The following is a 122,761-nucleotide window of genomic DNA, read 5'->3' as shown; positions in this document are numbered from 1 at the left end:
TGCCATCAATGTCAGATAGGTGCAAGTCCCACCTGTGGTACCCACTCTTATCTCCAGAACAGGGCCCCAAAGTGAACAGAGCGCTGCCAATCATGCGTACCCACCCTCCATTAACCACTATGGGGGTTCTGGAAATAATGTAGTTCCAGCTCTGCAATTTGTTCTAGAAATTATGTGATTCCTGGGTCACCTGTGTCAGGAACAGGTGAAACAATGCTTTGGCTACAGTAGAATGTGATATGGGGCAGAAGAACTTTTGGGACCTTTAGGCTCCAGGGCCTGGGAACGATCACAGCGACTGCACTCCACTATGGGCTTGTTCATGAACAGATCCAGTCTTAAAGGGGTTCTCACACATGAGGACAAGTTACTTTACAACACTGAGGTAAGGAGCTGCCTCATCCTCCTCACTACTTGTCAGGGATTATGATCCTGAATACAGATGATAAGAACGTTAGCTGAATCTCTGGGGAATTTAGTTCATGAGGAGACATGAAGTACAAGAGGACAGACAGGACAGACTGTGGTAATGGAGACTGTAAACAAGTGCTGCTGCTCATTAGCCACACCTCACCCTCCTCTCATGCCTCCTCATCATCTCCATTCCCACAGAGATTCACCTGTATTCAGGATCATGATTCCTGACAGGCAGAGCAGAGAGGGGGATATGGCAGATTTTTTTAATTCCTGGAGAACCCCTTTAACTCTGCATTCATCATATGATATCTATATTGTTATATCATATTTATCACAATGTTGGTAAAAAAAACATCAGTAGACTTGTATTTAGTTGTATAAAAGTCTGTATTGTATAAGCAATGCAATATTCTATGTACAGTTCATGGGTATTGCTGCCTTCTTACAGAATCATCATCTTTAGTTTGGCTTTTAAAAACCAGTACAAAATGAGAGACTGCGACGAGTGTAACATAAGACATCTGACCACAGCAGGACTCTAAGGGCTGTTTCACACGAGCGGATGCCGTGCTTGACATCCGCTCCGTGAATGACAGCCAAGACCCAATGCAGACTGCAGAAGCACGGAGCATTAACATGATTGATAATGCTCTGTGCCTCTCTGTGATCTCTTTACTACGAAATCACAGTGAGATAAAGTTGTCACTGTGATTTCGTAGTAAAGAGATCACAGAGAGGCACGGAGCATTATCAATCATGTTAATGCTCCGTGCTTCTGCAGTCTGCATCGGGTCTTGGCTGTCATTCACGGAGCGGATGTCAAGCACGGCATCCGCTCGTGTGAAACAGCCCTAAAGGTGGCCATACACAGACAGACAGTAGGGCTGATGTTGAACGCTTGATTGTCTGGTGAATGATCGTTATGCAGGCACAGTCAAACATTTTAGTCTATATTAGCCGATACAGTTGTTCAAACTGGCCAAGCATGGACAATGAAACTGGTTGAAGGAGGGATGATCTTTCTGGGTAACGTCTGCCTTTCACAGAGAGATCATTCGTGGACTACTGGATGAATATTTAACACAGCTGACGATGACCGTCAATGTTCATTTATTGTTAAATTTTACCCAATGAACAATTTTTATTGAAATTGTCCATTTTCATCACCTTTTGACTACTGTATGTATGGTCACATTTAGACTGCGGTCTCCAACCTACATCTCTCCAGATATTGTAAAACTGCAACTTCTAACATGGCCTTATAGCTGCATACATACATTTTGAAAGAACTCTAGAGCAAGGGTTGAAGACCACTGTACCAAGATCTCTCTCTGACTTGTGAAAGTGGAGGGAGGGGATACAAGTTGGAGATATACATATAATGGATGCCACAGAGACAGGAAAGGCCACACAGGAACATATTCAGGAGAGAGATGGCAGAGAGGCATATCTTCATTGTATTGCTTTGGCACGGGGGCAGTGAGTGGAAAGGCACTTGTGCTTCATTACAGCACATAGGAGCATTCAGGGATCCAGCCCATGCAGGACAAGGATTTCATTATGCAAACATAGTCATCTGGAGCCACTGCAATGATAAAAATAACAAAAGACATTAGAAGCATGGAAACCCTAGCCACATGAAACAGCTATATGGACATTTGGATGGCTATGTATGTACTGCCTGCTCACAGGCGTAGATGACTTCAATGAGGCCAGTATCAAGGTGGTTGGTCAGAGATGGCTAGAATGGAATTACTTTTCTTATGTTAAAGCTGTTCCTCTGTCTCCCCAGAGATGAATCGAACTGGCTGAACGAGCTCAAGAACAGGTCTCTAGAGGAATGCAGCATGCTCTTGATCCAGGAACAGGGGATTGGGTCACCTTTAGAGTTGAGCGGACACCTGGATGTTCGGGTTCGGCAGGTTCGGCCGAACTTGAAAAAAAAGTTCGGGTTCGGGACCCGAACTTGACCCCGAACCCCATTGAGGTCAATGGGGACCCAAACTTTTGGGCACTAAAATGGCTCTAAAATAGTCCTGGAAAGGGCTAGAGGGCTGCAAAAGGCATCAAAATGTGCTTTAGAGCATGACAACTGTTCTGCAAACAAATGTGGATAGGGAAATGACTTAAAATAACATAAAATACAGAAACATTTTAAATAACATTCTGGATCTAGGAGTAGGAGGTTGAGGAGGCGGTGGATGGGGTGTATGTGGCGGTGTAGGTTGACGTGGCGGTGTAGGTGGAAGCGGCGGTGAAGGAGGAATAGGTAGCCAACACTGATTTGTGTTATTATTTTTTTTTAAATTGGGGTATCCCCCAAAATATTGGGACATATAACAAAATAAAACTAAGAATAAGTGCACTTGAGTACAAGAATGGATGGTTGAGGCTGGTATAAATGTCTATTCTGCACAAGGTACAGACAAGTCCTGTGGGATCCATGCCTGGTTCATTTTAATAAACGTAAGCTTGTCCACATTGGCTGTGGCCTGTGATAATGCTCTCTGCCGTACTAAACACAGGTTCACACTATACACTGGCTGCAGGGCAGGTCAGCACCTCCAAGGCTGACCAAGCTTTTCCACATTTTGGCCATGCTAACCCTGCCTTCTCAGGTGCTGGTGGTGCCCCAGCTGCGTTGGCGACCTCTTCCTCCTCCTCTGCCTTCGCCTTGTGCTTCCACTGTGCCCCCGTTGTCAGGTGGGAATGCTATCATCAGCGTGCGCTTGTAGTCGCGCATCTTCCGATCAGTAACAGATGTTTTCACAAAATTTTGTTCCCTGTCAGCAATGCAGAGCAGGGGTTCATTCACGGCAAAAGGGGGATCATGTCACCCAGCAATACAACAGAGGATTTTGAGAGATTTAGGTCCCTGTCAGCAATGCAGAGCAGGGGTTCATTCACGGCAAAAGGGGGATCATGTCACCCAGCAATAGAACAGAGGATTTTGAGAGATTTAGGCCCCCGTCTGCAATGCGGAGCAGGGGTTCATTCACGGCAAAAGGGGGATCATGTCACCCAGCAATAGAACAGAGGATTTTGAGAGATTTAGGTCCCTGTCAGCAATGCAGAGCAGGGGTTCATTCACAGAAAAAGGGGGTTCATGTCACCCAGCAATACAACAGAGGATTTTGAAAGATTTAGGCCCCTGTCACCCAGGCACAGCAGGGGTTTGTATACGCCAAAAATGGTAAAATGTCACCCGACAATTGAAAATAAGAATTTTTTCAATTTAGGGCACAAAAATTGGCACTTTTTTAAATTAAAAGGCTCTAAAATAGTCCTTGAAAAGGCTAGAGGGATGTAAAAGGCAGTAAAATGTGCTTAAGAGCATGGCAACTGCTCTGCAAACAAATGTGGATAGGGAAATAACTTAAAATGAAATAAAATAACTAAAAATTACAAATTATTAACCTGCAACTCAGAGAAGGAGGTGGATATGGAGTCGGAGTTGAGGAGGCGGTGAATGTGGTGTTGTAGGTGGAGGCAGCCAACAATGTTTTTTTTTATTTTTTATTGGAGTAGGTAGCCCCAAAATATTAAGACAAATAAAAAAAAAAGAAAACAAAGAATCATTGCATGTTTGATGGTGGTATAAATGTCTATTCTGCACAAGGTACAGACAAGTCTTGTGGGATCCAAGCCTGGTTCATTTTGATGAACGTGAGCTTGTCCACGTTGGCTGTGGACAGGCGGCTGCGTCTGTCTGTAATGACGCCTCCTACCGTGCTAAATACACGTTTAGAGAGTACACTGGCTGCAGGGCAGGCCAGCACCTCCAAGGCATACAGGGCAAGCTCTGGCCATGTGGACAATTTGGAGACCCAGAAGTTCAATGGGGCAGAACCATCAGTCAGTACGTGTAGTCGTGTGCACAGGTACTGTTCCACCATGTTGTTCAAATGCTGCCTCCTGCTAACACGCTCCATATCAGCAGTTAGAGCCGGTTGTTGCGGCAAGGTGACAAAGGTTTTCCACATGTCGGCCATGCTAACCCTGCCTTCTGAGGTGCTGGCGCTGACACAGCTGCGTTGGCGACCTCTTCCTCCTCCCCTGCCTTTGCCTTGTACTTCCACTTGTCCCCCGGCGTCAGTCGGGAATGCTCTCAGGAGCGCATCTACCAGTGTGCGCCTATAGTCGCGCATCTTCCGATCACGCTCCAGTGAGGGAATTAAGGACGGCACATTGTCTTTGTAACGGGGATCCAGCAGGATGGCCACCCAGTAGTCAGCACACGTTATAATGTGGGCAACTCTGCAGTCGTTGCGCAGACACTGCAGCATGTAGTCGCTCATGTGTGCCAGGCTGCCCAGAGGTAAGGACAAGCTATCCTCTGTGGGAGGCGTATCGTCTGCGTCTTCCGTATCTTCCCAGCCACGCACCAGTGATGGGCCCGAGCTGCGTTGGATGCCATCCCGCTGTGAACATGCTTCATCCCCATCCTCCTCCTCAAGTAGTGGGCCCTGGCTGGCCAAATTTGTACCTGGCCTCTGCCGTTGCAAAAATCCTCTTTCTGAGCCACTTCTAAAAGACTGGCCTGAAAGTGTTAGAGATGACCCCTCTTCCTCCTCCTCGTCCTGGGCCACATCCTCTTCCATCATCACCCTAAGTGTTTTCTCAAGGAGACATAGAAGTGGTATTGTAACGCTGATAACGGCATCATCGCCACTGGCCATGTTGGTGGAGTACTCGAAACAGCGCAACAGGGCACACAGGTCTCTCATGGAGGCCCAGTCATTGGTGGTGAAGTGGTGCTGTTCCGCAGTGCGACTCACCCGTGCGTGCTGCAGCTGAAACTCCACTATGGCCTGCTGCTGCTCGCACAGTCTCTCCAGCATGTGCAAGGTGGAGTTCCACCTGGTGGGCACGTCGCATATGAGGCTGTGAGCTGGAAGCCCGAAGTTACGCTGTAGAGCAGACAGCAGAGCGGCGGCAGGATGAGAACGCCGGAAGCGCGCACAGACGGCCCGCACTTTATGCAGCAGCTCTGACATGTCGGGGTAGTTGTGAATGAATTTCTGCACCACCAAATTCAGCACATGTGCCAGGCAAGGGATGTGCGTCAAACCGGCTAGTCCCAGAGCTGCAACGAGATTTCGCCCATTATTTCACACCACCAGGCCGGGCTTGAGGCTCACTGGCAGCAACCACTCATCGGTCTGTTGTTCTATACCCCGCCACAACTCCTGCGCGGTGTGGGGCCTGTCCCCCAAACACATGAGTTTCATAACGGCCTGCTGACGTTTACCCCTGGCTGTGCTGAAGTTAGTGGTGAAGGTTTGTCGCTGACCGGATGAGGAGGTGGTAGAAGAGGAGGAGGAAGCCGAGTAGGAAGAGGAGGCCAAGAATGATGCCCTGCGATCCTTGGCGGCGGAAGGACGTGCGCTAAACAGCTCTCCGCCTGGGGCCCAGCCGCCACTACATTTACCCAGTGTGCAGTTAGGGAGACATAGCGTCCCTGGCCGTGCTTACTGGTCCACGTATCTGTGGTTAGGTGGACCTTGCCACAGATGGCGTTGCGCAGTGCACACTTGATTTTATCCGATACTTGGTTGTGCAGGGAGGGCATGGCTTTCCTGGAGAAGTAGTGGCGGCTGGGAACGACGTACTGTGGGACAGCAAGCGACATGAGCTGTTTTAAGCTGTCCGTCTCCACCAGCCTGAATGACAGCATTTCAAAGGCCAGTAGTTTAGAAATGCTGGCATTCAGGGCCAGGGATCGAGGGTGACTAGGTGGGAATTTACGCTTTCTCTCAAAGGTTTGTGAGATGGAGAGCTGAACGCTTCCGTGTGACATGGTGGAGATGCTTGGTGATGGAAGTGGTGTTGTTGGTGGCACATTCTCTGTTTGCTGGGCAGCAGGTGCCAACATTCCTCCAGAGGCGGAGGAAAAGGGCAAGGCAGCAGCAGAAGAGGGAGCAGGAGGGGCCTGAGCCCTTTCTTGGTTTTGAATGTGCTTACTCCACTGCAGCCCGTGTCTCGCATGTAGATGCCTGGTCATGCAGGTTGTGCTAAGGTTCAGAACGTTAATGCCTCGCTTCAGGCTCTGATGGCACAGCGTGTAAACCACTCGGGTCTTGTCGTCAGCACATTGTGTGAAGAAGTGCCATGCCAGGGAACTCCTTGAAGCTACCTTTGGTGTGCTCGGTCCCTGTTGACGGTGGCCAGTAGCAGGCGAACTGTTTTGGCGATGGCTGCTCTGCTTTTGCACCCTGCTCCCGCTTTTGCTACGCTGTTGGCTCGGTCTCACCACTGCCTCTTCCTCCGAACTCAAAGTCAGTGGCACGACCTTCATTCCATGTGGGGTCTAGGACCTCATCGTCCCCTGCATCGTCTTCCACCCAGTCTTCCTCCCTGACCTCCTTTTCGGTCTGCACACTGCAGAAAGACGCAGCAGTTGGCACCTGTGTTTCATCATCATCAGAGACGTGCTGAGGTGGTATTCCCATGTCCTCATCAGGAAACATAAGTGGTTGTGCATCAGTGCATTCTATGTCTTCCACCCCTGGGGAAGGGCTAGCTGGATGCCCTTGGGAAACCCTGCCAGCAGAGTCTTCAAACAGCATAAGAGACTGCTGCATGACTTGAGGCTCAGACAGGTTCCCCGATATGCACGAGGGTGATGTGAGAGACTGATGGGCATGGGTTTCAGGCGCCACCTGTGTGCTTTCTGCAGAAGACTGGGTGGGAGATAATGTGAACGTGCTAGATCCACTGTCGGCTACCCAATTGACTAGCGCCTGTACTTGCTCAGGCCTTACCATCCTTAGAACGGCATTAGGCCCGACCAAATATCACTGTAGATTCTGGCGGCTACTGGGACCTGAGGTAGTAGGTTCAGTAGGACGTGTAGCTGTGGCAGAACGGCCACGTCCTCTCCCTGCACCAGAGGCTTTTTTTAAAACTCTATATGACAGCGGTATTTGTGGCCTAAATGTGACTCACTTATGCACGTGTAATCCCAGATGTGCAGTATATTAGAGGGTTTTTTCACCCTAACCAAAAAGCCGTATTTCTGTCCTAAATGTGACAGTGACTTATGCTTGTCTAATCCCAGATGTGCAGTATATTAGAGGGTGTTTTCACCCCAGTATGCCAAAGCTGTATTTCTGGACTTGCAGATAGCCTATGCTGGTGCACTATCGTTGCATAAAATGGCTGCCGATCATGTATTGATATTGACTAACTGAAGAAAAAAAAGTTCGTTTTCAGCAGTAGTTGGCTCAGGGCAGGCTTAATAAAATTGTGCACTGCACCCACAAAACACTTTTGCTATAGATCGCTGAGTACATAAACCAGTTCTTGATAAGATTTCTCCCTGATCTCTCCCTCACAGCAGCTGCAGCCTCTCCCTACACTAATCCGAGCAGAGTGACGGGCGGCGCTACGTGACTCCAGTTTAAATAGAGGCTGGGTCACATGCATCAGTTGGCCAATCACAGCCATGCCAATAGTAGGCATGGCTGTGATGGCCTTTTGGGGCAAGTAGTATGACGCTTGTTGATTGGCTGCTTTGCAGCCTTTCAAAAAGCGCCATAAAAATGGCAGAACACCGAACCTGAACTTTTACGTAAATGTTCGGGCTCGGGTCCGGGTGCCGAAAACCCTACAGTTCGGGTTCGCTCAACTCTAGTCACCTTTTTTTTTGTTTTTTTATTTAAAGTCATAGCGAAGTTCCAGAGGTTGTACCCCCACCTAATTTAATTTTATAATGTAATCTAAATTACCTCAAATTGATATAAAGATCGAAATAAAAGTGAAAAAGTAGTTCTGGTCTGCCCAGATCTTTAGTTAAAAGGAGATTAGACGGATCCAGGATTCGAAAAACATGGCTGCTTCTTTCCAAAAACACTGCCATAACTGTCCATGCATTGTGTCTGGTATTGCAGATCAGCTCCATTGAAATAAATGGGAATGAGCAGCAATACCACATACAGCCTGCGAACAAGTGTGGCACTGTTTTTGGAAGAAAGCATCTAAATTTTTCTAATACTGGACAACCTCCTAAAGGGAATCTGTCACCACCTATATGCTGCTGTTCCCAGTGCTGTCTCTTTTATGTCTGTACATTTAATAGTTTTTTTTAAAGAAATTTACCATTTAAGAGAAGCAGAGGAAGGTGAGCTCAGATTCATGAGCTGCAAGGAAAGCTTCACACACCCGACCCCTGCTGTCAATGATTCTTTCCTTTTTCCCTATTACTGTGCATAAGGAGCAATGTGTCAATCAATGACAGGAGGTTGGGGGTGGGCTAAGCTTTCCCTGAAGCTCATGAATACTGTATGTACAGACATAAGAGAGGCAGCACTGGGAACAGTGTGATTACAAGTACTCACTCCATTTAAGTGAATGGATTCAGTACTTGTATTGATACTTGCTTCCGAGACCATAGGCAGTGTAATACAGAAGCGTTCGCATGGAGTGCCGCCACCTCTTCAAACAGCTGATCGGTGGAGGTGCCGAGTGTCGAACCCCCACCGTTCAGATGGTGATACCTATACTGAGGATAGGTCATCCAATATAAAACCCCTGCACAACCCCTTTAAAACTGGTGACATATGCCCTTTAATGCTTAGCCACAAATGCCATGGATAGCGCCAGATGTCATAAGCAGACACTGCTACGTCTTTTTGATCTTGAGACTAAAGCCGCATTTACACTGCCTGACTGAGCAGGCGACTATCAGGAAGGAACCGTTCCCGATAACTGCCTTCTCATCAGTGGAGGTAAAGAGCTGCATTTACATGCAGTAATCCCCTCCACTGTATATCAGATTCTGTGGGGGGAATTCATCATGAAGGGGAGTCTGCGTTGGTTTACTTTATTCCACATTTATCAAATGTCACATATTGTTTGATAATTTTGCTTTATCCTTAAACCTAACACTTTTGTCTAGAGAAGCTACTCAAATTTTCCTACTCCACCCTCCTATTGGGATGAGATTGCGACTTTTTAAAAAAGTATCAATGTTAAATCTGGAGGTAAACTCATTAAGATAGCTAACCACACCTACTTTCCATCCACATTTCAAAACTGGATGGAGTTGTGTAAAAATTTAAAAAGTTGCAAAATTGTGCACACGTTAGTCCAAAAAGTCACAAAGGCCCTATTTTGTGACTTTTTGAAGACAGAATTCTGTAGTGAAGGCATGATAATTCAGGGCCATTGTTTCTAGGCAGAAGAGCGTTGTTCACAAAACTCAATCTGCTGCCCAGAAAGTATTACATACCATAATTTGACAAGGATGTATTATATTGTATTCATATGTAGTAAATAATTTTTGTCTGTGCTATTTCTATAAAATTGTAACAGACATGAAAAGGTTACACTAATTTAGCATTGTGTGACGATCCAGTGAAAGTCTAGAATTTGCTAGGTGAAAACAAAAGAAAGAAAATAAAAAAAGTGTCCCAATTAATGCATGACTTGCCAGTGAAGGGCTTACCGTGAAGAGGTTGAAGTTGATAACACCGTCTTTGTCAGTGTCCATCCCCTGGAAGAATCCTAATAGAAGAAGAAAATATAAGGTTTCCAACCAGTCCAAAGCTTGTAAAAAGATGTGAGAAAATGAAGGAGGTATCCACAAACCAATTCCGTCCAAAAGTTCATAAATCTAAATGATCTTAGTGGATGTTAATTGCTTTGCTCAGAAGGTGTACATGGATGTTTGGTGAATGGAACAAGATCATTTTATCAATCATTTACTGACATTTTTTCATACTGTAAAATATGGCTGAATTTCAGCTTTTGTATTGTGGCTGAATTGAATTTACGGTAGATCACCAAAAAATCCTATAGTGATCTAGGTTCAGGTCAGATCAGAGAAACCCAATGGACAAGGGTCGCCACATTCATCGGAGAAGGTGTTTCCTTAACGTTTCAAGAACTGCTTCTATGGAAACCAGAACTAAGATGTATTCAAAAATCACAGTCATTTATTTTTTTTTCTGACAAATATTAATTGATAACTATTGATAGATCAAAAATACCCGCAAACCTGCTCTGTGAGGCCTAGCGTTGTGTGGGTTTTTAAAAAGCTTGTGGGAAACATCAGGCCAGAGAGCACCACAACCTGAAAGGTAAAAGCCTAAAACAAGAGATTCACTTACTAAACATGGTCTCCAGCCGGATTAGACAACACACAAAGCTATCAAAATCCACTGCCAGGTCGGGCTCTGCATATCGGGTAATGATGAGCTGGTGCAGGGTATTGCTAAGTTTGAAACCTAGAGACAAAAATGTGTAAATTATTTTAGGGTAGATCTTTATTTAATGGACCAAACTGGAAATTCAAAGAGATGTGAAACCAACCTGCAAACTCCACCGCCAGACGCATCTCATAGGCATTCATGCTCCCAGACTTATCCACGTCAAACTTTCTAAAAACAGTCTAAGAACCAGAAAAACGAAGACAAAAGGTGACTAGCACTCTACAGCTCAGCTCAATGGTCCACTTTTGAGTGAGTACACAGTGAGCGGTACACAGCTGGGATTAGGCAGCCTGGCATATACATGTTATAATTCACATCAGAAAACTGACGTAAATTACGCATGAAATCTACACCAGCTACTAACTGGTGTAGATTTCACTTCTGCTGCATGGACCTCCAAAGATGTGCTACAATTAAAAGCTGTGCACCTCCTAATTGTGGTGCATCTGGCACTAGTGGGGGGAGTGATTAATGTGTATAAAATATTGGTCAATGCCTCCCCTAGTTGTCTACCATCATGAGCTGTGTCCAACAACCACCTCTGCTGCCTGAGATCTCACCAAATAATTCTTGATCTTGTTCCACAGAATATTAAATTCCACCATTCCAAGTTTTCCATTTCCATCTTTCTGTGATATTACAGTTAAAGAAAACATCTACAATTCTTCAAACTAATGATGACCCAAAACTTATACCAAGGCCAACACCCTACTGATGTTGAAGGCATATATACTGTATTTTAGGTTGTTTTACCTCTTTAATGGCAACTCTCTCATTTTTTTTTTTCTATTGTGACACGCGATTCTAGATTAAAAATGAGTTGATCCTCCACCATTAGCAACTCCAGAGCATTAGGTCCCATCGAATTCTACACAGAAGGACAGAAGGTTTGGGACCAAAGGGCAGGTAATAAGAAGGATTAGAACCAACGTCAACAGCATCACAATAAAGGATACATCCATAAGGTTCACCATACTGCGACAAGACTCCACGCTAAACCCTTTAGTGCGAAGGTCTTTATCTGCAATTAAACAAGATAATAATAAAAATATGGAAATGAAAAGTTCTTAAGTGGTACAACATGACTGAAGCCATATCCATAGTCCTGACAACATACTATCTGTTCTCTTTCTATACACTGGAGGGTATACTTACGTTTGGACATGATTTTGTTTAATATGGACTGTAGCTCCTGCACACTTATTTCCATATCCTGTATATGATAAAGAAATAGGCATCAGTAATACCCCCAATTAATAAATATTACAGGATGCGTAGTCATGTGTGTGTACAATTATATAAGAAGACGAAGGAGACAGATTAAAAAGACTCACGGCGGGAGGCCAACACTGCCTTTCCTGCTCTACATGACATGCTAACATTGTTTGCCTAAAGCTGCTACTAGAAGGGATTTTCACATCATCGAGTTCATGGCAGCCAAATAGCAGCTATATAAATCCATATACCAAGGAACAAAAGATATATGCTAGTCACCAATTCAAATTTATTGGTGAGTGCCACAATTTTGGTGCGGTCTACCTTTGCATGCCTCACGCACTCTCTGCTGTGTCTCTTTGGACCCTCTTGTTCCCCCCGGCTGCTTAGTCTCAACATCCAGCCATAAAGAGGAGACTGAGCTGGTGTCGGAGACTTGTAGGAGAGCAGGAAGACCGAACAGGCACAATGTTGACATACAAAGGACATATATGTAAAAACAATATACTCCCAAAGCAGCAGCTAGAAGAAGAGGTGGGGAGCTGCTGAACTTGCCTGAACCCATAGGTTCTCTTTAAGGACTGGTCTCACCCAATAATAATTTTAAAAAATGTGGTGGTGCTACCACAGCATGTGAATTTGGGGTTTAATGTACATAGACATGCATTTCATACTCGTTTATCACCAACCTAAGGAGCAGCTCAGCTCTCTATTGATTTACATAAATCCAAAGGCATTGAGCTCCACCTAGTGGTGGCTACAGGCAACCAGAGTTTTACTTTGTGAAGGGAAGCAGGGTATATGGAACTCTGTTTGTGAAAAACAGAGCTCCGACCCTTACAAAAGTTGTGTTAGGTAAGAACAATGGACATTTAAAAAGGAATGTATTTGTCAGAGTGGAGGCCAGTGCACATATTCTGTTGTGCAGTCCTTGATTTCCATGTATACCCCGCAGTCCTGCGGATGAGCCTCCTACTGTATATCTACAAATATAAATGAGAATGATTGCATTATAATTATACCTCTCCAGCAAGCTGTTTGAAAAGTTTCTTGAATCCTTCATCAAGTTGCGCTTCAGATAAGGTTTCCTTTAGGACAAAATAATCAAGAAATATTTAAATGATCAAACGACATCAATATTAATATTCAGTTGCAGCTAATGTAGACATCTGTGTTTACTGACTGCACATGTGTATACACAGAAGGGTAGATTCAAGTTACTTCAAAAAGGGAATTTTTGCAATATATTATAAACCCATTTTTGCCTGGAAACTAATTAAAAACATCCGCTCTCACTTTGATCCATTACAATCTGGTTTTCCCACCCTACATTCTACAGAAACTGCCCTCACCAAAGTGAACAATGACCACCTGACAGCTAAATACAGTGGTGACTACTCTTTACTAATTCTTCTTGATCTCTCTGAAGCATTTGACACCCTAGACCACCATCTCGTCCTCACCATGCTCCAATCTATCAGCTTTATGGAAACTGTTGTCTCTTAGTTTTTTTCCTATCTCTCTGCCCACTCCTTCAGTGTGTCATTCGCTGGCTCTACCTCCCCTCCTCTCCCCCTTGTCATTGGGGTTCCTCAGGGTTCAGTTCTAGGTCCTATCCTCTTTTCTCTGTAAACAACCCCTGTTGGACAGACTATCAGCAGATTTGTTTTCCAGTACCATCTCCATGCCGATGACACCCACCTATATACTTCTTCTTGTCACGCCCCTGCTGTACTACAGGACACCAGTGACTGTCTGCTGTCTTCAACATCATGTCCTCTCTATATCTGAAACTGATACTTTCAAACACCCAAACCGGATATCTTCCTCTCAATGTGTGGCACTACCATCATGCCTAGGCAGCAAGCCTGCTGTCTCTGTGTTTATGTTTGACACTGGTCTTATCTTCACCCCCTATATTCAATCTCTCGCCCGCTCATGCCACCTGCACCTCAAAAATCTCTCTAGAATTTGCACCTTTTTTTTTTACTGTGGAAACAATAAAAACTCTTATTGTTGCCCTGATCCATTCCAGTCTCCATTACTGTAACACATTATTACTTGGTCTCCTTTCACCAGACCCTCTCCTATCTATCCTGAACGCAGCAGCCAGGCTCTTCTGTCTAACCACTACTCCGATGCCTCCACCCTGTGTCAGTCATTGCACTGATTGCCCTTACAGTACAGGATTCAATTTAGACTTCCGATTCTCACCCACAAAGCTCTCCACAGTGCTGCACCCTCTTACATCTCCTCCTCATTCCTGCATACCATCCTACCCGTGCTCTCCGTTTAGCCAATGACTTACGACTGACATCCACCATGATCCTAACCTCTCACTCCTGTCTCCAAGACTTCTCCCGAGCTGCACCAGTTCTCTGGAATGCCCTACCCCAAGAATTAGGTTATTTCATAACATTCACAGTTTTAGGTGCTCTCTTTAGGTTAGCCTATCACATCCTCTAGTCTAACTCTCCTCCATTCACCATCCCCCACACCACCCTTCAAGCATCATTCTTCTGAAACTGATCCATCGCCAAATATCCACACCCCATGCACTCAGAAGCACTACAGATATCTACAGTCCTCTCGTGTTACGATGGCCGGACCATTGTACAAAAGCACTTGTTACCTTTTGTGTCACCCCTATCTCCTCATAGACTGTAAGCTCTTGTGAGCAGGGCCCTCATTTCTCGTTTTAATTGATGACTTCTTTGTTGCTATGTTATTTATGACTGTTTGTATATGAACCCCCAACTGTAAAGTGCTGTCGAATATTATATTAATAAAATTATAAACATTTTTTATTATGAAAACAGATTGCAGTTTTCCCATCCTGTCACTAGATGGCAGATACTGCAGATTGTGGCGTTTTGGATATTTTTTGATGTAGAAAACCAAAACAACAAAGCAGTGCCATAATTATATTGTAATTAATTATATCAGGCATGCTCAACCTGCGGCCCTCCAGCTGTTGTAAAACTACAACTCCCACAATGCCCTGCTGTAGGCTGTTCGGGAATGCTGGGAGTTGTAGTTTTGCAACAGCTGGAGGGCCGCAGGTTGAGCATGCCTGCATTATATCATTGCCTACACTTGAAATAAACTGCATTATCAGTGATGAGGAACTCAGATTCCTTGCAGTGTCCGTGGGGTTAAATCCCTGAATAATTTGATGGATAAAAGATCCATGTTGATGGTGCAAAGGTGTCATAGCTGACGATGGGTGGAGGATTAGGCATATCAAGGGCAGAGCTTATTTTGCACTAGTTTCTTACTTACCTCGGAAGGTAAGTTAGCAGTGATTGGATCATCCATTTCCCTGAAAAAGAAGAGTATTTATGAACATGAGGTGTGTACAGTCGTGGCCAAAAGTTTTGAGAATGATAAAAATATTCGTTTTCACAAAGTTTGCTGCTAAACTGCTTTTAGATCTTTGTTTCAGTTGTTTCTGTGATGTAGTGAAATGTAATTACACGCACTTCATACGTTTCAAAGGCTTTTATCGACAATTACATGACATTTATGCAAAGAGTCAGTATTTGCAGTGTTGGCCCTTCTTTTTCAGGACCTCTGCAATTCAACTGGGCATGCTCTCAATCAACTTCTGGGCCAATTCCTGACTGATAGCAACCCATTCTTTCATAATCACTTCTTGGAGTTTGTCAGAATTAGTGGGTTTTTGTTTGTCCACCCGCCTCTTGAGGATTGACCACAAGTTCTCAATGGGATTAAGATCTGGCGAGTTTCCAGGCCATGGACCCAAAATGTCAACGTTTTGGTCCCCGAGCCACTTCGTTATCACTTTTGCCTTATGGCACGATGCTCCATCGTCCTGGAAAATGCATTGTTCTTCACCAAACTGTTGTTGGATTGTTGGAAGAAGTTGCTGTTGGAGGGTGTTTTGGGACCATTCTTTATTCATGGCTGTGTTTTTGGGCAAAATTGTGAGTGAGCCCACTCCCTTGGATGAGAAGCAACCCCACACATGAATGGTCTCAGGATGCTTCACTGTTGGCATGACACAGGACTGATGGTAGCGCTCACCTTTTCTTCTCCGGACAAGCCTTTTTCCAGATGCCCCAAACAATCGGAAAGACACTTCATCGGAAAATATGACTTTGCCCCAGTCCTCAGCAGTCCATTCACCATACTTTCTGCAGAAGATCAATCTGTCCCTGATGTTTTTTTTGGAGACAAGTGGCTTCTTTGCTGGCCTTCTTGACACCAGGCCATCTTCCAAAAGTCTTCGCCTCACTGTGCGTGCAGATTTACTCACACCTGCCTGCTGCCATTCCTGAGCAAGCTCTGCACTGGTGGCACTCCGATCCCGCAGCTGAATCCTCTTTAGGAGACGCTTGCTGGACTTTCTTGGACGCCCTGAAGCCTTCTTAACAAGAATTGAACCTCTTTCCTTGAAGTTCTTGATGATCCTATAAATTGTTGATTGAGGTGCAATCTTAGTAGCCACAATATCCTTGCCTGTGAAGCCATTTTTATGCAACGCAATGATGGCTGCACGCGTTTCTTTGCAGGTCACCATGGTTAACAATGGAAGAACAATGATTTCAAGCATCACCCTCCTTTTAACATGTCAAGTCTGCCATTTTAACCCAATAAGCCTGACATAATGATCTCCAGCCTTATGCTCGTCAACATTCTCACCTGAGTTAACAAGACGATTACTGAAATGATCTCAGCAGGTCCTTTAATGACAGCAATGAAATGCAGTGGAAAGTTTTTTTGGGGATTAAGTAAATTTTCATGGCAAAGAAGGACTATGCAATTCATCTGATCACTCTTCATATATGCAAATTGCTATTATAAAAACTTAAGCAGCAACTTTTCCAATTTCCAATATTTATGTAATTCTCAAAACTTTTGGCCACGACTGTATAGGGTTGGTTTATAAGACAGGTGACAAATATGTCATAAGTATAAAGAGCATATTTCCCTCCAGAGAAGCTGACCTGTCCAATAATACACAGATTGATTTAATTATACACTGTGTAATGCCTAATTTCCCCAGTGGTGGCGCTGCAGGGAAACTGAACACTTGCTGCCCGGTTTCCACACAGATTACAGCTGGGGGGACACTTTGTGATCTGCCCTGGGGTGGATTGTACTCAGGGCAATCTGGCCTACAGCCTGGGGACACTAAGGGGGCCACGAAAGTTTGCCCTCATTACACTTAATCCTTGAACAAACTCTCAGCACTCACCTGAGGCCATATTTGAATTACATTGGGAAGGCAGGGGGTGCAGCAAGTGACCAGATGATTTTAATATCACTGTTATCCTGCCACCTGTCCTCCGGTATCACTGTGGCATCCAATCTTCTTTCACAATGGGCCCTGCCTCCTGACTTGTGCATTCATTACGTGTGCATGCGTCGTCACGCTGATGCACATAGTCTCGCCCCCTGCCCATACTCTGGAGTCTGGGACTTATCTGTACTCATAGGCCCCTTTCACATGAGCAAGTTTTCCGCGAGGGTGCAATGTGTGATGTGAACACATAGCACCTGCACCGAATCCTGACCCATTCATTTCAATGGGTCTGTGTACATGAGCGTTTTTTTCACACATCAGTTCTGCGTTGCGTGAAAAACGCAGCATGTTCAATATTCTGCGTTTTTCACGCAGCCCTGGCCCCATAGAAGTGAATGGGGCTTCAGTGAAAAACGCATTGTATCCGGAAGCAAGTGCAGATGCAATGCGTTTTTCACTGATGGTTGATAAGAGATGAGGTTTGTAAACCTTCAGTTTTTTATCACGTGCGTGAAAAACGAATCAAAACGCATTGCACCCGCGCGGAAAAAATTGAACAACTGAACGCAATCGCAGACAAAACTGACTGAACTTGCTTGCAAAATGGTGCAAGTGTCACTGAACGCATCTGGACCTAATCCGTCACGCTCGTGTGAAAGAGGCCATAGAGTTATCACTGTGTTATCTGTGGTGTTACATAGGACTGCAGGGAACATCTACTAAATTATCTGTAGCGTATGATGCCCCCAAAGTGCCTCCCCTCACAGTACGATGCCCTCTTCGTGGCTCCTCTCAGAATATTATGTCCCCCAAGTGCTATCCCTTACAGTATGATGTCCCTTTAGTGTCCCAATGCAGTATAATGCTACTAAGTGCCTCGCTCACAGTAGGATGTCCCTTAAGTATCGCCATACAGAATGAAGCCCCCTTAAGTGGCCCCCACACATATTGATGCCCCCTTTAGTGCCCCCCTCAGAGTGATGTCCCCTTAAGTGGCTCACACACAGTATGATCCTCTCAAGTGCCCCTCACAGTGATAGCCTCTTACGTGCCTCCTTATATGGCCCCCACACAACATGATGACCTCTTAAATACCCCCTCACAGAGAGGACCTATCAAGTGCAGAGGTCATTTCACAAGCAAGTAGTAGATAAGCTGTGATATCACCAATTGTGTATGGTGGATCTTGTGTTATCTATAGAGATGATATCTGTCATTGTAATCCTGCTGGTGATAAGCAGATAGCAGCAGTAACGTGATCTGTACAGACCAAGAAATTGCACCTAAAATTAGGCCTAGTGGCTAGTGTGAAAACTGCATGATTTTAGTTTTTTTTTTTAAATAGATATTGACATGGAAATGTAAATTAGAAATGTCAATTAAAAAATATATGTTTAACATAAGAACATGTTTTGAACAATAGGTCATTTTAGGATGACTCATTCAGTTCATGGCGTCAGTAATACAAAGCTGCAGTGCTAAACAAGGCAATCATACCCATATCAAGTTTTAGGATTTCACCTTTGTAATATTATATCCATTTTTGTCCTGTCTATGAGGCTGTCAGGTTTATTTCATCAAATGACATGTTTTCCCCACAATCACTTACTCTGTCCCATGAGAATTTTCTGAAAAGAGTCTCAGGACAAAATCTCCCTCAACATTCGGCTCAAAGGTGGAAGGCACCACTAAGTATTCGCCTGGAGGGAGCTTGTGTCGGGTGCTGACTTCTCGCAGGTTGATGAACTGCTCGGAGCGTGCACGGGATGCATTTGATAGGAAAAAGTCACGTTTAAGGTGCACAGCCGACTGTCCCAGGAACTGGTGAAGTAACAGTGAACATGTTACTACAAATATGTCAAGAACAAATATACAAAAATATATTAAGGGATATTGAAAACAGTAAAAAAAATACAATTATGTTTTTGGAAGGTAATATAGTAAATGGACAGCAATATAGCTAAGGCTCCTTTCACACTTGCATTTGGATCGGATCCGTCTGGTGTCTGCACAGACGGATCCGCTCCTATAATGCAAACGATGGTATCCGTTCAGAACGGATCCGTCTGCAAAACTGTTTTTTACAGATCAGATTTTTCTCTTCGTGAAAACTCAGATCCGACAGTATATTCTAACACAGAGGCGTTCCCATGGTGATGGGGACGCTTCAAGTTAGAATATACTAAAAGAACTGTGTACATGACTGCCCCCTGCTGTCTGGCAGCACCCGATCTCTTACAGGGGGCTGTGATCCGCAGACCCCCTCCCTCCCCTGTATTAAATGTGACCAGTGCGGCCCCCCTCCCTCTATATTCATTGGTGGCCAGTGCGGATTCCCAGTATTAAATGTGACCAGTGCGGCCTCCCCTCTTCCCCCCCCCCCCTAATTAAAATCACCCCCCCCCCCATCATTGGTGGCAGCGGAGTCTTGGCTGCCATGGTTACTTAGCAATAAATAGAAGCATTATACTTACCTGCGATGTCTGTGACCGGCCAGGAGCTCCTCCTACTGGTAAGTGAAAGGTCTGTGCAGCGCATTGCTTATAGCACAGACCTATCACTAACCAGTAGGAGGAGCGCCCGGCCGGTCACAGACATCGCAGCTCGCAGGTAAGTATAATGCTTCTAAAAATTGCTAAGTAACCATGGCAACCAGGACTGCAGTAGCGTCCTGGTTGCCATGGTTACCGATCGGAGCCCCATCGATTAAACTGGGACTCTGATCGGTACTCTCCGCTGCCACCAATGATGGGGGGGGATTTTAATTAGGGGGGGGGAGAGGGGAGGCCGCACTGGTCACATTTAATACTGGGAATCCGCACTGCCCACCAATGAATATAGAGGGAGGGGGGCCGCACTGGTCACATTTAATACTGTGGAGGGAGGGAGGGGGGGCCGCACTGGCCCCTAATGAATATAGAGGGAGGGGGGCCACACTGGTCACATTTAATACTGGGGAGGGAGGGGGGCCGCACTGGCCACCAATGAGTTAAATACAGGGGGGGGGGGGGGGAGGTCTGCCCCCTGCTGCCTGGCAGCACCTGCCAGGCAGCAGGGGGCAGTCATGTACACAGTTCTCAGTATATTCTAACTTGAAGCGTCCCCATCACCATGGGAACGCCTCTGTGTTAGAATATACAGTCGTGGCCAAAAGTTTTGAAAATGACAAAAATATTAGTTTTCACAAAGTTTGCTGCTAAACTGCTTTTAGATCTTTGTTTCAGTTGTTTCTGTGATGTAGTGAAATGTAATTACACGCACTTCATACGTTTCAAAGGCTTTTATCGACAATTACATGACATTTATGCAAAGAGTCAGTATTTGCAGTGTTGGCCCTTCTTTTTCAGGACCTCTGCAATTCGATGGGGCATGCTCTCAATCAACTTCTGGGCCAATTCCTGACTGATAGCAACCCATTCTTTCATAATCACTTCTTGGAGTTTGTCAGAATTAGTGGGTTTTTGTTTGTCCACCCGCCTCTTGAGGATTAACCACAAGTTCTCAATGGGATTAAGATCTGGCGAGTTTCCAGGCCATGGACCCAAAATGTCAACGTTTTGGTCCCCGAGCCACTTCGTTATCACTTTTGCCTTATGGCACGGTGCTCCATCGTGCTGGAAAATGCATTGTTCTTCACCAAACTGTTGTTGGATTGTTGGAAGAAGTTGCTGTTGGAGGGTGTTTTGGTACCATTCTTTATTCATGGCTGTGTTTTTGGGCAAAATTGTGAGTGAGCCCACTCCCTTGGATGAGAAGCAACCCCACACATGAATGGTCTCAGGATGCTTTACTGTTGGCATGACACAGGACTGATGGTAGCGCTCACCTTTTCTTCTCCGGACAAGCCTTTTTCCAGATGCCCCAAACAATCGGAAAGAGGCTTCATCGGAGAATATGACTTTGCCCCAGTCCTCAGCAGTCCATTCGCCATACTTTCTGCAGAAGATCAATCTGTCCCTGATGTTTTTTTTGGAGAGAAGTGGCTTCTTTGCTGCCTTTCTTGACACCAGGCCATCTTCCAAAAGTCTTTGCCTCACTGTGCGTGCAGATGCGCTCACACCTGCCTGCTGCCATTCCTGAGCAAGCTCTGCACTGGTGGCACTCCGATCCCGCAGCTGAATCCTCTTTAGGAGACGATCCTGGCGCTTGCTGGACTTTCTTGGATGCCCTGAAGCCTTCTTAACAAGAATTGAACCTCTTTCCTTGAAGTTCTTGATGATCCTATAAATTGTTGATTGAGGTGCAATCTTAGTAGCCACAATATCCTTGCCTGTGAAGCCATTTTTATGCAACGCAATGATGGCTGCACACGTTTCTTTGCAGGTCACCATGGTTAACAATGGAAGAACAATGATTTAAAGCATCACCCTCCTTTTAACATGTCAAGTCTGCCATTTTAACCCAATCAGCCTGACATAATGATCTCCAGCCTTGTGCTCGTCAACATTCTCACCTGAGTTAACAAGACGATTACTGAAATGATCTCAGCAGGTCCTTTAATGACAGCAATGAAATGCAGTGGAAAGGTTTTTTTGGGATTAAGTTAATTTTCATGCCAAAGAAGGACTATGCAATTCATCTGATCACTCTTCATAACATTCTGGAGTATATGCAAATTGCTATTATAAAAACTTAAGCAGCAACTTTTCCAATTTCCAATATTTATGTAATTCTCAAAACTTTTGGCCACGACTGTACTGTCGGATCTGAGTTTCACGATCTAACTCAAATCCAATGGTATATTCTAACATAGAGGCGTTCCCATGGTGATGGGGACGCTTCAAGTTAAAATATACCATCAGATTGGAGAAAACTCCGATCTGATGGTATATTAATAGGGGACTCCTGACTTTACATTGAAAGTCAATGGGGGACGGATCCGTTTGAAATTGCACCATATTGTGTCAACGTCAAACGGATCCATCCCCATTGACTTGCATTGTAAGTCTGGACGGATCCGTTTGGCTCCGCAGGGCCAGGCGGACACAAAAACGCTGCAAGCTGCGTTCGGGTGTCCGCCTGCTGAGCGGAACGGAGGCCAAACGGTGCCAAACTGATGCATTCTGAGCGGATCCGCATCCACTCAGAATGCATTGGGGCTGTACGGATCCGTTCGGGGCCACTTGTGAGAGCCTTTAAACGGAGCTCACAAGCGGAACCCCGAATGCAAGTGTGAAAGTAGCCTTAGATGTTGCATCAGTGAGGAGGTTTTGTGTCACGTCATTGAAAAGGGTTGGTGGTGGTGGTAGCTTCTACATGGTGAAGACTCTGTACTGAATGATCAGGTCTCACAGTTACATTGTATTAAAAAAGAAATACAACATATAGTACACTTGGTTTTAGTACTAAAAGATGTTTACCAGAAACATGTCTATAACCCCATTAATAGGAAGAATAGTAAAATGGCAAGACAGACATAAATAACTCAACGCTACTCAGACATAATACATACCTCCCTGGGTACCTGCAAAAAAGAGAAAAAGGGAAAACAGATTATTGAGATATTCAAGGCTCCACTCTAATCTAGAATAAACATGTGGCTTATAAAATAAAGTATTCACTCCCCTACATCTTTGTATTGCACCACTCATCCCTGGGATGTATATGGAATTGCAGTGGATATCCATTCAAGTGAAAGGGTCCAAACAGCAATACCAGACATGGACTATACTGCAGCTATTCCTGAAAAATGTGAAAGCTGAAGAAAGATTACAATCCACTTACTTTTGTTTTAGTCTACTTTTACACTCGCATTTTGGCTTTCCGTTTGTGAGATCCGTTCAGGGCTATCACAAGCGGTCCAAAACGGATCAGTTTGCATTCTGAATGGAAAAGGATCCGCTCAGAATGCATCAGTTCAGTCTCCATTCCGCTTTGGAGGCGGACACCAAAACGCTGCTTGCAGCGTTTTGGTGTCAGTCTGATGAAACTGAGCCAAACGGATCCGTCCTGGCATACAATGCAAGTCAATGGGGACGGATCCGTTTTCTCTCAAACAATCTGGCACAATAGAAAACGGATCCTTCCTCCATTGACTTTCAATTGTGTTCACAAAACAAGAGTGTGAAAGTAGCCTAATCTGGTATTCTCTATTGGTTGCTGTTTTACTTACAGGGGTTCCACTTTATTTGTATATAGAGCATGTAAGGACTTTTTTCTATTATTGCCAATAATACAAAAACTTTTTATCAGGTTTACAAAAAGTTGGTGGGGTGTTGGCAGGCAAAGGCAGGATGCAGCCCGAAACATTTAATATTCATGTACGGATCGTTTCCACTACATTTTAAAAACATTCAGGGCACAGGGAGAAGAGACAAACACGGGAAGAACAGTGGCTCCCTATTTGCATACGTGTGTTTCAGAGTAAACCGTATAGTAAACTGTACTTCTCTGTCATGAGGGAGCCTGTCGGAATTTCATGCTGCCTGAGGTCTGGGCAGCATGAATTGGATGGAATGTTCTCTTTAACTGTTAATTGTTTTATGATAAAAGCTGACAACATTTCTATAAACTGAAATTTGATAATTTAGTCTAATAAATCTAATAATTCAGAACTTGTCTCCAGCAGATACAACATGTATCATCCAACAAATTTGCTAAATAAATCAAGTACCTCATAAACAGCAAAGCCAATGGTCTCCATGTCCTTGCCAAATCGTCTCTCCTTCCTCCGGTTCTTCTGCATAAGGGCTAGAAGAAAGGTGCAGCCTTTTTCTGAGCCATAGTCATCATCTTCGTCTTCATCTTCCAGTTTGATTTTGAACTGAGGATTGATCCAGAAGGTTGCTGGCAACAAAAGAGATTATTCTAACAATCTTCTCAACTTGTGATCTTTTATGTCTTTCATAGAAAACAGGGTAACATTACTAATGACAAAAGATTAATGACAGCACACTGTAAGACCAGAGGGGGGAGTTCGGACTGGTTGCATCTCTACAGGTTATGAACCATATCAATTCCATAGTGTTTTCCCACTAATGACTAGACCCAGCTGAGCATACAACTTTTAATGGCTGTAACGTTTTGATAAATCTTTACTATTTTAATCTTTAAAAGCGTTCCTCTTTATGGTAAAGTCATTGTGATATATGATAGACACTTTTGGTCTGTTAGAGTGGAGCCAGCACCATGGATTGGGCTGGTGATCTTTGGTGTTTTGGTGGAGATTTTGAAAACTTTTTACTACATTTTTGAGAACGATACAAAAGATCGATTTAGCTTTCTGTTCTTCTGATCCATCAGAAGAACAGAAAAAAAAAAAAAAACATCCACTATTTTGAGCATCAGTTATGATCAGGTCACATCAGATTGTGTCACTTATGCCAGAGGTCAGGTAGTTTTGACGGGAGAAAAAGTCCTGCATGCAATACTTTTGCTCCAGTCTGGAAGAGACACAAACTGACCACAACTGAAGGTCAAAATAATGGATCTGTTTTTCTTCCTGTTCTTCTAATGAATCAGAGGAATAAAAACTTAACAGTGATGTGGACCCAGCCTTATTGTGAAGACTTTATTTTTACTGTACTTTTGTGTGTCTTTTCTATGCTGGGTCCAGCTGTGTCAATGAGATGAGAGAAGAGCATCTCTAACTCTGGAAGACCGGTTTTATCCTGGATCACACAAACAATCCATTAATATGAATGAGCACTGTGTGAGGGTCCTTCTACATGGACAGATTTCCTGCCCATAACAAGCGCCAATCAACGATACAACCTGCCAATCACCACTCATTTGAGCCGTATTTTAATGGGGCAACTATCATTTGTTCGGCTGATGATTAGCTTTAAAAGGGGTTGTCTCCTTTCAACATTTATGGCAAATTGCTAGGATATGTCACAATGATAGGTGCCAATCTCACTTCTGGGGCCTGATTCTACCTACAAAATTGGGCCCCTGAAATCAAGGGAGTTCAGCTGCACATGAGCGACCACCTTCCATTCATCGCTATAGGAGTTCTGCTTCAGCTACTTCTAACAGTCCTACAGCTTGCTTTATATTCACTACTATGGAACTTCCGGAAAAAACAGAGAACACTCATTTGGCTATTTTTGGAAGTCCCATAGCAGTGACTGGAGAGATGCCTTCTTTCACTTCAGGACCCGATTCTGCAGATAGGAGTGTGTCCCAGAGGTGAGACCTGCACCTGCCATTGTGGCATATCCTAGCAAAATATCATAAATATTGAGCTGGGACAGCCTCTTCAAGTGTACAGCCTTACCATGCAGCGGAGATGTGGCAGCCGTTTGGTTCAACCTACAGAGCCATGCCAGCTGTACTGCTATTCAATGAACGCATTAGAAACAGATTTTTTTTTTGTGCAGCAGCTTGCATGGTAGCATAGTACAAGCAGCAGAGCTACCGGGTCTTGGACACATTACAGCCGTGTTGTGTGGCCATGCCCTAATTCTTACTTTTGAATGCAGCAGTGCTGCATGGAAATTGAATACTTCACAGAACCAAAATTTACAACCTACTTAAAAAACTTAACTTTTAGTTCCAAGAAGATAGAAAAAAACTTAAACCCTTCCCTAAAATATCCCTGCCCTGAAAAGCATGACTCCACCGTCTTCAAAACTATCCCTATACCACCCTATGATATTAAGGGATCATATATAGCGAGTGTAAGCAGCGGGATCACACCAGGGGAAAAATAAACCAATTGGTTTAGAAGGCTCAACCTAGACCAGGAAATATGTAATATATGTACCACACCGATCGAGTATACAAAATTCTTGGGTGGCCAATACGAGTATCCCCAAAACGACACCCCTAGATAAGTCAGATATTCCCCCATTAGTACCTACTCATACTCAAGCATGCTGCCTCTAGATCATGGCTAAATACCTTAATTATGCATCTTGCTCTCCTATTATGTTGCCCAGCGGGTAATACCAAATCAGTGCATGTGCAGTGAAGTTCTCAGACCGGGGACAACTGCTCTGAGATCTTCCTTGCGCTGGCATAAGCATGAGATTTCAGGGCCAGGCAGCACAGCAGTGAGGGTGCCTGGCCCTGTCTATCTCACTGAGATGGAGAATAGCGACGAGGAGAGGTGGAGGTGAAGTGATGCTCCAAGGAGCTAGACTAGCCCTTCGGTTCTCCAAGCACTTCATTTACCTATAACTAAAAGGAAGAATTTCTCATTGTACAGAAAAAGGGCTAATTTTAGTCACTATGATCAAGCCTACCGGGCAGTATTCCTGGGTTAATTTGTTTAATAGGGTTGTTCATGGTGACAGATGTTTTTAATACATTCTTTAGAATGGTAACAAGGTAAAATATCACTTTAATGAACCGCACAGAAATGTGTCTCTTCACAAAACAGGTTTGGAAATTTTTGACAAACACAGTAATAACATATTGGAGAATAGAAAATGAAGAAAGGACTCAAGAACTCTTTATGGGTAAATTGCAGTATATTCCAGAACATATGATTATATTTACCTGGGAAGTTTCTGCACCCGCCGGCTGTACTCCCTTTCCTCCAACTTCCACTGTAAAGTGTTGTGTTCCACTTGCGGAATCTGCGTGCAGTTAAGGCATCAGGAGTGAGATTACAAATCTCAAGACGAGAAAATTCACGAAGGAAATCTTGGAAAGACATCCTGCAGGGAAGGAAACCAAAAATAGAGAGACAGAAAACTCATATATATTTAATATCAGTTTGAAATAACTAGTTTTGAAAATTATATATATATATATATATATATATATATATATTTTTTTTTTTTAACAAAATACAATCTTAATGTCTATAGGAAAAATGCACACACTATGTAAAGTGATGCTGTGCACTTTCCTCATACCTTACTTCTTCTCAAAAGTTTCTTTTAGTGATACATGCTTACCAGTTCCCACATTTGCACATAGCTCGCTCTTGTTATTTGCATATTATAGGATTGGAATTTAGGCTCCAGTTAAACCAAACGTAGTGCAGATGTTGAGTTTTGTAACCAATCTTATTACAGCTTAAAGGACTTTTCTACTGCTTAACTATCCTCTTGATAGATCATCAATATCTGATCAGTGGGGGTCCGATCAGCTGTTTGAAAAGGCGCCGGTGTTCGCAGTAGCACTACGGCCTTCTCTCAGCTTAGTCTAGGCCTTGTGAGGTCATGTTCATTGGTCCCATGGCCTAGGAGCAGCCCAACACAATTTAAGTGAATGAGGCTGAGCCGAGATACCAAGCACAGCCGCTATCAAATGAATGTTGCTGTGCTTGGTGAGCAGAGAGAAGGCTACGGTGCTACTGCAAGCACCGGTGCCTTCTCAAACAGCTGATCGTCAGGGATCTCGGGTGTCGGACCCCCCTATTGATCAGATATCGATGACCTATCCAGAGGATTGTCCAACAGTAGAAAAGTCTTGGAAAGCCTTTTAAGCATTAATTTAATGCGGCACCCCCTTCACTGATTTCCCCTGTACCGTGATGCCCAAGCTGTCCACTGTGCAGATAACTGCAGCACAGCACCACAGTGCCAACCTTATTGTTCAGGGCAAACTTAAAAGGAGAAGATTGGTGGTGTCCCGGAAGTTGGAGCGCCAATAGCCAGAAACTTTCTATGCCAACTACGCTAAATTAAAATTGTAGCACAATACTTAAAGAGGGTATTGCGTTTGTATATGTATTTCGCCATAGCGATGTGCACCTGCATACAGGGTTGTGCTGACTGAATCCCCCACATTTTTTCTTTGTAGTATATATTGGAGGCGTGGCGATCTCCATGCAGTCATGCACACCTGACCAGTTAGTCTGCCCTGGAGGCTGGTTTTAAAGTCAGTATAAAACTGAGTCTGTCTTTACAGCGCCTACCAGTAGCCATTTGGCTCCAGGAAAAGTATATAGTGGGCTCAGCATGCATGTTGGTACTTGCATCCCTGGATCCGATGAAAGCTGTAATGGCACCGGACGGGGTTAAAAGCAGAGTGTGCTTGGTGTGCATGCTGTACCTGCACTCCCTGGACTTTGTGTGGCTGTCATGGCCCATAACAGGTAGGAACTAGTGTTAGGGACCACTCCATAGAGGCGACCTTGACGTGGTGAGTGGCTTATTAAGCTTTGGCCAAAATGTACACCAATGCCTCATTCAACATCCAGCATAGAGGCATGGCAGAGTGCTGGTTGCAGAGTGCTATTGCATTTGTATTTTGCGAATACTTAAAGAGGACCTTTCACCGTTCTCCCGTTATGTCCTCCGGTATGTTCGGGGACTTAGTTATAGTAGGAGGAGTCTGCCCTTGTTCTGCGGGCGTCTCCTTCTCCTAGGCTGTAGCGCTGGCCAATCGCAGCGCAGCGCTCACAGCCTGGGAGAAAAAAAACTCCCAGGCTGTGAGCGCTGCGCTGCGATTGGCCAGCTCTACAGCCTAGGACTGTCCCTCCGGCCGTTTGTGCCAAGCTGCGTCCATTATCGCCAAGCCCAGCGCCGTCCCACTATTAATTATTCACTGCTGTCCTCGTCTTTTTTTTTTTCTAAGTGTGCTGTAGTCTCGCGCATGCGCTGATGTTACTCACGTGCAGGCCCACGCAGTGTCCTGGCAGCAGCCTCAAATAATGTAATCACACATGCTGCCAGGACACCGCATGGGCCTGCACGTGAGTAACATCAGCGCATGCGCAAGACTACGGCGCACTTAGAAAAAAAAAAAGACGAGGACAGCAGTGAATAATTAACAGCGGGGCGGTGGTGGGCTTGGCGATAATGGGCGCGGGTGGGCACAAACGGCCGGAGGGACAACCTCTTGGGCACGTTAGGAAGGTAATTTGCAGACAAATAAAAAAGATTAAACTTGACTGACACGCTGTTGGTCGCCGGGCCCCGAAGCAGCCCGGGCCCCGAAGCAGCCGCTTCCCCTGCTTCCCCCGTAGTTACGCCACTGGCAGTAGTACCCTGTATGAAAAGCACTCCTGCTATTAGAACTAGTGTTATTAGTGCTGTAGATTAATAAGTTCTTTTTACACTCACCAAAATTCACCATCCTCCATTTTATTTCTCAGTTCATCTCTCTGTGAAGGATCCACAGAATTCCACTCATTAGAGCTAGAACAAGACAATATATTTGAAGTTCATGTCTTCTGTGAAAAAGCCATTTTTATTTACATGAAACATAGAAATCTATTCTGTTTCTTACTTATCACTCCATGCTCCAGTCCACTCCACCTCGCCCCAAGGGTTTCTCATCCGAATTAGCTTTGTGTTCTGACCTCTATAGTTGACCTAAAAGAAGATTTATCTTACTGAGTATTTGTAACATCCCAGAGTTATGTTACTAAACTCTTTCTCCCCGCTACTATTTGTTGGTAACGTGTGCCTTGTCATCTAATGTGATTTTACATAATACTCCTCACAAATGTGCATTTTCTAAGCCTTACATGTATTTGCTGTAATTTTCATGTACACCAGCAGGTGGCAGCAATGTTTACCAGGGCCTTAGTTCAGTTTAGCATATCTAGACTGGAATAGTACATTCCAGTTTAACTCCCCCCTCTTTGAGGAGATGTGGAATGTTCCCACATCCTGCCTCATGGGGAGGAAAGTAAGTTAGAGTGAGTGTGCCAGCCACCCCGGCTAGGGGGAAGGCTGTGCTGGTAGGAGCTCCCAGTTCTAGGGATCCCAACCCAGGATCGAGTCTCGGCTGAGACCAAAGATCTTCATGCCCAGTCTGAGCCTTCAGCCGCAACTGGTTGACAAGTAAGCAGCACCTCCAGAACTCTAGGACGAACCATTCCCTGTGAGCGAACTGTCCAGAGACCAGGAGAAGCCAAATTCCTCCTCGGCTAGTCAGTCCCATACACAGCAGAAGATAGACAGAGCAGAAGACCGATTCCTGCCATATTCTCCAGGCATATGATAGATGCAGAAGAGATATTGATCCCTGCCATACATTGCCAATACCTGCTGGGACCCAAGACTATTGCTTTAACTCATATGGATTAATGCTGCCTCCAGTAAAGACAAGTTGAATTATATCCCAAGTCTGGATCTCATTAATTGCTACCAAATCCCTCAATTACTCCTACTAGCAACACACTCATTTATTGCAAGTGAGCCAGGATCCAGGAGTCCAGCCGTACCAAGGTAGGACACAGTTGAAACTAAAACTACTACCAACTATCAAAGATGCAGAAGAGATATTGATCCCTGCCATACATTGCCAATACCTGCTGGGACCCAAGACTATTGCTTTAACTCATATGGATTAATGCTGCCTCCAGTAAAGACAAGTTGAATTATATCCCAAGTCTGGATCTCATTCATTGCTACCAAATCCCTCAATTACTCCTACTAGCAACACACTCATTTATTGCAAGTGAGCCAGGATCCAGGAGTCCAGCCGTACCAAGGTAGGACACAGTTGAAACTAAAACTACTACCACACAGAGACATTATACCACTCTGGCATTCCTAACCTGGTACGTGAGTTGCAACACCTTAAAGGGCCCTGAGACTGTACCCTGCGCACGCTGCAATTGGCGTCACGAACAAAAAACATAGACTATTATACCCATTTTCGGACCCACTGCATATTTTGGCGTCCGCCTAACCGTACCACGGTCCTGCTCATTGCATATTATCTTACCAAATTAGTCCTTCAGGCCGGCCATATACATGGGATAACCATCAGCTAAACACTTGTTCGGCCAAACAGTATCTTGCCCAATCCACCCCGACACTCGGTTAGGACGAGAACACTAAGTGTTGTGAATGAGAGAAGAAAAAGCCACTGCAGGACTCCTCAGGTGGGTGGCTTATCTCACCAAGAACAATAAGATCAGACAGTTAATGTTGGGTACAGTTGGGAGGCCCCCATACACATTAGGTGCTCAGCCAAAATTGGCAGGATCGGCTGACGTACATCTGATGTGTATGACCAGTAGACTTGAAGTATGGAGTAGGTTTGGTGTCCGAGCAAATACTCCTTTTAAATAAAAGTAATGGTGATCTATATACCCTAAATAAAAGAAAGAAACGAGAGTGTCTATGAGCTACAGTACATTAAGACAATAATGGCATAGTCTATGATTTAACCGTCCACATTTTATCAGACAGTGACCCTCCAGCTTTTCCTTTAGACCAAACAGAGGTTTATTCTAACACCCTTCCAATAGTTTCTTGTAAGCAAATGAGATCAAGTCGCAGGAGATAGTAACACTAACAATATGATCAAACTCATCCAAGCCAGAAATAACTAACGGGGTAGCGGGATGCTGACATTGAGCTGCATGCCTCAGCTGCAAGTATTTATAGAAATGGAGCGTGAAAGGTTAAATTCCGACTCTCGCTGCTGGAGAGATGGAAATGTCCCATTGTCATACAACTGATAAACATACTGTATTTAACTCCTGCTTGAACCCAACTATCAAAGCCTAAACTGCACATTACTCCAAATAGGTATATATTTTGTACAACCAGTAATACCCAAGTGTTGTAAATGGGATGCAAAAAAATATGCCCATGCTTTAGGCACCGCTATTCCTCCCTTATCCTTAGCCAATTGTAGCCTATTCAACATAATACTAGGTACCGTCTTCCGCTAACTAAGATCTCCCCAAAAACTATACAAATTTAAAAGATGCACCAGCAACCATTCAGGAGAAATATGGAGAAGGTATAACACTTGCAGCATCAAGGTCATCTTTACCAAGTTTGCACGACCTAATACTGAAAGTGGAACGCTTTTTTATGACTATCAGAGGATTAATACTCAAGAGTCACATATTCCCTAGCATCCCTAGATACCCAGACGTCAAGATACTTCAATTTAGTTACACAAGGGACCCCATTCTCTCAATATTGGGTAAGACCTGGGACTCCATTAATAGCTGAATTGGTCCAATTAATGGAAAGCCCAGAAAAGATGCCAAATGTATTGATCATTCATGTCCATGGCCCTAGGAAGAGACAACTCAACATTGTGTAAGGACAATAAAATGGAGACCTGGGGGACATTTTTTAAGATGGCGTTTTCCATGCTGGTCTCAAGTCGCTGTGGGAGGAAGCACCAAAGTTATGTAGAGGCACAGGAATAAAACATGGGTGCAAAACATAGGTGGGTCCATCCCATATAATTTGCACCCCGCTACTGAGAATGGGAGAAAAGACTAAATGGAAGTAAAGTAAGCTGACCCCTCTGCCATTGATAAGCGGGCATGTGGTGTAACGTTGATGTAAACTCATTTTACAACTAGTAGTATCCTAAGGACATGTGGTTTGGTCATATACTGTATATGATTACCTCCTTTGCTCCTGTAACAGAATATGCATGACCTTTGACGAGTTTCTTGAATGTTACGGCTTCCATATCGGTTGCACTTGTTATCTATAGACAAGAAGCAAAATCAATGAAAGTCCAATGAAAATACCATCATCATACCATCAAACCATCTTAAGAGAGAAATGACAAATCAGGCTTTGTAATCATAAATACTGAAGAATTTTCTCATAGAAGGAGTGCTACTGGATGCATTGGAGATGCATAGTGAGCCTGTCTCACCAGTACATCAGATAGAATCAACGATCTCAGCAGAACCTTGTAGTGATCATCATCCTTCTTTGGAAAGTGAAGGATCATGATCATCATTTAGTTATTTTCCAATGTGTTGACAAATCTAATGTGCTGATCATTTTTGTCCAATATCATGGTCTACAATATGGGAAAGAACAACTCAAAATCAGAAAGTAAAAAAAAAAAAAAAAAGATAGCTCGGTTGCAAAGGTAGCCTATAAACCTATCAAATCAAAGCAATCATTTCTGAGATGGAAACAGAAATATAAAGCACAGTTCCAGATCCATCGCACGATGGACATCAGCAGCACCCAACAGAACCCATTGACTTCAATAAGGAACCTGTCATTTTTGGATGGGAAAAATTGCGCAGCATGCAGTGCTATTGTTCCCATCCGTATGGACGGACTCCCTGTCTGAGCCTCGGATGCAGATGTGCACAGACAGAGCCTCTCAGTCACTGCTCTGAGGGCTAGGGGGGCACTCCTCTCATAAGTATACCAGACTATGAGTCCACTGTATTCTTTCATTGCTCATAGTAGCCACAAGTCGCAACACTTTTGCACCGTTTCGTCTCTTAGAAGTATGGACCCGTAGCTATAATATACTTGCCTAATATTAGAGAGCATATATTTAGTTGCCAGATTAATTCATGAAACAATTAAAATTCAGATATTGTTGCACATTCATTGGATTGGGGAAGATCTGAGAATTGTCCGAAATATGTTCCCTTCACAAATAAATGTCAAATGGTTTCATATGGTAGGCAGGTATGCCATAAAAGTCCTGGCAAAAAGACAATGGACTAAAGTTAAAGAGGACGGGTCACTAGCTTCCAAAAAGTATACCACACACCTCTCTTCAGTTACTTCGCCCCCATGAATGCACCAGTGGCACCTATTCCCAATATTGGCACCCTGTATTTTATAGGGCTGTGGTTTGCCAAGGGGACATCTACAGTCTCTTCTCTCCTGAGGTTGATCACTTAGATGCTGTCCAATAAGCGTAGACAGCATCACAGTGGTATCTTCCCGGCCAGAGTCAGTATGGCTACCATCACCACGTTCCCTGTATACTGACTCTAGACAGGAAAACGCTGCTCTGACATAGTCTGATTATTGGACACCTACATAGGGATCACCAAGACTCCACCTCAGGACAGAGGTGACTGTAAAATGCCCTGCCAATAAAAATGGGGGCAAGTCTCCAGGGGCCCAAAAACAATTGACACTAGTGAACTCATGGGAGCAGCATGATTGAAGGGAGGTGCATGGTTTACTCTTTGTAAATTAGTGACAGGTCCTCTTTAATAATGTCCATGAGTTTTGAGGCATAACTGGTAAAAACAATCCTAGTGTTCACTTACATCAATCGAGCAACCCATGAGGGATCCCCTCTCCAAAGCCTTTAAGATAATGCCAAAAAGGTCTGCAGGAGGCTTCTTCAGCTCATACCACTCAGTAACTCCTCCTGTAAAGTCTTCAAAGCCTTCAGAAGTGCTCCCTCCAGAGAGAGCTTCATAACTCCCATTAGCCCTGTAAGAAATATGCATGATTGTAATCTATTGTATATGGGTAGAATTCTAAGGTTTTACTATCGTACAATTTTGATAGTTGTTGAGTATGAAATGTCCGATTCCAAGCACCAATATAAAAAGTATATCACGTTGTTAGGCATTTTGTATGTGCATTAGGTTAGTGAGCACTCATACTTAGCATAGGCCTTCTCCAGCAGTGCACTCCAGAATTCATTCCCTGAGGCAGAGTGTACGAAGACAAGTTTTCCATCCTTAACTGGGAGATAGTCATCAACCAACACATCTACCCACTCGCCAAACTGCCATAGCTGTGAAGAGAAAGCAGAAGAGGTGAGTGAAGTTATGGAAAATTTGATTCAGCTGGTTCGCCAAATTTCACAAAGAAATTAGCTTCGTGACATGGAACGGCGACCTGAGGCTACCATCTGGGCCTTTCAGGGGTTAATCAGGGTAAAAAATAAAAAATAAAATACTCACCTTATCCATTTGATCGCAAAGAGGTAGTCACAGCCATCTTGATTGAAGATACTGTGCGAAATCTTGTGTGGTGAAGTCATACGTCACTGCGCGGTATCTTCAATCAAGAAGGCCGCGATGGCCTATTCACATGCAAATGTGTTTTTTTGTATTTACCGCCATTTCATGGAAAATTTATTAGTTACCACGAAGCACAAGTAAATTTGGCTTCATGGTGATTAAAATTTTTCCTGAAATTCAGATCCAAGTCAATACGTTTGACTTCAATTCACTCAACACTAGAAAGAAGTCGTTATGTACAACATTGACTAATGGCACCCGAGTGCTTTTAGTATTGTCTACAGCCATGCACACAGCCATTGCCTGGTAGTGCCCATATTGCGGCCTACAAACAGCGGGTCCGCAATACACGGGCACCGGCCGTGTGCACCCCGCTCTCACTTGAACTATCTACGCTCGCAATTTGTAATGAAGGTGTAGATGGTTGTTACTAATTGAAGGCATGTCCCTGCACAGTCTGACACTGGCAACACTGACTGGATAGTGTTAGGGCTGTTCATTGCAGGAATCCCGCTCCGTGTGCAGTGTTGGACTGGGGTACTTAGGGCCCACCAGTGTAACGGATTCTGGGGGCCCACCTTAGGGCTCCTGCACACTAAGGCTACTTTCACATTGGCGTTTTGGTTCTCAGTTTGCGAGATCCGTTCAGGGCTCTCACAAGCGTCCAAAATGGATCAGTTTTGCCCTAAGGCAATCTGAATGGAAAAGGATCCGCTCAGAATGTATCAGTTTGGCTCCGTTCAGTCTCCATTCCGCTCTGGAGGCGGACACCAAAACACTGCCTGAAGCGTTTTGCTGTCCGCTGGATGAAACTGAGCCAAACGGATCCGTCCTGGCACACAATGTAAGTCAATGGGGACGGATCCGTTTTCTCTGACACAATCTGGCACATTAGAAAACTGATCTGTCTCCCATTGACTTTCAATGGAGTTCATGACTGATCCGTCTTGGCTATGTTACAGATAATACAAACGGATCCGTTCATGATGGATGCATGTGGTTGTATTATTATAACGGATCAGTTTTGCAGATCCATGACGGATCCGCCTAAAACGAAAATTTGAAAGTAAACTAACTTTTTTTTTTTTCCATGTCTGTACCGTTCACTTCAACAGGTCCGCAAAGAAAAAATGACACTGTGTGCATTCCGTGTCTGTATGTCCGCATGGCCGTTCTGCAAAATGGTAGAACATGTCCTAATATTGTCCACATCAGTGGCGGATTACAATAGGGACGTTCGGGTCGGCAGCCCCGGGCCCAGCACCGCTGGGGGGCCCAGCGCCGACCCGAACGCCCACATACTGCGGCGGGGCACGGGAGCGCATAGCTCCCTGTCCCGTCGCCTATCACCGCCATAGGCTTCAGGCCTAGTAGGCGTGAGGCCTATGTGGTAGTGAAATCCCGGCGCAGGCGTGCGTGATGACTGTGCCGGGACACAGCACATTGACGTGTGCACGCCTGCCTCATCCCGCCTTCGCCTGCGATCAAGTGCCTGGCCCTGGACGGTAAGTATTTAGCTTTTCATTTTTTTTTCCAATTTTAATTTTTTTATTTCATGTGCCTACTTTGGGGGACATGTGGGGGACGAGACACAGAGGAGGACATATTAGGGAAGGGACCTCGAGTACATGGGAGGGGGAATGTGGGGCTGTGTGGGGCTAAATTTTTATGGGAGGGACTATGTGGGGGAAAATTATTATAGGAGCAGTGTGGGGGCAAATTACTATGTGGGGGCAAATTACTATATGGGGCAGTGTGGGGGCAAATTACTATGTGGGGGCAAATTATTATGGGAGGGACAACTATGTGGGGGCAAATTACTATATGGGGGCAGTGTGGTGGAAACTATTGTGTGGGGGCAGTGTGGGGTAATTACTATGTGGGGGCAAATTACTATATGGGGCTGTGTGGGGCCAAATTATTATGTGAGGGACTACTATGTGGGGGAAACTATTGTGTGGGGACAGTGTGGGGGAAATTGCTATGTGGGGGCAGTGTGGGGTAATTTCTATGTGGGGGCAGTGTAGTGGAAATTACTATGTGGGGGCAAATTACTATGTGGGGGCAAATTACTATATGGGGCAGTGTGGGGGCAAATTACTATGTGGGGCAGTGTGGGGGCAAATTATTATGGGAGGGACAACTATGTGGGGGCAAATTACTATATGGGGCAGTGTGGTGGAAACTATTGTGTGGGGGCAGTGTGGGGCAATTACTATGTGGGGCAAATTACTATATGGGGCTGTGTGGGGCCAAATTATTATGTGAGGGACTACTATGTGGGGGAAACTATTGTGTGGGGACAGTGTGGGGGAAATTGCTATGTGAGGGCAGTGTGGGGTAATTGCTATGTGGGGACAAATTACTATGTGGGGGCAGTGTAGGGGAAACTATTGTGTGGGGGTAATTTCTATGTGGGGGCAGTGTGGTGGAAATTACTATGTGGGGGCAGTGTGGGTGCAAATTACTATGTGGGGGCAAATTACTATGTGGGGGAAATTATTATGTAGGGGCAGTGTGGGGCAAATTACTATGTAGGGGAAATTACTGTGTGGGGGCAAATTACTATGGGGGAATTACTATGTGGGGGCAGTGTGGTGGAAATTACTATATGGGGGTGTTGCTATTGTGGAGGCACTGTAGGGGCAATTCTATTATTTCTGGGGATTATTGCCTGGAGCACAATAGAGGGTGTTATTACTGGGGGTCTCTAGGGGACATTATAGCTGCTGTGGACACTATAGGGACATTTGGGGTAATTTATCAAACTGGTGTAAAGTAGAACTGGCTTAGTTGCCCGTAGCAACCAATCAGATTCCACCTTTCATATTTGACAGCTCTTTTGGAAATCCAGTTCTACTTTACACCAGTTTGATAAATGACTCCAATTATGTCTATTAGGGTCACTATTTTTTAAGCAGTATAGTTCCTTGGACATTGGGGGGCACAACGGGCACAGTATTGGGAGTGGCAGCAGGATGACACTGTGGGGACACCAGGATGAGGAGGAATTGAGAAATCTAACGTGTCTGTGTTACAAACTGTAGAGACGAGATGCGGCTGAAAGAATTTGCCATGGTGGTCTGGGTCAAATGGAGGTGAAGAGGAAAGAGAAGGTCTACATGACAGGAGATGTCACTGGATGTCTTTTTTATTATAATTATATGTATTTTAAATTTGGCGACCAAATGTTTCAGTTTAGGACCCAATTTGGGGTATTTTTTTTTTGTCTGAAGATGTCATATGGCCTAAGAAGAGACTGTGGCGCTCATGAAGCACCGCAGCCTCTTTATACAAAAAAAATAACTAAACTAAAATGGGGGGGGGGGGGGGGGGGCCCAAGTTGGTTAGACAGCCCCGGGCCTATCATGCACTTAATCCGCCCCTGGTCCACATTACTGTTCTGTTCCGCATAATGTGGAATGCACACACACGGTATCCATGTTTTTGCGGATCCACAATTTGCAGACTGCAAAACATCCGACGGTCGCTTGCATGAGCACTTACAGTGATAACAGAAATATTACAGATGAAGTATGATGGCAGACATTCACAGCAAAATGCACAAACATACATGTGGCAGAAGTTACACATATATGGATATCCAGTCAGAAACAAGACACATGTGTAGTATACGGGAGTTGTAATACCCGTTACTACCAAAGGTCACTTGGTGTGCTGTCGTCCTTCCTTAATATTGGGGAGTTGTTGTATGCCAGTTTTATAAAATGTAATGTAATGTGTGTATTTCCCTGTCACTGAAACTTGCACTTACAGGCCTGCTAGGGGTGTCATTCCTACTTCTAGTCCATAGAGGGAGCTAGGGAGCCCTAGTTTATATAAGGCCAGTCAGGGAAGTGCAAGGGAGACGGAGTCTAGTATCTGTAATCTACAGTTGGAGTTTAGACAATGTCTGAGACAAGTCCAGGCCTGAAGCCTGCTGTTCAGGAGAAGATTCCCTCCTGAATACCCATATGCAGAAGCAGGAACATCTTAGCCTAAGGGCCTGAGGAACCATTCAGAAGCTAGGAGAGACTGAGGCAAAGATCAGAGGAGCCAGAGGTACTAAGAGAAACAGAGGAGGTACTTATTTAAGCCATAATCAAGGATATAAAGCCAGACTTAGGTTAATGGGCCTTGGTGAAGAATTGCTACATTCCAGGATCAGACAGAGTTAGAGTGCAAGCTCCTTTGCTGCAAGTCCTGTGTTCAACACTCTGTAATTACCCTGCTGTACTGAATTGCCTGCATCGACCGAATTGCAAAATCGACTGTATGCTGAGGAACTGCGTTTCCAATATTGTCTCTGCCTGCAAACTACTAAAGTTGAAGTTCTGTTTTAACACCACGTTTCCTCAAATTTATTCCTGCATCCGCAAACGGCGTGCCACCGTTTACTTGGCACTGGCGTCACGAACTATTCCTTACCTATACCTGCCCTTGCAGAGAGTCAGCTGTACCAGGTTAGTGTATATTGCACTACATCACCCAGAAACACCTATTGCACACAACTTGAGTACACTGCACCTCTCTTTTGGCGTCACGAACAGGATACGCACGCTTTCTAGTGCAAGAAGCGTGAACTTTGTGCCTTATACCGTTGCCCTGTGACCAAAGTGACAATTTTCCTGTTTTATTCAAGTGGACTTTGTGGACTGAAAATCGTACCCAAAGTGTACCAAAAACCTCTAAAAAGCGCTGTGCAGTGTTGCGCTACCCAGAGGAAGAAAATCGCCACATTGGAATGTGGTTTTGTGGACTTTTTACAATCCTGCTTGCTGTCAGTGAATAGACAGCGTTTATACCCAAAGATGGCTGCCGGGCTTGCTGAATTTACTGCTGCGTCACCTTCATCCCGAAAAGGCGGGAAAAATTGGCGCCTTTCTGAGGAAAAAGCGGGAAGAAGGTCAAGGGCAGGCGCCACGGCTTATCTGGACATTTGCATGTCTGCCAGCATGGACACCGCCCTCCATATACTGGAATACCTGGGGGGCGGCTCCCCAATGAAATGGGAGGAGCTGGCTACTCTAATTGACGCGACCCTATCGCTCTCCTCAGAAGGATCGAGCATGTTGGATTGTGAACAGAGCGTTGCTGCAATGTCCGCACCTGAAAAAGCAAAGATGACTGACATCGGTGTAGAGCCAGAAGAGGCTCCACCGGCCTACTCTCCGGGACCGGAGCAACCCGCCTGCCGCACCAGGGAGAAAGAACCCGAGCCCTACTATGGCTCGTGGAGGGACTTTTTCCAGCCATCGTTCAAATGGTCTTCCCTGATGGCGGAGATTAGAGAGGCCGCTATCAAGCGGAATACCAAGACTAAGATCGTGTATGAGGAATTGACCAAGACCATACATGAAAAGCATACACACACCCAACCCCGCCTGGAAAGGAGAAAGGGAGTGGTGCTATCGTTTGACAAACCCCGTGGCTACGGGTTTATTCAAGACTATCTGACTGGCAGAGACCTCTATGTGAATCGAAGGTCTGTCAAGAGAGACTACCTCCCTTCGTACCAGCACAGCCTCCGCGAGGGAGAGGAAGTGGAGTACACCCCTGCCGAGGGCCTGCGAGGCCCTTATGCGACTGCTGTGACCCGTCCCAAGCGAGCACCTGAGGACTGGGAGGCAGAAGAAAGAGAAGACTACTCTGGCTGCGAGCGAGAACCGGAACGCTCTCCAGAGCCGGCCCATCACGCCTTTCAGGAGCGGAGCTCCTTCATTGGGCCAAACGTCTTCTGGCAGCCAACCGTGTTGGAAAAATGGGTGAGCCCTTACCCTTTTCCCGAGCTGCCTCGTCGGGAGAAGACAATATCTGAGCTGGAGCAGTTAAAAGGACTTAGTGCTACCTTCCAGAACATCCGGATGGGACGGAGACCAGACGCATCGCCAGAACCTGCAGAGGCCGAGTCCGCGTCATCGGTGACTGTACCTGCGCCGGCGGCGCCAGCAGAGGACAGCGACTCCGACACAGACAGCATCGGTGAGCAGATCGTCCGGCTGGAGGAGAAGTTGCGGGAGTTGCGCAAGACATACACCGCCAGGATCCAGACACCGCCGAGGAAGGATGAGGTAAGGGTGCCTGTCACCACCCGCCGACCGCCTTCTGTTGCCACCGCTCCGTCAGTGCCCCAGACCGGACCCGCGATTGCCGTAAATTGCTGCACCCCGAGCACCGGACCGCTTGCTGCGGCGGTGCCAAGCACGTCACACCCTGCAGTGATCATGCCAGGGCCGGCACGGTCCATCAGAGGGTTCACCCCTAGGCCTATGGGGCCAATACCTATTAGGGGCCCCTTTACTCTACAGCTGCCCCCTGACACTGTTATGTGGGCCCATCCTCCTGTAGAGGACTACTACAGACGATACTTGCCAGCGGAGCCAAGTGGATATGATAGGCCACTGTAATCAGCCTGCTAGGCCTTTGATTTATTTCTTCATAAGAAGTTGATGTTAACCCTTCCAGGACAGGAGTCCTATGTTGCTGGTCCTTTGTTGCGGCTGCCAGTTTGTCCACGGCTCAGTGGTAGGTGTTGACCACTGAAATCACAAAGTCAGCAAGGCCACGTTTGTTTCCAGGATCTCCTGCCTGCTTTTGTTACCCCACACCAAGTTGTGCCTGTTCCTTTGTTGCACCTTTTACCCTTCACCCCCTTTTCAGGTTGATCAGGGGTTTTACAGCACTTTTCCTGCTGTCATTTTATTGTGCAACCTGTTACTAAGGAACCGTGCCCGGAGACAGACTCAAAAGAACCTGAGCCTCTGAGATTCTTATTCTTTTAAAAGTATTGTGCCCAGAGATGGACTCCACTGCATGAGAGCCTCTGTGATTTAATAAGAAATAACCTGGGTACGGACTCATGTTTGTTATTTGAGCCTCCAAGAACTTTTATACCGTTTTCTACTGTTTTATCATGGACTTATTCATTGTCATGGACTATCCTGGTTATAATGTTACGCTGTGCCAGGTCAGCGCCCCCGTTCCATTCACTATCCTGAGAGAAGAGAACGACGCCCCTTGTCACTACCCTTCACTTTTGCCAATTGGACCTGATGTAAATGTAAATGCAGATGAATTACATGTATGTATGCCTGCATGTCTCTATTTTCTATTTCAGGTAGAGATTCCAGTTGGGAGACCCATGATGGAGTACGAGGTCGTACTCAGCTTAAAGCAGTGGGGTATGTAGTATACGGGAGTTGTAATACCCGTTACTACCAAAGGTCACTTGGTGTGCTGTCGTCCTTCCTTAATATTGGGGAGTTGTTGTATGCCAGTTTTATAAAATGTAATGTAATGTGTGTATTTCCCTGTCACTGAAACTTGCACTTACAGGCCTGCTAGGGGTGTCATTCCTACTTCTAGTCCATAGAGGGAGCTAGGGAGCCCTAGTTTATATAAGGCCAGTCAGGGAAGTGCAAGGGAGACGGAGTCTAGTATCTGTAATCTACAGTTGGAGTTTAGACAATGTCTGAGACAAGTCCAGGCCTGAAGCCTGCTGTTCAGGAGAAGATTCCCTCCTGAATACCCATATGCAGAAGCAGGAACATCTTAGCCTAAGGGCCTGAGGAACCATTCAGAAGCTAGGAGAGACTGAGGCAAAGATCAGAGGAGCCAGAGGTACTAAGAGAAACAGAGGAGGTACTTATTTAAGCCATAATCAAGGATATAAAGCCAGACTTAGGTTAATGGGCCTTGGTGAAGAATTGCTACATTCCAGGATCAGACAGAGTAAGGCTCTATTCACACGTCCGTGATGTGTTGCGGACCCGCAAATTGCGGGTCCGCAACACACCAGCCCGTCACCCCCATTGAAATGCCTATTCTTGTCCGCAAGCTGCGGACAAGAATAGGACATGCTCTATCTTTTTGCGGAGCTGCGTACCCAAAATCGGGGGCGCGCTCCGCAATTGCGGCTGCAGACAGCACACTGTGTGCTGTCCGCATCCATTCCGTCCCCATAGAGAATGAATGGGTCCGCACACTTTCCGCAAAATTGCGGAAAGGATGCGGACCCATTTTGCGGACGTGTGAATGGAGCCTTAGAGTGCAAGCTCCTTTGCTGCAAGTCCTGTGTTCAACACTCTGTAATTACCCTGCTGTACTGAATTGCCTGCATCGACCGAATTGCAAAATCGACTGTATGCTGAGGAACTGCGTTTCCAATATTGTCTGTGCCTGCAAACTACTAAAGTTGAAGTTCTGTTTTAACACCACGTTTCCTCAAATTTATTCCTGCATCCGCAAACGGCGTGCCACCGTTTACTTGGCACTGGCGTCACGAACTATTCCTTACCTATACCTGCCCTTGCAGAGAGTCAGCTGTACCAGGTTAGTGTATATTGCACTACATCACCCAGAAACACCTATTGCACACAACTTGAGTACACTGCACATGCAGCGCGCACCAATCACTCATTGGACACATGTGGGACACAAAAAACTTCTACATGGCTCACATGCCACTGATTCATATGTCATATGCTGCACATACACCACTGATACATAGAACATATATAGCACACACCAATCACACATAGGAAACACGCAGTGCACACACCAAGACATTTATGCCTAACCCTATTAAGTGTAGCACACATAAAGGGGCGGCCTCACTTCAGCAATTGGCATTTATCATGTAGAGAAAGTTAATACAAGGCACTTACTAATGTATTGTGATTGTCCATATTGACTCTTTTCCATCACATTATACACAGCATGTATCCGTGGTTATGACCACCATGTAATCCAGCAGTGGTGGCCGTGCTTGCACACTATAGGTAAAGGTATTGGCCTATGCGCACTTCCAGCCTTTCCCTATAGTGTGTAAGCACGGCCATCACTGCTGGATTACATGGTGGTAATAACCACGGATACATGCTGTGTATAATGTGATTGAAAGGAGGCAATATGGAGTATCACAATACATTAGTAAGTGCCTTGTATTAACTGCATGATAAATGCCATTTACTGAAGTGAGACAAATTCTTTAACCCATTTAAGCATAAATATCTGGCATGAAATTTATCAAATCTTAACCTCCTCATATTGTACATAATCTACATTATAAATAAAAGGGTTGTCCTACCATAATGACCCATCTCCCATCTACAGGATTGGTGATAAATATCCGATTGCTGGGGTCTGACTGCTGGAACACCCACTGATCATGAAAAAAGAGGTCCTGAGACATTCAATTACATTACCGCCAATCTAAGGTATGTACACAGGGGTCTTAAAGGGATTCGGTCACCTCGTTTTCAGTTATAGAGCTGCGGACATGCACGTCTAGATCGCCGCTAGCATGTCCGCAATATACCGGTCCTATAGGGCTGTGTGCTTTTATTTTCTTTAAAAAAGGATTTTAGAGATATGTAAATTAGTCTTGTATGTGTCCAAGGGGCTGTACGAACCTTCCTGGTGCCCAGCCACGCCAGCCTGCGAAGGAGCCCAGCACCACCTATGTCCTCCGAATCTCCTCCTTTCATCAACAATAGATTGCCGTAATCTCGCGCATGCGCAGTGCCGGTATAGTGTTCCTTCCCTGTGCTGGCATCAGCCTCAGGGAAAGAACTGCGCATCGCGAGATTACGGCAATCTATCGTTGATGAAAGGAGGAGATTCGGAGGACATAGGTGGTGCTGGGCTCTTTCACAGGCGGGCGTGGCTGGGCTCCAGGAAGGTTCGTACAGCCCCTTGGGCAGCTACAAGACTAATTTACATATCTCTAAAATCCTTTTTTAAAGAAAAAAAGCACACAGCCCTATAGGACAGGTATATTGCAAACATGCCAGCGGCGATCTAGCCGTGCATGTCCGCAGCTCTATAGCCCAAAACTTGGTGACAGAATCCCTTTAAGACCACGTTCCCTTGATCATGGGGGTCCCAGCAGCCAGTCGCCCATCAATCAGACACTTATCACCTCTCGTGTCATAGATGTTGGACCTTTTCACATTCCCTATCCTTAAAGGTTTTCTGGCGTAAAATATGTGTCAAACTAAAAAAGAAATGCTCGCCTGTTAAAAGGACCTGTGTCCAGTTTTCTAGTTATCCTCTATCCACAGGTTCGGAGATAACTAAGTGATTCGTGGGGGTCTGATCACTGGAGCCCCCCACTGATACCCCTTCTTGATTGAGTGGCAGGTTGAGCATAGGCCCTGCCTCTCCATCCTTTCTCTATGGGGTCACTGGAGATGGCGGAGTACAGTGCTGGCCAATTCCAGTGGTCCGAAAGAGAATAAATGGAGCAGCAGGGCGTATGTGTGGCCTGCCACACCATCTAAAAGGGGGAACAGGACCCATTCCTGGGATCAGTGGGGGTCGCAGAATTGGACCCCACTATTCATATAGTTATGCCCTATGGAGTGGAGAGGATAACTTGAAAACCTGGACAACCCCTTTAAATCCTCCACCACTCCACCAGTATCTCGAAACTGGGGGTCTACCAAAGTATCCCCCGCTTCCCCGGTGGGCCGGTCCAAGTCTGTCTGTGTGTCAGTGTGTTCCTCCGTTCTGGACTTGCAGGAGCGCACGGCATTATCAGGATTTATTATGCTCTGTGCCTCTGTTTGACCTTAAAAATACAGGATTATACTGACAGCTTTATGTCACTATGATACTGTAGAGGTAAGGTCAAGCAGAGGCACACAGCATTATAAATCAGTATAATGCCCTGCGCTCCTGCAAGACGAGCAGTTTCCAGAACGGAGAATCACACTTACACATGGAGCGCGATTCCCACAATAGACTTGCTTGTGTACCCAGTGTGGGGACACACTTCCAACTGGTAACCCCTGTCTGGACCTCCACTAGTCCACTGGATAGGAGATAACTAACTGATTTCTGGTACCCTCACTGATCCCCTGTCCTGATAGGGTGGCAGGATCTATTGATTCTCTATGGAACTGCCAGAATTAACTCCAAACTGTTATCTGTATCATTGATCACAAAAGGTCAGATTCAGATTGTAGTACACGGCGTGTATGTGAGGCCTGTATTACACTGGCTGAGGGTCGGCCAGATCATTGCTAACAAGCATTTGTAGGGATACTTGCTAGCAATTACCTGCCTTATAAAAGTGCCGCCGATTACCCAGGCAATCGCATCCTTTATGCTGAAAGCAGATTGTGCTGTCAAATCACGTTCTGCTGCTGGCAAATACGGATTCTGTATGGGGACAATTGATGGCATTAGCGAAGGAGGTCTCCACCGACCAGCAGGCGATGGTCGGGAAGGAACGCTTCCTACCTGACAATCGTATTGCTCATCTGTTAGTCTAATACTGCATAACGTTGCTGCCAACTTTGGGGCATTTTGGGAGTCGTCTCCACAGAGATTCCTCACTGAGGATCCGGCTGTGCCTCTATGTGACTATGGCTTTGTTTAAATCTCTAGTAGAAAGGGGAAGGTCTGGTTGTATCTCAGTTTTAATTTTTTTTTTTTAAAGGAGAACAATAGATATGATGGATATTTGCATTTAAAAACACTAGTACCTGTTTTCATTCAAAACCAAATAGTATTCCATGCTTTATGCTGTTTTTAAAGAAGATCAGCCAGGTTTCAGTATGCATGTGCAGTGCATAATGCAAAGTACAGTGTACAGGGCAAATGAACACTATAGATGTTCTACAGTGTATGCCATAATGACAAAAGAAAATACAGGGAAGGCACATGGCTGCAGGTAGATTCGACTTTGCATTGCACCAAGTGTTCCTGTTAATTTAAGTAAATGAAATAGTGCCCTGGAGCAAGCATGTTTCACATGAAAAGAAACCAAATCGTTGCACGCTTAGGCAGAATATACGGGTATATAAAACCCTGTGACAAAGGTTCAGTTGTGTATACTATACTTGGCACTAGGTACCTGCATGGGGCAACATTGTGCTATAGAATTCTGCATTTCCGTATTCCCCTATAGGTATGAATGTCTTCTTGTATCACGGAAAATGACCTATTGCTTAACTAAACCTTTGGTGAAACCACAATCGCACAGCAGTGCTTCTCGGAGAAATCTGCACTGTCAGGTTTCATCGGCTTTGTTTGGCATTCCCAGCACGCAGAGTACAGATCCGCAGAAAGTATATGGGATCCATACTCTGCACCCTGGAGAAGCCAAGCAGAGCAGATGAAAACCATCAGTGCAAATTGCTCTGAGACGTGGAACTGCACAAAAAATGGTTTCACCAAAGGTTCAGGTACCTGATAAAGACGCCCTAAATTAGGGCATTTAAGATACACTCTGGTGTTCCAAATCAATGTACCCCCCCAGGGGTTAATATCCACGCGTGGCTGAGAGACTAGACGCTGACACATAGATGGTCAATGCAATCTCTAACTTTTATTACATGGGGTAAGCGTATATACATCTTCAGAAGAGGGCAGTCCTCACTGAGGCATAAAACATTGTTTCATTGGTCAAAAAGGAAAAAAAGATAAGAGATAGGAGATAATACACCAGCATCTGCGCACTGGGCACTACTTTGGAATGTGAACTAATGTAAACATCTGGTTACCATCGCCATTTTGTAATGGCTTTTATTCTAACAATAATACTGCATACGTCATATGTGACACTTCAAAGACGTGCTTCTCTATAGGCAGTGAATAATATATACATATCATCGAGCCATATGATTGGCTTATGCACTCCTTCACTCTCTATATAGCTCCCTTGTTGGGACGCCTGTACAAGGATGAGAAATCAGACATATCTCACAGCACAGCTCTTTGCCCCCTTCTCTTCTACAGTCTTGAAACAAAGAGGGGGTGGGTGGGCACTTGGAGAAGAAAAAGTTAACTCATTACAGTCCTAGAGATACAAAATATAGAATAAAATTCACACATCTTTAACATACCCTTTATACTAATGACCTATCCTCTGCATAGGTCATCAGTATCTGATCAGTGGGGGTCCGACACCAGGGACCCCTGCTGATCAGCTGTTTCAGAAGGCACCGGCACTCATAGTAGCACCATGGACTTCTCATAGCTTTCTAGCCTAGGAGCAACTTAGAAGTGAATGGGGCTGAGCTGCGATACCAGGCACAGCCGCTGTACAATGTATGGCGCTGTGCTAGGCGAGCTGAGAGAAGGCTGTGGCGCTCACAGGCGCGCCAGTGCCTTATTAAACAGCTGATCAGCAGGGGTCCTGGGTGTCAGACCCCCACCGATCAGATACCGATTACCTGTACAGAGCATAGGCCTACCCTATTCCTGACCAGGAGCATTTTACATTTATCTCGTACATGGGTCATGATGACTGCCACCCAGAAAGATCTTATGTATCTGATATATCATTCTGGTCTACTAAAAACACTTTTAAAAGTGAATATAAAGCAAAAACAGTAAAGTCATTACAGTTCATCCGTATGTACAAAAGGCAAAGAAAGGACTGTCAATAAGCAAAAGAGAGAGGTAGACCCGGAAGGTTAGATCACTTCTCTAGTCAGGGAGGTGCCTCCCATTGTCAGGAAAGTGATTCATCCATGTGAGATGCAGGACGGCAGCTATACCAACCCTTCATGTGCCGGCAGCTAAGCTTCTATCAGCCTTCATAACTTATTGACAGTGCGATCATTTAGTCTTGATTTACCCGTTTCTCCTTCAAACTTAATAACCTTAATAACCATACAGTAACACAAGTTATGTGGAGAGAAGAGTAGGCGTATGAAGCAGGATTTGGCGTCACAATAGTTAATCTCATACGTCTACACCCTCCTGTGGTAGCAAAATAATAAGGACAAAGAAAGGAAGACAAAAAGCACATAACGTGTACACACGTGTACACCGCTCAAGCTCCCAGCCTGTATTGGTATACCAGAAGACCACTGCAACGTTTTTTTCAGTAGAAGAGAAAATGAGTCCCTTGCTAGAATTAAATGAATAGAATGCAAGTAAGGTCTCATGCACATGACTGTATCCATTTTGCAGTCTGCAAAAATATGGATGTGGTCAATTTTGCATCCGCATTATTTTTGAAGACGCATTGACTTCAATAGGTCCTCATTTTGCAGACAAGTATAGGACATGTTCTACATATTTGTGGAAAGCACACACAAAATGTCCACCCCAAATGTATTGAAGACAATTAGTCTGCAAATAAAATGTGGACAGCACACAAACCAGATCCATATTTTGCGGATCTGCGATTTGTATGGTTGTGTGCATGGGGCCTTACACTGAGTCTTTTCCTATAAAAGTATGGGGCACATTTAGTAGGACCGCGTTTTAGATGCCAGTCTTGAGAAAGACCTGAGCTGGAGGTGGTTCCGTTGAAGTTATGAAGAGGCGCCGGCCTTTTCATAACTTCGGAGGATCCTCCGTCAGTTCTAAATGTAGGACATCTTCCTAGCTGTCTTACATTTAGATGTTTTTCTACGCCTCAAACCCCTTACCCGCCATGCCCCCAATTTTAGACCTGGCGTGAACGGGGAGAAGTCGCAGATTGCGGTGTAACTAACTGTTGCGCCACAATCTGTACCTGAAATATGCCTAATTTAGGCCTATTTGAGATTGATAAATGACCCCCTACATATCAATCTTCTCAGCTCCTCCTGCTCTATAACGTGCTGCAGATTGCACTGCATTTTCATGGTGACAGGTTCGCCTTATGCCTACTGCATACAGCACTGAGCTATGGTTCACTGGCTGCAGTACTCTGCTGAGCGACAAAATAGCAATTTAAATATTGTGGGTGACCACCTGGAACAAACAGAAGAAGTAATATGTGGTCAGAGTAAAACTTAACGTTTAATTAGAGCAATTAGAAAAATGGGTCCCAAGATAACAGATAACAACAGATTATATGTATACATACATACACATTCGGAGCAACACGGCGGTATACCAAACGGATGCAAGAAGTGCCAATAACAGATAAATGATGCTCGGCGGCACCAATAAGTAACCGGTTGGTCCTACCACATAGATGAAACGCTCCAAAATCAGCAATTGTCCGGCCGGTGTTGATTGATGTGCACACCGTTGCTGGCGGCAATTAGCATAAAACAGGGTGGTTGGCAAAACTGGCTGGCCCTAGAATTACCCTAGGAACCTACGCTGGCCTATGTGACCGGATGGCGGGGACCCGCCACCAGTCACCAACAGGAACCTCACCCTGGAATTGTGCGCCCTAGAAAGCCCTTGCTTACCTGGTCCCTACATGCACGTTTCGCTAGGAGAGATGAGTAACAAGCTCATCAGGGGTAACATGGGAGCTTGGGCTGGACCTGTGCAGGGTGCACTGACAATACTGTCAATAGTGCGCTCTACACAGACACAAAATACCCCACGATCCAGATATGGATCCAAGTGGGCGAATTAGCTATAGGAGGAAAGGGGGGGGTTTCAGATATAGAACCCTCTCCTAACAGCTCACTGAGACGCATGGACTGATGTAGCCTAGGTAGCGCTTGAGAGACGCTACCTTTTAAAGTGAAAGCCAGCTTCAAAATGAGGCTTGGTTAAAGACACACCCACCTCAGTCGGAGCGAGCGGTGGACGTCCGCGCATGCGCGGAACGAAGCTACGCACAGAGAGAGGAGGGCAGGGTAGCGGACGTAAGTGACTGGAGTGACGTCACCACGCCACAACTCGCAGATGCACGCGAGATGACGCGACGGTTGCCTAGCAAACAGGACGCTATTCCCAGGCACCGTCGGACCGCACAGCTCCAGATATGTTGCTGCGCTTTTAATATAGATAAGGTATTAATGGCATATAGATAAAACAAATATAAGAATCAAGGCTATGTTGGCAGTATAAGAACACAAGTAAAAGGGGCAAAAGGGAAATGACATCAGGAGAAGGGACAGGTAAACGAGGACAGAGGGGGATGGGGAAGGTGATGGTATATACCCAGATAAGGGGTATAGCAGTGAATATGCATACACCACTATGTATATGTATAAAGACATATAGAGGCACCATCAAGATACATTATAGGTGACCCATCATTGAGCTATATGAAACAGCTGAAGTTAAGCTGTTCATTAAGCCCCGTGGGTGAGACTGTGCCCAGCGTGAAAATCCAGCGAGATTCTCTCTGGAGTAGCATGCGGTCCCAGTCTCCACCACGGGCCGGACGGACAACTTGCTCAATTCCTATTGCCTTGAGGCAATTTGAATTCCCCTGATGGTGATCGTGGACATGCCTTGACACTGCCGTGTCCCTGTTATTGGCAATGTCGCCAAGATGCTCCCCCAGGCGTCTACGCAGCTCACGTTTAGTTTTTCCCACGTATTCCAAACCGCAGGCGCAAGTGATCTTATAAATGACGCCCTGCGTCTTGCAGTTGATGAAATCCCTGATGGGGAACGTTTTTGACAAATTGGAGCTGTAAAAGGTTTTACCTGGTTGAATAAACCCACAGGCTACACATCCACTACATCTAAAGCAGCCGATTGGCCTACGGTCGAGCCAGGTGCCTTGCCTAGGGACAGATGTAAAGTGGCTGTGAACAAGAAGATCCTTCAAATTACTACCCCTTCTAAATGTTATCTGGGGGTAATCATGCACGGCTTCTTTAATATCGGGGTCCATCAGCAAGATGGGCCAGTGCTTCTTGAGGATCCCTCTAATCTTGTCAGCACAGCCATCAAAAGTACCTAGTAATCGGATCTTCTGATCCTGGGGCGGTCTTACCCTAGGCACCAGGAGATCAGGGCGGGCCGTGTCGGTCGCCCTATGGTAGGCCTGTCTGAGTACATCATCGGGGTACCCCCTATTAAGGAATCTGGTCCTCAGGTCATTAGCCCTCTTTTTGAAATCAGATCCCTCGGAGCAGTTACGCCTGAGGCGCAGGTATTGGCCACATGGAATGCCCCTTTTCAGGGGGGTAGGGTGGCTACTACTCCAGTGGAGGACCGAATTTGTAGAGGTCGGCTTTCTAAAAATGGTAGTAGAAAGCTCATCATCACCTTTCCTCGATATAGAGACATCGAGGAAAGGGAGGCTCACTGGATGGGAGTCGTGCGTGAACCTCAAGCCTATGTCGTTGCAGTTTAATTTAGCGACAAAGTCAGAGAAGGACGACTTTGAGTCGTTCCAGATGAGGAAGACGTCGTCGATGTAACGGGCCCACAGGCCTATGGGCCCGGTACTCGACGACATCTCCTCAGAGAACACATAGGTAGACTCCCACCAGCCCAGGAGCAAGTTAGCGTACGCCGGCGCACAGGAGCAACCCATCGCCGTGCCCCTGAGCTGGTGGTAGAGTCTTGTGCCAAAAAGGAAAAAATTGTGCGTCAACAGATATTCAAGCAGTCTCAGGACAAAGATGTTATGCTCGGAGTACTGACAGCCCCTCATACTAAGATAGTATCCAACTGCCTTAAGACCAACTGTGTGAGGGATGTATGAGTACAAAGCCTCCACATCGATGCTGCCCAGTATGAAGCTGGCTTTCACTTTAAAAGGTAGCGTCTCTCAAGCGCTACCTAGGCTACATCAGTCCATGCGTCTCAGTGAGCTGTTAGGAGAGGGTTCTATATCTGAAACCCCCCCCTTTCCTCCTATAGCTAATTCGCCCACTTGGATCCATATCTGGATCGTGGGGTATTTTGTGTCTGTGTAGAGCGCACTATTGACAGTATTGTCAGTGCACCCTGCACAGGTCCAGCCCAAGCTCCCATGTTACCCCTGATGAGCTTGTTACTCATCTCTCCTAGCGAAACGTGCATGTAGGGACCAGGTAAGCAAGGGCTTTCTAGGGCGCACAATTCCAGGGTGAGGTTCCTGTTGGTGACTGGTGGCGGGTCCCCGCCATCCGGTCACATAGGCCAGCGTAGGTTCCTAGGGTAATTCTAGGGCCAGCCAGTTTTGCCAACCACCCTGTTTTATGCTAATTGCCGCCAGCAACGGTGTGCACATCAATCAACACCGGCCGGACAATTGCTGATTTTGGAGCGTTTCATCTATGTGGTAGGACCAACCGGTTACTTATTGGTGCCGCCGAGCATCATTTATCTGTTATTGGCACTTCTTGCATCCGTTTGGTATACCGCCGTGTTGCTCCGAATGTGTATGTATGTATACATATAATCTGTTGTTATCTGTTATCTTGGGACCCATTTTTCTAATTGCTCTAATTAAACGTTAAGTTTTACTCTGACCACATATTACTTCTTCTGTTTGTTCCAGGTGGTCACCCACAATATTTAAATTGCTATTTTGTACTCAATTTTTCTTGGTATGGCAGGTTTCTTGTCTGTTGGTCTCAATACGGACACATGGTTGGATGAGGCAAAGGAGGTCTTCTGTGATAAATCATATGTGCAAAAGAAATTTGTTCCCTCTTTCAAAACTGCTTTCAAGGAATTGAACAAACTTTATAAAGAACATTTATCGAGCTGGTGGGAGGTGCAGAGCCTCGATAATTATATCAAGCATGGCATTGTTCCCAGGGGCCTGAGGATTTCTATCACCCCTGTCAGTCGACAGAGAAGTCCTGGCTTTAGTAACCGCTGGGAACAATTAGCCACCGCCAGCTCCCTTCAGTTCATGGTTTTGTTATTAGAGGAGGAGAAGTTAAATCTTGAGAGTCTGGGGGAGCGATTAAAGGCTCAGATTGAAGTTACTAAAACCTTCACCCAGGACCCCGACTTCATTAACAAAGAGAAATTATTGCAAACATCTATAGAGAAATATCAATTTTATCTTAGAGAGCGGAAACACCGGCAATTTAACAAGGATCTTGCCGAATTTAAGGACAATAAGGCGTATTCCGTTCTCAAAGATAAAGTCACTGTCAGGGAGGTGGCCTCCGACTTATCCACTACGGAGACTGACCACTCTGATAGTGACCGTGAGCAAACAAGCTCAGTATCTAGACGGAAGACTCAAAATAGAAGGGGCGGGGGACGTGGAGGTAGGGGAAGGGGTTTACCCCAGAGTTTTTTTAGATCAGGCTATCCCCTATCCGCTGAGGAACAGGTCGCGGACACGGGATCAGCAGGCCCCCAGGTAATTAATCTGTCCAAGCGAATATTAAATACAACTGAGATGGCTGTCCTCAGCAAGGGCCTATCTTTTGTCCCCACTTGCCGTTTTGACACCTTTACTTGGACAAAGGATTTAAATTTGTTCATAAGAAAATTAAGGTGGCGTAAGTTCTTTAGACACAAGGATGAACGGCAGTGTTTGGAACTGGGTATCCCCTTGGATATTTTATCTGATGTCAGACTGCTGTACAGTTTGGAGGAAACAGTTGGAGGTTCATCTGGTCTGGGCCCCTTCACGACCCTTAAAAATAAAAGTACCAGAATGCCTCCTTCTAGCGATATATCGTGTTTGGATATTTTTCTCAAACTGGTATCCGCAGATCTGAAACAAATCACCTCTCTTCCCTCCTGCAACAATTGCACTAGGGAAGAATGGGAAGCCATCACTTCACTAAAAAAATGACTCCACGATCACCGTCAAGCCCTCAGATAAAGGGGGCAACACGGTGATCCTGAACACAGCGGATTATAAGGGCATGTGCGAACAGATCCTCCGGGACAAAAAAAGCTATGAGGTTCTGTCATATAATCCAACTGACGTGTATTTAGTTGAACTCTTGGATATTTTACAGGACGCCAAAACCAAGAATTTAATTTCTCCTGAGGAACTGGACTTTCTTTATCCCAAGCACCCGGTGATCGCCACCTTTTATAGCCTACCGAAGGTGCATAAGGGGACAACCCCCCTTAAAGGTAGGCCAATTGTCTCGGGTGTTGGCTGTCTCAGTCAAAACTTGGGTGTCTATATCGACAAAGTCCTTATGCCCTTCGTGGTGTCCCTGCCATCTTATGTCAGGGACACCATGGACCTGCTTAAAAGACTGGATGGGGTGAGCATTGATCCACAGGCCATACTGGGCAGCATCGATGTGGAGGCTTTGTACTCATCCATCCCTCACACAGTTGGTCTTAAGGCAGTTGGATACTATCTTAGTATGAGGGGCTGTCAGTACTCCGAGCATAACATCTTTGTCCTGAGACTGCTTGAATATCTGTTGACGCACAATTTTTTCCTTTTTGGCACAAGACTCTACCACCAGCTCAGGGGCACGGCGATGGGTTGCTCCTGTGCGCCGGCGTACGCTAACTTGCTCCTGGGCTGGTGGGAGTCTACCTATGTGTTCTCTGAGGAGATGTCGTCGAGTACCGGGCCCATAGGCCTGTGGGCCCGTTACATCGACGACGTCTTCCTCATCTGGAACGACTCAAAGTCGTCCTTCTCTGACTTTGTCGCTAAATTAAACTGCAACGACATAGGCTTGAGGTTCACGCACGACTCCCATCCAGTGAGCCTCCCTTTCCTCGATGTCTCTATATCGAGGAAAGGTGATGATGAGCTTTCTACTACCATTTTTAGAAAGCCGACCTCTACAAATTCGGTCCTCCACTGGAGTAGTAGCCACCCTACCCCCCTGAAAAGGGGCATTCCATGTGGCCAATACCTGCGCCTCAGGCGTAACTGCTCCGAGGGATCTGATTTCAAAAAGAGGGCTAATGACCTGAGGACCAGATTCCTTAATAGGGGGTACCCCGATGATGTACTCAGACAGGCCTACCATAGGGCGACCGACACGGCCCGCCCTGATCTCCTGGTGCCTAGGGTAAGACCGCCCCAGGATCAGAAGATCCGATTACTAGGTACTTTTGATGGCTGTGCTGACAAGATTAGAGGGATCCTCAAGAAGCACTGGCCCATCTTGCTGATGGACCCCGATATTAAAGAAGCCGTGCATGATTACCCCCAGATAACATTTAGAAGGGGTAGTAATTTGAAGGATCTTCTTGTTCACAGCCACTTTACATCTGTCCCTAGGCAAGACACCTGGCTCGACCGTAGGCCAATCGGCTGCTTTAGATGTAGTGGATGTGTAGCCTGTGGGTTTATTCAACCAGGTAAAACCTTTTACAGCTCCAATTTGTCAAAAACGTTCCCCATCAGGGATTTCATCAACTGCAAGACGCAGGGCGTCATTTATAAGATCACTTGCGCCTGCGGTTTGGAATACGTGGGAAAAACTAAACGTGAGCTGCGTAGACGCCTGGGGGAGCATCTTGGCGACATTGCCAATAACAGGGACACGGCAGTGTCAAGGCATGTCCACGATCACCATCAGGGGAATTCAAATTGCCTCAAGGCAATAGGAATTGAGCAAGTTGTCCGTCCGGCCCGTGGTGGAGACTGGGACCGCATGCTACTCCAGAGAGAATCTCGCTGGATTTTCACGCTGGGCACAGTCTCACCCACGGGGCTTAATGAACAGCTTAACTTCAGCTGTTTCATATAGCTCAACGATGGGTCACCTATAATGTATCTTGATGGTGCCTCTATATGTCTTTATACATATACATAGTGGTGTATGCATATTCACTGCTATACCCCTTATCTGGGTATATACCATCACCTTCCCCATCCCCCTCTGTCCTCGTTTACCTGTCCCTTCTCCTGATGTCATTTCCCTTTTGCCCCTTTTACTTGTGTTCTTATACTGCCAACATAGCCTTGATTCTTATATTTGTTTTATCTATATGCCATTAATACCTTATCTATATTAAAAGCGCAGCAACATATCTGGAGCTGTGCGGTCCGACGGTGCCTGGGAATAGCGTCCTGTTTGCTAGGCAACCGTCGCGTCATCTCGCGTGCATCTGCGAGTTGTGGCGTGGTGACGTCACTCCAGTCACTTACGTCCGCTACCCTGCCCTCCTCTCTCTGTGCGTAGCTTCGTTCCGCGCATGCGCGGACGTCCACCGCTCGCTCCGACTGAGGTGGGTGTGTCTTTAGCCAAGCCTCATTTTGAAGCTGGCTTTCACTTTAAAAGGTAGCGTCTCTCAAGCGCTACCTAGGCTACATCAGTCCATGCGTCTCAGTGAGCTGTTAGGAGAGGGTTCTATATCTGAAACCCCCCCCTTTCCTCCTATAGCTAATTCGCCCACTTGGATCCATATCTGGATCGTGGGGTATTTTGTGTCTGTGTAGAGCGCACTATTGACAGTATTGTCAGTGCACCCTGCACAGGTCCAGCCCAAGCTCCCATGTTACCCCTGATGAGCTTGTTACTCATCTCTCCTAGCGAAACGTGCATGTAGGGACCAGGTAAGCAAGGGCTTTCTAGGGCGCACAATTCCAGGGTGAGGTTCCTGTTGGTGACTGGTGGCGGGTCCCCGCCATCCGGTCACATAGGCCAGCGTAGGTTCCTAGGGTAATTCTAGGGCCAGCCAGTTTTGCCAACCACCCTGTTTTATGCTAATTGCCGCCAGCAACGGTGTGCACATCAATCAACACCGGCCGGACAATTGCTGATTTTGGAGCGTTTCATCTATGTGGTAGGACCAACCGGTTACTTATTGGTGCCGCCGAGCATCATTTATCTGTTATTGGCACTTCTTGCATCCGTTTGGTATACCGCCGTGTTGCTCCGAATGTGTATGTATGTATACATATAATCTGTTGTTATCTGTTATCTTGGGACCCATTTTTCTAATTGCTCTAATTAAACGTTAAGTTTTACTCTGACCACATATTACTTCTTCACTCTGCTGAGCGACACCCAATCAGTTTCATCAGAATCTTGTGAAGAGTCAGTTTCGTCACCAAAACACCCAATGATATCAACTCATGACATGTCAAAAGTTACAGAACCGACAGTGACCCTTAGTAAAGTAGAAGTATTAGTGTATGGCACATGTCCTATGATGACCTCTAAATGAAATGTTCTTAGCGTTGAACCAAGGCAGTGTGATCATCTACTCAGGACCTCAATCTACTGGTTGAGTACCTAGGACTTACAATATGACATGTGCAGGTCTTTGTATCTTGGTTGGAATGCCATATTAAGGCTCAATTCACACATCCGCAAAATGGGTCCGCATCCTTTCCACAATTTTGCGGAACGGATGCGGACCCATTCATTCTCTATGAGGACGGAATGGATGCGGACAGCACACAGTGTGCTGTCTGCAGCCGCAATTGCGGAGCGCGGTCCCGATTTTGGGTCCGCAGCTCTGCAAAAAGATAGAGCATGTCGTATTCTTGTCCGCAGCTTGCGGACAAGAATAGGCATTTCAATGGGGATGACGGGTTGGTGTGTTGCGGACCCGCAATTTGCGGGTCCGCAATACACCACGGACGTGTGAATGTAGCCTAAGGTGGAGTTGTGGAGATTAAAAAGGTTTTGATACTAAACAATGATGGGTGTGATCCTGAAACATACCACCCTCAGCCATAACCTTCAGTGAGATCATGTGTTCTCTGCATTCATTTTACATACAAATGGTAAATTAGACAAGAGTCATCTAGACAAGTAGCATTCGCCGCTCACCACTTATCAAAGAAATAGACTGTGCTGTCACTGGGATAGTGGCATTTCTTCCATCTCAGCTTTACCTACAGGCCATAGATGCATTGTAAGCATCCAGGGCCATCTTCTTCATTGTGGCCTTATCTAAACACTGCAATTGCGTCATGCACGGCTTCCCTCTTGTGTTGTGCTGTTGTGGTGTGGCCAGTGCATGAGACTATTGCCTTTGATATGACTGGTCAGACTGCATGAAGAGGGTTGGTGTCCTGGGCAAACCCCAGTTTTAGTGAGAATATTTCTTGTAAGGGGTTGTCCTATCTGGACATTAACTGCATGTCGATAGGATATGCCATAAATGTTGGGTAGGTGTAAGTCCCACCTCTGGGACCTGCTCTTGTATCAAGAATGGGGCCCTGCTGTGACTGGAGAGCACACCACACATGCACAGCTTTCTGTATTCACTGCTATGGGACTTCTGAAAATACCCACGTGCGCTCAGTCAGCTGTATTCAGAAGTCCTATAGCTTGCGCTGCTCCGTTCTTGAGATAGGAGTGGGTCCCAGAGGTGGGACTTGCACCTATCTAACATTTATGGCATATCCTATCTATATGCCATAAACGTCCAGATGGGAAAACCATTTTAACAATGGAATTATTTTAAAGTTGTTTTATACTGATGACCTATCCTTTAGATAGGTCATAAGTATCTGATCAGTGGTGGTCTGACACCTGGGACCCACACTGATCAGATGTTTGAGAAAGCAGCGGCTCTCCGGTGAGCACTGCGGCCTTCTTTCTGCTCACCAAGCACAGCGCCGTACATTGTATAGTGGCTGTGCTTGGTATCGCAGCTCAGCCTCATTCACTTCAGAGCAGGGGTCTCAAACTCAATTTACCTGGGGGCCGCAGGAGGCAGAGTCTGGGTGAGGCTGGGCCGCATAAGGGATTTCACACAAAAAAAGTCCTCAAATGTCATTATTAACAGTTTTAATTATTTCTTCTGAACATGAAGTGTCCTGAACAGGTCAGATTTCACCCCCTAAATGTCACATTTCTCCTCCCCCCCCTCCCTCCATGTTGTCACATTTCTCCCCCCCCCTCCCTGTTGTCACATTTCTTCCCCCCCCCTCCATGTTGTCACATTTCTTCCCCCCCCCCCCCCCCCCGGCTCCCTCCATGTTGTCACATTTCTCCCCCCCCCGGCTCCCTCCATGTTGTCACATTTCTCCCCCCCCCCGGCTCCCTCCATGTTGTCACATTTCTCCCCCTCTGGCTCCCTCCATCTTGTCACATTTCTCCCCCCCATCCATGTTATCATATTTCTCCCCCTCCATGCCATCCATGTTGTGTTGTCACTCACATCACACTCTCTACCCTAACATAACACAACCTGACCTGTCCTGACTCTCCTGCCTGCGACTCTTCAATTCAATCTTTTTCTGACCGCTGTGGCTGTGTCAGACTGCTCGCCACTGAAAGTCCCTCTGCTCTGGCTGCTTCCCGCCGCCGCGGCGCTGCTCACTCACCCTGTCACACCCCCGTGGCCTGCCCTGAGCCCATGTGACCGTGTGTTGCCATGACGGCACTCGCAGGCTGGGCGGGCGGCGCGGCGCTGCAGCAGTACTACAGTGAGTCAGATGAATTATTTTTTTTCATTCATTCATTCATTTTTGCGCAGGCCGGCCGTTGGTGCGAGCCACAAAATATTGTACTGTGGGCCGCAAATGGCCCGCGGGCCGCGAGTTTGAGACCCCTGCTTCAGAGGGACCGAGCTGCACTTAGGCCATGTGATTGACAAGGGGGATTTCACATGGCCTGGGAAAAGCTGTGAGAAGGCAGCGGCACTACTCCAAGCACCAGAGCCTTCTCAAACCACTGATCGGCAGGGGGCCTGGGTGTCGGACCCCCGCTATTCTGATATTGATGACCTATCCAAAAGATAGGTAATCAGTATATAAGTCTTAGAAAAACCTTTTTAACGTACTTTTTAAAAAAAAATTGCGGTGACTTCTCTCAGAGCGCCTGCGCGGAGGAGAGCACTCGCTGGCCCTGTCAATCAACAGGACGAGGGGTCGGTTTTTTGCAGGGATGTAGGGAATAGTCGTTATAAAAGGATTTTAACAAGCTAAAAAAAAAAAAAAAAAGGGTTTTGGGGGTGACAGAAGCCCTTTAAGCCCTTACATTTTTTATAGGTTTTTCACATGCATGACAAAAACAGACTGTCCTTCAGTGTGGTTAAGATTTTTTCCCCCTATCTGTTGACTTGAATGGGCAAGTCCTGTGTGAAAAATGTAAAATAAAGAACATGCTGCATTTTCTCATCTTGCATGAGAAGTAACAACTATGTGGCACAAACCCATTAACCTGCAGTACCCATGTGTGAAAATCACTATGGCTGGGGCTACACCTAGACGTTTTGTAGCACTTTTAATTGATTTTAACTATTGAGCTATAGCAGTCGTCCAGTAAATGAAGTTGTATGCAGTCTCGTGCACTCCAGTGGTTGCTTGAGTTAAAAATCAATAAAATTGCTACAGACAGTCTAGGTGTAGTCTTAAAAGGTGTGGATACCAGTCATTACCTGGAAATGGAAGAGTCCTGCGTAATTCTGCTGAAAGCTCTGACCATGAGGAACCACTCGGTGGAGGAGAGTGTCATTTAATGTCAAGGAGGCAATAGCAGCGAGAAGCCAACAGTCACCTGGAAAGAATGAGCAAAAGAGAGCAAACAGTCTTAATATGCGGCTAGAACAGAAACATTCCTGGTATTTATGGCAACAGTGTGAAAAGGTGAAGAACGGCAAAAATGTGATCATCAGATCTGCTATCATGCTGAAGAAGCCTACGCTCCGATATCTCTGAAGCCATAACCTATCCGGTTGATAGCACATAAAATGGTCAATGTGTCCCTTCGGTAAGCCATCTTGGCCTGTGAAAAAGGGTTAGGCTACTTTCACACTAGCGTTCAGAGAGGGTCCGTCTGATGTCTGCTCAGACGGATCCGCTCCTATAATGCAGACGTTTGTATCAGTTCAGAACGGATCTGTCTGCATTATAACTTAGAAAAATTTCTAAGTGTGAAAGTAGCCTGAACGGATCCGTCCAGACTTTACATTGAAAGTCAATGGGGGACGAATCCGTTTCAAGATTGAGCCATATTGTGTCATCTTCAAACGGATCCGTCCCCATTGACTCACATTGTAAGTCTGGACGGATCCGCTCGCCTCCGCACGGCCAGGCGGACACCCGAACGCTGCAAGCAGCGTTCAGGTGTCCGCCTGCTGAGCGGAGCGGAGGCTGAACGCCGCCAGACTGATGCATTCTCAGCGGATCCGCATCCACTCAGAATGCATTAGGGCTGGACGGATGCGTTCGGGGCCACTTGTGAGACTCTTCAAACGGAGCTCACGAGCGGAGCCCCGAACGCTAGTGTGAAAGTAGCCTTACATGTCACACCTTTCACAATTATACACTTCTAAAAACGCAACCTTTTGAAAGGTAGAAGAAAAGAAAGTTAGCAAAAAGCCAAAGTAAATAAGCAAATCAATGGCAGCAATCTATTGCAGGGTGTGCCCTGGTTTGCAGTTTGCATTGCCGTGGACCTGTACACAGATTTGCCCCATTGTCCTGCAACCCAAAGTTAGCAAAATACCACGTATTTCTGTGATGAAATCTGTGCTGAAATTGTCCGTGCTTGCAAGTACTATTCACATTTAAGGGATGTGGACTGCAAACAGATTTCAGGACGGAATAAGTGGCAAAATCCATGTGCAAATCCCATTGTGTGAACATAATCTGTAGAAGACAGGCCAAAATAAAATGTCAAAGCACAATATGCATATATATATATATTTTGTTTTTTATTAATTTATTTATAAGTTCCCATTCTTATGAAATTCAACATTATATTACTGTTCTGTGCTGGAGGAAAGAGCCGGATGATCAGACAGTCTGAGACACTGTATACAGGATCGAAATAGTTTTTCAGTACGTCTTCATCTTCTTAGCAACCATTAATGGTAAGTATTTGCCAGTTAAAGGGGTTGTCCAATGAAACATATTCTACATTATTCAAACCAGCACCAGGATCTGAATACTTTTGTAATTGCATGTAATTACAAATGTATTATTGCCGAGTTATTCAATTAACTCTATCTGTATAGCGCCACCTGCGGTTTGCTCTTTTTGTAATTTCTCTGTCCCGCTTACTGAGATGGCAGCACATTCTCGGTTCCATCCTTCAACTGCCACCAGCTGCAGCAGAAAGGACATGCCTCCTGGGAAAGCACACAGCCCCTAAGCCGCCAGCTTGAAATAAATCTAGCAGAACAATGAATGAGCAGATCTCTGGACCCATGTGAGGTACCGGGCTGGTTCTAGTTTGTTAGAAATGTAGTATACCATGTCTGGTTTCCATTTTTTTTACATTAATCATGGGAACACCCCTTTAATGATGTGAGTATACGTCCAATATATGCCCCAAGCCAATATGTTTACCCATTCATGTGAACAAAGACAGGACTGTCTTCACACATCACATGTATTTGGATCTTGCGGCAAAACGTGGACCGAAGTCACAATCAAAAGGAGCAGCTCCATGAGAATGAGGACAGTCAGCTGTGTTCACATGCACATAGTGGTCGGGAGAAGATTTATCATTGTGCTTGTGGACAGTGCGCCAAGGAGCTAATTAGTGTCATTATTCACTATGATTTAGCAAAGCAAAAACTAGAAATACTGTCTGGAGAGGAAGTAACAATGCAGTACTAAAGGAACTGGAGACGACTGCAGATACTAGATACAGATGGAAATGTGACTCAGCAATGATGAGAATGTGAGTAAAAGGCGAGGTGTAGCTAAAGGCTCATGGGCCCTGGTGCCAGATTTCAGCTTGCCCCCCCCCCCCCCCCCTTTCCTCAGTGCTTTATGGCCAGGGAGGCAAAAATTGAAAACGGCACCCCCAACTCCCCCCCCCATGCCAAATTCTTGACCTAACCCCTTCCCTCCAGCCAGGGGTGTAACTTGACTAGTATGCACTTTCCATAATACCGGTGTCTTCTTATGTGGCACAAGGGTCTTTGGGCCCCCTTTGGTGCTACCTCTGCACCCCCTATAGCTACGCCCCTGTATGTGTATATATATATATATATATATATATATATATATATATATATATATATATATATATATATATATACACACACACACACACACACACACACACACACAAAGTACAGCATGCAGGCGATGGAATATGTAACAGCATTGTAAAAACACACATACACAAATACAGACACGCCTGAGCCAAAGAGCAATGACTCAGAGAAGAGCAATGTGAGGCAGGGGGAGGGAGTGATGCCTGGGGGAATCCCTGTGTCACACGCCCCAATTAAAACCACAACCTACGCGCCCTTCAACTCCCACACACCATACCCTGGAGCTCCCCCGTGAAGGTCTCCACTCGAGAGAAACAAACTCTCTTAGCATGAAAATGTATTCTAGACCAAGACTGCGGCATATGTAAAGATGAAGGCATCACTATTACCATAAAACAGGGATGTCAAAGCAATGGCCCTACAACTGCTGCAAAAACCACAACTCCCAGCATGCCCTCATAGCCGTAGGCCATACCAGCCAGCTTTTGAAAATGCCAGGGAAGGACAATAGCAGTGTCAAATGTTACAATACTAAGCCGTGCCCCTAACTCCACCCAATGCAGGTGCGTAACGATCACTTGAACGGGTGCGCGTTATGGAAGATACGGTGCATGCACTACTTTTTTGCACTGTGGACAGTCGGATACGGATCGCAGACCCCATTCAAGTGAATGTCTGTGTCCACAGACGGTGGGCAAATGGTGGGTGCCCGTGCATTGTGGGGCGCAATTTGTGGTCCGCAGCATGGGCAAGGCCGTCACACAATTGTGTGCATGAGGCCTAAGCCAGTTTTTCTTTACATCAGTTGTGATAAATCTCCCCCAAAAATCTTGTCATTCTGACCAAGATCACAAATAAGTGGATACACTCAAGGCAGTATTGACCCAAAGAAGGAGCAGACCATAAATCAGCCACATATATGGGGGACAGAAATAAAGGAATGGTCTTATCAGCATCTATAGATCACTATGGAACCCCTCTGGGTCAGACTGACCAATCAGAGTACCAGAAGATCCTCCGGTGGGTGCAAGCTCTGACAATAATGGACCCCTAATAAAAATCATGCAGGGAAGGAATCCTTATTATGCCCTAAATGATCTCCCAATAAGGAGCGTTCGGCAAGGGAAAGGGTGTCCTTGTCTAGAACCTGTCCCTAGTATGCAGACTTTGGAGATGTCTCTACAAGGGGAAAGGGGAAATCTACAATCCAGCAGGGAACATGACTTATCTACCGCAAGTCCCTACACATTTCATCTCAGGAACCTACCAGCCTTATCAGGAGACAGAGGAGAGGGTCCATACTAATGACCTGCTGTAAGCCATGCACTATCCTGCATGTGGCGATCAGTAAAGCCATCTTTGGCAAGTGACCAGACCTTCACAATCCACATTAGACGATTGGCCAATCGAACCAAAACTGAGTAGCACATATCCTATTTGCACTTCAAAGAAATATAGCCTAGCGGAAGACAAAGCATTCTATAGTCTATATTCTGGTCAAGACTTGTTGACTTCTCTGCTTGACCCATGACAAGCCCTGGTTGAGAAATAGTGCTCTAAAGTACTTTAAGCACATTTTTGGCATGGGTTATATTTTCTTCATGTGCCAGTCAGTCATGCTTTTGATGTCTCCCTCTTGTAGCTGCATACTGAAAGTAATTAGGTTACAACAGTAATTTTGGCAGTTATGTAGCTATCATTTTGTCACAAAATCACCCAGGCTTCACAGAATCGCATAGTCCCTGCCTCTTTTCTCAGACTTCCCAGGTCTTATGTTAAATTATGTTCAACACTGCAGCAGATCTTGGAGGAAAGAAGCCCTAGCAGATACCTGCTATTATTTTTCTCATCTGCTTGAAACTTGGCAGCGGAAAGCAGGCACATTTTTTGAGGGAGTATGGGGGCTTGTCTGATAACCATTTGATGTATGTGAACAGACTACATTTACCTTCTCACAGGGACAATACATGGCAGTGGAAGTACACACACAAACATGGCCAAGTGTTAAACCAATCCCATAGCTTGTACTTGACGCAGTGGCTTTTTGGAAAATCTTGTGGCCATATAACTGGGAGTCCGTGTCAACTTTCTTGGCCACATTTGGACCATACTTGAAAATGCAGTAAGTTTGCAAAAGGGTCGCAAACTTTTTTGGACCTACATGGTCACATTCTGAACAGTATAATCCTCTGATGTATCCAAACATGAACCAAGTAGATTTCCATTACAGTGGAGATCTTTATTCTGTATGTTGGTCATCTAAGGGTTAGGAGCCATAAAATGTTGAAACAAAAAGCCAGGGGCATGGTTTCAGGGAATGTAGAGGGAGCAGTCACATCCAGGCCCTGCTGCCCGAGGGGTCCCTAAAGACCAATCTCCCACATTAAAAGACAACAGTATCATAAATGGGACATAATAGGTGTGGCTCTGTTTTTTGATTGGGGCCCAGGAACTTCCTTTGGTGTTGTTACTCCCAGCCCATAAATAGTGAAGGCCTTCTAGATTTCTGGAAGTTTTGGATATTCTCCAGCACATATGCTGCAGGGCTGGGAGGCAGCACTACAAATTTGTCAGTGCCGACAGTGACTTTTCCAGAACCTTGGCTATTTTCTGAAGCATGGGATCTGCTAAAGTCTGGGTGTTGGTATCTTAGGTGTTGTGTCATGAATATTGATATAACTGTCCATATTCTCATTACAGTTTATGAGTACAGTACTACCAGAGGCACAGCTATTACAGCGAAAGGCAGGGTTGCCAACCATCCAGAAATTTCTGGACAGTCTGTAATAATAGGCAACTTTTTTCCTGTGTCCGAAGAAAAATAGGAGGTTTTTGTGATTTTTTTTTTTAGAGGATGATGGTACTTGACTACTTTGGTGGTAATTATCATTTTACAGCTCACAGTAAATGCTGGTAATGAGTTCTTATCAGTATATTCAGCTATAGACAGGTATTACCAATAATCTATCATCCATTATGGCTTTCCACTTTGTCCATAAAAATGTTGGCTGTCCATGATTTTGGGATAAGTTGTCCAGTAAAATGACAAATCCTGGTTGGCAACCCAGGCTACAGGGGCAGCACTCACACCCAGGCCCTGGTGGTGCCACAACAGAGGACACCAGCATGTGTTTACAAGAGGCCAATACCACACATACAGTGTCGTGATCAGCATCATAGGAAGAAGCATCACATTGTGCCTAGATACTTCGCTACTTCATTGCCATATATGCAAAAGTTCAGTTTAATGGTTTAAATGCCAGGAATGACACAATAAAATCTAGATTTTCCTGGCTGCAAGCCTCATGGTCTAATTTGAAAATCCTGAATGTAGATTGAGGGTGGCGTTTTGTATGCAGTGCGCTTTCTGCTTCAATCACTGAAGAAATAGTTGCACCACCTTGAAGGTTTTGACGCCAGTAGTAGCCTAACATTTGCATGTGACGTTGCCAGGGCAAATTATGGGGAATAGCAATGACAATTTTAGAAAATTCTTCCATAAGTGCTCATCTGCATAACTGAAACGTGACGGATCCAGTTTGCAGCCTATAGACTTCTATTATGATGGAATGAATAACGGAATTCCACTAAAGACATTCCGTTATGCATTCCGTCATAGAATTGCGTTATGGTCCGTGGTAACGGAATCCATAACATAATTCACCTTTAACCAGCAAACAAAGTGTGAACGAATTTCAAAATATGAAATTCGCTCATCCCTAGTGTGGAGTATTAAACGATCCTTCTTAGGCTACTTTCACATCTGCACTTTGTATTCCGGTTTTGAGATCCGGCAGAGGATTCACATGGCAGTATACACAGTTTGCAAAACACGTACAGTCGTGTGCACGAGGCCTTATGTGTTATGTTAAACCTGATAGTAATTTACTTGTCATACTGAGCAGTATAAGATTATCTGTTCTATCTTTGGGACCCTACGGGAGGCGTCCATTTAAAGTATGCATGCCTTCCGCCATCCCGTATTCTGACTTACCAAGAGCTCCCTGACAGATGTCTGTTCTTGTAGCCCCGTCCACGATAAACTGAGGGTTTGAAACTATTTGCTGGAAAACAATAAGAGAATAAACAAAGGGTTAGAAGGTAAAACGTGGATTATATTAAACTCCATTTACCAGGAGTGACTGGTAAAACAAGCATTTTCATAATAATACATGATATGGAAATAAATTTGTAATAATAATCAGAATAATATCAATCTCCCCTGACAGATAATGTTGGGGAGATAAGAATCAGGTGAACTGAACAGCTCTGATTTCTAGTTAGGCGCGCGGACTGCAGGGCGATGTGCCCAGTTTATGACGAGGCGTGAGCCTCCGGGAGCGCAGGGGATATCAAGACAGGTGTGTGATCTTTAGATTATGCCAAAAGCAGAGTTTGAACGACTAGATTTATCGAAAGGAAATACTGTATTAAGCATTCCCATAATAAAAGGGTCCACAAAACACTTGTTTGCATTGCATTTGATAGAGGACATAGGATACATGCTGTTCCTGCGATTTCGGATGCATAATTATTCTCTCACAAATGTGCAGCTAATATGGCCGTCAATCTATTGCTCGGCACCTGTCGTGAAGCGGTGATTTCCAGCATGCTACAACTGGAAGTGGGAGTTGTACATAATGTCTTTTCTCCACTCCCTATATAACTATTACTGGTGAGAAGTATTACACCAGCGACGCCGAGATCTAGTTCTCAAGCAGATATAATAATCATCCTACAATTCATTAAGTAGAAGCATGTGCAACATCCAGTTCTTAGTGTAGATTATTTGAGTAATATGCAATTAATACATAGAAAGCTGTACTCCGATAGGTGGAGCCAATTTGTAACCAGCTCTTACCTCGTAAACGTAGTAGTAAACACTTCAAAATACATGAAAATCAAGGCCCCATAACCCTGCCCATTCACCTAACAATCATAACGTTTTTTGTTTTTTTTTACAGCTGAACTGTATGCCTTAAAGGAGTTTTCCAGGACCAACATATTAATGACCTATCCATAGATCAGTGGGGGTCCAACACCCGTCACCAATCAGCTGTTAGCGGCAGCCACAGGTCCCCGAAGTAAATAGTGTACAGAGGCAAAACACCACAGTAGTGGCCGTTCTCAGGTACTGCAGCTAAAGCTCCTATTTAAAGGGATTCTGTCATCAGAAATGAGCCCTATAAGCTAAACATATGGCGATGTCCCTTGTAAAACACAGAATCCTAAAGTGAGTTTATCAAATGCCCCTGTGACTCTATATTCCTAAAAAAAAAGCGGTTTATATCACCTGTCAATCACTTAAAAATGTGTCCAAGGGGACGTCTCATGGTGAAAGGTGCCCGGCTGCAGCCATGTCGTTTAGGTGCCCAGCGCCGCCTTCTCAGCTGAAATCGCCGCCCTCCCTTTTATGCGATCCGCCTACCTCACGTCATCACTGCCTCTCTAACCACCGCTCGCTTCATCCAGATCCCGCGCGTGCGCACTAGGTATATCCTGATGCGCCCGTGCGGACTACTGGCAGCAGCCTCGTATAGCGAAGTGCGCATGCGCCGGCTGGCGCACTTCGCTCGAGCCTCCACTGACTGCCCTATTACAGCCCATCCCAGCCATCCAACCTCCTACAGCCTGGTTCAAAGCTCGCGGGATCTGGATGAAGCGAGCGGTGGTTAGAGAGGCAGTGATTGGGAGCTGAACTACACTGCCCGAAAATGGCCACTACACAGTGTACGGAGCAGTAGTGTTCAGGCTCCGTACACTGTTCACTTCCGGAACCGGCATGCGCCACTAACAGTGGATCGGTACGGGCGTCAGCCCTAACGATCTCATATTGATGACCTCATCAACATGTTAGTCCCTGACAACCCCTTTAAAGGGAACCTGTCATGTGGATATTTGATTATAATCTAACTAATTATATACAATCATTAACTACTAAAAAGTACCTTAGATGTATTCACTTACTGGTGTGACAGAAGGTTACCTCATAATATACACACAAAGATGCCGCATGCTAATGAGCTGATTGGAGTCCGGCATGATGTCATTGAGTCCAGCGTATATTTAATTCAGAGCTATAGCCACTCCCCCGCCCACCTGCTGCTGGTTCATATGGAAAATAACTGTCAATCAGCAGCAGGTGGGCGGGGAGAGTCAGGAGCTCATGAATATTCAGGACTCATCATTATCAGCTGGAGCTTTTCAATACAAGATGTTGGGAGATTGACTGGGTCCATTAAAGAAAGTGACCCAGCATTGTGCTAAGAGAATCAGTCACTTACTTATGTTGCCCTTAGTTAGGACACCATAAAACTGGTGACAGGTTCCCTTTAAGGATGAGTGCCATACAGTGCTCAAAAAATTACCGCTATACAGCACATAAATGCATAAAAACAGACAAATATTTGTGCTTTACAAATAGTCCTCTATATCAGTACCCATAAAATATTGTCTACCATGTCACTACCCATATATTTGGGTTTGCCCACAGTCCCCACAAACTGACTACCGCTGTATTCTATGGTATGTCACTATGCCATGAAAATGGTTTCCACTGTGCCCATTTAATAATGTCTCCCTTAGCACCCCTGTGTTTTGCTTGCCATGGTGCCCCACAGAAAAACATAGGCAGATGTGAGAACCCAAAACCCTGAGAGCTTCATGCAATTTCAACTAAATGCAGTAATGGTTTTACCAAAGTGGACTATTTACAGTAGTTTAGGAATCTCCTGTGTCAGACTGGGGTTCCTTGGGCCCACCAGAGGAAGTTATTCTCAGGGCCCAAACTCATTATCATTTATAAAATCCTGTAAGTTTTGAATCAAAGAAATAGACCTTAGAAGCAAGTAATTAGCTCAAAAGGCAGCTCCAAATGATTTTTTTCTCATGGACCTTTTGACCCACTATAGGGTCAGAGACTGGTATTCTGATGGGCCAGTCTGACCCTGGGAATCAGTCATGGGCTCTGTTAGGTGGGACAGAAGGAAATCATTTATTGCCTACATATCTTTGGAGTATTGGGGTGATGATAAAGTGGAAAGATGCCACAGCATGAGGAATTACTATATGTCTAGGAACACCAGTCACATCATTTCCCACCATTGCAGACAGTATTTTTAATAAAAAGTTGAATGCCTATTTCAGTATTATTTTTGACACACGCACAGTAAAATACCGTACATGAGTTATCACCAAATGGTAAATGACAGGTCTTCAGCTTTTGAATGCCATCAAACTCTTCTCGTCTGCCCTACTAGGGTCATTTGCTTGCAAAATCTAAATGGTGTTGGTCAAACCTGAGCATTTTGTTATACACAGTGCAGGGCACATAGATACGGCACTATCTTAGCCAGCCAGTCAGAAAGATTTTAAATGGAGACTGAACCTGAAATACTGCTCTCCCTAATAATAAAAAGAAATATGTTAATGCAAATTCTTGCCAATAGACCCATAATAAAACTGGTTTATCAGATCCCAACAACAATAATTGCCTATATCTTGCTTTTACTGGTTTTGGACTTTGACAAGAAAAAAAAAACATAAGACCAGAATATACATGTAAAAGTACAAGGACATATGCAGTAAACGTTAAAGGGACACTGACAGGCCAAATCAGCATATATAGTTAGATATATGACATTACAGGTCTTATAGAGTCTTTTAAAAGCATACAAGTATCCCCCCTGTCCACCTTATAAAGAGCGAAATATAAAGTTTTATAACCTGCTTGTTCGGTCAGCAATCTGCCCAAGGGGCGGCGTTTCATGTGAAAATGCGCCCAGCCAGCCTTCCCAACTGCCGTTCTTAAGCCCCGCCCAGCTCATCATTATTCACTTCGCTGGGCGGCGGCTAGAACTCTCCCCAGTCCTGATCCTGCGCATGGGCAATTCAATCCTCTGGGCATCGTTCATACCCAATCTTCTGCGCCTGCGCCCCGCCATGGTTAGATTGCGCATGCGTACACACACAGCCTGCCTGCGTCTTGGAGGCAGCTGCAGCCTCAGCCATGCACTGTTCAGAGCGCTGCTCACTCACATCGTCAAAGGGGTTAATAGTGCGTCCCAGAGGATTGAATTGCCCATGCGCAGGATCGGGACTGGGGAGAGTTCTAGCCGCCGCCCAGCGAAGTGAATAATGATGAGCTGGGCGGGGCTTAAGAACGGCAGTTGGGAGCGGCTAGCTGGGCGCATTTTCACATGAAACGCCGCCCCTTGGGCAGATTGCTGACCGAACAAGCAGGTTATAAAACTTTATATTTCGCTCTTTATAAGGTGGACAGGGGGGGATACTTATATGCTTTTAAAAGACTCTATAAGACCTGTAATGTCATATATCTAACTATATATGCTGATTTGGCCTGTCAGTGTCCCTTTAAGGCTTTGTTCACATCTGCATTGTGAGTTCTGTGTATAATTGACGTTACAATGCTGTGCAACACAGGACATAAGATAAACTCCAATGGCGCCCAGATAGACCCCACTTCCGCCCTTGTGTCCGGTGCTGCATGCCGTGCTGTTCTTGCTGGTAAAGGGTCACTAACTCTTCCAAAAACTTTTGATCAGTGGGTATCTGAGCGCCGAGACCCCCACCGACAGGGACGGACTGGAAACTTATAGTAGCCCTAAAAAAACTAACTAAAATTGGCCCCATGTTGTGGCCCCAAACTGACAGAAGATGGGGCAACACAAGCAGATAGGGCCAGCATAAGTAGGCAGAGACCACTGAAGTATGCAGGGCCTGCAATACTGTAGTGCAGCACAAAATACTGCCCCAGCAGAACCAAATACCACAGTGCAGCACGAAATACTGCCCCAGCAGAACCAAATACCACAGTGCAGCACAAAATACTGCCCCAGCAGAACCAAATACCACAGTGCAGCACGAAATACTGCCCCAGCAGAACCAAATACCACAGTGCAGCACAAAATACTGCCCCAGCAGAACCAAATACCACAGTGCAGCACGAAATACTGCCCCAGCAGAACCAAATACCACAGTGCAGCACAAAATACTGCCCCAGCAGAACCAAATACCACAGTGCAGCACAAAATACTGCCCCAGCAGAACCAAATACCACAGTGCAGCACAAAATACTGCCCCAACAGAACCAAATACCACAGTGCAGCACAAAATACTGCCTCAGCAGAACCAAATACCACAGTGCAGCAGACAATACTATATGACCGCCCGGGGACGGTGACACAGTAGAATTCAGAAGGGCTCCTCTGGGTGTAAGCCCACCAGGACATTTCTCTGTTGCGTCTCTAGCCAGTCCAACCCCTGTACACCTACATTTCCTAGAACGAGGGAAGAGAAGCATATCGCACTTTCTCTAATCACCGCTGAGGGCAGAATCAAGATGGTCCCATAGACTTCTATGGTGCCAGTCTTGTGCAGCGAGGTGAGCCGTTCAATGTAATGTTTAAAAAAAGTGGGTGCAATATAGAGGAATAGAGTGGGAACTGTATGAGAACACATGGGTTAGGCAGGTTACTTATAAGGTAGTAGAATGCCACAAATCCTGTTTTTCTTCACAGTGCCTGCTCTGTCTTGCTTTAATCCTCCACCTCAGCATTACTGTCAAACGTGTAGTGATGCATACTGCAGATGTTGGTGGGTCACTTCAGAACATTGTTCTAGCCTCAGAGTATGGTTCTGGCAGAATGCCGTCCCAATGTGCGTAGACCAGTATGAAAAAATCTGCAGCATAAATTGACCTGTGGTAATGTCAATGCTGCGGATTTCTCCTTCACCCTTTGCAATGCATAGAGTGAAATCCGCACCAAAATCTGTGACAAATCTGCATGTAACACATGCCGCATTTCCATAAAATATCTGCAGCGGAAAATCTGCACTGTCTGGCTTTAGGGTACATCCACACAAAGGATTTTGGAAGAGGTCTTGAAGCAGAACTGCCTGCAGGATTTTCTGCCAAAGCCAGAATTGGATTTGGAAGGAATCAGAAATATACAGGAGCAGTAGTAGGAAGAACAGGATCGGAGGCGCACCTTTAACAACTCTTATGAGTGACGCGTTTCAGGGCCAGACAGGCCCCTTCTTCAGACCAACTTCAACAACCCACTCTTTGGTCTGAAGAAGGGGCCCATCCAGCCCCAAAACGCATCACTCATAAGAGTTAATAAAGAAAATCAACCTATTCCTGCTGCCCTGCCTGGTTGTGCCGCCGATCCCGTTCTTCCTACTACTACTGCACCTTTATCCTGCACAGCCGTGCTTGAGGGGATACGTGTGGCAGTGTCGGCGATTTAAAAACCTACATGCTGTATTGAACGTTATTGCTCCTAGCACAATGCCATAAGGTGAGTCTCTCCAAGTAGAAGCTTTAACCGGTTCCTCCTTACAGTCCTACCGTATGTGCGCTGCTCTCTTCCAGAAACAAAAGGAAGGATTTATACGTCTCCCTCCTGCTGGATCCACTTCTGGCTTTAGCTGAAAATTCTGCAGGCAGATCCACCTCAAAACCTTGTCCAAAAAACTCTGTATGGCCATACCCAAACCCTTAAAGATTTGATTGGGTTCATCCTGATGCTCTTTTACATCCACACCTGTAACCTCCTAGGACAGAAAGACCTAGTGATTTTTAGCCCCAAATTTCTTTCTAGGACCCCTAGGTTAAAGGGTTTTTCAGAAGTTTCTGGGACCCCTAGGTTAAAGGGTTGATTGGTTGGGGTCAGACACCCGGTACCCCCGCCAACCAGCTGTTTGAGAAGGTATCAGTGCTGGCAGGGCCGTCTTTAATATTGTTTGGACCCTGGGCAAGAATTTACTTGGGCCCCCTAGATCCCGCGTTCCCACACCCTAGCATGCAATCACGCCCTCCACTACAACACACACACACAAAAAAATATCCACACACCTCGTCGAGTAGTAAACTTTAATAAGGATGAGTGGCCACTACAGGTGTTCCTTGGCAGTAATGTAAATACTGCCTTTTTTTCTGAAAAGGCAGTGTTTACATTAAAAAGCTTGCAGAGACAGGTTATAGCCACCAGAACTACTACGTTTAGCTGTTGTGGTTCTGGTGACTATAGTGTTTCTTAATATAGAGGGGGAAAAAGAATCAGCATAAAAGTATCATAAAATGGCTGTATCATTATTCTAAAAATTAAAAAAAGCACAACTTCTGACACAAATACAGTAGGTGAACCCGATTTTGTGTCAATCTCGCTGTATTTCTCGGCGAGATTGAGCACATACGAGCCCCATCGCGGGAGCCAGCGCCGAGCTGGCTTGCCGCGATGGAGAGCAAGCGCGTCATAGAAGCGACGGGAGATCCGACTTGGATTCCCGCCAATTCTACACGTGTGCGGCGTTTGTTATGAATCCTGAGGGGGAAGTCCCCGCCGGATTTTAAATAAAAATCCGGCCTGGGTCCCGCCCTCAGGAGCATACCGGGCCCTTAGGTCTGTTATGGGTTGTAAGGAGAGCCCCCCCTACGCCGAAAAAAACGGCGTAGGGGTCCCCCTACAATCCATACCAGACCCGTATCCAAAGCACGCTACCCGGCCAGCCAGGAAGGGAGTGGGGACGAGCGAGCGCCCCCCCCCCCTCCTGAGCCGTACCAGGCTGCATGCCCTCAACATGGGGGGTTGGGTGCTCTGGGGCAGGGGGCGCACTGCGGCCCCCCCACCTCAGAGCACCCTGTCCCCATGTTGATGAGGACAGGGCCCCTTCCCGACAACCCTGGCCGTTGGTTGTCGGGGTATGCGGGCGGGAGGCTTATCGGAATCTGGGAGCCCCCTTTAATAAGGGGGCCCCCAGATACCGGCCCCCCACCCTAAGTGAATGAGTATGGGGTACATCGTACCCCTACCCATTCACCTGCAAGAAAAGTGGTAAAAACACAAATAAACCACACAGTGTATTAAAATATTTTATTTTTCTGCTCCGGAGGCCGCCCCCTGTCTTCTTTATTAGCTCTTTTACCAGGGGGGGGCTCTTCTTCTTCCGATATCCCGACGGGTCTTCTCCGCTATCCGGGGGGGGTCTTCTCAACTCTCCGGGGTTCTCCTTCTGTCTTCTCCTTCTGTCTTGTTGTCTCCTTCTGTCTTCTGTCTCCGGGGGGGGCTCTTCTTCTTCCGATATCCCGACGGGTCTTCTCCGCTATCCGGGGGGGTCTTCTCAACTCTCCGGGGTTCTCCTTCTGTCTTCTCCTTCTGTCTTCTCCTTCTGTCTTGTTGTCTCGGCGCACCCCGATTCTTCGTCTTCTCTTCTTGTTTTCGCCTCTCTCTGTTGTTGACTCGAAGAATCGGGGTGCGCCGAGACAACAAGACAGAAGGAGAAGACAGAAGGAGAAGACAGAAGGAGAAGACAGAAGGAGAACCCCGGAGAGTTGAGAAGACCCCCCCGGATAGCGGAGAAGACCCGTCGGGATATCGGAAGAAGAAGAGCCCCCCCCGGAGACAGAAGACAGAAGGAGACAACAAGACAGAAGGAGAAGACAGAAGGAGAACCCCGGAGAGTTGAGAAGACCCCCCCCGGATAGCGGAGAAGACCCGTCGGGATATCGGAAGAAGAAGAGCCCCCCCCTGGTAAAAGAGCTAATAAAGAAGACAGGGGGCGGCCTCCGGAGCAGAAAAATAAAATATTTTAATACACTGTGTGGTTTATTTGTGTTTTTACCACTTTTCTTGCAGGTGAATGGGTAGGGGTACGATGTACCCCATACTCATTCACTTAGGGTGGGGGGCCGGTATCTGGGGGCCCCCTTATTAAAGGGGGCTCCCAGATTCCGATAAGCCTCCCGCCCGCATACCCCGACAACCAACGGCCAGGGTTGTCGGGAAGGGGCCCTGTCCTCATCAACATGGGGACAGGGTGCTCTGAGGTGGGGGGGCCGCAGTGCGCCCCCTGCCCCAGAGCACCCAACCCCCCATGTTGAGGGCATGCAGCCTGGTACGGCTCAGGAGGGGGGGGGGGGCGCTCGCTCGTCCCCACTCCCTTCCTGGCTGGCCGGGTAGCGTGCTTTGGATACGGGTCTGGTATGGATTGTAGGGGGACCCCTACGCCGTTTTTTTCGGCGTAGGGGGGGGCTCTCCTTACAACCCATAACAGACCTAAGGGCCCGGTATGCTCCTGAGGGCGGGACCCAGGCCGGATTTTTATTTAAAATCCGGCGGGGACTTCCCCCTCAGGATTCATAACAAACGCCGCACACGTGTAGAATTGGCGGGAATCCAAGTCGGATCTCCCGTCGCTTCTATGACGCGCTTGCTGGGATGTGCTGTCGCTATCCCAGTGAGTGCGAGATCTCGGCACCACATCGCCGAGTATCAGCGCGACGCTGTCGTGCTGAAAACACAATCTCACAAACACCTACTGTATATAGTATTTTGCAGATTACTTTTTTCTTTTTTACAATGTGCAGATAGTACTGTACTACTAACCCCTCCATCCACCCCTACATACAGGGTAATACAGCGCACATACCTCTTACATCCAGTGACGTCTCTTTGAAGTAGATGTTCTCTTTCCTCCCCTTCTCCTTTCAGACCAACAGACCCGAGCACCATTTTTCAGCCATTTCTCGTCTCTGCAGTTTGACAAACAAAATCTTAGTTTACTACTTTTCCATCATCCTCCCATCTTCTGTAGAAATCATCCTACCACCCCCAATACTGTGCCGCTGAGATCCCCAATACTATACTGCAGAAACAGATAAACCCTCTGATAATAGTAGTACCATGCAGATAGTGCCCTTCAATAATTATTGGCACACAGTGCCCTAAAATAATTGCGCCCAGCAAATAGTGCCCCTGACACTAATAGTGTAAACATAACGTCCCCCAAAAATAATTGTGGTAATCTGATACTGTGCCAAGGTGCCCCCACAGTAATAGTGCTCCCAAAAGTCCCACCAATAGGAATAATTCTCTGCTAGAGCACACATGGTAGTAATAGTGCTCCTACAGTGCCCCCAACATGTCCCCACTGTGCCCCAGAAGTAATAATGCTCCCATAGTGCCCATACTATGTTCCCCATAGACCCCCAGTAGTAATAAAGCCCATCATAATGTCCCCAGTAGTAATAATTCTCCTTATAATGTACCAGTTGTAAGTATAAAATACCCCCTCTTAGTGCCCCCCATAGATAAGCCCATAGTATTCCTCTCTCCGCTTCCCTATAGTACCCACCATAATGTGCCCCAGTATAAAATACCCCTATACAGAGCCCACCATATAAAATACCCCATCTTTGTGGCCTCAGTAGAAGCGAGGGGATGGGGGATATAAAATACCCCTTCTTTGTGGCCTCAGTAGATGCCCCCATAGTGCCCGCAATAATGTGTCAGTAAGAAGTGCCCCCATAGATGCCCCCATAGTGCCACCCAATAATGTGCCAGTAAAAAGTGCCCCCATAGATGCCCCACAGTGCCCCCCAATAATGTGCCAGTAAGATGTGCCCCAATAGATGCCCCCGAATAATGTGCCAGTAACAAGTGCCCCCATAAATTCCCCCCAATCATGTGCCAATAACAAGTGCCCCCATAGATGCCCCCAATCATGTTCCAGTAACAAGTGCCCCCATAGATGCCCCCCCAATCATGTGCCAGTAGCAAGTGCCCCCATAGATGCCCCCCAATCATGTGCCAGTAGCAAGTGCCCCATAGATGCCCCCAATCATGTGCCAGTAACAGGTGCCACCATAGATGCCCCCCAATCATGTGCCAGTAACAGGTGCCACCATAGATGCCCCCCAATCATGTGCCAGTAGTAGTACCATATAAAGAAAATAAACACTTAGACTTACCCCTATCAGGCTGGCAGCGATGCGATGCAGGTCTCTTCCGGCCTGTGTCCCGTGCTGTACAGCTTAGGCGGCGCGATGACGTTATCGCGCCGCCTGCATCGGCCTCTGATAGTTTGCAGGCCTAGTGCCTGCAAACTATCAGAGGAACAGGGAAGGGAGACGATTCCTTGGGCCCCCCAGGAGCAACTGGGCCCGGGGCAGCTGCCCCTTTTGCCCCGCGTTAAAGACGGCCCTGAGCGCTGGCAGTAGTGCCGCGACCTTCTCTCAGTTTTCCCTAGATCATGTGACATCATGTTCAACAGTCACATGGCCTAGGCACAGTTCAGTCCCATAGAAGTGAATGAGCATGAGCTGCGATACCAAGCACAGCCACAATAGGCTGTACGGCGCTGTGCTTTGGTGAGCTGAGAGAAAGCGGCGATGCTACTATGAGTGCCGATGCCTTCTCAAACAGCTGATTGGTGGGTCCCAGGTTCAGATACGGATGACCTATCCAGAGGACAGGTCATCAGTATAAAACTCCCGGAAAACCCTTTTTATTCTGTAATCCTTGGGTTGTGCCCCCTCTGTGCAGTATATCATGGCAGATCTCTGACACTAGTGTGCAACTAGCTTTAGGCCTCATGCACATGACCACACTGATACCAGCCGTGTGTGTTCCGCATTTTGCGGAACGGAACCTTCCGCCCTAGGATAAAAGTGCAAAGTGGACAAGAATAGGACATGTTCTATATTTTTTTTTTTGCGGGGCTGCGGAACAGAAGTGAATGGGTCCGCATCCAAGCGGCAAAATGCGGGTCGGATGTGGACCAAAACAATGGTCGTGTGCATGAGGTAGAGTCTTCCCACTTATTTTAGGTACCAGTGCTCTTTACAATTTGATCCTTAAGGCTAAATGCACACGGCCTTGTTCCGCGGCCCAGAGCGCGGTCCGTGGTACTAGTACTGTGCCATTCACAAGGCAAGCACTGCCTCCCCCACTCTAAGGGTGTGCGCCCCGTGCTGTGGACCGCAAATAGCAGTCTGCAATGGACCGGCACTGTCCATGTGCACACCATTTGCAGAATGCAGATGCGGACCCATTGACTTGAATGGGTTCGCGATCCACAAGAGATGGTCCGCACTGCAAAAAAATAGAACATGTTCTATTATTTTAATTTTTTTTTGAGGTGCAGAGGCACGGACCGAAATGCCACGGAAGCGCTTTGATACGTTTCTCTGCTCGTCACCACGCTGTATCTTGAGGATTGCGGACTCATTCAAGTCAATGGGTCCATATCCGTGATAAGGAGTGTACAAGGCCGATGCCCGTATATTGTGGGCCGGCTGTTTGTAGTCCACAATATGGGCACGGGGCACACATGATCGTGTGCATGAGCCCTAAGGGGAAAGCTGCACTCGTCATGGTTAAACCCGTCTTTCAGTCGTTCCTAATGAATTGTGCTTTGTTTTGACAACATGTTATTGAAAAGGGAAAAAAAAAAAAAAAAAAAAAAAAAAAAAAGAAGAAATCACTCCATCCATGGACTATATTAGTCACGGTCTCCTTTCTCTAGTAAATGTAGCACTTCTGTATTTCTGTTTTTCTACACATATTACAACGAAATGCTGCACATTCAAAAGCTGCCAGCTACGGATGAGTGAATTGGTTCTAAAATTCAAAAATTTAGCTCAAATTTTCCCAAAATTTCTGATACTACTGAATTTGAATTTTGTGTGATTCGATTTGGGGGAATCAGGGGGAGGAGAGAGAATGGAGAGAGACTTTAACAGGTGATCGGAGCACTTCATCAATTCGGGTTGAATTTTGATCAAGTCGCTCATCTCTACCGCCAGCCGAACGCTCCTCTGGCCGACCCCCATCGTACACATGCACAGGGGAGTAGTCGGCTATCAGACACCTGGCTTAGGTCTATCAGAATAAAAGGAAGGTGCAGTCGAAATCCAACTGCCCAATACTTATCCACCCATCTGCCCTCGGAGAGAGTCAAGAGGCCTCAAAGCACATTAGATGACTGACGGGTTCGGCCATCATTTATCTAACGTGTATGGCTGACTTCAGGCCCAGCGGGCACATTTACTTATGGAAGGCGCCTCATAAGTCAGTTGGAGTAACATGCAACAAATTTATTAAGATGCGCACTCGTCCTAATAAATCTGTCGCATCTTTGGCCTTTGTGTGCACCTGAAACGGAAAGCACCGCCTGCTACAGGCCGGTGTAGATTTCAGGTATAATTTACACTAGTTTTCTGATGTAAATGACCCGAAATATATCAGGTTATGGAGACCCCACCTCCTTTTGCCAAACTCCATCCACTTTTATTCTTAAAATGCTGTGAGAGGCAAAAAACCTTTAAAACATTGCAATTTTTTGCACAAAATTGCTGCTGTCGCTAACATTTTGTGACTTTTGTATACCAGAGAACTCACATAAAGCCCTAGTACAGGGGCGTAGCCATAGGGGGTGCAGAGGTGGCAGTCGCTACCGGGCCCAAAGACCCTTGTGCCACATAAGAAGACACCAGTGTTATAGAAAGTGCAGGCTGGGAGAACTCATTTAGAGATTTTGCACTGGGGTCCAGAATGTTCAAGGTAGTTCTCTGGCTGGAGGGAAGGGGTTAGGTTAAAAATTTGGGAGGTGCCGTTTCAATTTTTGCCTCAGGCAGCAAGAAGGCTATGTGCACCCCTGCCCCTTGCAACAAAGCATTGAGGGAAGGGGGGGCCCCTCGCTGAACTCTTGCACCAGGGCCCATGAGCCTTTAACTACACCCCTGCCTAATACCTGTTCCCCAGTACATTGCATGTAACCATAAAACCAGACAGACTGGTGGTGGAACTGATGGATGAAATGACAAGTGCTTTATAGAGGACCCGTCACCACTCCTGACAAGTCTGTTTTGGTAAATAATCACATACCTCACTATCTTGAGGCATTCATTGTTATTCTCCCTGGAAATGACACCTGGGCGTTAGCTTTCCCCTTGTTAATAGACTGTGTTCATACACTGTCAGCAGCGTCACATTGTACAGTCGTGGCCAAAAGTTTTGAGAATGACACAAATATTAGTTTTCACAAAGTTTGCTGCTAAACTGCTTTTAGATCTTTGTTTCAGTTGTTTCTGTGATGTAGTGAAATATAATTACACGCACTTCATACGTTTCAAAGGCTTTTATCGACAATTACATGACATTTATGCAAAGAGTCAGTATTTGCAGTGTTGGCCCTTCTTTTTCAGGACCTCTGTAATTCGACTGGGCATGCTCTCAATCAACTTCTGGGCCAATTCCTGACTGATAGCAACCTATTCTTTCATAATCACTTCTTGGAGTTTGTCAGAATTAGTGGTTTTTTGTTTGTCCACAAGTTCTCAATGGGATTAAGATCTGAGGAATTTCCAGGCCATGGACCCAAAATGTCAACGTTTTGGTCCCCGAGCCACTTAGTTATCACTTTTGCCTTATGGCACGATGCTCCATCGTGCTGGAAAATGCATTGTTCTTCACCAAACTGTTGTTGGATTGTTGGAAGAAGTTGCTGTTGGAGGGTGTTTTGGTACCATTCTTTATTCATGGCTGTGTTTTTGGGCAAAATTGTGAGTGAGCCCACTCCCTTGGATGAGAAGCAACCCCACACATGAATGGTCTCAGGATGCTTTACTGTTGGCATGACACAGGACTGATGGTAGCGCTCACCTTTTCTTCTCCGGACAAGCCTTTTTCCAGATGCCCCAAACAATCGGAAAGAGGCTTCATCGGAGAATATGACTTTGCCCCAGTCCTCAGCAGTCCATTCACCATACTTTCTGCAGAAGATCAATCTGTCCCTGATGTTTTTTTTGGAGAGAAGTGGCTTCTTTGCTGCCCTTCTTGACACCAGGCCATCTTCCAAAAGTCTTCGCCTCACTGTGCGTGCAGATGCGCTCACACCTGCCTGCTGCCATTCCTGAGCAAGCTCTGCACTGGTGGCACTCCGATCCCGCAGCTGAATCCTCTTTAGGAGACTATCCTGGCGCTTGCTGGACTTTCTTGGACGCCCTGAAGCCTTCTTAAAGAGAACCTTTCACTAGTTTAAAAACTAAAAACTAACTATATCAGTGGGCAGAGCGGCGCCCAGGGGTCCCCCTGCACTTACTAGTATGTCTGGGCGCCGCTCCGTTCGCCCGGTATAGGCTCCGGTGTCTGCAGCTTCCTCTGTTGTACTGGGTGGAGTTTTTGTATTAGGGTTGTCCCTTGCTGCAGCGCTGGCCAATCGTAGCGCACAGCTCATAGCCTGGGAGTCCCACTGATATAGTTAGTTTTTAAACTAGTGAAAGGTCCTCTTTAACAAGAATTGAACCTCCTTCCTTGAAGTTCTTGATGATCCTATAAATTGTTGATTGAGGTGCAATCTTAGTAGCCACAATATCCTTGCCTGTGAAGCCATTTTTATGCAACGCAATGATGTCTGCACGCGTTTCTTTGCAGGTCACCATGGTTAACAATGGAATAACAATGATTTCAAGCATCACCCTCCTTTTAACATGTCAAGTCTGCCATTTTAAACCAATCAGCCTGACATAATGATCTCCAGCCTTGTGCTCGTCAACATTCTCACCTGAGTTAACAAGACGATTACTGAAATTATCTCAGCAGGTCCTTTAATGGCAGCAATGAAATGCAGTGGAAAAGTTTTTTGGGGATTAAGTAAATTTTCATGGCAAAGAAGGACCATGCAATTCATCTGATTACTCTTCATAACATTCTGGAGTATATGCAAATTGCTATTCTAAAAACTTAAGCAGCAACTTTTCCAATATTTATGTAATTTTCAAAACTTTTGGCCACGACTATACATGGACATGCTTCACCGACAAGGGCAATGGTAGCACCCAATTTATACATATATTTCCAGGTGGAATAACAGAGGAATGGCACCATTTTTTAAAAAAATTTCAACCACTCCTTTACTTTTTATGGTTTGTGGAGCTGCAGGGTGTTGGAACCCTGGCGATCAGATATTGATGGCCTATCCTGAGGAAAGTCTACCAGCAGTACAGGAGTAGCCAACCCCTTTAAGCGTAACTACCGTCATGGCCAAAAGTTTTCAGAATTACATAAATATTGGAAATTGGAAAAGTTGCTGCTTAAGTTTTTATAATAGCAATTTGCATATACTCCAGAATATTATGAAGAGTGATCAGATGAATTGCATAGTCCTTCTTTGGCATGAAAATTAACTTAATCTCAAAAAAACCTTTCCACTGCATTTCATTGCTGTCATTAAAGGACCTGCTGAGATCATTTCAGTAATCGTCTTGTTAACGCAGGTGAGAATGTTGACGAGCACAAGGCTGGAGATCATTATGTCAGGCTGATTGGGTTAAAATGGCTGACTTGACATGTTAAAAGGAGGGTGATGCTTGAAATCATTGTTCTTCCATTGTTAACCATGGTGACCTGCAAAGAAACGCGTGCAGCCATCATTGCGTTGCATAAAAATGGCTTCACAGGCAAGGATATTGTGGCTACTAAGATTGCACCTCAATCAACAATTTATAGGATCATCAAGAACTTCAAGGAAAGAGGTTCAATTCTTGTTAAGAAGGCTTCAGGGCGTCCAAGAAAGTCCAGCAAGCGCCAGGATCGTCTCCTAAAGAGGATTCAGCTGCGGGATCGGAGTGCCACCAGTGCAGAGCTTGCTCAGGAATGGCAGCAGGCAGGTGTGAGCGCATCTGCACGCACAGTGAGGCGAAGACTTTTGGAAGTTGGCCTGGTGTCAAGAAGGGCAGCAAAGAAGCCACTTCTCTCCAAAAAAAACCATCAGGAACAGATTGATCTTCTGCAGAAAGTATGGTGAATGGACTGCTGAGGACTGGGGCAAAGTCATATTCTCCGATGAAGCCTCTTTCCGATTGTTTGGGGCATCTGGAAACAGGCTTGTCCGGAGAAGAAAAGGTGAGCGCTACCATCAGTCCTGTGTCATGCCAACAGTAAAGCATCCTGAGACCATTCATGTGTGGGGTTGCTTCTCATCCAAGGGAGTGGGCTCACTCACAATTTTGCCCAAAAACACAGCCATGAATAAAGAATGGTACCAAAACACCCTCCAACAGCAACTTCTTCTAACAATCCAACAACAGTTTGGTGAAGAACAATGCATTTTCCAGCACGATGGAGCACCGTGCCATAAGGCAAAAGTGATAACTAAGTGGCTCGGGGACCAAAACGTTGACATTTTGGGTCCATGGCCTGGAAACTTAATCCCATTGAGAACTTGTGGTCAATCCTCAAGAGGCGGGTGGACAAACAAAAACCCACTAATTCTGACAAACTCCAAGAAGTGATTATGAAAGAATGGGTTGCTATCAGTCAGGCATTGGCCCAGAAGTTGATTGAGAGCATGCCCAGTCGGATTGCAGAGGTCCTGAAAAAGAAGAACCAATACTGCAAATACTGACTCTTTGCATAAATGTCATGTAATTGTCGATAAAAGCCTTTGAAACGTATGAAGTGCGTGTAATTATATTTCACTACATCACAGAAACAACTGAAACAAAGATCTAAAAGCAGTTTAGCAGCAAACTTTGTGAAAACTAATATTGGTGTCATTCTCAAAACTTTTGGCCACGACTGTACATAACTAAGAAGTCCTATACAAGACTGCCTGTGTCCGTCTACAGTGGGACTTGGTGAGAAACAGCAGTTTGCATATATTACATGGGTGTGGTGTGATGGTTCATATCTGTCCTTCAGTTCCTGGCATTCTGCCAGAGGAAAATATTTTATCATCACAGAGAATTTAGCAATTTCATAGGCATATTCCAGTAATTTGAAGTTATCCCCTATCCACAGGATAGAAGAAAACTTCTAGATAGGTGAGGGTCCCCCGCCGATCACAAGAAGGGAGACCCCATACTTAACAGGGCCCCTGAAATGAATGGAGCAACATGTCAAGCATTGGCGGGGGTCCAAAATTCAAATGACCAGATTATCCCTTTAAAACATAGACACAATGCAATATAGGGTGAAGATTTCAGGCAACTTGGCTTGTAGGGCGGGTCTCTTTTTTTTTTCAGTGCCATCTATATGGATGCACTTCATATTCAGAGATCAATGTAAGAATCCTGTACATCGGGGCATTTAAATGAACTTACATGGATAAGCACATCTGTACTCTAACCCTACAGCAGGGGTGGCCAACCTGCAGCTCTCCAGCTGTTCTAAAACTACAACTCCCACCATGCCCTGCTGAAGACTGATAGCTGTAGGCAGTCTGGGCATGCTGGGAGTTGTGGATGGGTTGGCCATTCCTGCTCTATAGGATCTATGAGTTTTACAGGGCATCTGTCAGCAGATTTGTACCTATGAGACTGTTCGATCTGTTACATGTGCACTTGGCAGCTGAAGACATCTGTGTTGGTCCCATGTTCATATGTGCCCGCATTGCTGAGAAAAATAATTGTAATTTTATTTATGCAAATGAGCCTCTAGGAGCAACGGGGGCGTTACCATTACACCTAGAGGCTCAGCGTTCTCTGTAACTTTTGCGTCCTCTGCACTGTACACGTCATCATGCTTGGCCTTGTCAATCAAAGTGCAGAGGACACAGCAGTTGCAGAGAGAGAAGAGCCTCTAGGTGTAATGGCAACGCCTCCATTGCTCCTAGAGGCTCATTTGCATATACTAAAACATACATTTTCTCAGTAATGCAAGCACATATGAACACTGGACCAACACAGATGTCTTCAGCTGCCAAGTGCACATGTAACAGGTCAGCCAGTCTCATAGGTACAAATCTGCTGACAGATGCCCTTTAAGCATTTTTACATATGTTTTAGTGGTGGTTTTTATCATTTGCATCATTTTATACAGGCATTTTTCCTGTTTTTTGACATTCTACAGTAAAATGCTAGAAAAAAAATGCTAGAAAAAAATACTATTTTGATACAAATGACACTTGAATCCCTGCCCCCCCACCCCAAAAAAAAAACAAAAAAAAAAACACCACTATAAAACTGACAAAAATTAAACCAATGTATGTAGACTTTTCAATGGTCACAGTATTTTTGTAGAAAGCAAAAAAAAACACAATCAAATTTGAATGTTGGGGTTTGAATACTGGGACTGTAAAATGAAAGTTAATACAGTTTCTTACCGTAGGACGGACCCATTTAACTCCATAGGTCTTCGATGAGTTTGGACCAAGCTCCTTAAACCCCAGTGAGTAAGCAGAAGGAGGAAAGGTCTCATCCTTAAAGAGAGTTCCACTTTGTAAACATTCTTGCTGGATCCGATCAAAATCCTGCCCTAAAAACTTCACAGCATTTTCATGTTTTCCAATGCCAAGCTCGTGGTCCCGTTGCTTCTGCAGCTGAGCAGAGATCCCTGTGGCGTACACTGGAACAATTACTTCGTCAGACATCTTGACTCTCCAGCAGATCCAAGTCTACTCCTGAAACACATGCGTCACTCATTTTACATGCATAAAATCTGAATATCCTAAGAAAAAGAGAATGAATCATACACAGATCGGCTCAGCTATTCCCGCCTGTCCCATAGCAGTGAGCGGAGAGGTGGCCGCGCTGGCGTAAGGCGCTCTCCATTCATTTCTATGGGACTGAAAAAAGCTGTTATTTTTGGAACACCATTAGCGATGAATGGAGAGTATTCTACGCATGTGCGGTGTGGTCTCCTCCACTTTGGGGGCCCATTACCTAAACAGGAGGGACCTACACCCATCTGACTTTGATGGCAAATGTGTTCTCCTAATAAAGCTTCCAAACTTCATTTGAAGACCTCTCAGTACCTACCGTGGGGCCGAGTCCCTACATACCCAGCCAAAACTGCCAGGCGACCATCTAATGTAAGAGATGTTTGCCAAACTTTTGTTACTGATGTTGGGTGAAGAATAGGATTGGGCGTTTTTTCTTTCAATTTGCCCAATATTTTGTTCTCAAGGGAGAAAAGTGGCCACCGGAGGTGTCTGGCAGTGGCTTACTGCCCTCAGATTGTTCATTTATATGGAGAAGTCTTCAGAAATTGCTATCAGCCAAATGAGTGTTCAGCTGACAGCTATTGAAGATGTCTGGCCAGGGACAGGGATTTTCAAGGAGTTCAATATTGATGGGCTGTATTCAGGATAAGTCATTGTTATCTGATTGGCGGGGGAATCGAGGAGAGGCCACCACCAATCAGCTGTTTAAAGAGGCCACATTGCTCCTCCAAGCGCTGCTTCCTCCTCACAGCACCATCCACTGTATAGTGGCAGTGCTTGGTATTGCAGCTCACGCCCATTCACTTAAATGGAATTGAGCTGCCAATAAATCAATAAACGTGACTAAGACACTGTATGGCCCAGACAGGCGTACGGTACTAGCACATTACATCTCCACAAAAAAAGCCACTAGGGCTAAAAATACCTAAATCTACCACCTATCATTAATATGTACAAAACTAATTGGGGAACCTATCTAATAAAGCTTCACTTTTATTCGTAATCTAAATCCTAAGTGCAACCAGTGAGTGCAGTCAAGCTGTACATATAGTACAATGTCAGAAAAAGAAAATGTGTCGTGTAAAGATTGTATAAGGTCCGTCTGCCTGAGGTCACACTGCAATACAAACTACCACAATGTCAGCAGTCGCTAGCCGACAGCCAGGCTCCCTCAGGGGTGTCAGACGGTAGCATCCAGGAACGCTAAACTGAACTTTATAAAACCTTCCATTTACGTCATCACTACGATGCTCAAGGCTACGGCCAATCCCCATCTCCGGTGCTCCCATAGAAATGAATGGAGCGACGGCGCTCATTTCCGACAAACCGCTCCATCCGTTGCGGATAGGGGATAACTTTCTATGACATGAATGTGTTAGTAAGTTATTCTGTTTCCCTATAATATAACAATTCTGTAGCACGTGTTCTTAAAATTCTGTTATTCCTACTAGAAATATATGAATAATTTGAAAATTGAGTGTAACCAGTTGGAGGCATGTCCCTGCACAGCCTGACACTGCCCAATCAGTGCTTACAGTATCTCACTTTGTAGGGAGAGGTCACTTTGACAAGGGGAATGGTTAACAGCCAGTTGTCAACTTATTCATAAAGTTTCTAGGAGGAATAACAGGGGAAACGGCACAACAGAACTGGCGACACTACAATGAAAAATGTCTGATTTAGGCCTCATGCACACGGTCGTTCATCTGTCGTTCTGTGCATTGGGGACCGCAATTTGCGGTCCCCAATGCATGGGCAAAATCCGTGCGGATTCCACAGATAGATCCAGACCCACTCAACTTGAATGGGTCCGTAGTCTGTGAATGAAGTACTTTTTTGCAGTGCGGAGGCACGGACAGGCACTCCATAGCGCTTCCATACCTCCGTTCCGCATCGCACCTTCCAGATTGCAGACCGTAACACAGGCAATGGCCGTGGGCATGAGGCCTCATTGTATTTTACCTTCCATGTAGCCACTAATGTATTAACGTCTTATTTTAATTACACATGAAAACGTACAAGAACATAAAAAAACTATTTGAGAACATTTTTACATAATATTACATCAAAGGGTCGTAAATGACTGTAGAACAAGAAGCCTGATCTGAGCAGCACGTCTCTATATACGGGATTATGTAAAGTTACAAATCAGGGGCGTAGCTATAGGGGAAGCGGCTGCTTTGGGGCCCTGACCCAGAAGGACTAAAAGATTTGGTCAGGGCCCCCTCAACAGTATTACACAATGAAATGATATACAGTGACAGTATAGAAAATGGATGGAACAGCTGCCGGCCTGGTCTGAGAGAGCGATCTTTACTGGCCACAGGAATGGGGGCGGCATGAAAGAAAGGGGTCGCTAAAAAGTTACTGGGGAAGGGGGGTCCCATTCAAAAATTTGCTGTGGGGCCCAGTCATTTCTAGCTACGCCACTGTTACAAATATATACGTAAAAATATCCCACTTTTGTATTGTGTGTGAAAACTAGGGCAGTTGCTAATAGCAACCAGACTGTAGTTTACATTTACAGAAGTCATCTGATTGGTTGTAGACCGGGCCGAAACTCTGATTTTGGGAATAGGAGTCTAATGAGGTCTAGGGAGGTTCACTGCTGCTCCAAAGCGGAAATATCCAGCGACACACCAGACTGAATGTCCGCCACCAGAATTTCTATTACAATACCCGAAAGTTGAAGATCTGGTTGCACCCAGTGCTAGGGGGCTTGTTAGCAGGAACCATTTTTTGCGGAAAAGTACATCTCGGTATTTTTTTGTCGGGCCGCGGAATGGATGTGGAAAAAAAAAAAAAACGGTTGTGCACATGAGCCCCTAAAGGCAAAAGGGAAGCATACTTACCTACTCCTTTGGTCCCTAGCCTTGTCCACCTCATCTGGGTCCCTCATTTTCAGCATTTGCTTTGACGCTGTAGTGATTTGCCCCCCCTCATGCACATGACCAACCAGCCTGACCAAAGGGGAGCACCGCTGTGGTCAGTGATTGGCTGCAGCAGCGTCAAAGCGGATGTTGAGAGTCAGGGAGAGAAGGAGCCAGGACCCAGCTTCTGCAGGTCTGGCCAGAAAACTCCCTAAAAGGTGACCAACCCCTTTAAAAAATTATATAGCCCGCCAGTGCTAGTCCTGATGAAGTATTCTCTTCATATAGATGACTAGCGGCACTAGTAATTTGTCCTCCTCTATAGAGGTGGAAGTCACTGCTATAAGGCCATATTCACACGTGACTGAAATGCTGCAGATTTGTCACTGCGAATATTCGTGCAGCAAATCTTATAAAGTCGCATGGACGCACCCTTACGCCGAATTCACACTTCGGTTATTTCCATCAGCTATTGTGAACCAGGGGCAGGTAAAAAACACAGATCTTTCCATTATACCTCATCTCTGTGTAGGCTTCATTACTTGTTTTGGCTCACAATAACTGAAGTGTGAACTCGGCCTTTCGACAATAGTGCAATCCAGACGTTCAGTACCACAAAGTGTTAATGAAACCTATGGCAGTTATTACCATGCAGAGGTCTATAGATCAATACATCTTAGTTGCAAAATACCTATTTATGTAACTTATTGGCAACCAAAACACAGTCTTGTAAAACTTTCCTCAACTGTCCCATCCCTGTGAACACTCCCCCGAAAACTAAAAATATCACAACTAAGGGAGGGTCCTTCTCAAGCCGTTTAGGGGTCACTTTTTGCCACCTACCTTTGCTGAGGACCCTGGTGGCCACTAGTGAGGGTCTCTCGTGTGTAATATGCTGCAGCTTTGGCAGTCTCACCCTTCCAGGTAGTTTTTTTTGGGCTGCGTTGTTCTTGCTGCAGTCTCCTCCCTGCTCTAGCAGTCTCTCAGACCCTCCCTGGGGCTGTCTCTCAGCAGGCTGGCCCTGGCTCTCCACCATCAGACCCTCCCTACTGCAGGAGGTTGGATGTCTCTATCCTGTCTCTGACTCCTTGTCGCCCTCCCCCCTTGTCTGTAGCAATCTGCAGTCCTCTCTCTAATGTATGTGCTTGCACTGCTTGCTTTCTGTAGTGTCCTCTGCTGGGTGCCGCCTAGATCTGAAGAGGCTTGTCAGCCTGAGAGGCTAATAAAATACTTGGCCCCCTCATTTAAAGGGAACCTGTCCCCGTGAAATGCAGGGCAATCTGCAGGCAGCAGGTTATGGAGGAGCTGAGAAGATTGATATATAGATCTGTGGGAAAAGATTCAGAACAATTTGTATTTCATTCATTAAAATTAGGCTCGAGCCAATAGACATTCGGATCATAGATCCGAAGTCGATTCGTTCAAAACCTTCATTTTTAATGCTGTTTCCATATAGCATTAAAATGTATTGGCTCCGTATGAGCAAAGTTTGGATCGCCGGAGGTTGCGTGAGACTTCGGCCTCATGCACACGGCCATTGTTTTAATCCGCATCCGAGCCGCAGTTTTTGCGGCTTGGATGCGGACCCATTTACTTCAATGGGGCCGCAAAAGATGCGGACAGCACTCCGTTTCGTGGTCCGCCCAAAAAATATAACCTGTCCTATTATTGTCCATTTTGCGGACAAGAATAGGCAGTTATATCAATGGCTGTCCGTGCCGTTCCGCAAATGGCGGAACGCACACGGACGCCATCCGTGTTATGTAGATCCACAATTTGCGGACCGCAAAACACACAATGGTCGTGTGCATGAGGCCTTCGGTGAGTTACTACTGCATTCCTATCTGCATTTTTTAAAACAGTTTATAATAGGAGATGGAAGTGGGCTTTGGTCCCGAGGTACCAGCCAGTACCAAAGCTCACTTCGGATTTAGTAATTAGTAGCTTTGGATTTCAATACAGTAAATTGTGCTAATAAACAAACTGTCGTCTGAAAGACCTCCGCAGAGGACATACATTTTACAGTAAGATGGAGCCCGTATAATTAACGAATTAGGTTCGAAAACAGAAATCCGAACCCGATTTGCTGAACCCTAGCAATTGCTATTGTATAAGGCCACCTGCACGTGCGTTTTTTCAACGTGGATTCACGTGTGAAAAAACCGCAGTGTAGTACAGTACCAGCAAAGTGTATGAGATTACTCAAATTTGATTTTTTCCGTGCTGAAATTGATCTGCCATGCGGATTTCGAATAGCATGTCAATTATGTTTGTGGGTTTTAGTTGCGGATTTCACCCTTTTCAATGGAACGGTGAGATCTGTAGCCAAACCGCATCAAATCCGCACCAAAAACCGCAATTAGACATTGTCTGCTTTCAGACAAGTGTATTGAAATCCGTCAGTATTCTGGCTCAGGATCCTGATGATATAACATCAGTATTGTCATCAGTATTTACATGTGTATTTCTTCCTTCCTTCATTATTTATGCACTGCATAGACTATAATGGGCGTATTTGGAAACAAATCCGCACAAAACTCGGACATGCTGCGGATTTCAAATACTGACGGAAATGAATCGCCCATGTGAATAGCTCCATTCATTAACATTAGCAGCGGATTCCGTTACATTAAAGGGAACCTGTCACTGGGATTTTGTGTATAGAGCTGAGGACATGGGCTGCTAGATGGCCGCTAGCACATCCGCAATACCCAGTCCCCATAGCTCTGTGTGCTTTTATTGTGTAAAAAAACTATTTGATACATATGCAAATTAACCTGAGATGAGTCCTGTCCTGAGATCAGTCCTGTCCCTGAGATGAGTCCTGTACCTGAGATGAGTCCTGTCCTGAGATGAGTCCTGTCCCTGAGATGAGTCCTGTCCCTGATATGAGTCCTGTCCCTGAGATGAGTCCTGTCCCTGAGATGAGTCCTGTCCCTGAGATGAGTCCTGTCCTGAGATGAGTCGTGTCCTGAGATGAGTCCTGTCCCTGAGATGAGTCCTGTCCCTGAGATGAGTCCTGTCCTGAGATGAGTCCTGTCCCTGAGATGAGTCCTGTCCTGAGATGAGTCCTGTCCTGAGATGAGTCCTGTCCTGAGATGAGTCCTGTCCTGAGATGAGTCCTGTCCCTGAGATGAGTCCTGTCCCTGAGATGAGTCCTGTCCCTGAGATGAGTCCTGTCCTGAGATGAGTCCTGTCCTGAGAGGAGTCCTGTCCCTGAGATGAGTCCTGTCCTGAGATGAGTCGTGTCCTGAGATGAGTCCTGTCCCTGAGATGAGTCCTGTCCTGAGATGAGTCCTGTCCTGAGATGAGTCCTGTCCCTGAGATGAGTCCTGTCCCTGAGATGAGTCCTGTCCTGAGATGAGTCCTGTCCCTGAGATGAGTCCTGTCCCTGAGATGAGTCCTGTCCTGAGATGAGTCCTGTCCTGAGATGAGTCCTGTACCTGAGATGAGTCCTGTACGTGAGATAAGTCAGGGACAGGACTCATTTCAGGTTAATTTGCATATGTATCAAATCGTTTTTTTTACACAATAAAAGCACACAGAGCTATGGGGACTGGGTATTGCGGATGTACTAGCGGCCATATAGCAACCCATGTCCTCAGCTCTATACACAAAATCCCGGTGACAGGTTCCTTTTAATTCCGGACTTTATACGCATTGCAAATGCGCTCGTCTGAAAGCGGCCATTGCGGATTTTGGTGTAGCTATGCTGCAGAAACGCACATAAATCCACACGGAAATTTGTGCGGATCTTATGTGTGTTCACCCATGTGCAGGTAGCCTAAGAAGCCAGATCCAAATCTATAGCATTCATCTGCATACGAATGTGGGGTCATTTATGAACGGCTCTACGCCTGCTTCTGGCATAAAAAAAAGTTACAAGGTCCTTTATGCAACTTTTCAAACGCCTGCGCGACAATATTTAGTTGGATGGGCAGTTTTGCTCTGCATTCGATACACTGGAGTGTGGAGGTAGTGATGGGGGCATGGCATTGGCCAGAACATCAGTCCTGACAGATTTACCAACGTGTATGCCTGGTGGTGGTATGTCCCTACATACTCTGAAACTGTCCAAGCATTGCTGACAGTGTCAGACTATGCAGGGATGTGCCCCCTACAAAAAGGGGAATGGTATCTCCCAGTTTTCAATTTATTAATAAATGTTCAGAAGGAATAAGAGAGGAACAGTAAAACACAGAGGCACTGAAGCAGAAACGTGAAGTGATTCTGCCTGTTTGGTGGGTGAAGTTGGCATTTCCATCAAATTTATGATGTATCTGGCAGTTTTTAGAGTGGTTTGTGTCATGGGTGCCAGTTTGCGTTTAATAAAGGACAGACAGATGTTCTGTGGGCGGAGCTACATTTTTAGCCAGATTTATCACCCCAGTCCCCCGATGGCGTACAGACTGATGGGACATTTGTAATAAATATGACTAGACATGAGACTGAAAAATCCATAGATATTTTATGTGACATTTTGCTAATTTGTTGCAAAATAATCCAGCATCAAACAAAGCAGAGACTGCAAAACAAGAGCAAAAAGTCTGATATTGAAACATACAAGAATTTTTATTTCATGTGGAATGCAAGTATTAGCTCAAATAGGCACATCAGGAGATCTGACAGATCTTATTTAAAGAGTAACTAAACTTTTGATTACATTTTAGTTAAAATGTCCCTAATGCCATAATAACACTTTTTGTAATATACTTTATTAAGGATTTTTGTATTGTTAATAGAGTTTTCCCCCCTACAGCGCACCTTTACCTGTCCGCCTAAAATTGACTTTTCTGTACACCTCTGACTTCTCAGCGGTGTACGGAGTTTACAGTTTCTCAATGGGGCCGCAGCGCAGGGAGTATGGGCACACATTGTTGCTCCTGTCTGTGCCCCTGGAGATTTACCAAATCCTGGCATAGCACATGTGTACTCTGTAACAATGTGCTGTGCCAGGATCAGTGGCGTAACTACCAGGGAAGCAGGGGAAGCAGCTGCTTCGGGCCCGGGCTGACAAGGGGCCCGGAGCAGTAGTAAACAGTCAGACTGGCCACACCCCCCTCTACACTCACTTCACTGCTTCTTTAGAATGTCATAGGAGCAGAGCAGGGAGCTAAGCCCCGCCCATCAGCACGGACCATTAATAGAGGAGCCTGGCTGCTGATTAGTGCAGCCAGGGCTCAGTACAGTGTGCTACAGGGAGATCCTGTCTCCCCTCCCTCTCCTAACTATTAGTACAGCCCAGCTTATGCTACAGAGACTGCTCTGTAGTCGGCAGTAACAGGAGGGAGAGGGGAGACAGGAAGTGCTGCAGAAAGAAGAGCCTGTGCCTGTCACTATCAGGAGCCCATACATTCCAGGCTTATCCCTGCCAACCCTAGCTGTCCTGCATCTCATGTAGCCCCCCCCCCCCCAGCTGCATTCATCAGCTGTCCTTTGCCCCCCCCCCCCCCCCAGCTGCATTCATCCGCTGTCCTTTGCCCCCCCCAGCTGCTTTCATCTGCTGTTCTTTGCCCCCCCCCCAGCTGCATTCATCTGCTGTCCTTTGCCCCCCCCCACCTGCATTCATCTGCTGTCCTTTGCCCCCCCCCCAGCTGCATTCATCTGCTGTCCTTTGCCCTTCCCCCCCAGCTGCATTCATCTGCTGTCCTTTCAGAAGCCCCCTCCAGTCCTGTCCTGTGGGCCCCCTACTTATCTGATGCCCTGCCCTCTAGGCCCCCTATCCATCTGATGCCACACTCCTCTGGGCGCCCATGTGCAGCTTGGGGACACCACTATGAGGCCAGAATGGGGACTGGAAGATCACGGAGCGGCGGGGAGCAGGCGAGTACGGTACAACTGTACAATGCACCGCTAGTTCACATCACATTTCTGTCCCACATTTAAGGCTGGGTTCACATCACGTTTTTCCCATCTGTTTAATATATACAAAAAAAACGTATTCGGATGCCTCATACTGATGCCATGACAGTGACATCTGTTCACCAGAGAGTTTCATTGCAAAAAAAAAAAAGTATCCATTTTTTTTACCGGATTGTGCTGGATACAAGAACGTGGAGTACTGCATTTTTGTATCGTGTACATCATAGTCCAGTAAAAACACATGTATGTTAAAGAATCAAATGCCACTGTATGACGCCTGCCTGCCCGTTTAAAAATTTGCTGTGGGGCCCAGTCATTTCTAGCTACTCCACTGGTTACCAGGGGCTCAGATCATGGGGACAGACTACAGTCGGTGTCAGCCCTGCAGCAATACATAGAATGGGCGCCTATCCTACAGCAGGGGTCATACTGTGCTGTACATACAGTGTAGTGTGATGTCATGTTCACCTCTCCGGGTATATTACCCAGGAAAGCACAATTCTGCAAAAAGGACATGTTCTATCTTTTGGTGGAACGGAAGTGCGGAATGGAACCCCACGGAAGCACTGCGTAGTGCTTACGTAGTGTTCCGTTCCGTGATTCCGTTTCGCACCCTTCCGCATCTCCGGATTTGCAGACCCATTGAAGTGAATGGGTCTGCATCCGTGATGCGGAATGCACACAGAAGGGTGCCCATTTATTGCTGATCCGCATATGCGGTCCGCAATACGGGAATGGCTGGCCCCTTTCACACGAACGATACGGGTTGGCTCCAGATGCGTTCAGGGTGCATTCAGTGAAACTCGCACCTTTTTTCAAGCAAGTTCAGTCAGTTTTGTCTACGATTGCGTTCAGTTTTTTCTGCGCAGGTGCAATGCGTTTTGATGCGTTTTCCATGCACGTGATAAAAAACTAAAAGTTTACAAACAACATCTCCTAGCAACCTGGTGGTGAGCGTGGTGACGTCGGCGCAGGTCCTGCTGAATGAAGATAGAAGATTTCTATCTTCATTCAGCAGGACCTGCTCCGACGTCACCACGCTCACCACGTTGTGAGCGCGGTGACGTCACCAAAGGTACTTTTCCTGCCAGGTCCTGAAAGAAGACGAGCCGGGCTGCGCGATCAAGTGGATGAGGTGAATAATTAAATATTTTATTATTTTTTAACCCCTCAAGCCACATGTTACTTAGCATTCTGTATTAAGAATGATATTATTTTCCCTTATAACCATGTTATAAGGGAAAATAATAAAGTTCGGGTCCCTATCATCTCCTAGCAACCATCCGTGAAAATCGCATTGCATCCGCAATGCTTGTGGATGCAATGCGATTTTCAAGCAGCCCCATTCACTTCTGTGGGGCCTACGCTACGTGAAAAACGCAGAATATAGAGCATGCTGCGATTTTTACGCAACGCACAACTGATGCGTGAAAATCACTGATCATGTACACAGCCCCATTGAAGTGAATGTGTCCGGATTCAGTGCGGGTGCAATGCGTTCACATCACGCATTGCACCCGTGCGGAAAAGTCGCCCGTGTCAAAGGGGCCTAAGACTTTGACACGGCCCCCACAACAGTATGATAGAATGACACTAGATGACAGGGTGTGTGTGTATGTATATAATATATATAATAGGAAAAGGATGGCGTGGCAGCCTGGTCTGGTCTAGATCGTGCCAAAGGAGCGGGGTTTACACGGGGGGGGGGGGGGGGGGCCTATACAAAAATTTGCTGTGGGGCCCAGTCACCTCTAGTTACGCCCCTGGCCAGGATCAGCTGAGCGGAGCGGCTCCTGCCTGTGCCTGCTTAGCTAAGCTAAGAGCTGACATGCAGGACTCTTAGCTTTCGCGAACCAGGCACTGGCAGGAGCCGCTGATATACCACATTGGCATACCACATTGTTACAGGGTACCCATGTGCTATGCCAGCATTTGGTAAACCTCGGGGGGCACAGGCAGGAGCAGAAATGTGCGCTCCTGCCTGTACTCTTTTCTCTGCGGCCCCATTCATAAAGTGTAGAGTCTGTACTCCGTACACGGCTGAGAAGTGCAAGTTTGGGGTGTTTTTTAAAGCTCTGTATTCTGTCTATATTGAGTAGCGGCAGAATACGAAACTATTATTCAATAGGGGTGTTCCCACCATGGGCTTAGCTAAAGGTTTATGGGCAATGATGCAAAAGTGGTTGTTTGGCCTTAGAGCTGACAACCCCTAGGGCCCTCTCCTTGTTTATAAAAAAAAAACACTTACCTGTCTGCGGTCCCACCGCTGCACTGTTCCCAGTCCTTACAGGACCAGGAAGTGGCCTAGTCCTGTGACCACTGCAGCCAATCACAGGTCTCAGTGGTCACAGCAGTGATGTACCTTTCAAGTGGCTTTGACCACTGAGGTCTGTGATTGGTCGTAGTGGTCACAGGACCATGCCGTTTCCTGGCGCTGTAGCAGAAGCAGACTGTAACTGAGCAGTGGTGAAACTGCAGACTGCTCAGTGGGTTTTTTACCGTTAGGGGGAGGAACCCAGGGGTTGCCCTGAACAACTTCTCCTTACAGATGCTATCGGCAACCTGTCCTCAAGATAGGTCACCAATATGTGATCGGTGGAGATGCGACCCCTGGAACCCCCCAATCAGTTGTTTGTAGAGGCCATGGCACTCCGGTGAGTGTTGCATCCTCCTTGAATTATACCAAGCACAGCTCTTTCCATTGTATAGCAGCTGTGCTTAGTATTGTCGCTCAGGTGCATTCACTTGAATGAGACGTTACTGTCCTAGTAAAGGCTGATTGGCAGGGCTACCAGGAGTCGGACCCCCACCGATCACTTATTGATGACCTATCCTGAGGATAGGCCATCAATATAGGAGACCTGGAAAACCCCTGATGTCATATACTAGGGGAGATTTATCACACTGGTGCAAAGGAAAACTGGCTTAATTGCCCATAGCAACCAATCATATTCCACCTTTCATTTCCCAAAGCTCTGAAAAATGTAAGGTGGAATCTGATTGGTTGCCAGATTTCCTGTACACCAGGTTGATAAATCCCCCGCACGGCATCTTACACCACAAGAATGTCATATAATGTGTCTCACACTTTAAAGGGGTTGTCCGGGTTCAGAGCAGAACCTAGACAAACCCATAATTTCACCCAGGTAGGCCTTCCTGACATGAGCATTAGAGCAGTTCATTCTCCGATGCTCTCCCTTGCCCTGCGCAGGATCGCGCAGGGCAAGGGCTCTTTTATGTACTATAACACACTGCCAGGCGGAGGCTTCTGCCCAGCAGTGTGTTCGGTGACATCACCAGCTCTGATGGGCAGGATTTAGCACTGCCCTAGACGTTTTACAGGCTAGGGGCAGCGCTAAAGCCTGCCCATCAGTGCCGGTGACATCACCGGGCCTCACTGCTGGGGCAGAAAACTCCGCCTGGCAGCCCACAGGATAGCCCGGTATGTCACCGGAACTCCACAAAATGCCTTTTCCCTGCGCGATTCAGCGCAGGACAAAGGACAGCATCGGAGCATAAACTGCTCAGATGTAGTGTTGATCGAGCATGCTCGGCCGAACACCAGTTCGGCTCAAGCATCGCAATGGTCAGCACATCGCAGTGTTCGGTAATAAAGTGTATAAAGAGTATAAAGTGGTAATAAAGAGTATATATTTTTCATTATCTTTTGATGCGTGGTGTGGCAATGTGAACATTGAGGTGGTGTTTCCCCAGGTTCCAGTCCGGGACTTAGGGCATGCTCATGTCCAGGGATCCTATTTAATCCTGCTACTGGATCCTGGGTGTGTCTCACTCCGGAGAGTGTGCAGACAGAGGCCTGGTGAGGCTCTGTCAGTGTGGTCTCAGCTAGGCAATAGCCTGGACTTTGGGGGACTTGCACACAGAAGGCTGGAGTGGCTCTGTGTGGTCTGAGCCGGGAGGGCTGAGAGACCACTATCCCACAAGAGACACTGGTGTGGGAGCAGCCTAGAGGCTGCTGGAGGTTGGGCTGGGAATGTTTCCTGAGGCGATGTGAGGTAATTCAACAAACTTTATTCAGACACAAACAATATGACAAAGGTTAACAACTGTCATATCTATATAGCCTACAGGTGGCAGTAAACATGTTAACATGTATAACTCCTAACATCCTCCCTTTCTTGTGAAATCAAGTAATATATAACATAAGATGATTGGATACCACAATACATTCCAAAGGTGACAATGTTTTTTATAAATGTATCTAGAATACAAAATCCTTATATCATTGTTGGTGTTCTAATAACCCTAGTTCTAGTACGTCTTGGTGTGGCAGGAGCTTCACATTGTTGCATATGATCATCCATCCCTGTTTCTTCGGGAGTTGTCTCATCGGAGATGTACCTGGTGTAATCACTTCACTATTTCAATGTCAGATTTGTCATCTGCAGTCTTCAGAAACTTCCTATTCCTTCTGTACAACTGTCCATTTGCTTCCACTTTATAAGATCGTGGAGCAACTTTCCCCAAACAAATACCTTGTCGCCAAATTTCATCTGTTGACGACGGTGATGGTTGTATTCGCACTGGCTGACCAATGCTTAGTTCGGGAAGTTCCTTGGCTCCTTATCATAATATGCCTTTGCTTTTTTGCGTCTTTCAGTTAGGTTCTCGACCACTCCTTTTATAACCTTTGGAAACAGCAGTTTCTGAGCAGTCGGAAGTAAAGTCCTGGTCCTTCTTGACAATAGCCGTTGTACAGGACTACTGCTGGTGCCTTCTGATGGGGCATTTCTCCAGTCAAGAACCGCTTTCCAGATATCCTTGTCATCTCGTTAGCTTTCTTTATGAGTGTTTTTGCTATTTTTACAGTAGCTTCAGCTTTACCGTTGGACTGACTGTGATATGGGGGATGATGTAAGGCCTCTTTCACACTTGCGTTGTCCGGTATCCGGCGTGTACTCCACGTGGCCGAATTACACGCCGGATCCGGAAAAACGCAAGTGTACTGAAAGCATTTGAAGACGGAACTGTCTTCCAAATGCGTTCAGTGTTACTATGGCACCCAGGGACGCTATTAAAGTCCTGGTTGCCATAGTAGGAGCGGGGATCGTGGGGAGCGGTATACTTACAGTCCGTGCGGCTCCCCGGGCGCTCCAGAATGACGTCAGAGCGCCCCATGCGCATGGATGACGTGATCCATGCGATCACATGATCCATGCGCTTGGGGCGCCCAGACGTCACTCTGGAGCGCCCGGGGAGCCGCACGGACGGTAGTATACTGCTCCCCCGCTCCCCGCTAACACTTTACCATGGCTGCCAGGACTTTAGCGTCCGGCAGCCATGGTAACCATTCAGAAAAAAGCTAAATGTCGGGTCCGGCAATGCGCCGAAATGACGTTTAGCTTATGGCCGGATCCGGATCAATGCCTATTCAATGGGCATTAATTCCGGATCCGGCCTTGCGGCAAGTGTTCCGGATTTTTTGCCGGAGCAAAAAGCGCAGCATGCTGCGGTATTTTCTCCGGCCCAAAAAACGTTCCGTTCCGGAACTGAAGACATCCTGATGCATCCTGAACGGATTTCTCTCCATTCAGAAATGCATTAGGATAATCCTGATCAGGATTCTTCGGCATAGAGCCCCGACGACGAACTCTATGCCGGAAGACAAGAACGCAAGTGTGAAAGAGCCCTAAGAGTTCAAATTCCCACTCTCTACAAAATCGTGCAAACTCTGAGCTTGACAAACTGTGGTCCGTTATCTGTAATACAGAATCAGGGAATTCCATGTCTGCTAAAATGTGCCTTTGCAACAATCTATAATTGTTTTAGAGGTGGTATCAGAAACTAAATAAATTTCCCAGAATCTGAATAATAATCAACAATTATTAAGTAATCTTGTCCTGTTAAGGAAAATAAGTCCATGCCTAGTTTGCTCCAGGGTAGAGTGGGCAATTTGTGAGTCATCAGAGGTTCTTTTGTTTGTTTACGCATATACTCATTGCAAGTATTACAGTTCTTTATTGCCTCTATAATCTCTGGGCCCATGTGTGGCCAAAAGATGACATCCTTGGCCTTGCGAAGGCATGCTTCTATTCCGAAGTGGCTAGAATGAGTCCTTGCTATCATTTCTGGGCGCATGTTTTTTGGTATGATGACTCTGTGTCCTTTATACAGAATTCATTTTGTATGCTTATCTCCTCTCTAAAGCCCCATTAGTCCCTGATACAAATCGGTATTTTTTTCTTTTGGTCTGGCCATCCTGTAAGAACAGTATTTTTTAATGCTTGCAAGACTTCATCTTGTTCTGTGAACTTCTGAATTTGTTGTAGGCGCAAATCAGACACTCTTAGATATTCTGCAAAGTTATCTCTTCCAGTTCCTTAGAAAAGGCATCCTCTGATTGCATCAAGAAAATCTCATAATCTGGGGTGTCCTTGTCCATTGTTTGTGTGAGGTAATGCTGCTCTTGATAAGAAGTCTGCAATATACCTTTCTGATCCTTTTTTGTAAACCACATTAAGGTTGTATTTTGCAACTGTAGCATCATGCGCTGTAGACGTTTTGGTGCTACTAGGAGAGGTTTTTTAAAAATGCTCTCTAGAGGCTTATGATCAGTCTCAATGTTAATATATTTTTTCCATGTAAGTACTGATTAAACTTCTGGCATGCATATACAATGGCAAGACAGTGTACGTGGTGCAAACGTCACTGGCTGACCTCCTTGCAAAAGGTGTTGCTCCAAGACCTTTTTTCACTGGCATCACATTGGACTGTTACTTCTCCATTGACATTGTAGTATCTCAAAACTGATGTTTAGTAACAATATCTTTAATTTGCTTGAGGGCTTCATCATGGCTGGATTGCCAGACCCACAAGCTGTCTTTGTCTGTCAGTCTGCGTAGTGGTTCACATACATCCGAAAGATGTGGTAAGAATTTTGAAAGGTCGTTTACAAACCCTAGCAGTCTCTGAACTGCTTGTACATTGTCAGGCTTTGGTACCTCTAAAATTGCTCTGACTTTTCTGGATCAGGACGCAGGCCTTCTGCTGTGAGTAAATGTCCCATGTATGGTACCGAAGATAGCCTCAATCTCAGCTTCTTTTTATTGAATTTTAGGTTCAGCTTTCGTGCTCTCTCTAAGAGTCCAATCAAATTCTTGTCATGATCCTTTGTGGCCTCCTCTGTAGTGTCACCACAGCCATACACCAATATATCATCTGCAATAACTTCCACTCCGGGCAGGTCTTCTACTGCTTCATGTTGTCTACGTTGATATTCTTCTGGTGCAGTAGCAATCCCAAAAGGCATGCGTAGCCATCGGTAACGCCCAAAGGGAGTCCAGAATGTAGTAAGATAACTGCCTTTAGTGTCCAGTTTTACTTGCCAGAAGCCATCCTTAGCATCTAAGACAGAAAATACTTTTGCATTTGTTAAACTTGGTAGGATTTCCTCTATAGTGGGCATTGGATAATGTGAGCGTTTAGTGCTTTATTTAAGTCTTTGGGATCAATGCATATTCGCAGCTTGCCTGGTTTCTTAACAGCAACCATACTACTTATCCATGTCGTAGGTTCTATGACCTTTTTTATCACTCCCAGTGTCTCTAATCTCTCTATTTTCGCCTTTAAGTCTGCTTTAAGTGGAGCCGGCACTCTACGTGGTTAGTGTTTGAACAGGAGGTATTGCTTCATCTATTTCTAGGTGATACTCTCCAGTAGACACCCTAGTCCTTTGAAAAGTCTCTGTATTCAGTTGTGATCATTTCATAAGAAAAGGGTGAAGTTGTAGTTGTTTGCTGGTCATCATGTAATAATACATTATGTTCTACATTCAGTGTAAGGAGGCCATTTTCTGACATGTTTCTGCTGAGAGAAGTGGTTTGTGTTTACCTTGGACAACTTGGAATTGCAGTGTATATGTTTTATCTTTATATGTACAATTTAGATTACATTGCCCATAGGTATCATATAGGTATCATTGTACCATTTAATTTGACATTACTCTTTTGTAATGTTGGCTTTCCTTCTTTAACAATTTTGCAATAGTCTTTGTATGTCATAAGGTTGCAGGTGGCCCCACAGTCTAACTGACAGTGTAACCTTTCCCCTGCTTCTCTGTCAATGCTGAGTTCTAGTGGTACAAACCACTGTGATGCTGGACTGCTTACTGCTCCTATTTGATGAATAATAGTGAATACTGATTCTTCTGAGCTGCTGCTCTTGATCTGTGCAGCCATATGTATTCTGGCATTTGCTTTCTGCCTGCATACTCTAGAAAAATGGTTTTGCTTTTTGCATTTACTGCAGGTTTCTCTATATGCAGGACAGTGGTCTCTCCCCCAGGGGTGGTTGTTTCCACAGTATCTACATCTGATTGTTTTTACTTTGCTTTCTTTCATGGGCTTTTTATATGTTTTAGCAGTATAATGTACAGCTTCAGTTTCACTTTTGCTTTCTTGCATTGCTTGTATTTGCATTTCTGTAAGTTCATGGCTTCTACACATGTCCATGGCTCTCTGTAGGGTCAGGTCTGGTACTCTGAGCATTCGCTTTCTAGCATTAATGTCTTTTGATCCCAGAACTATTCTGTCTCTGATAAGTTCATCATGTAATACTCCAAACTCACATGTAGCGGCGAGCTGCCTCAGCCTAGTCACATACTGATCTATAGTTTCCAATGGGCCTTGGTTTGTGGTATTGAATATGTACCTCTCATAAATGATGTTACGTGAAGGCATAAAATGACTCTGTAATGCATCCAGAGTTTTCTCTGTGTCCTCCTTGTCGGCATCAGAGAGTGAGAGGTGCTGATAAATACGCAGACCGTCTCTCCCATCACTGTATAGGATATATGACCGCTGCACTCCGGTGCTCAGCGGTAATGGCAATCAATATATAGGATATATGACCGCGGCACTCGATTTCAATAAGCAGTTGTGTTTATTAAATATTCCATCCAGAAATAGACATAGGCTAAGGCCAACGTTTCGGTCTCATCCCGAGACCTTGATCACGGCCTGAAATAATACAATATTTGTATTATACATATCAGTATGATTGTGAACAAATTATGTCATATATTGGATATCATGAGGAGTGGATTATGCTAATAAATATGTAGATCCATACAATATGTGGCAATAAAGTCTTGCCAGCAGTTGTAGAAGTTGTAGAAGAAGAGATCATACAAAGGTCCGAAAAATATATACAAGAAATATATACAGAATATATGCGGTTTTGGATGAACATCATGGTAAAAATAATGCAAACAGGAGTGGAATGCAGAGTAACGCAGCGGTCAGAAGAAACCTATTTTGTAGAAAAAACCCTGTAAAGAGAATTTATGTTTTATACTTTATATAGCTATAAGTATTTGTAGAAATACTGTCTCTAGTAGCATAGATGTATTGGTATTCCCATGGTCTTAGGTAAGTATATAATATGATATTAGTAAGGCCTGTTAGTTATCAAGTAGTACTGCGTTACTCTGCATTCCACTCCTGTTTGCATTATTTTACCATGATGTTCATCCAAAACCGCATATATTCTGTATATATTTCTTGTATATATTTTTCGGACCTTTGTATGATCTCTTCTTCTACAACTTCTACAACTGCTGGCAAGACTTTATTGCCACATATTGTATGGATCTACATATATATTAGCATAATCCACTCCTCATGATATCCAATATATGACATAATTTGTTCACAATCATACTGATATGTATATTACAAATATTGTATTATTTCAGGCCGTGATCAAGGTCTCGGGATGAGACCGAAACGTTGGCCTTAGCCTATGTCTATTTCTGGATGGAATATTTAATAAACACAACTGCTTATTGAAATCGAGTGCCGCGGTCATATATCCTATAATTGATTGCCATTACCGCTGAGCACCGGAACCCAACTACGGAGTGCCGTCCAAACAACCTTACAATCTCCCCATCACTGAGCGCAGTGTCGCTAGCCTTACCTTGGAGTCTTTCTTATCAAGTTCAGTTGCCACCTCATAATCTTCCCACTGGGATTTGAAATATGTCCAGTTAACTGCCAGGTCCCCTTTACAGTCCATGGGAGACGGCACAGGGAAGTTGTTTGCAGCCATTTTCTGTAACACTGTGTGTATCTTATTAATAAATTACCAGAGAAACAATTCTTGTTGGTCTTTTGTTCTGATATTAGGACTTTAGTGGTTTCTAAACACCAAAGCCCTCTCCACTTCTGACACCATGTTTCCTGAGGCGATGTGAGGTAATTCAACAAACTTTATTCAGACACAAACAATAGTTAACAACTGTCATTTCTATATAGCCCTACAGGTGGCAGTAAACATGTTAACATGTATAACTCCTAACAGGGAAAGCCGCATCTCATCACGGGTGTGAACTGTGGTACGCTTTAGGTGAGTCAGGGAAACCTATGTGTTTAGATAGGGCCCAGACGGGCAAGGTATTTTATTTTGGCTTTGTGTGTTTTCTTTATGCCGTGTGCCACAATAAAGCACAGTTTGGCCCCTAAATCCTGGTGTCTGTGAAGAAGTGTGTGATTGCAACCACTGGAAAAGAGCTAATCCCCCACAATTGGTGTTGGATGCGGCACATGTCTGTGCTGAAAAGTAAAAAAAAACAACGTGGTTGCTAGGGGCAACAACATCACTGAAAAGAGCAGGTGCTGCTGAATGTTTGCCAAGGAATTGCTGCGTTGCTGTGCAGTGATTTAAAGGGCCAGTAGCGAGTAAAAGAGACTGACTTGTGGCATTTTTTGGTCAAAATGGCTGCAGCTTGGTATCATCCATGGGAGAAGGACTGCGACCTAGTGATTGGGGGAATCCCGCTGGGGTCACTCTAGATGCCCGCCAGCAGGTGTCTCCGTCAGGCCTGAAGTGCTGGACTTTCCTGGAGAGAGGGGCCAGAGACAGATGTCACCGTGTCTCTAACCTTTATAACAGACATATGGCCCTGTGCAATGGGAGCTCTTAAAATGTGAGACCCTGGAAGTGGAGTTTGTGCTTGGCAAAGACTTCCCATTATTTGGCAGCTGTGGAGCGGAGAAAATGCTACAATTTGTGTACCTGGAGAATCCGATGAACAGCAGATATGTGCCGTTGCGAGGGCAACGTCGGGAAGACAAAGAGGTGGAGAGCGGTGCGGTTCTCAGGAGTGCATATCTTCCCTGCGACTGTGTCCGGAGTCCTAGAGAGGGAGTGCGGAGGCGCAGTAAAGCTGTTGCTAGGAGCAACCACAACATTGATGAGTCCGCGGGAGAGAATGTCAATGCTTTACCAGAATGGTTGATTACAAAGGGTAAGACTGTTCCTGGTTTATAACTGTGTGGCAGACACCAGTGACAGTGAGCCGGCGGCAGGGGATACCTGCTGGTCCGGTAGGTAATAAGTCACACAGAGAGAAAAACTGTGTCTGGACAGGCGGACAAGCCTGCTGTGATTTTACTCCCTCGCAGAAATCTACAGAGGAGAAGTTTCTGTGTTACCTCAGTTGCCCATTGACCAAAGCTAGTTTTGGGGTGACAAGGATCCGGGAACCCATGCTTGCCCGGGTAAGAGGTGCATAGCACAATATTGAAACCTGAGACTGGGTAAAATAATAAAGGTGCTGGACAGTCGTGCGGATAAGGACTATCCACTGATTTTCAGCTGAGCGTGTGAGACTCCAATGAGAACAGAGACTGATGAACTTGATGTTACAGATAAGCTTATGCATGAGGGAGTGTTGGGGTGTACCGTATTTATCGGCGTATAACACGCACTGGCGTATAACACGCACCTTCATTTTAAGGGAAATTTCAGGAAAAAAAATTAAATTTCAAATTGTAACTGCTATGGGGTGGGGGGATCTGTGATGGAACTGTTATGGGGGGATCTGTGGATGACACTGCTATGTCATCCACAGATCCCCCTCATAACAGTGTCCATTTCAAATTGTAATGCTATGGGGTGGAGGGGATCTGTGGATGGAACTGTTATGGGGGGGATCTGTGGATGACACTGCTATATGTCATCCACAGATCCCCCTCATAACAGTGTCCCCCAATACACCGGGCCCCGCCGCTCACCGAAGTATTTATAAACGTGAATCCTTATCCTGTTATTAAGGCTGCCCTCTCCCATGTTCCCATGTCCCCCCTGTATCCCCACAGCACTTACTTAAGCAGCTAAGCTTCCATAGCAGGCAGAGCGGACGGCAACCAGTAACGTCACTCACTGACGTCGCGCGTCTGCTCCGCCTGCTTCATTCATAAAGGGGGCGGAGCAGGCGCTCAACGTCAGTGAGGTGACGTTACTGCTGCCACCCACTCTGCCTGCTATGGAAGCTTAAGTAAGTGCTATGGGGATACAGGGGGGGACATGGTAACATGGGAGAGGGGAACTTAATAACAGGATAAGGATTCACGTTTATAAATACTTAAGGTGAGCGGCGGGGCCCGGTGTAAGAGTACAGTGACTGCACCGGGCCCCGCCCCTAGTTACGGACTCCAGCCCCTCCTCTCTCCCGGCTCATACAGCACAGTCTGTGATGCTGCATCTTTGCCGGGCCGCAATGAATATCGGCGTATAACACGCATACATCATTTGCCCCCTATTTTCAGGGGGAAAAAGTGCGTGTTATACGCCGATAAATACGGTAATTTCTCTTATGCTGGAGTTTGATTAATGAGACACTTCTGCAGAGAGTGCAAAACCTCCTGCAGAACTTGTACCTGTACCTTTAAGTGAACGTGAAAGGGAAAGGACCATTGAAAACAGTCATGGTACCATGTTTGCCGAAATGCATAATGGAAATGTGATGTCATGTGAATATGTGATAATAATGACAGGCCTTTTCCTTTGCAGGCTGTGATTGGGGGAAAAAGCTAACCCTGTTGGTAAACATGTGTCTGATATAAAAGTGTTGATAAATGTTGAAGAAACATGATAGGAGACCCCGTTGTAGACAAGTAGATGGGCTAGCGGTTCTCGCAGAGCAACTGCAGGAATCTCCAGGGGAGGCACAGAAAGAGATGAATGAACTGATGGAACTAGAGTCCCCTAATAGAAGCGGAAATTCTCCAACTTCAAGAGGAACTTGCAGCTTCTGAGCGATCCAGGACTTCAATGCAGAGCAGGAAAGAGATGAGCTGGCTGATGAGGGTTCTAAACAGCTCCTCAGAAAAATCTGCTCTCTTGAGGAGAAAAAGACATCTGGAAGCCAGGATGGCTCAACTTGATCAAGAGTTATGTGATCGCATGTTGGACCTGGACAACCAGAGACAAACTGTATCTAGATTGTGAGAAGAAACAAAAGAAGTTTGACCAGCTCTTGGTTGAAGAGAAATGCATATCGGCTCGATATGCCGAAGACGTGACCGAGCGGAGCTGGATGCTTGGGAGAAAGAGTCCAAGGCCCTCTCCTTGGCTAGAGCCCTTGAAAAAGTGCTTGAGGAGTGAAATGAATTAGAGAGGCTGAACAAGCAACTCAGAGCAGAGATGGAAGCTCTCATGAGCTCAAAAGATGCCATCCATGAGGTGGAGAAGCTAGCGTGCTCCTGCACAGCAGGTGGAAGAAAGTGAGAACTGGAAGAGGAAGATCCTCTGGAAGGTGCCAAGAAGTCAGGAGCCTGGTAAGAGTGGGTCTGGAGATGGTGGTGCCAGGGTACTGGCCAAGGCAGAGAAGGTGGGAAAAGGTTTCGGCTGAACCAGTTGATGGGGCTGATGTCGATGCAGAGGCCAAGAGTCTCATGACAGTGTGTAACCAGGACCAGGTCGCAAAAGACGTCCCTCCGCCTACAAGGCCTTCCAAGTAGCCAGCTGCCTGCTGGGGAAGAAATATGAGGAGATGGACGACCAGTATGCAGATCCGGGCTATTACGATGGGCTGTCTCTCCTGACTCCTCCCCAAAAGGAGACCGGTGTCCTAGGTGAGCCTCCAGGAGAAAACTCCAGAAGACAAGAAGTATGCTGAAGACCCTAGTGCCCTCCAACCTTGATGCGAAAGGGAAGGAGGAATTAAGAAAGCAAGGATATGATGCCATGTCCCTGAATGGTGAGAGGCGAATAAAGTAAAGGCCAAAGAGACAGAGGGCCAAGGAACTAAGCCCGAGCTCTTGAAGTGGCAGAAATCCTTGGATGTTCAGAGATCAAGGATAAAGCCGAAGTAGGGAGAGGCAGTGAAGAGGCAGAAGACACTGAAACTGAGGCACCATCTGAGAAAACCACTGCTGGAAAAGAAGCGAGGTGTGGGGCAAGCCAGCTCTGCTGACGGAGGCTTCGCAAAGACAAGAAGAAAAGGCCTAAGCGTCTGCAAGAGCCAGGCGAAGTCAAATAGAGAGTCTGTCGTTTGCATAACAATATATTCTGAAGGAGTTCCAGAAGCCGGGGATCGGAATTCTAAGAGTAAAGGAAAAAGAAATGTACGATCTGCTGTTAAAATAAAGAGACAAAAAGAGGCGAGTCATAAGAAGCGTGCTCGGCTGAAGCAGCTGTGTAAGTCAAAGAGAGAGAGAAAGATAAAAAAATAGAAAGAGAGGGTCTGCCTGTCACATGGACATGGGAACATTGTAGACAATGTCTCTTGGGCAAGATGTCGGTGTGGGTAACAAACCAAGCATTGATGGCATGGGTCTGGCAAAATAAAGGGAAGCCTCTGACGCTGACCACATCTTCCAGGGGGAAGGTTGAGCCAGGCGATGGCAAGAAAATGTGGATGCCCTGTCATGAGCATCCAGTTGGTACATGTGTTCACCCCCACAGGTTTGAACAGAGGGGGGGGGGGATATGTGGCAATGTGAACAATGAGGTGGTGTTTCCCTAGGTTCCAGTTCGGGACTTAGGGCATGCTCATGTCCAGGGATCCTATTTAATCCTGCTACTGGATCCTGGGTGGATCTCTCTGGAGAGTGTGCAGACAGAGGCCTGGTGAGGCTCTGTCAGTGTGGTCTCAGCTAGGCAATAGCCTGGACTTTGGGGGACTTGCACACAGAAGGCTGGAGTGGCTCTGTGTGGTCTGAGCCGGGAGGGCTGAGAGACCACTATCCCACAAGAGACACTGGTGTGGGAGCAGCCTAGAGGCTGCTGGAGGTTGGGCTGGGAAAGCCGCATCTCATCACGAGTGTGAACTGTGGCACGCTTTAGGTGAGTCAGGGAAACCTATGTGTTTAGATAGGGCCCAGACGGGCAAGGTATTTTATTTTGGCTTTGTGTGTTTTTCTTTATGCCGTGTGCCACAATAAAGCACAGTTTGGCCCCTAAATCCTGGTGTCTGTGAAGAAGTGTGTGATTGCAACCACTGGAAAAGAGCTAATCCCCCACAGTGGTTACTCATTTGGTGTATGTGTGTTCGAGCGCGAGGCTCGAGTCTCCTCCCCGCACGTTTGTTGACTGCTACGCAGCCAATAAACGTGCAGGTAAGTACTGCCATTCACTGTAATGCCGTAGCCATGTTGGTTACTGGCATTACAGTGATTGGCTGGCCGGAACGCATAATCGGGTGCTATAAAGCTCAGTCTTAGTCAGGGAGAGCTGTGCTTTAGAAGGGACAGATAGTGTAGGGAATTTTTTTTTTTTGTTAGGCAGGAGACCCAAAAGTCGTTTTAACCTCTTAAGGACACATGACGTGTATGGTTCCGATCACTGCCGCGCGGCGGGCGGTGATCGGAACCCGGTGCCTGCTCAAATCATTGACCCCCCCCCCCCCATGTCGGCGATCGCAGAAAACGCAGGTCAAATCAGACCTGCGGTTTTCTGCGTTTCCGGGTTATTCGGGTCTCTGAAGACCCGATAACCCGGAACAGGATGGTGATGGTGGTGTGATTTCATCCCACCAATCACCATCCAGCGATCCTGAGAGGTGATGGTGACATCACCTCTCAGGATCGCCTCTGATTGGTCTGTGGCGGGCCGGCGGCAGATTCAAATGATGCAAGCGCTCCTCTCCTCCTCCATTTGTGTTCCGGAGGAGAGAGGAGCTGCCTGCACGTCGTCCATCGCTGCCAGCATCACCCCATCTGTGCCCCCCAGGACCCGATCTGTGCCCCAGCACCCCCCATCTGAACTTCAGGTACATAGGGAAAGCATAGGGAAAGTTTGGGTTAGGCCTCATGCACACGACCGGTTTTTTTTTGCGGTCCGCAAAAACGGGGTCCGTGATCCGTGTCCGTTTTTTCTTCTGTGCTTTCAGACAAGTGTATTGAAATCCGTCAGTATTCTGGCTCAGGATCCTGATGATATAACATCAGTATTGTCATCAGTATTTACATGTGTATTTCTTCCTTCCTTCATTATTTATGCACTGCATAGACTATAATGGGCGTATTTGGAAACAAATCCTCACAAAACTCGGACATGCTGCATATTTCAAATACTGACGGAAATGAATCGCCCATGTGAATAGCTCCATTCATTAACATTAGCAGCGGATTCCGTTACATTAAAGGGAACCTGTCACCAGGATTTTGTGTATAGAGCTGAGGACATGGGTTGCTATATGGCCGCTAGCACATCCGCAATACCCAGTCCCCATAGCTCAGTATGCTTTTATTGTGTAAAAAAAACGATTTGATACATATGCAAATTAACCTGAGATGAGTCGTGTCCTGAGATGAGTCCTGTACCTGAGATCAGTCAGGGACAGGACTCATCTCAGGTTAATTTGCATATGTATCAAATCGTTTTTTTTACACAATAAAAGCACACAGAGCTATGGGGACTGGGTATTGCGGATGTGCTAGCGGCCATATAGCAACCCATGTCCTCAGCTCTATACACAAAATCCCGGTGACAGGTTCCTTTTAAATCCGGACTTTATACGCATTGCAAATGCGCTCGTCTGAAAGCGGCCATTGCGGATTTTGGTGTAGCTATGCTGCAGAAACGCACATAAATCCGCACGGAAATTTGTGCAGATATTATGTGTGTTCACCCATGTGCAGGTAGCCTAAGAAGCCAGATCCAAATCTATAGCATTCATCTGCATACGAATGTGGGGTCATTTATGAACGGCTCTACGCCTGCTTCTGACATAAAAAAAAGTTTACAAGGTCCTTTTTGCAACTTTTCAAACGCCTGCGCGACAATATTTAGTTGGATGGGCAGTTTTGCTCTGCATTCGATACACTGGAGTGTGGAGGTAGTGATGGGGGCATGGCATTGGCCGGAACATCAGCCCTGACAGATTTACCAACGTGTATGCCTGGTGGTGGTATGTCCCTACATACTCTGAAACTGTCTAAGCATTGCTGACAGTGTCAGACTATGCAGGGATGTGCCCCCTACAAAAAGGGGAATGGTATCTCCCAGTTTTCAATTTATTAATAAATATTCAGAAGGAATAAGAGAGGAACAGTAAAACACAGAGGCACTGAAGCAGAAACGTGAAGTGATTCTGCCTGTTTGGTGGGTGAAGTTGGCATTTCCATCAAATTTATGATGTATCTGGCAGATTTTAGAGTGGTTTGTGTCATGGGTGCCAGTTTGCGTTTAACCACCTCCGGACCGCCTAACGCAGGATCGCGTTCCGGAGGCGGCAGCCCTGCGCACAGTCACGCATATATGCGTCATCTCGCGAGACGCGATATTTCCTGTGAACACGCGCACACAGGCGCGCGCGTTCACAGGATCGGAAGGTAAGCGAGTGGATCTCCAGCCTGCCAGCGGCGATCGTTCGCTGGCAGGCTGGAGATGCGTTTTTTTTTTTAACCCATAACAGGTATATTAGACGCTGTTTTGATAACAGCGTCTAATATACCTGCTACCTGGTCCTCTGGTGGTCCCTTTTGCTTGGATTGACCACCAGAGGACACAGGTAGCTCAGTAATAAGTAGCACCAAACACCACTACACTACACCCCCCCTGTCACTTATTAACCCCTGATCACCCCATATAGACTCCCTGATCACCCCCCTGTCATTGATCACCCCCTTGTAAGGCTCTATTCAGACGTCCGTATGTTTTTTACGGATCCACGGATCGGATCCGCAAAACACATACGGACGTCTGAATGGAGCCTTATAGGGGGGTGATCAATGACAGGGGTGATCACCCCATATACACTCCCTGATCATCCCCCCCTGTCATTGATCACCCCCCTGTCATTGATCACCCCCCTGTAAGGCTCTATTCAGACGTCCGTATGTTTTTTACGAATTCACGGATACATGGATCGGATCCACAAAACACATACGGATGTCTGAATGGAGCCTTACAGGGGGGTGATCAATGACAGGGGGGTGATAACCCCATATAGACTCCCTGATCACCCCCCTGTCATTGATCACCCCCCTGTAAGGCTCCATTCAGACTTTTTTTTGGCCCAAGTTAGCGGAAATTATATATATATATATTTTTCCCCAGTCGTCTCCATGACACCAAGTCCTGAGATTGACTTCCTTCTGATTGGACAGGAAAAACACAGAGAGGTTAAAACCCCCACCCCCTCCTCACATCACCAGTGTTTTTCCTGTCCCATCAGGATAGGAAGCAGGAGAGGTGCACGGAGCTCGTTTGGGCTCACCTGGAGTTATTTTTCATCTGCAGGCCGAGGTCGGATCTGCAGTGCAGCTCTCCCTCCTCCGTTCGGTTAGGCCTGGGCTCGGGCGCATATGTAGTGCCCCTGCGAAGATTCCCTCTGCGGCGGTCCCGGAGGGCTTGATGCAGAGGGAAGGAGGAACACGGCGGATCGGCACTGTGATGTGTCCCTTTCGGCCGGCAGGCAAATGACGTCAGACGCCGGGGGCAGAGCTAAGCGCGCTGACGTCATCCACATGCGCCACAGGTCCTGAAGCCGGCAAGAGGAGGACGCTATAAAAATGCACAGGACCTGTGTAACGGCGCCCTGCATAGCGTGGCTCTCATACTTGGAGCATCTCTGGAGCGGTCGGGAGTCAGGATGAGCACCCCCCTCACGCCGGGCTCTGGAACCGAGCCTGCATCAAACCCTGGGACAGTGAGTAACCTGTTCTCAGGCACATGCTTTGTATGGTCGGTTCAGTCTGCTCATCCTTTCCTCCCTTACCATTTCAGGGAGAAAAGGATTCGGCTTCTGCAGCTAAAAAAACTAAAAAATGTGGTATTTGCTGCAAAAGATTGTCTAACACTGGATCCAAGCCCCTGTGTAAAGAATGTACCTCCAGTGTCATCAAGGCTGAGTCTTCTAGTTTAATTGAAGACATTAGGAAAGTGGTAAAAGAAGAGGTTCAGCTAGCCTTAACTGCCAGAGAACCTACTCCCCCCAAAGTTCCCCCCACTCAGGACTCCCGTAGTGTTAAATCACTTATCCTGGATTCCGACTCTGAGGGGCTGGCGGTCTCAGACTCCGAATCTGTGCAAAAACACCCGGTGTCTTCAGACGAAGAGGGTGAATATAAGCGCTTCCTGTTCAATCCTGAAGATATTGATGAACTTATCAGGGCCATCAGGGCCACCATTCAGATGGAGATGCCTAAAGCTCCTAAGTCTACCCAACAATAAATTTTTGGGGGTCTAGGTGAAAGGAAGAAGGCGGTTTTTCCAGTCCCTGATAGTGTCCAAAAATTAATTCGGTCAGAATGGGAAAAAACGGATAAAGGATCCTTTATCCCAAGGGGAATTAAGAGGCACTACCCCTTTAGCCAAGAGGACTGTATGGATTGGGAGACCATTCCAAAAGTAGACGCGCCAGTGGCCAAAGTGGCAAAACATACGGCCCTACCGTTTGAGGACTCAGCACAGTTGAAAGATCCTCTAGACAGGAAAGCGGAGAGTCTCTTGGGAAAGACCTGGGAGACTACGGCGGCCCTTCTCAAACCGGGCGTCGCCTCTACATGTGTGGCCAGAACACTAAACCTTTGGCTAGACCAGCTGGAGATACATCTGGTCAATAAGACACCACGGGATCAAATTCTAGAGAGCTTGCCTCTATTAAAGATGGCAACCTCCTTTCTAGCAGACGCAGCAGCCGAATCAGTTAAACTATCTGCCCGTACAGCTGTTCTCTCAAATACAGCGAGAAGGGCACTATGGCTTAAAGCGTGGTCAGGAGATATCACATCTAAAAATAAATTATTCGCACTCCCCTTCCACGGTCAGTACGTTTTCGGAGAAGATTTAGACAAAATCCTAGACAACGCGACAAATAAAAAAAGGGGTTTTCCAGAGGAAAGATATAAACAAAAAAGGCAGCCCTTTCGTGACCGATTTTTTCAGCCCGAGAATAAAAAAGATAAAGGGAAGACTGGGAGGTGGAGCTATGCAAAGGGAGGCAGGGGGAGAAGTTTCCTCTTCAACCCAAATCGGGCTGAAGCCTCCTCATCCAACAGCAAACAATGACGCCATACCAGTGGGGGGAAGACTCAGCTCCTTTCTAAGATCTTGGGAGCACGTAACAAACGTAACAAAAGCCGGTGGATTTTAAGTATTATACAAGAGGGTTATCTGATAGATCTTCTCTCTTCCCCATCACAGAAATATGTGATCACTACCCTTCCCCCATCTCAAACTACGACCTTAAAAAACGACATAAAAAACCTATTAACCTTGGCCGCCATAGAGCCCGTTCCAAAAAATCAGACAGGACTGGGATTCTATTCCCGCCTCTTCATTATAAAGAAACCAAACGGGAAATCCAGGGTAATTATAAATCTGAAACATCTAAACAAATATGTAAGATATCAAAAATTCAAAATAGAGACCCTGAAGTCAGCAGTGAAGCTCTTAAAGAAGGATGCAGTGATGGCCACAATAGATTTAAGCGACGCCTATTATCATGTCCCAATTCACAGGTCGTCAAGGGAGTTCCTAAGGTTCGCGATAGAATTGGAGGGAAGCATTCAGCATTTCCAGTTCAGGTGTCTCCCCTTCGGGATCTCTTCTGCCCCAAGGGTTTTCACCAAAATAATGGCGGAAGCCTTGACAACCTTGAGAGAAAAGGCAATTTGTGTGATCCCCTATCTGGACGACCTACTGGTAGTGGCAGACAACATAGAGACCATGGAAATCCATCTCTGGTTAGTCCTGGATCATCTACAGAACCTAGGTTGGCTCATCAATTGGTGAAAATCGGATTTAATCCCATCCAAACGGAAGGTTTTTCTGGGCATAACTTTAGACACAGTCTCCCAAAGATCCTTTCTGCCACCTCAAAAGATAGTAAAACTTCAAACAGCTTTGAGGAAGTTCAAGAAGGAGAAATTCTGTTCAATAAGACAGGCCATGAAGGTGTTAGGGAGTCTGTCTGCTTGCATTCCAGCAGTAGCCTGGGCACAGTTCCATCTAAGACCACTCCAGAAGTTCATCTTAGACAAATGGAACAGATCGCAATTAACCCTAGAGAGGAAAATATTCTTAGATGCAGAGACCAAAAAATCACTAACTTGGTGGCTCAGCAAATCCAACCTAGAAAACGGGATTTTCTGGGCACAAGATCTCCCTCTAGTCATTACAACAGATGCCAGCCTCCATGGTTGGGGAGCGGTCGTCCAGGGGAACTCCTACCAGGGAACATGGGGGAATTACGTGAGTCAGCAATCCTCAAATTTTAAGGAGCTGAGGGCAGTGTGGGAAGCACTGAAACACACGAGTCAGCTGGCAGAGGGTCGTCACGTCCTAGTCTACTCGGACAACGCTACAGCCGTGGCCTTCATCCAACACCAGGGAGGCACAAGGCATCGCCTGCTACAGAACCTGGCAAACAAAATCTTTTCCTGGGCAGAAGGCAACATTCAATCTCTTTCAGCGGTTCATCTGAAGGGAGTTTTAAACATTCAGGCCGATTACCTAAGCCGGCACAGACTAGACCCAGGGGAATGGATGTTAGCTCCAGAAGCCTTCCACTTAATAACAAAGAAATGGGGCAGGCCGACGATAGACCTGTTTGCATCCAGGAGAAATCATCAGCTAAACCAGTTCTTCTCCCTCAACCCCAGGGATCATCCTCGGGCAGTAGACGCCTTTAACCAGAGTTGGACAACAAACTTAGTCTACGCGTTCCCCCCATTTCCGCTTATCCCCAGAGTGTTACAGAAGTTCCTAAAAGAAAATTGTACACTAATCCTGATAACCCCCTTCTGGCCCAAGAGAAGTTGGTTCTCCCTCTTGAAAGCCCTCAGCATGGAAGCTCCTCTCCTTCTACCTCGGAGGCCGGACCTTCTAAGTCAGGGGCCCATTACTCACCCAGACCTAAAAATACTAAAATTAACAGCCTGGATTCTGAAGAATCCAACTTATTAAACTTTGGTTTATCAAAAAAAGTAGTAAACACCTTACTCCTTAGCAGGAAGCAGAGTACCAACGACAAGTACCAAAAAATATGGAAGAAATTTGCTGATTGGTCTGGAACCTCCTTCAACCAGTTCAGAGCCAACATCTCACTAATCCTGGATTTTCTTCAAGAAGGGCTAGATTTAGGTCTATCCCCCAATACCCTTGGGGTCCAGGTATCGGCTTTAGGAGCACTGTATAATACCAAGCTAACGGAACATCCCTGGATATCCAGATTCCTTAAGGCAGCAGATAGGATCAGACCTACGATTAGAAACATGGTGCCACCATGGAACCTTAATACGGTACTAGGGGGTCTAACCTCCGATCCATTCGAACCTCTGGACTCTATTCACATCAGATGGCTTACCATTAAAACTATTTTTTTGGTGGCAATAACCTCAGCCAGAAGGGTCTGTGAGCTGCAGGCCTTGTCCATCCAAGAACCATTCCTTGCAATATTTGAGGACAAATTAATTTTCTAATTAGATCCGACTTTCCTCCCCAAGGTAGTCTCGACCTTCCATAGGTCTCAGGACATTGTTTTCCCTTCGTTCTGTGACGATCCGAAAAATGATCAGGAAACCACTTACCACACATTAGATGTCCGGAGAGCGGTCTTAAAGTACCTGGAAGCTACCAGTCTTTGGAGAATAGACAAAAATCTGTTTGTCCAATTTTCAGGTCCTAACAAAGGAAAGAAAGCGGCAAAAAGTTCCATCTCCAGATGGATTAAGATGGCAATCTCCGAAGCATATAAAGCTCAGGGAAAAGACGTCCCTGCTTCCCTAAAGGCACATTCTACGAGAGGCATGGCTGCCTCCTGGGCGGAAAAAGCCTCAGCCTCCTTACAACAGATTTGCAGGGCAGCAACATGGAAAAGAGTTCATACTTTCACTAAACACTACAGACTAGATGTAGCTGCTAATGATGACCTAAGATTTGGACGTAAGGTCCTGTCTGCAGTCGTCCCCCCCTAATTGTATCTTTTGATATTGTCTCAGGACTTGGTGTCATGGAGACGACTGGGGAAAAGAGTATTACACTCACCGGTAATCCGGTTTCCTGGAAGTCTCCATGACACCACATATATCCCACCCTTTTTTTCTGCTATTAGCTATTATCCTTTCATCCTGGGGTTCTTCGTTAAAATACACTGGTGATGTGAGGAGGGGGTGGGGGTTTTAACCTCTCTGTGTATTTCCTGTCCAATCAGAAGGAAGTCAATCTCAGGACTTGGTGTCATGGAGACTTCCTTGAAACCGGATTACCGGTGAGTGTAATACTCTTTTTTTTTCTTACAAAGTCTCATATTCCACAAACTTGTGACAAAAAATAAAATCTCACATGAACTCACTGTCATGCCCCACTCTGACGATGTGCGGAGGTCAGCCAGGATTGCAGCACAAGTCTAGTATTTGTTTTGATGCTGTGCTGGATCCGCCTCACATCAGGTGCACTGGGTGGAGCAGTGGCGTACCTACCATATAGGCAGACCACGCAGCTGCTATGGGGCCCGTGAGGAAGGGGGGCCCGCAGTGGAGTAGAGTCCCCGCCCCCATCTATCTTCCTAACTGTCTCCCGTCTGCTTGCCCCACCTCCTAACTCCGCCTCCCGTCTGCTAGCTCCGCCTCCCGCCTGTTAGCTCCATCGTGCCTGATTCCTCTGGATTGCCACAACCCACCAGTAATGAAGTAAGTGACGACTTGTAGCTGAGGACAGTGCAGAGGTGTGTGTGTGTGGAGGAGGGGGTCACTCAGCTTTCCCAGGCTATTCCTCTGCACATATGCCATTCAGAACAGGAGGAAAGCTGGCTGCTATTATGTAATGTGACTCAGCTTTCCTGATGTCCTGCATGGCACAAGTGCAGAGGCATGAGAAGCTATGAGGGGAGGTGGGAGTTGTGTTACTCAGCTTTCTCAGACTATTCTCACATCTCTCCACATGTGCCATGCAGGGCAGCCGAAAAGCTGTGTGCTGTTACATCATGTGATGTCACTCATATTTCCTGCTATCCTGCAAGGCATAAATGCAGATAATAAGAACATGGAAAGGCAGGGGGGGGGGGGGGGGGGGTTCACTCAGCTTTCCCAGAGACTCCTGTCTCCACATGTGTCATGCAGGATAGCAGTAATGTCAGTGTCTCCCAGCTGTCCAGCATGACACAGAGAATACTGGAAGGGGGGCACTCACTTCCTTAAACTTTTCTCATGTCTCTGCGCATGTGCCATGCTGGACAGCAGGAAAGTTGGGTGGTATTACATCATGTAATTCCCCAGATTCTTGTCAATATATGCTGAACACCGCCGGAACCTACAGGATCCCATTCACTACGATGGGTCTGCTGGGTTCCGGCATGAGTACTGCCATTTTGTAGAACAAAATACTGCTGCATGAGATGGGGCAGTGGAGAAGTTAGGGAGGGTAGTGAGAGGAGCCAGGGCGCATAGTGGGAGGGACTAGGAACGGGCATGGGGGCCCAATTTAAATTCTTGATATGGGGCCCAATGATTTCTGTGTACGCCCCTGGGGTGGAGTCATTAGTTTACATGGTCTCCAGCTAAAGTGCTCTGAGCGGATTATACTGTTCATTATTGTCTGGGAAGTTTGGAAGGAAGGTTGGCTGGTTGTTCCTGCTCTCAGCAGATAAGTGTCTTTTCTTGTTTGGTTGTTTATGTCATCTTACCCATCCAGGTTCTGTGCGAGCTGGCTGCTCCCTTCTCCCCACTTCACCATCTCAGGGAGTTCAGGGTTCTGTTAGTTTAGGCTGGTGGACACAGCAAATCTACCATCAAGGTTTGTCTGTGGGCTGAGCATTGCAGGGAAAGAGGTCAGGGATAAATTAGGAGGTGACCCTTCCCCTGTCTCTCGTCCAGAGCCTGGTTGGTGTGTTATCTGTTTAACTGTGCACGTCCACCGTGACATTATAATCTGCCATACTGTGACCGCCATTTCTCAGTGTTTATGTGATGGCGTCAATTGATGCACTGGTTGACCGCATGCAGGGTTTGTCCCTGGAGGTTGCGGATCTACGTAGTACGGTCACACAGTGTCAGAGGGTGTTGGCTTCAGGTACAGGTCAAATTGTTGGGGAGCCTAAAGTTGCTCTTCCGGAGAAATTTGCAGGGGGTACTGATGATTTTTTCAGTTTCAAGGAATCATGTAAGTTGTACTTTCGATTGTGCCCATTTTCATCAGGTAATGAGGATCAGAGGGTGAGTATCGTCATGTCTTTGCTGAAATGGGACGCGCAATCCTGGGCTTTTTCCCTGCCGCCTGGTTCTCTGGCTCTCCGGTCGGTGGAGGAATTTTTTAAAGCCCTGGGATTGATTTACGATGACCCAGATCGAGTTTCGATGGCAGAGTCAAAATTACGTAACTTACTACAGGGTAAACATACTGCTGAGGTTTACTGCACAGAGTTTAGGAGGTGGGCTACTGAGTCAGGGTGGAACGACCCCGCGTTACGTAGCCAGTTTTGTCAGGGGTTATCTGAAAGGTTGAAGGATGCTCTGGATTTTCATGAATACCCAGATACTTTGGAAAATGCAATGTCTTTGACGATACGTTTGGATAGACGTATCAGAGAGAGGTGTATGGGTCCCTCTGTGCAGGGGATTCCTCCCGCGTGTGGTTTTGTTTCACCAGCTGCCCAGGGAGATATTGCTTGTTATTCTGGAGAGGAACCCATGCAGTTAGGTCAGATATATTTCCATTCGGATAGTAGAGACTTTCGTAAAGCGCACAATTTATGTTTCTTTTGTGGAAAGAGGGGTCATTTTGTTTTTTCTTGTCCGTATGTTGAATCACAGGGGAAAGTGATAAAGAAAAAAGAAAAAGAAAAAAAAACCTCCCTCACACTTGGTAGTATGAATGGTGTGGTAGAGCAGACTGGTATGCAAGTTCCCTGCAGTTCCCATTTTCTCCTTTCAGCTATGGTGGCGCTAGAGTCTCGAAATGTGTTTGTTGATGTTTTTCTTGATTGTGGTGCTGGGGTAAATTTAATTGACTTTCTGTTTCTTGAGGGTTTGGGACTAAGTATTTGCACGTTAGAGAACGAGATTCGTGTTTTTGCCATTGATTCTTCCCCTCTTTCTCAAGGGAGCCTTACTCACGTTGTTCATTATGTTCATTTAAGGGTGGGTGATTCACATGCTGAGATTATCTCCTGTTTCGTCATGAAGGATTTGCCAGCTCCAATAGTTTTGGGGTTGCCATGGTTGTCTAAACATAACCCAATTATAGACTGGCAGGCGAGACAAATCATTGGTTGGAGCAAGTTTTGTTCGGATAATTGTCTTGTCACATCTATTTCTGAAGTGTCCGTTACGGCCTTGCCTCAGTATCTCTCAGATTTTTCGGACGTGTTTGCGGAGGGTGGGGCTCAGGAATTGCCCCCTCATCGTGTCTATGATTGTCCTGTGAATCTCATTCCGGGGGCTAAGTTGCCTAAGTCTCGGCTCTACAACCTCTCTCAACCCGAGAGAGAGGTCATGCGAAAGTATGTCGCCGAGAGTTTGGCAAAGGGTCATATTAGACCATCTAAGTCTCCAGTGGCTGTAGGTTTGTTCTTCGTGAAGAAGAAAGATGGATCACTGAGACCGTGTTTGGATTTCCGGGAGCTGAATCGTATTACAGTCCGGGATCCATATCCCCTGCCTTTGATCTCTGATCTTTTTGATCAGATTGTTGGAGCCAAGGTGTTCTCCAAGTTGGATTTGAGAGGCGCATACAATCTGATCAGGATCAAGGAGGGGGATGAGTGGAAAACGGCCTTCAATACGCACGAGGGTCATTTTGAGAACCTGGTAATGCCTTTTGGGTTGACGAATGCGCCAGCGGTATTTCAGCGATTCGTCAATGATATTTTTCATCATTTGGTGGGGAGGTTCGTAGTAGTCTACCTTGATGACATTTTAAATTATTCTCCTGATCTGAAGACCCATCAGGATCATGTCAGACAGGTTTTGACGATCCTGCGGGAGAATAAGTTATACGCCAAATTGGAGAAATGTTTATTTGCGGTGCAAGAGCTTCCATTTTTGGGATACATGCTTTCTGATTCTGGTTTTCGTATGGACCCCGAAAAGGTCCGGGCGGTTCTGGAGTGGGACCGACCGGAGAATCAGAAAATTTATTTTGAATTATTCCACGCTAGTCAAACCTCTTACTGATATGACCAAGAAGGGCGCTGATGTCTCTGTCTGGTCGGATGAGGCATTGCAGGCCGTTTTGCGTCTGCTCCCATTCTGGTGCAGCCGGATGTATCTCAGCCATTCGTGGTCGAGGTCGATGCATCAGAGGTGGGGGTTGGGGCGGTGCTTTCGCAGGGTCCTTCTCCTGGCAAGTGGGTCCCGTGTGCCTTCTTCTCCAGGAAGCTCTCGGTCGCTGAGAGGAATTATGATGTTGGAGATAGGGAGTTGTTGGCGATCAAGTTGGCCTTTGA

At 46.0% G+C, this 122,761-nt stretch overlaps 1 protein-coding gene across 1 annotated transcript; it reads right to left on the bottom strand.

Annotated features, from left to right (window-relative positions):
* Positions 1 to 1,276: 1,276 nt before the first annotated feature.
* Positions 1,277 to 90,280, bottom strand: CAPN1 (calpain 1). Its single transcript, XM_040410133.1, has 22 exons — positions 90,106 to 90,280; positions 86,054 to 86,350; positions 67,140 to 67,209; positions 60,572 to 60,690; positions 34,331 to 34,464; positions 33,986 to 34,154; positions 32,350 to 32,433; positions 29,245 to 29,330; positions 29,079 to 29,153; positions 26,560 to 26,720; positions 23,729 to 23,901; positions 22,568 to 22,579; positions 18,725 to 18,936; positions 15,129 to 15,168; positions 12,869 to 12,934; positions 11,787 to 11,844; positions 11,588 to 11,652; positions 11,192 to 11,260; positions 10,732 to 10,810; positions 10,530 to 10,646; positions 9,866 to 9,924; positions 1,277 to 2,002 (listed from the first exon to the last, which is right to left on the bottom strand). The coding sequence occupies exons 2-22, from the start codon at positions 86,318 to 86,320 to the stop codon at positions 1,976 to 1,978; spliced, it is 2,142 nt and encodes a 713-aa protein (XP_040266067.1). The 5' UTR covers positions 86,321 to 86,350; positions 90,106 to 90,280; the 3' UTR covers positions 1,277 to 1,975.
* Between the last annotated feature and the right edge of the window lie 32,481 nt (positions 90,281 to 122,761).

Source organism: Bufo bufo, chromosome 10 (assembly GCF_905171765.1).
Source record: "Bufo bufo chromosome 10, aBufBuf1.1, whole genome shotgun sequence".
Classification (NCBI taxonomy): Eukaryota; Metazoa; Chordata; class Amphibia; order Anura; family Bufonidae; genus Bufo; species Bufo bufo.
This window is presented reverse-complemented; position numbering and strand designations above follow the sequence as displayed.

What these genes read in the sequence shown, in the direction of transcription:
- CAPN1 (XM_040410133.1), bottom strand. Translation starts at nt 86,320, where the DNA reads ATGTCTGACGAAGTAATTGTTCCAGTGTACGCCACAGGGATCTCTGCT. An exon ending in TCAAACAGCTTGCTGGAGAG is followed by an intron (nt 11,845 to 12,868) that starts GTATAATTATAA and finishes TATCATATACAG; the next exon opens with GATATGGAAATAAGTGTGCA. An exon ending in TCAACTTCAACCTCTTCACG is followed by an intron (nt 2,003 to 9,865) that starts GTAAGCCCTTCA and finishes TTATCATTGCAG; the next exon opens with TGGCTCCAGATGACTATGTT.